General features: G+C 36.6%; 1 pseudogene; it reads right to left on the reverse strand.

Annotated features, from left to right (window-relative positions):
• Positions 1–6,447: 6,447 nt before the first annotated feature.
• LOC102970123 lies at positions 6,448–104,266 on the reverse strand (annotated as a pseudogene).
• Between the last annotated feature and the right edge of the window lie 39,913 nt (positions 104,267–144,179).

Consider the following 144,179-nt stretch of genomic DNA (forward strand, 5'->3'; position numbering starts at 1 on the left):
CAGACATTTGCAATTAGCCCTATTATATCCCATTCTATTAGTTTTGTCTGTTTTTAACTATTAGATCTTCCTTAACAACCCACTTAATTTTTATGACATTAAAAACAAAACACCTTTTAGTACAGAAAAAGTGAAAAAGATAGGACAAAATGGACAATATTAGACAAAAGTAGGGCCATTATGTGTGTGTGTGTGTATATATATATATACACACACACATACATACATACATATATATATACACACACACTATATATATATGTGTATATACATAGAGCCTAAGGCATCACCATTATCATTATGTGTATAAGAATTCTATATGCTGCATTTTTTCTACTTAAAATTACTTTATGGATATTTGATTGCATTATTTAATATTCTTTTGAAATCTGATTTCTGGGAAGGACTGAATAATATTTGACAAAATGGGTATATTATATTTAGTTAAACAGTAGATGGTTATTATCTGTCAATTTTTTCTATTGCAAATAATACTGCTAAACACATTCTTATACTTAAAATTTTGCTTGCATTTCTCAATAACTTTAGAATAAATTACTGGATATAGACTGTTTGGATTAAAATTGTGAATATTTAGAGGAAATATTAATGCATATTGCCAAATTGAAATTCATTCACAAGGTGAATTTTATTTTCCAGTATGTAAATCTGTATAATAAATATGTATGTGTATATATAATACTTATGCACATATCTATAATATATAAAACACATACATTTATATGTATATACACATGTGTGTAGATAAGTTTATATTTTTATATACATATATGTGTGTATAGAATATGTAGATCTATATTGAGATAGATAGATACAGATATAGATATAGATAGATATAGTTGATATAGATACAGATACCTGGAGTGGATAGAAAGAAGTAAAGGTAAAAAGGTAGAAAAAGGTAAAGGTAGAAAAAAAAAATTTCTACCAGGTATTATTACATACCTTATAGCTGACTCTTTAACTGTGGGGTTGAACGTGTTATGTCAGGGTAAGTGTTACATTGTAGTATCAGACTAGTTCAGAAATGTATCCCCTGGGTGTGTGGGATACAAAGGTACTATGATAGACTTGACCTGTATTTTACCTTTCCTGTTTCTTTGACAAACATTTCTATAACAAATGGCACAATGAAAGTCTAAAATTTTAGCAGGCTATGACCATTGCATGGAAAGATTCATATAAGAGATTCATCCAGAGGTAACAATGAAACTATAGCCTTTAATGGGGTATGGTAAAAATTGTTGCTATTATTTTTGAGAAGACAAATACTCCACTGAGGCTTCCTTGGTGCTTGCAAAAGATAATTTAGTAAAAATCTTATAAGCATTGTTGGACTGCTCTGGGTTAGGTACTAGTTCATTTAGACTAATAAAGGAATGTTCCTTTTATTTTGGAGATCTCACTCTCTAAAAGAGGATACTGAAAAGTAAGCAGTGATCTATGGAGTGACATAGATAGGCTCAGAGGTCTGTGTGAGATTCGCTGGGGCACTGACTTCAGGTCTTAATCTTCCAATTGAACTAGCATTTCTCTTTCTTCTCTGATCACCTGTTGCTGTTCTGTGGTGACTAAAATAGTACAATGGGAAGAAAAAAAGGATAATGGGTAGGCAAACAATGGACAAAGAAATCTAATTAAACAGAAGTACACCCTAATCTAGACCCTGTCTTCAAAGGAAATTAAATTACCTTTAGGCAAGACCAGTCCAAGAACTTGGCAGCAAATTTTGCTAATAGTATATATCCTGGCACTTGTTTGCAACTGTATCTACCTGTTCTCTGTATGCCACTAAGTAGAGAGGGATATGCTGGGTGCTAGACCAGGGCTGGTCCCTAAATACGCTGATGTATCTCACTGCTGATTTACCAGTGAAAGTACCCTTGTTGCACAGTCACTGATGTTTTCAGATATAGACTGTGTATGAGCCAAGAACACCAATGACAGATCAGAGTTTCCAGCTCTGTAAGTGAGAGGAGCCACAGGCTTTAGACTTCCATCAGAAAACTCCTATGATTGTTAATTTATAAGTCCCACCTTATTGTTTCCATAAAATTGGGAACTATCATTTTCTTCTCTACAACCCACAAATTGGTAACTCAAATTGAGAACCCAAGCTATTGCCCGGACGTTTGTAAAGGCAGAAAAAGGCTGCCGATGACAATTATGCTAACCTTAGCACCAATAAGAGGGAGATGATGAAATAAATCAAATGGCAGTAAGTATCTGTTTGTCAGGCTGCATCAGAAGTGGGTGCAAGAAAGCCCAGCTACATAATGAAGAACCAAAGGACCAAGGCAATCAAAATATTTCTTTAGCTACATTGCCAATCACTAGAACTGCTCTAAAGTTTGCACTGCATGTCTGAGTTGTGAAAAGAAAAAAAAAAACTTTAAAACTATAGGTGTGTGAGAGCTAGAGTTGATGGTGGTGAATAAGAGTTCAAACCGAACTTCCTTGCAACTTTCGGGGAGGCATCAGCAAACAGGTCCTCATCCAAGTAATCATCATAGAAGAGGTAACACAGACCTGAAGCCTCTTGACACTCAATAAGAGAGAACCATTTAAGGACATAGAAGTACATGAAGGAAAGCAAAAAAAGAAAAAAAAGAAAAAAAGAGCAGCCTCAGAGGTCAAAAGAAAGCCATCTCATGTGGTGTCATAGAACTCAGGGAAAGAACATTTTTAAAAAACACTGAGTGATTAGAAATGTCAAATATCAAGACTCAGAAAGGAGAAGTGGTCTTTGCAACAAAAAGCTCACAGACTGGGGTGCCTGGGTGGCTCAGTCGGTTAAATGTCTGGCTTTTGATTTCGGCTCAGGTCATGATCTCATGATTCATGGAATTGAGCCCCGCGTTGGGCTCTCCTCTGACAGCGTAGAGCCTGCTTGTGATTCTCTTCCTTTCCTTCTCTGCCTCTCCCCTGCTTTCTGTCTCTGTCTCTCTAAATAAACAAACTTTTTTTTTTTAATCTCACAGATAATCACAGGGAAATGAGGTGTCAGGGGAACAAAGTAGGGCAAAGCCAGATTGTTGTGAGTTGATGAACAAACAGGAGGTGTACAAATTGGAGACCATATGAATAGACAATCATTCCAGGATTATTTCATGGAACTTGATTTAAGGTGAGAGAGACCTGAAGATATTTAAATGATTACGTGATACAGTCAATATACAGTAGCAAATAATTTCTCTATCTGTGGGGTCTCACATTTCTATCTTATTCTAGGCTTTCCATTCTCAAGCAGCATGGTTTTGGACATTTGTCTAGGTGTTCCTCTCTTCATCTGTCAGTGTGGGTCCATATCCTCTCAACCAATGTTAGCCAATTACGTGTGTGTGTGTGTGTTTTTCTTTTTTTGAGGCCACTGCAGAAAGAGGGAAAAATCAATGTAGCAGAGTCTCTCGGGAGGTAGCAGACTATAGATTCAATAACTCCGGTGAATGAATCTTTCAAAGGAGGAAGGTCTCTCTTACATTGTGGTATATGTAAAAGATAAAAAATAAGGGTTCGGGTCCATTTAGCTTTATGAGTTTGACATTAACAGATTTCCAATTTTAATGGCCTTTGCTTGTTCTGAAATAAGCAAGAGAATTATCAGCTCCCAGTAGGTTACAGGGCAAGTGAGTAGAAGGCCTCAGGAAGATGAAGATTTTAAATAGCTAGTGGAGTGATGGCAAGAGACAGTTTACTGAGACAACAGTGTGTCGGACTATCCCTGTGCCCATCGGATGCCAGAGATAACACGCCTAAAGGAACAGTTTTTTGTGAAGTTCTTGTTTTCTCTGAACAGTGTCCCTAGTCTGGTGCTTGGTTAGGGAAGTGCCGTTGAAATCTGAAAGCAGAAGTGGGTGAGGGTGGAAGATGACATCCGTTGGTAGGTAATGGAAAAATAGAAAGGATAGAAGTATGGAGACCTTCGTCAGAGGAAAGGTAAGTTGGAATGAAACTAACTGGAGGCCTAGGAGGGTGGAAAGTTTTAGTGTGAAAAAGACAAAAATAACAGAAAAAAAAACTAGGGTTTTATAAGCAGAACTTTTCTAGATTTTAAGGAGCAGGCTTGTATCCGTGTGAATGAGTATATATTTCGGAAGGTTAGAGGTAAAGGTAAGGTCACTCATTTTCTCCTTGTCATCCTTACATAACCACTAAAGGTCCCTCTTTCATTTTGTTTTTCTTAAGCAAACATTTAATGAATTATTTATTTGTAAATCAATAAATAAGCACACTAAACCTAAAAAATGTGAAAAATGAAGACTAAATTCATTAGTAATCCATAGGCAGGCCAAATGAGACTCCAGTTGTGCAGAGATTTGGATGTTTTATAAATAGCATAATCACTGCAGATCTATACCCTGAACATACAGTGTTGATAATCTCATTTATCCCACCAACTCTCCTCAAAAAGGATGAATTCTACTTAGTTCTGGTTGATGTGTCTTAAATTCCAAACTAATGAAGTTTTACTGAATTTGAGGACCACTCTGTGGCTAAAGTACTAATCCCTCCAGTCATTTGTTTCTTGCTTACATAGGCATACATGGGTAAGCACGTGTGTATGTAAGTTTTCATTCTGAAGTTTATAACAACAATATACTATTAGTGACTGGCACACAAAGTTATGCAAAATGACTCCTTCATTCTCTTCTAAACTTACAGTTCAGTTGCTGTTATTGTCCTCAGCGGTCATAGGAGATGTACAGCTGTCATAGGATAAAAACACTGGGATCCTAAATCAAAGTAGTTATTCACAATATTTTGCTTCAAATAAGATTTGCACTTAAACATAAATCGCGATGGAGCACCTGGGTGGCCCAGTCAGTTAAGCATCTGACTCTTGGTTTTGGCTTAGGTCATAATCTCACAGTTTCATGAGTTTGAGTCCCACGTTGGATTCTGTGCTGGCAGCACGGACTCTACTTGGGATCCTCTGTCTCCCTCTCTGTCTGCCCCTCCCCCACTCACTCTGTCTCTGCCTCTGTCAAAAAATAAATTTTTCAAAGTTAAAAAAATAAACATAAATCAAGAAATTAGTCTATATAATTTGAGAGCTATTTTAGAATCCTACGCTTTGACTCTGTCTTTCTTGAGGGAAGGTTGACGCATAATTTCTGGATAATTTAGAAAAAAGGTATGACCTTTCTAGCTAGTTTTAAAATGACTAGTTTTATCTATAAGATTTCCAAACATATCTTTCTGAATTCACTAGTTTCTAGAATGTACCATAAACAAAGTTCTGAAACCTGGGAAAAATGAGGATCTATGTAAGCCAGCCCAAGAAGATACTTCAAATTGTCTTAGATTTGTGTATCAATTTAGAGGAAACAACTGATTCCACCAAATCCTGAAATCACCCATGGAGAAGAGACTGCTAGACCAAGCTATATCTCTCCCCACCAGGACAATTTCATATTCTACTAGGGAGCCTTAAAAGGTTTTGTCTTGTGGGGTATATGATATATGATGGCTATTCCCACAGACTTCTCAAGTGACAACATCTTTACCACTAATCCCTTATACACCAAAGTGGCTGAAGAAGAAGTACACTTTAATTACATAGCACCAAAAATAACTACCAATTTATTTTTTATCTGGAAAAAGTATTTTAAGAGGCTCTGAAAGAGCAGAGAAACTAAGAATCGCAAGATTAAAGGGTATTGAAAAATTTTATATTAAATCTTTCACACAAACTTTTTCTCCTTACATGAAAAGTACTAAATAAGTTACATTTAAACGCCCTACTTATATAAAAGTAAAATCAGGTACTTCTCATTTAAGAGAAAGTGGATAAGATTTAAAATATAAGGCATAGATGTTAAGGATGAGCTGTCTAATCCAAATTACATTAAAAACCAAATATACAATATAAACACAAATTTACATTTTCCTGAAAGGAGGCAAATATTCATTATCTACTCCCAGTAGGTAAATGACACTGAAGACAAGAAATATGCATGGACTAAATACTTTCTTGCTTTGACATATATAAAAAATAATACATTTCATGTTCATCTAAATGTTTTGGGTTATACTGTTAGAAATATGTAATTCTATTTTATGGACAGGTCAACTAGTGGAAATATCACAGTCATTTGAATTGGTTTTCTTTATACTGGGTAGGGCTTATGTCTCTTTCTTTTTAAGGTTACTGAGGTATAATTGATATAAATTACAAAAAATTACACGTGTTGATGTATACATTTTGGTAAGTTTGGACATTAGCATACACCCATGATATTATTACCACAATCAAGGTACTAAACATATCCATCACCTCCAGCAATTTCCTTTTGTTCTTTTGTGTGCATTTGTGTGTGTCTGTGTAAGAACACTTGACATGAGAACTATCCTCAACATATTTTAAGTACCTCATACTGTGTTAACTGTATGCACTATGTTGTACAGCATATCTCTAGGACTTTTTCATCTTGCATAGTTTTTTAAGATTCTTTGCACATGCAAAATATGCCATAAGATATTGCAGTGGACAATGCACCTATTTTTAGGTCAACCTTGGCAAATCACACGAGAATCAATTGCATTAAGGAGAAAACTAGATTCCATATTTTATTCTTTGTCTTGTGTTTCTTCGCATTCAAATTCCTTGACATCTTCTTGGCTGCTGTAAGTAATGCAATTAGAAGTTGATGGCTGAGTGTAGTGCTTACTTTGTTAGATTTTGGGAGGCTTGTGTGATCATCATTTTCTTCAACATATGACACTTTGGAATCATCCACTGTAGTTTTTTGTTTGTTCATTTGTTTACAGTCAGGAACATCAAAGCCCTCTTCTACTTGTATTGACTTTTCTAGATAGGCTTGTACAGATACTTTCTCTTTGTGAAGACAGTTCTCACCAATTGTCCAGCATCTGTTGCAATGGAGTGGAAGGGAAGGATTCCTTTCATAAAGTATACTTCCAGTAGTCTACCAAGGAAATTTCAGCATCTTCTTCAAGTGAATATACTTCACTCTCTCCTGCCTGATTTACCTTGACATACCTTATCATCTTCCTCTGAGAGTTATTCTTCTTCACTAAGGTTACAGTCTTCTGAATTGAGATTCAGCTTCAAATTCTACAGCAATTTAATCTAAAACTGAATCCTGATCCAACCACCCAAATGTTCACGTACCCCAGAATCAAGATCCGGATTTGCTGGAATCTCTGGATTCCCTGCTCTTGATTCTTCACACTGTATCTCCCTTATAACACATAAAGTGAGGCTTTCATCAAAGAAAGAGAAATACTGTAAGATTTCGGGTGCTTTCTTTGTCATTCACCAGGTAATTCATCCAAATTTTTGCCGAGTCAGAAGTTCTCTTTTCTTCTTCTGAATTCTCAAAATGCTCTTAAATCCCAGGCCTGGGGATACATGAGCACCCTAGGTCCAAAGAAGGAGGCCCCTGACAGCAAAACAACCCAGCAAGACCTCAGTCAGAGGGCCCAGGGCTGCCCACCAGCTGGGCTTCTTGCTCTGTTTTCATCCCAGTCACTAAGGCTGCACAGGACCCAAGAGGAGCCCAGCTTGCTCAGGTCCCCTAGTGCATCTCCTGGGTATTTGTGCATGTGCACCCAGGCCATGCAGACTCTCAAATTTCCCCTTTAATTTTCAAAATCGTCCAGGTTTGGACACAAATTATTTTTTCATACCATGTAAGAATCATTGGTAAGTAGAAGCCAAGGAAAGGCAAGGGCCGGGTGCATAAAGGATAACCCAAAGGGGTGCAGAATTCATGGCCCAGCAATGAGGGAAAAATAGAGGGCTTGAGTAAGAATACTTATAAATAAGTGCATATTAATAAAACAGAATTGGATAAAAGCTAAAAAATCAAATTTAAGTCTTCACACACTATAGACAGCAGTCCAGTGGAACATCTGGGAACCTAATATGCAGCAAGCATCTAACATTCACAATGGTGAATAATTCCATGTGATGCTCCTCTGATTTAATTACCTTAAAGAGTCCAAGTTTGATTCCTTCCAAAAGTTAGCATCTATTGCAAGCCTAACGAGTTAAAAGTTTGAGCTGGAGAATAGAGCCATTACAAAATAAAAGTAATCAACCAACTCTTACAGATCTCCTAAAGCAATGATTCACACAGGATTTCACACAAAACTCCCATTAATGTTAATGAAATTGGGTAAGTTACAGGCTGAAACTCTCCCATACATTGATAGGTGAATAGTTCCCTGAGGTACTTACTTAGATGAGGGAACTTAATTTTCTCTCCACTAATCCTCTCTGGATGAAAAATACGAAATAATGCTTCACAAGTTAGGTTTCTTTTTAAAGTAGATGGCACAAATTCAGAATCATTGGTGTGAATTAATCAAAACCCTCATTAGGACATCGACTAGCTCATTTTCAGCCAATCAAACCATCTTCCATTCAGATACCAGTTGGCCAAAGTCTTAGAAGTCAGTCTTGTTTGTGACTCTGAAAGTAACCGATTAAGTCCATTCTATCTTGTTTTTTCAAGATTCTAGAAAAAAGGAACTGTGCAATTATGTGAGAGAACTAGTTGAAAAGAAATAGACATTCTTGATTGCCTTGGTATGAATTGAAGAGTTCAGCTGCTGATTTAATTAGCTGCCTAGGGAAGGAGAGATCATGAAATGTTGAGTTAGAAACAATATAAGATCATTCAAAGACTTATACAAGTGATAGTACAGTTATAATTAAGCTTCTGGGGCAGAAGTGGTTAGTGTGTGTGTGTGTGTGTGTGTGTGTGTGTGTGTGTGTGTGTGTGTTTCAGAATTAGCAACTTCCACTAGCATGTGAGTGTTTTTGCTCTATAATAATCATTATAATGTTTATTTGGTTGTGTACAGCTCTTGACTAGTGCAAAATAAATTGCCTATTCAACTTCTCATTTATTACAACTTCCCAGGATATAGGCAGGGCTGTGGTTACTGTATTACTTTACAACTGACAAAGTGAGGCTCAATTCAGTAAGTTATCTCATAGAAGAATAGTGGTAGGCCCACAAAACACATATTAAATCCGACAAATGTAAATAAAGCAAGTATGCTGATTTTGATGATGATAATGATGTCATAGAAAGTAAAGCTTCTTAAAATCCCATTTGGTCTACCCTTCTCTCTTTTACAACTGATATAATTGAGCCTCAAAATGCGAATTTTCTAAAAACCATCCCTAGGATCATAATGTCAGAAGAAATCTAGTATGTGGCTTTTTGGTTAATGATATCTAGAAAATTTCTTGAGTAAGGATAGATCCCTAAATACTAAAATATGTCTTTGATTTAATTATACATGAATGCATAAATAGTTGTTATATGCTGCTCGATGAAAAGTATCTGGTGGTTCTTGTTTTGACTAAGCCCTAAATTACATTGAATTTAAGCATCAGCAGACACTTTTTGGATAATTATATGGTTTTAAATAAATAAAAGAAAATTTGCTAATTTATTAGACATTAAGAATCAGTGCCACTACACACAGCATTTTAAAAATGACTAGTCTAAAATCCACAATTATAGTGAGAGATGTTTTAGTAATTGATAAAATAAGTAAAGTGAAACTCAGTGAGCAAGTGTAAGACATGAACAACAATACTATCAATTAACTTGACCTAACTGACCTTCATGGGACACAGGGAAAAACCCAACAGAATACATTTTTTTTTTCAAGTGCACACACACTCTTTACCAAGGTAGACCACTTGTGTGTAACAAAACTTCTAGACTGAAATTGCATAGCATATGTCCTCAGCCCACAAGGGAATGAAACTGGAAATCAATAGAAAATAATTGAAAATTTCTGAAATATTTGGATCTTTAAAAACATACTTCTGAATCAATCCTATGTCAAAGTAGAAAACAAACATGAAATTAGGAAATGTTTTGAATTAAATTAAAATGAAGCAACTTTTGGGCGCCTGGGTGGCTCTGTTGGTTTAACATCCAACTCTTGATGTTGGCTCAGGTCTTGAGCTAACATAAACAATCTTATGGTTTATGAGTTCCAGCCCTGCATTGGGCTCTGTGCTGATAGTGTGGAGCCTGCTTGGGATTCTGTCTCCCTCTCTCTCTCTCAGCTTCTGCCCTGCTTGTGCGTGTGCGCGCTCTCTCTCTCTCTCTCTCTCTCTCTCTCTCTCTCTCAAAATGGATGAATATAAACTTTAAAAAATAAAAATAAAATGAATCAATTTTTATGTGATGCAGCTTAAGCATTGCTTAAAAATGATAGCATTAGGGAAAAAATGCCTCAAACTAATCTTTGAAGATTCAACCTAAGAAATAAAACAAATTTTAAAAAAAGTGAATTAAATTTAAAAGAAAAAGAAGAAAGGAAAGAAGAACAAAAATCAGTGAAACTGAAAATATTAAAGATAGAAAATTATTAGAACCCCAAAATTACTAGAACCCAAACTGGTCATTTAAAATATTAATAATAAAATTGATAAAACTCTGGTCAAACTGATTAAGGAAAAAAGAGTACAGACATAAATTACCAATATCAAGAACAGAAGAGGGGGCATCACTTCAGGTCCTACAGACACTAAAAGTATAAAGTAACCTGAAGAACAATATTATGACTATTAATTTGATAAGTCAGCTTAAGTGGACAGATTCTTTAAGAGAAATAGCTAAAACAGATGAATTTTATTTTAAGTTATATTTCAATAACCATAACCAAAAATAAATAAATAGATTGGGTTACATAGGAAAGGAGACAGAGTGTGCTACTGGTATAACAATCATCAATGTGTTTTATTTAATTGTTTTGTTTTTATACCTCAGCCTAACATTTTTGGCAACAGTAAGATCTACAGTGGTACTTGAAGTTTAATCTCTTACTATCTGAGAACACATTTATTTTCACACTCTCTCCTTCCCCCAGTTTTCTTTAACAGAACTTGTACTTAAAACAATGCTCTTCCACATTTGAATGGTTTCTACTACAATAAAAACTCTTGGATTTAAGAAATAGAGGTAATAGTAGTTTGCCCTGGCTATAATGTGGTATTATATTGGGCTACTTTAAGTGTTTGTCTTAGTTTAAACCTTAGGGATTTGCCTAAATTGTATTTAACCTAGAGTCTACATGGACTCATGGATTTTGAGAGGTTTGAAATTACCACATTACTTTTTGCACCTCATCATAGTTGTGAGCTTTGTGTGCTGGTAGTCAATCACTGGTATAAAATAAAAATGCTTTCTAACATGAGCATTAAGTATTCATTAAGTTATTAATTCTCCGATAGATCCAGGAAGAGAAAAATAGATCAAGATAGTTTTTATTAGAGAGATAATAATAACATGATAGCTATAATTTATCGAACACTTGTATGTGCCAGCGTGCTATGCAATTTTCATTCATTACTTCCATTAATCCTTATAACATCATTAAGGCATGAGAATAATTCTCCTTGCATCACAAGGATCTGAGACTAACGACTAAGAAATAATCTGCCAAATAAATTAGCAAAACTTGAGGAAAAAAAATCCCCAGTGTTGGGAGTGGCTGTTGGGAAATGTATATACATTCCAACTTGCATGTAGGTGGAAGCTTAAATTAGTAAAAACTATTTTATTAAGTGATTTCTAATATCTACCAAGAATTGTACAAATGTTTATATTTTGCTAGCCTATCTGCCAACCTGGGAACATACTCTAAAGGAATGATTCAGTCTGTTGGAAAAAAAAACAAACACAAAAAACTTGGGGTTAATGACACTAATTTGAGCAATAGCCATAATGTTATTTTATTTACTTAACAATACTTATTTAGAAATTTAAAATATTTAATAATAGGTAATATTTAATAATAAGTAATACGGTATAGCCACCTGACTTTATATTAAATGCAATGTGCTATAAACATACATACATGTATGTATGCACGCATATATGTATATGTATAAAAATAAACACAGCTCTATATCTACATGTTCCTTGATTAAAACTATGTTCAAAGTATCATGCACAGACTAGCCTGAAATTGGCTAAGAAGTCTATTTGTAACATTTCCCACCACATAGGTTATATTTCTGCAACAGTGAGTTGCTTATAGTATACCAAATGAAACTGTGGCACGTGCCTTGATTCATAGCATTTCTTTTTCCCATAATGACCTTCCTATCCTTCCTGTCTTATGTTAGCCCAATTTATCCCTTAAAATAAAACCTGGGAGTCCCTTTTCCTCAGAATTTTTCTCTGCCTCCTTTTCATGAACACTTAAGTTTCCCCTAATTCATTTTATCCCAGAGTCTGAGACATTACTCTAAAACACTTTCCTTGTAGGCTTTGTAAGAGACTGCCATCTCCCTGGGGTCCCTTGTGAGCTCAAAGACTATTCCATTTCTTCTTTATATTCCTAGAGTCTAACAAGTCCTGGATGTGCAGGAGCATCATAAGTTTCTCTGAAACAGAAACTGTAGGATCTGAAGTGTAAGCAGTGCTTCTAGCATGATTATATTAAGAGAGTATTGTTCTCTATTTTTCAATTGCTCATAATTTGATACTGTAGTTATATTGGTTTTATAATGATCAAAAGTGCATTTAAGCAGGAAGCAAATACATATTCATGTCTACCTATAATAGTATCCATACCATCCTTCAACCAGCAAATTTTAGAAATACCTAGAGAAATTATGATATATTTCATGACAAACTTTAAATGTTGATATGAAATCTGGGGGCAAAATTGAAGAAAACCTATATAAAAAAGGAATGTGGCATGTCCATTGAGGTCCATTCTATTATGTGGTTGAGAAGTGTAGGAATGCATGAAAACTGCAAATAATTTAGTGAAAGTGTTGTCACAAAAACACGGTATATGTAACTGAGGACAGATCCAGCTAATAAAGCAAGCCAGGTGTCATAAAAAAAAATAAAACAAAAGAAGGAACTAATAAAGGATGACAGTCTGCAATATATAGATATTCCAAATATTTAGCATAATCATGCGATTTGAGTGCATCCTGGCCCACCATAGACATACGATACTACTTGGAATCTCTACAGTTGTGATTTCTGGGAGGTAAGGGAGCAATGACAGTTAGGAAATTATTTTAAATTTCCTGCAGATACTTAGTAAAACAAGCCTCTTAGGTTTACTGCCATCAGCAGAGACAGATGAGTAGCTATTTTTTGGCTTGAGGGGAGATCGGATTTAGGGAATGTATACTTACTAATTGATTGTTGGGCATTAGAAGAAGAACAAAGCATCAAACCCTGCGCAGGGCTACTGAGCTTCTCTGAGGTGGCACTTCTCTTTCAAAATACCAATAATAGGGTACCATCTGACACATAAAAAATTCTGGAGGCCAAAAAGTTTATTTAAGAAACACTATTGTGACACCCTAAATAAAGGAATCTCTAAGAAAAGAGAGCTGAAAAAGTAAGCCAGAAAAAAAAAATCACAGAACAAAGGGAGAGATAACTAAGTTAAAGCACAGACAGATAACTAAGCATACAACAGAACATCTTTGATCCTAAACACATATCCAGAAACCATCAAAGGCAAATGTTACAGGTAAAAGCAATAAAAAGGATTACCTCAAGAGGGAAGAAAAAGGCACATATTTAGATGCACTGTTAGAAGAGAAAACGAAACCAGGCAAGCAGTGAAAGATCTGAAAATTGAAAGGGAAAATCAAATCAGTGGCTTTTCTGCCTCATCCATCTGCCGGCATCCAGACAGCACACTTTGGAGTCCAATAGAGTGAAAACAAGATTGGGCAACTTCAGCAGAAACACATCCTCTCCATTTTTAAAATAATGAAAACGGTAACAGAGGCATGACCAGGAACCAAATGGAAGAAACGCCGGGAAATTGCACAGGGGACAGTCAGAGAGGCAGTGAAAGGGAGTTTATTCATTGGAAGGAAAATTCAGCATGGCTGGACCAGGCCACATGGATCAATGGCCTGGAAGAAATGGGTTGAGAAAAATGTGAATTGGCTAATGATCACATTTGGTCAAGCAAGAAAAAAGGTTCTGGGGCTGCTTAGGAAGAGGTGCATTGAGTTTTTGAAGTGATGTAATGAGACTGTTTAAATTCCCAATCATGGCACTCAGCATCCTCACCATCTACCCGCGGCATTACCCCCACGGCACTTCTCTGATTCCTTGGCATGGCCCTTCTGCCATTGTCACAGCTGCCTCTGGGAATAAATCCAGAGGCTCTTCTGTGGTTTAACAGGACCTATGTTGTCTGCAGCATACCTTCATGCCAGCCTCTGTCCTGTCATTCTTCCTGGTGTTTACTATGCTCCAGCCAGTCTACTTCCATGTAAACGTGAAGCTCATCCATCAAATCCATGTCTTTTTTTTTAAATATTTTTTTAACGTTTATTTATTTTTGAGACAGAGACAGAGCATGAATGGGGGAGGGGCAGAGAGAGAGGGAGACACAGAATCTGAAACAGGCTCCAGGCTCTGAGCCATCAGCCCAGAGCCTGACGCGGGGCTCGAACTCACAGACCATGAGATCGTGACCTGAGTTGAAGTCGGACGCTTAACCAACTGAGCCACCCAGGCGCCCCCAAATCCATGTCTTTACATACGTTATTCCCACTGAAAAAAGTTGTCTCCAGGTCTGCTCATCTGGATATCCTCTTACCAGAGAGGTTCCCCCAACTATACTACCTCCCCTTCACTCTCACATCACACTTTGAATCACTTTGTAAAATGTATCACCATTTGAGATAGGCATGTATAATTATTTGGTTACTTGTTTTTGTTTTATTTTTTTCTTTTTTTGAATGAACTCCCTCAAGAATATAAGCTCCAAGAAAGCAGAAACCTGGTTTGTTCACTGCTCAATCCTAAGCAACTGAAACAGTGACTACTGTTCTAGAGTGAGAATTCAGTAAATATCTCCTTAATTAAGGAGTTGATTGGCAGAAGACCATGGATCACTCCAGCCTTGAAGCAAGGATGAGGAAGAACAGATACAGATCGAGGCTCACACTGTTTCAAGAAAGGTGCTGAGTATGACATATACATTATTTCATTGACTCTTCCGTAAAATATAAGATAGTTATCATTATCCCCATTTTACAGATAACAAGGCTAACAACAATGAAATAACCAGTTGTGTAACTATTAAGAGGAAGAAATTTGTTTCAAATTGGATTCTGAATCCCATGTTCTACCCACTTCAACCATAGTGACCCTTCTTACCATTTCCCTCCATAATTTGCAACATCTTCCATGAAGCAGACTATAATAAACGTTTTTATTGAGTGACATCCTATCTAATCATCAATTAGACTTTTAAAAAGAAAAATACATTGACTCAAGATGCTTGGCTACCACTTTTATGCATCTATTCTATTTTTCTGACTAAGCAATAAGGACTTTTAGGGCAATATTCTTGGCTATTTCTTCTTTGCCTGCCCTGTGTCACCCCTGGCCATACTCTACTGCTGGTTCATCCATGAACCCTTGACCCCCACACCCTGCCTCCAAGCTCTTGGCCTCCTGTGCCCCCTGCCCTCTCTCCTACCCTGCCCTCCTAGGCATCCCTGCCCTGACTTGTAGTACAATTCTCTACACATCAAGAGATATCAGCCCAATAATAAGTCCTCATAAAAATAGTAGAAATTGCAGTAAATAAACTTTCTTATTCCAGATACATTCTTATTTAAATGATAATGGCTGGAAGAATGCATAGGACTGCAGAAGAATTGAGAGTGAGTGGCATTCTCAATTGCTTCATTTGTCCACTCTTGGTGACACAGCCTTACTCACAGCTCTGAGGTCATCTCCTTTTGAGAAACAATTCACCTTGTAGTTACAAGCATGTATCTCAGAGCAACACAAACCAGGGTTCACGTTCTATCACTTTCTAATTTACCTCTCTATTTTACCTGGGACTCTTTATCTCTAAAATGGCGTTCTTAAAATGCCTATTTCAAAAGATTCTTGTAAGGAATAATTAATCTGATTTATGTAGATTCCTTACCAAAAGGTCAGGTGTGTAGAAAATATTCGATAGCTACACTGTTCAAAATGGGTAGAAGTTCCAATCCCTATCCCTCTGGAGGGTTTACTCTACCAGGCTGTGGAGAAATTTCCTTTCTCCTTAGAAGACTGTCTCAGATTGGGGCCTGTGGGTGGCTAAGTTGGTTAAGCATCTGACTTCAGCTCAGGTCATGATCTCACATTCTGTGGGTTTGAGCCCTGCGTTGGGCTCTGTGCTGACAGCTCGGAGCTTGGAGCCTGCTTCTCATTCTGTGTCTCCTTGTTTCTCTGCCCCTCCCCTGCTTGCACTCTGTCTGTCTCTCTCAAAAATAAATAAACATTAAAAAAAATTAAAAGAAGAAAAGACCATCTAAGATTTCTCCAAACGATCTCAAGAGAATAAACATGTTTACTTGTTTTTATTATGAGACATTGCCTTCTGACTTCTGGCAAAGGCAGGCTTTTGTTTCTTCTTTTTTTTTTTCCAGAAGATTTGATACTGACATGAGTGAACAAATGAAAATGTTCTAATTTCAAGGGAAGCTTTTTGTGACCACTAGTTCCCTTGGTTGGCTTTTTTTTTTTTTTTTTTTTTACTTCCCAGCAATTTTTAAAATATGATTTTTTTTGGTTACAGCTATGTATAACTTCTCTGTCATTCATAGATTTCACATCCACAATATTGACAATTTGTAAATACGATGGATGCCTCTAGTTCTCACTGATAACTGGATCTGTGTTCCTTTGTTGAATAAGACAGAACTGAAGCTGTAAAGCAAACCAAAAATGCATTTCGAGTATTTAGGAATTTGAATCCAGGAGGCAAAAATTCAGGAGGAAACTGAAATGTGCTACAAGGAAGGAAGAGAAAGAGTTGATAAAGGCAAAAACCACAGGCTTATGGAAGTTGTTTTAATAGAATTATGATTGGCATAGGGAAAAACAGTTAATGTTGGTTTAGATAGAAGAGGTTACTATGCCAGCTGCTAGGTTGGAGTTGAGAGAAATAAGCCCCATTCTGAGAATTGCACCAGGATGTGGCAGTTGGGGTGGTTGGTACAGTCTAAAAGTTCATATTTCATCCAGGTGTGGACGTATATAAGACTAACGCCCCATTGGCTACCTAGCTCCATTTTAGAGCCTCTTGATGTTCCTGAATTCCTGATTTCATTTCAGATGTTTCTGTACAACTTCTAGTGCTCCTTCAGGGAGTCTGAAATCCCTGCCCCTGGCAGTTGGGTGGGGCCCTGTGAGAACCAATGAAATGTGAACAAAAACAAAAACAAAAAAACACGTGCTACTGGCTGACACCTTGAAGAATCCACCTGATTCTCTAATCTCTTCTTCCTCTGCCACAACAATGGCAGATAAAGCCTTGTCCTCACATGGTAGAACCAAAGGATAGAAGCAGCATGGGTTTTTGAGCTTTTGTGTGGTGATCAAGTGCCTTGCAGTAGTCTTCAGTCAACTTCACATAAATTGGGTTGGGGGATGGTGGTGGTGAAATACTTTTGTTGTTTTAAGTAAATGAAAGTAGAGTTTTTTGTTGTTGTTACCACAGTACATTCTAACAGGCATGTACAAGAAACTTAATTCAGGTTTGAATTACTTAAAACATGCACATTCCCAGAAGGGTCTGTAGTGTTGAGTTGTTCTTGGTGGGGGACTATCTGGGAATTAAATTCTTGGAATGTCCTACTGATAAGAGTGTGTTGCATGCCTGGAGTTTTGAAGGAAAGGATAGGCAGTTTGTTTACACAGTTTATGCAAACAGTGTGCATTATGGTGGGCATGTGCTTTCGTTTTGGAATTCTGCAGTTTTGGTAAGTTCAAGTCAGTCATAAAGGTATCGTGTGCTTTATGTGTGACCATCATCAAAGCTCTTAGGTTCAAACAAACTTCCCTGGGAGACAGCAGTTCACACATGTAGCTACCATTTTTAAAGCAGAAAAAATTAAGTGTCTCTTGATTGACTCTGTTGGGAGAAAATTCTGGGAAGCTTGCTCCTAGTTTCCTCTGGACTTTGCCTGATGCATCTGTTTTTGTTGATTTTGCTTTGCATCTTTTCATGGTAATAAGCTATAGCCAAGAGTATAATGACTTCTGAATTTGATGAGTCCTTTTAGTAAAACACAAAACCTGGAGATGATCTTGGGAACCACCAAGATACTTGCCTAATACAGAAAATTACTGCTGAAAGTGGGGTGCTCTCATAAGAAAAACTTCAAATGTGACATTGTTGTTACAGATGCCTAGAAATGTGGTGATTTATCATAAGTGGTGAACATTTGTTATATATGATAAAGTGGTAAAAATCTTAATTTTGGTAGGTAGATCACGTAAACAATGAACTTGTCCTCTTAACCTAAAAGCCTACAGAAAAGACTGGACGAAAGAATTTTACTAGCGTATTTTGAGTGAAGTTGGCCACATTTTATAGGACATTTCAAGAAAGTGATGAGTTCACGAAAGAATCGGCTTTAAAATGGTAGAACCATGAAGGTGACTGCTTTTGATCCCAAACTATTAGTGATTAACATTACAAAGACTTTGAATGTCAAAGCCTATAAAAACAGCTACACAACAATGATTAAATTAAAAACCTCCTTTCCTTTTGGTTAAAATTTCTCTTCAGAAAGAGAAACCCCCAATAAATTAATATCAATATTTAAAATATTTTTGGGTAAATATCAGGTTTATGGTGTAGCCTTTTCATCTACCATTAAAAACAGACTCAATAAGTCAATAAAAGTAAGGGGGCAAAAAAAAAAAAACCGTAATAAAATCAGAGAAAATACTGGACCTGAACACCTGTAAATATCTTTAAAGCAACTGGGGATTTGGTTCCTGGCAGATGGATCTGAATTGGTATACACAAAAATATGTATCTATATAGAATCTATTTATATCTATATCTATCTATATCTATACTATAGCTATAGCTATATCTTTATATATTCAAGTATATAAAAGCCCTGCTGTGTGTCTGTATGTTTACATAGTATGTGCTGCTAAAGAAACTTGTGGCCTAGATGGAAAAAGCCTGTCATTATTTGAGACCTAAAATTACCCTTCGCATTTGTCAAAAATATAGATTATGTTGAGCTACTCCAGGAATCACTTCTAACAATTCCTGGAACAATCCCTTCAACTCAGAAGTATAAAGACAATAGAAGTAAATGAAACATTACAGATTGGTATCAGACAGAGCAGGGTTTGAATTCAGGTTCCATTATGGACTCTCCATAAAACACTGGGCAATTTAAACAGGAATAATTATGATACCATTTCAGAAGGCTATTGTGAGGAGTGAATGCATGCAATTGCTTAGTATAATTTCTGTCACATAGAAAGCATCCAATAAATGTTAACATTCATTGCCAGAATGATCGCTTCCACAGGCAGGTAGTGGGTTGAGAAATTGTTAGAGTCTCTAAGAAGAGCGTATTCCCCCAAGTCCACTTCAGATACGGATGTGGAGGATAATGAGGGAGGTAGGTAAGGGAGAAAGATGCTTTTAGAAGTTGGAACTAGGAGGCCACTAAGAACACTGGACAGGGAACTTCTTCGGGGACAGCAGGATAAGAGCCTCATCAAGGAGTAGGTCTCTACTCTCAAGATAGGTCATTCACACCATGTTTGCCCACTGGAATTTAAGAATTTCTAAGGAACAATGACTGTTATGTATCTTTCATTTTTCCTTTCAGAATGAGAGTATTTATTAACATTATCCTGTCTATATTCTACCAGTATACTAAGTGTGAATGGGAAGGATTGGAGTTAGAGTTCATAAGTTTCCAGTCCAAGAAGAGCCACATCCATATCTGACAGACAGACTGTTATTGCACAACACCTAAACTTTAGAGCTGTTTTTTGACAAGGTTAGGGTGGCTTTCCTTGGCAAGGAGGTATATGTTTTGCAGGAAGGTTAAACTTAATATATTAGAACTGAAAGAGCTAACTGTAGCTCTTCTGTAAACTCAGAATTTACCAGTGCTCATCAGTATCCAGTTCTCCTTCCCTGCCTTTACTTAACAGGCACTGTTTTTCCCAATCTCCTTTCAGTGAAGTGAGACCATGTGACTTGTTCTGGCTAATAAAATGCATGTCTTTCAAGCACAGGCAGTGAAAATACCCCAAGGATTTTCCAATCTCATTATCCTGCAACTGCAGTTGTTATGAAGTAATGCTTGTGTTGTGATGGATGGCCAAGTCTCAAGAGGGCAGGGACCAGATGGATGAGCTTTACCACTGAGTTTCCTAGACCCAAGGCGAACTTTTTATAAACGAAAAAATTAGCCTTGTTTTGTAAAGCCAAAAATGATTTGTGTCTGTTAAAGCAGCATAACTTAGCTTATGCTGACTGAAACAGTGAACAGTGCTAAATATCTGTGACTTGAAATTGTTTGCAGTATTTCTAAGTGTGTAGTTAAATTTTTTTCTTCGGTGAAACTATATGTTGTTTATTGTCAATTTATCCTCCCAAGGGCCAGCTGCAGCATATTAAACATGGAAAGGGTGGTACAAGAGAAGTTCTAATTTAGGAAGTTTAGATTATAAAGTATTTCTTTCAGTTATGGCAATGAGTGCGGGTTTTTTAAAAAAGCAGTGGAAAGACACTGAAAAATATTAAGCAGAGGAGTGACATATGATATACATTTTATAAATATTCTGGGCCATGTGAAGTTTATAAATGGAAAAAAGGGTAGCAGTTGTAGTGTCTATTGTAGTTCTTTAAGAAAAACAAAAGATATGGTTTAAACTAGAGTGGTCACAGCACAGTTTGTGAGGTTAGTTTCGACTCCATATGTATTTTGTAGTTAGAAGCAATAAGATTTGCTGATTATGAAAGGAAATGCACTAAAAACTTATTTACCTTCAAGGAAATATAATTTTTAAAGAAGTGAAGAGACTATACAAACTTTTCTGTATTTGCAAAGCTAGAAATTTGCTAAGATCTTGGGATTTATCCCTTGTAAATGTCAAGGGTCTTATGCTATCTGCTTATTGTAGAAACTTGAAAAATACAGATGTACCCAAATGTCATTGAGAAGTGGGTATGAATTACATTTGTGTCACAATTCCATTTTTTTTTCTAGGCACTTACAGTTTAATCTCCTACTACATTTTCTTCCCCAGCACATAAAGAAACCTCCAAGTAGCCCCCAATCCAGTGCCCATTATCTCTGGAAGGACTCAAATGTATTCTTACCACATCTCTCCAAAGATTTCTGTAGTTCTTCCTCCTCTATTATTTTGCCTCCAGATCCTCAAATTACACCCCCCCCCCACACACACACACCACATACACATGTACAAACAAAAGCTCTTCAGAGAGTCTCAGGTCTGAGGCTTCTATAAATGTTGTCAAGGGATCACTAATATACATGACAACATTTTTTTAAATATTTATTTATTTTGAGAGAGAGTGCATAAGAAATGGAGGAGCAGAGAGAGAGGGAGAGAAAGAATCCCAAGTAGGCTCCATGTTGTCAGCACAGGCTCCGGTGTGGGGCTCGATCCCACAATCTGTGAGATCATGACCTGAGCCGAAACCAAGCATCAGATACTTAACCAACTGAACCACCGAGGCACCCCCATGACAAGATATTTTTATATGATAATTTAAATTTGTTCATAGGAAAAATCTTTTTTTTTCACCTTCTGTCACTTACATCTCACCTAAACTCTCTCAAGAAAGCAATCCATTTATAAGTAGGTCCTTACCACCATATTCATATTTATGGATTATAATTTTTCCTTTATTTTTGTTTTTATTACAATAATTAAGCCCACCATCATCTCTTTCTGGGTCTACTGAAATAGCCTCCTAACAGATATCCCTCCATCCAGCCTTGTTTATAACCAATTAATACTCCAGAATAAATCCACTGAAATGCTGACCCCTACCTGACAAAATCCAAATCCATTAAAATGCTTCTGCTCTATGGATAGATCCCAAGTTTCTCCAATATGCTTCTGGGAACATTTAAATTTTTTTAAGGTTTTCATTTATTTTTGAGAGAGAGAGAGAGAGACAGAGAGACAGAGAGACAGAGTGTGAGCTGGGGAAGGGCCAAGAGAGAGGGAGACACAGAATCTGAAGCAGGCTCCAGACTCTGAGCTGTCAGCACAGAGCCCAACACGGGGCTTGAACTCGTGAACTGTGAGATCATGACCTGGGCCAAAGTTGCATGCTCAACTGACTGAGCCACCCAGGTGCCCCTGCTTCTAGAAACATTTAGGACTTGCCACTTCCCTACTTCTAAAGACTCATCATTTTATTTGTTCCCCTAAATCACGCACTGGACAGTCCAATCTGAATACAATTCAGTTCCTCGAATGTGGCAGGCAGGGATCTGTCATCTCAGGGCCTTCGTGTGTTCCTGATCTTTGTGGGCATATATTGCTCATATCTCTTTAAGATCTGAGTCTTAATAGCTCTTGCTCTATAAGTCTTTTGACTTTGTCCTAAGCACGATTCCATATTCTTAATATGTAGTTTCCAAGTACCTTTCATTGCCCCATTATACCATTTAACACATTTGCATTGTTACTGCACTTTTTATCATCTGTTAGACCACACCTGACTCCACAAATACAGAGCATCTCCATTGCCTAGCACATAGTAGACACTTATGACAAATACTCACTGAAATTTTTGTGTTGCTAGCTCCTTGTACCCTGACTCCTCACTTGCCATTTGAATACAAGACAGTAAGTAACTAAATGTGTGCATTTTATGGAGAAGGCAAAATTATCCCCCTTAGACACTAATGGTGTATGTGTTCCCTCACCAGATGTCTCTGCTACACTGGGAGGCATATGGAAAAAAAGTTTAAAAAGCGGGGGGGGGGGGAATCCCTGAATATCTAATTAGTTTCCTTGCAACCTCCTATATATGCCTGGCAAATAGACAGATTGAAAGCATAATTAGGTGGAGAGATCAATAAATGATACAGATCTAGATGAGTGGGTAAATGATAGTTGTATTTGAAAGCATGACTGTGTGTACAGTTAGTTTTTTGATTTTTGTTTTTGAGCTTATTTTGCATGTTTTGTTTTTCTTTGTTATCCAGTGAACCTTTGCCATTGAATTAAAAATTGTTCTTAATGCCCACATGATATTCATATATATGTGATGCATGTCATTTTTTTAGACTTCATTTCAGTAACATATTATTTTCTTTTTTTTCTCATTATAAAAAATCCCCTAGCAAACATTCTGTCAGTATCTTCCCCTAAATCTGGATATAATATTAATCTTTCACACTTCTACGCTTCTTTTCTCTGGTCCTTTGTCTTTCCATGGGAGCTTCGAGATCTTTTGGTGCACCTAAACTGTGACTCACTTTCAGAAGCCAAGTTTCTTTTTAGGAAACTTCTCCAGCTGGTGTAGTACTATCTGAGCTATTGAGTTTGAAAACATCAATCCAGTGGAATTATGTGAACCTGAAAATTTATTTAAATGCCTCAAATGTTGGTTTCCTCATTCTTAGGACAATAATCACCCTACTATCTGTCCTACTGCTGCATAGCTATTGTTTTTTAATTATTTGCTTCTATGTTAAGGGAAAATATAAATAAATTCACTTTTTTTAAAAATTTTTTTAACATTATATTTATTTTTGAGACAGGGAGAGACAGAGCATGAACAGGGGAGGGTCAGAGAGAGGGAGACACAGAATCTGAAACAGGCTCCAGGCTTTGAGCTGTCAGCACAGAGCCCGATGTGGGGCTCGAACTCACGGACCGTGAGATCATGACCTGAGCCGAAGTTGGCCGCTTAACCGACTGAGCCACCCAGGCGCCCCTAAATAAATTCACTTTAATCATATTGTGTATATAAAAGTTGTTAAAAGTTTTTATTTTATTTGAAATGCTTTTCATGCCCTTTGTATCACTTGGATTGAGTTCAGATGCTTGATTCCTACACCGTGTGTTTGGATTATGTCCAGGGTCTGAGGCTTGGCATGCAAGGCTCTTCTCAGCTTTACTCCAAGTTACAGCTACAACCTCATTTTGTGTTTATTTTTCTGTGCCAGATGTACTTTCCTTCCCATGTTTTACAAATTTCAAGGTCCTTATAGCATGCAATGTCTTTCTACAAGCTCGTTCCTCTACTTGGAATGTCATCTACAATTCATTCTCCCCCACTGGCAAACTGACACAAGTCAAAGACTGAAAGGTATTGGCAAGTTATTTTCAAACAAGTTTATAAAGACACTGTGTATTGAGTGTGTCGTGTGTGTGTATGTGATTTTTCAGAATGTATGTGTGTGAATGTGCATGCAAATGTATATCAAATGTCTGTGTGTGTGCATGTATGTGTTTATGAGTGTGTGGCCAAATTTATATTTAGAATTAAAATAAAACGTGCCTTTTCCCCAGAGTTCCTATGCATCGAAGCTTTCAGCCGGTGAATTTCTAAGTTAATGTAACAGTAAGGATAGACTTATGGTTCTCCTTAGGGTTTTACTCAGAAGACAAATGGGTGATGGGTTACCTGAAGGCTACTTCACCTGAGCTGCCCATTGCTATGTAAAGCTGTCAGCTTCTATCAGGAGATGACCTCACACAGCAAGGTGCAGATGCTTTGCTGTATTAGGTATAACAGTACATTGGAGAGGGAGAACAGACATGTATTATAAGGAAAATTAACAACCAGCGTCTGGAAGAGAAAGAATTGAAAATGACACGCCAGTTTTAAGAGGCCTTTTGTTTGGGCTTACATTTTTCACCTAGAAATGGACACAATTACTGAAAATTAGAAATGAACCTGGGCTTTATACAATGAAATGAGATAATTTCACAGCCAAAACAAGTGGGCTTACGTTGAAAGGAAAGCCATTAAAATATACCTAAGCAGTAAGTTAATGGGGGAGAAATTCAATTTGAAAATGAGAGAACATTTTCAGATAGAAAGGGCAGGCAGTGGAACAGTATGCCTAATGAGGTACAGTAGATATATTCAAGTTTAATCTAGATAATTTTAGATAATTACAGAAAAAGCTTAGGCTAGGATTTTTTTCTTACTTTTTTGCCCACTGTTTGATTCCAAGTATTGGACTGGACCAGAAAAAAACAAAAAACAAAAAACATGATCATCCTATTATCTGTTGTCTTGTGTAAGTTCTATTTTCAAAAACTAAATGTTCAGAGTTTTCCCCCAGGTGACCAGATGTCAGACAGGACCTTCAGTATTTTCACTGCTTCTGATCATATACTTCTGTCCAGAAAGCAAGCCCCCCTTTGGTGGTACTCCTCCTCTCTTCACATCACAGATTATAAGTCTATACTAGGTAATAATGCACTAGAGAGTGGCCATTCTCTGATACTCAAACGCTGCTTCTAAGGTGGTGATGGGATTGCCCAAGGATAAAAACTTCTCAGAGTTATGCTACGTTGTTTGTAGTGGTGTTTGCACTAATGGTAACATCCTCCTCATTATTTTCTTCAAATCTTTATTCAGGTTTTGTGTTTTCTGCAGGTATTTGGTGAATGTTCATTAGCTTTTTAACAGCTTATAAGACTATTCTTCTCGGTGCCAGGACTGTACAGATTCATCATGGTGTGGAGATATACCATGACATGCTAGGGGGTGTACAAAAACAGTGTGTGCAGGAGGGAGGCAGTCTCAGCTTTCCCATCTACTGAGGCTTCAAACCTGTTAGTACACACTCTCTGCCATCAGGCAGCCTCTGGCGGGCATCTTAGGTTCCATGACTCAAACTTACTTTTTCTGCTCAGTACTGCTAATATTTCTGTTGAAGGGCTGTATGAACCAGGCTATCTGGGTCCTACTCAGAAGCACCTTCTCAGCTTGTATGCTGGAGTATTCTACTCCACAGAGAACATTTAGTGAAATTGTTAAGGATGCAGATTTGGGAGACATGGCTTCAAGTTCCTACTTAGCCATTTATTTACTGAGTGTTCTGGGACTAGTTGCCTTATTTTTCCATTGCACTTTGTTTTCTTCTCTTTTAAAAAAGATGCAATGATATTAGCCAATTCTCAGGTTGTCAGGATGAATAAATGAAAGAATATATGAATTATTTTTAAGTATAGACCATAACTCAGTTTAATTTAAAAAAAAAAATTTTAACATTTATTTATTTTTGAGACCGAGACAGACAGAGCATGAACGGGGGAGGGTCAGAGAGAGAGGGAGACACAGAATCTGAAACAGGCTCCAGGCTCTGAGCAGTCAGCACAGAGCCCGACGTGGGGCTCGAACTCACGGAGCGTGAGATCGTGACCTGAGCTGAAGTCGGACGCTTAACCGACTGAGCCACCCAGGCGCCCCAACTCAGTTTAATTTTAAATGATAACTAGTAGACACATTTTAACTGTGCCTATGCTAATAGAGTGATACACTTACTACTCCTATTATAATTATTATTATTTCAGGTCAGAAATATTTAGGGAAGCTACTCTAATACATTCTAGTTTAGTCCAGCTCCAAAAATATCTCTATGGTATATATTAACTTATTTAGGGAGATAACAGCTCAAGGGTATTATCACAAAAGAACATAAATACTATCTATTTTGAGGTATAGAATCAATTCCTGGATATGGCTACTGAAATGATAAGCCCCATATCTGGCACTTATGTTAAGGCACACATTCTCGAAAAACCCCAGAAGCCAAAACCAACTGGAAGTGACTCTCAAGGCACTAAAACTAAGCCATAAACCTAGTGAAGACCACCATGTAGACCATATTAATGTATCGATCCCCTTAATAATTTCTTACATGATAACAGCCACGCCAGCTTTCTTTTTTAAAACATAAAGGGTAACTGGAAATACCAAAACAATTCTAATCCATGTTAATAATTAAGACGATGTTGTTTTTTTCAGTGGGATAAGTTATTCTAGTTCTTCACCTTTGAGAGATATATATCTATAATTTTTTCTTTCAATTCCTAACTCTTATTTCTGGAAAGTCAGTATAAATGCTGCTGGGATCTTAGGAATTACTCATCTGCTGGCAAAAATAAGGAAAATTGCTACAAGTTCAGCTTCTATAAATCCCATACCACACCTTTTACCCAGGAAAAAACCCCACATTCTCCGTGTAGTTGTTCTCTTGATTGCTTGTTTGCAAATAGAGATATTATCCAATAACGGGCAGGATAAAGTAGGTTAAAGTTGTTTTTGCCTACCATCACCCCATAGATGACTTCAGGAGCAGCAGAGATCTGCAATTGGCTCCAACAGGTAACAAGTATGACTTTATCTCTCAATGGACCAAGAAAATTCAGAATAGAATCTGCACAAGTAAGATGACCATGCTTTGGGTCAAACTAACAGGAAAGAATAAGATAGCTGTATACCCTCTTGTTACATTTGCATTTTCTGGCCTTATATTTGTGTGAGTGAAGACCCAAGTTAATTTTTTTATGACACAGAAATCTTGAGGACAGGATGGAGCTTATGTGAAAATGTTTTCTGTTGGTCAAATGCCTTTCCTTGAAGAACATGGCTAAGTGTGCTTACAAGTTCTAAAAGTGGAGTAAGTTCTACTTCACTGCACTGCCATCGTGGTATTTCCATCAGTATAACAGAACCCCTGTCATCATAATACCCAGGACCATTCTCTGGCCTTCCATAACTCATTCCTCATGAGGAGAGAGGGACTTCCACTGCTAGTGAATTTGAGAGAGGGAATAGAGCATGTATGGTGCACCTCCTTTTCTCTCTCCTACTTGTGGGAGGTTGGCAATTGCTCCTCTCTGTCATAAGGTTTATAGTCATGGATCCTGCTCCCTTCAGTGGTAAGACATGTGACTTTATTGTATTCTCACATTCCCCACATTGTATTGGAAAGTTACATGTAGAGAAATTCTGAAGAAACCAAGGTACATGGTATCTTATCTTCATGGCTTCCTTTAAGACTTGTTAATAACCAGTTTAAAATAACTTCTGTATGCTTAGTAGCCTCTGTTTTGCTTCTCAGCCAGATGTGTAGGTCACTAACAGATTTTTTTTTATAAAGCTTTGAGACTGTAACTACTATGTTTCACCAGAATTAAGGCAAGACCAATTAAATATTGTCTTCTTAGGGGTGCTTAGATGGCTCAGTCAGTTTAAGTGTCCAACTTTGATTCAGGTCACAATCTCATGGGTTCAAGCCCCACGTCAGGCTCTGTGCTGACAGCTCAGAGCCTGGAGACTGCTTCAGATTCTGTGTGTGTGTGTGTGTCTCTCTCTCTGTCCCTCTCCCTCTCTCTCTCTCAAAAATAAATAAACATTAAAAAATTTAAAAAATGATCTTTTAAAAATATTAACATACCCTTAAAATTATACTCCTTATCAGTTGATAACTATGCTTGTGAATATTGGAAATTCAAATGTTAGTCCTATTTACTGGAATATGATGAAATTGATTCATGAACAAATAGAAACAGGAGTCCCAGCAGGTTTGAACATATAACGTTCCTTGGATAGAGATAGAGATGAGCTAATCAGAAATACTTAAATTACTATTATTCAATTATTCCTCAATTATTATTATTCAAGAAAGCTTATACCTCAGGTGACCTAATCTTGAGATAATGTTGTATAGAAAAAGTGTTGGGGCATAAGAAACAGGTAGAGAAACCGAAAAATGCTTTCTATGAATAGGAGATGGTATTTTAAGAAAAGTCTCTTTGAAAATGGGGATGATTTAGTAGAACAAGCTAAAAGAGAAAAGGCATATACTTCAAAGAAATTCAAGGTTTCAGAGACTCTGATTCAAATGATAGAAATATACTTAGTGTATAATATAACAAGATTTAACTACTTTTAAGGTTTTGGCTAGACAAAGGGGGAGTATTTTGACTGATAACCAGGCCAGAAAAAGTGGTAGGGGCTTGAGAAACCTAACAGAAGAATATAGTGAACATCAGAGATCAGACAGACATTATTCCCCTGGGATGGAGTTAGGACTCAGAAACCATGGAGAAATGCCGTCTCAAAGCCATGGACAGAGGGCATAGTAAAAGCTAATGGAAAAGTGCCCTCACTGAAAATTGTAGTGGTCATAACAATAGCTTATAAACTATTGCAACAAATGTAACAAGGTATAACTAGCTGTACTTGTAAAAAATGCTCAAATTAATGGTGAGTGAGTTTCAAGGTAAGTTGACTATTATAAGTAGAGACATTGGTATTAACTATTCTTTCAAGAAATATGTTGTGGAAATTGTGTAAAATAAGAAATATAAGGCAAGATAAATGATGGGTGATATAAACTAGGGGAAGATAAGTAGATCTCAAAGGTAGTATCCAGACCTGGGCTACATTTGGGGTTGAGAAAATAACTCTTAGATATGAATACCCTACTCAGGAGAATGAAAACAAACATATGTTGACAGAACTGGAAATGAAAGGCAACACATTTCTTACTGTAGAGGATCCCAGCAGGATCTGAGGCATATATTACAGAAAATATATATAAAGACCATTCTGCAGAGAAAATTAAACACAACTGCTTTCCCCCAATCTAAACAATTAACACATTTATACATCAAGAGGAACTCCAAGGAATATTGTAAGGGCAACATCCAAGTTGGAAGAACAGACAGAATTAGGTTGATAGATGTTTAGGGATATCAAGAAATTGAAGACACCCATATATGACTGAATGAGGTCAAGCACTATTTGGAGAGCAAATAACTGAAGTTTCCCAAATTATAAATCAATGTATTTGCCAGTAGGATTGCCTGTCATCAGTATAAACACCCCACTGTCAGGAGAAAGTGGCATTGGTAGAAATATTTTAAATTCGGAGTATAGAAAGGAAACTTGAAATTAGGAAAAAAAAAACAGGTACTTAGATGCTCTAAATAATAGCAGGACCAATGATAAAGAGGCTCATTGTTCTCCATTCTGGTAGCTGGTTAGGGCCAGAGTATGCAGAACTGAAAGAATCCTCTGAAATTATCTTGTGATGTTGTGTTCTCGTTTAATAGGATTACATCTCCCCTTCTGGAGAAGAACCTGGGAACATGCTCTTCTTTTTCTTCTTTTCATTCTCCTCTACCTGGTCCTCCCCGCTCCTTTGTCTTCTCTCTTTTTAAAGGGACACAGAAATGTATGACTTCTTGTTTTCAGAAAGAAATACATAAGAGAAGGTGACAGGGCATTGTGTTTAATTTTAACATTTTCAGATCGACTAGGAAATTGCATACTTTTGTATATTTTCTTTGGCTTAGTATATAATTTTATTCTGAGAAGTCGATAATGGAAAGTGATTTGTATTCAAATTAAGCCATAGCTTTATTGGAATCTACATTAATCATGATATTGTCATTTGATCCCATTATGGAATCTCTGATAGACTGTTTTGGACAAAGTGCCTTGAAATAATTTGGGATCGAAAATTGTAAGACTCTGGCCTTAGATGCAGTATGGATCTGGAACAGATTTGGTAAATGTTCTTTTGCTATATACATTTGACTTCTGGGTGGCAAAATCTATATCATTTAGTAGTATTCTCAGGAAGATAATCAAAGAGAGTAATTGGTATTATTGGGGAAGTGGCCTTGATAAGTAGAACAGTAATGTTGATCCCACCCATGGTGGAAAAATAACCATACTTTTGGTTGACCATAAGCTTAGTGGCTAGGCCCAGTGAACTAAGAGACAGAAAGGCATGTGGAATACTTGGAGGATACTTCCTCCCAAGCTGAGGTGTTTTTACATGGGGTTAGAGTCCTGTTATTGTAGCAATTCTTGCCCTTGGCTATCCTTAAACATAGATGGAATAAGTCATTATATTGGTGAATTTGAAAGAGGAATTAGATTCAGGTAGCCATACCCCTTTATCCTGTTACTGAAGGACATGCTGACTAGAGATGATACTTGGATTTCATTGCTTTTGGTTGTGTGTAGTCAGCACAGAGAAAGCTGACTCTTTTTCATGAAAATAGGAGTAGGGATGCAGTTCTTGGGAATAAATTCAATTTAAGGAATTGTCAATAGCAAGAAGTTATAGAAAGGTCAAGTTCTTCTTGAAGAGCATCTCTGCTCATGTGGGAGCATCATGATGAACTCTGCCTAATCAACAAAATGATGATGTAATGGGAAAGCTGTGGGGACTGAATGATATAGGTGCAAAACTGTGCTACTAACTCCATAGCCTTAAAGGCAGTACTAAAGTCAGGAACTAATTCAAACAGAAATACAGATGACATCCCAATGCCAGGGTAGGCATTCAAAAAAATTTAAATGATCGAATAAATGAGGACTGATGCTATACCTATTTATAAGTGCTGAGGGTAATGGTGGGCATGTTAAATAAATCACCAAGTATTTCCAAGCATTCTATCTTAGAAACACAGTCCACCCTTGAAAAGTCCCACTTACAGAAAATAGACTAAGCAAGAAGACCAAGGTCCCTTCACTTGCATGTTCTTTGAAAGTCAGGCAATGTGAGGCTGCCATCACAACTCATTCTTGAAACTTATCAGCCGCCATTCATAGTCACTGAGTAGCAATAACTTACTGAAACCATCACTATTGTCAGAGGAGTATGATTTTAATGTACTTAACGGTTGTCTTTCATAATATCAAGAAGAGGTACCATCTACAGAGAACTATGTACTTATTTCAAGTATTATCTGGATGAGAGCCAAGACAAAGCAAATTATATTTGCAAGATTTTAGGTTCTAAGTAGTCAATAAAATAACATTAGTCATGAATACAAATTTTTAAAAACCATTAAACCCAAGTTATATAGAAGTTTGACTTTTGATAGTATAAAAATTATCTACTTTAATTGTTTAATTCAGTAAACCTATACACATTTTACGGATGTTTTCATAATTAAGAATACATTAGCTTATGTTTAATAGATAAATTACAACAAGAGCTTGTATATTTATAATAAATAAGTAATAAACTTCATATTGAAGACGTGAGAAACTTAAAATATTTGATTCTATAGCTAACCAGTTTACCAAATCTCTTTAGTAACTTATTCAAAAATTAACAAGAAAAAGATTAATTTGCAAGTTTGTTTTCAATATCTGAATGATGCCTAAGATTATAATTAATGAGCCTAAAGAAATAGTCTAAGAAATAAACCTTTTTTTTTCAGTATCAGTAGATGTGTGAAGCATTAAAACATCAATCATTTAATTTATCATGTTTTTCACATTGTTTGGTAGATCACTGATGAGATCCTTTAACTTAATTTAAAAAATATGTATTGAATGATGCACAGAATACATCTCAGAATTTATAGAAGAATATGTGTCAATGTCAGAACTTCCTCATCCATGTCTGATTGTTCTCCATCCTTAACATTATTCAATTTATTTTTCCTAAAGAATTCATTCCCAGGAGAAGTCATAACTTTGGCAAACTTGATGGTTGGGTGTGTTATCTTTCACATCTGTCTTTTGTTATTAACAATTAATTCACTTCTATACATATATTTCACAGATTAATAAGTTAAAAAGGCTTTCATTAATAATTAGTGACATTTTCTTGATTTGCTGAAGACTAAAATCCAGTGAGATGAGAACTTTCCTTAATCTTTTTAACAATATCTAGCAAAATTACCTGAGTTCCATTATATTGTACTCCTATGATATTCTGGGGCTATATATGTCTTATAGTCAAAATATTTTGAATAGGTTAACCAAATTTATCCAATTTTTATTAAGCTTCCACTTTGACAAAACAGTGTAGGGTATAGAAATGGAAACTTTTTTCCTCAGGTATTTCTTCAAGTAGTATATCCTGATTTACTATATTCCTTCCATTAACTTATATGTTCAAGAAATAGTTACTGAGCTCTTACCATGTGCCAGTGTCACTCCAGAACCTGAAGATTGAGTGATGTTGAAAATAATGTTTTTGCCTCTTTGCCCTTAAAATTCAGAAGGCAGACAGGGAATAAGCAATAGATAGATAATTTGGTTTGAAAATATATCTGAAGTTACATTTATTTGCATAGTTTTGTGTTCATAAGCTCCAAACGTGTATCTAAAGGGTGAATCAAGTACTATTTTTCTCAGTAGTAAAGCAATGGAAATAATTATTTGGTTTTCCAAGAGGACTACCCCAGAGGAGGAAGAATTTTATAAGCTTCCTAGAGACAATGACCACATTTGTGTGATTGATTCATCAGGTATTCTCAGAACACAATAAAAGATTTTTAGTACATAGAGTAAAAATTAAATACTCTTTTGTGATTTAAAAAGTCATGTTGTTGCATATTTACATAAAAATATGTGCAAATTACTACTTTAATTCTTCCTGACCTTCTTACTGCAATCTCTTTGTACTTCCCAGGTCTTCTGGAAAGTAACATCCTATCATTGTCTGTCTCATAAAACCCTTCAAAACATCTTCCCTTTCTCCATTTACAGATGATCTCTTTCTTTCCTAGTTTACTGAGAAAATACAAGTGACTAGAAAATACATGTCATGAGCTGCTATTTTTATATCTGACCACCTATCTACATCCATGTTCCAGTGATCTTTCTTCTCTGGTGTTATCACAAATGAATTCCTTGTGCTCCTAACAGAAGTTGATCAACTTCCACGTGAGATTTTATGACTTTGGCCCATTCTAGGATATTGTTTCAGAGTCTGTTCTCTTTTGTACCATTAAATTTTATCTCTTTCCTGCTCATCTCCCATCAACATACACACATTCTATTTTCTTTATCCTATTTAACCTCTCTTGCTATCGCCTTTTTTTTCTTTTGAGCAAAACTCTTGTTTTGTCTGTTACTACTATTTGTTTGTTTCTCCCCTCTCTTCATTCAGGATTTCACCCCCATGGGACTTCTGAAAAATTTTTTCCAAGGTCATCAATGGCCTCCACATTTCTAAATCCATAAGCAATTCTTGGGTCTTGTCTTAGCTGGTCCATCAACAACATTTAACAATTGAATACTGTCTCCTCCTAGAAACATGTTTTTGTCTGATTAATTCCCAGGTTACTGCAGTCTTCTGCTCTCCCTCTCACCTCACTACCACTCTGGTTTCCATAGCTGGTTCTTCCTCACTTCCACAAACATTTAAACTTCAGTGGTCAGTCATCTTACCAACGTTTTTTCATTCTGTGTATTTACTGCCTTGGTCAAAAAGAACACCTTTTCTTCACTGAAGATCCCCAAGTATATTTTCCCAGTCTGGACCTTATCCCCAAACCCCAGATTTGTACATGCAAGTGCCTACTTGATATTACCACTTGGGTTTACAACTGGCATTTCAAATTAATATGGCAAGAAATTGAATTACTGAGCCATCCATTCCCTCATCCATAAAAATAAAAGCTCATATGCAGCCTTTCTTATGCTCATTTGGTGACAAACTCATCTATTTGTTTGTTTAGACCAAACTTTGGAATTATTTTTCATTCTGCCCTTCACTGCATACCTTCACTCTATTCTCTTCTTTCTAACCACATACTTTCCAATAGCAAATCTGTTATCTCTCTACTCAAAACATATCCAGAATTTGACTGTTTTTTGTCACCCCAACTGCCCACCTTAATAAGCTACCATCACCTATCCCTTGATAATGCCAAACTGCCAATGTGCACTACATTTCTACAAGCAATGTGTTCTACATTCCCAGTACATTTGGTATTGTCAGTCTTTTGTAGTAGATATGCAGTGACATTTTATTCTGATTTAATTTGCATTCCCCTGATTACTAATGAGTCTTCATACATTTTCCTATTAGCCATTTGGATATCTTCTTTTGTGGAATATCTTTTTAAACTTCTTGCTAATACTGATTTAAAGACGTTTTAAAATATATTCTGGGTATAAAACCTTGTTGATTAAGTTGTAAATATGTCCTACTCAGTGGCTTGATCTTTTTGTTCTCTTAATTGTAGTTTTTGGTGAAGGTAAGTTTTGGCTTTTGGTAGTCTCATTTATTGATTTTTCCTTTATAGTTAGTGGTTTTAAGTTTCTTTCATTTTATTTCTTACCCCAATCTTATGAAGATATTCTCTTCTATGATCCTCTGAAAGTTGTGACTTTCGCATATAGATATATAATCTTTGAGAATTTGATTTTGTGTGTACTGTGACAAAGGGACCAAACAATAGTTGTTGTTGTTGTTGTTGTTTTGAGAGAGAGAGAGAGAGAGAGCACAGGGGGAGAGAGAGAGAGAGAGAATCTTTAGGCAGACACCACATGCAGTGCTGAGCTCAATATGGGGCTCTGTCTCATGTCCCTGAGATCATGAATTGAGCCAACATGAAGAGTTAGTCACTTAACCAACTGAACAACCCAGGCACCCTTGTTTTGTTCTTTGTTTTTTTTTCTTTTTTAAAATATGGATATCCAGTCTCCTTTTGGGATAATTTTCCCCATGGGCTCTCTATTCATTCTACTAAAAGTGGATGAAAGGTGTTCTGAGGCAGGTGAAAAACCCAGAAGTCATAAATAATAATATTGATAAATTTGAATAGATATTATTAAAATAGGTACTGTTTTAAAAGTTTTGGCCTGATGTAAATATTGAAATTGAAGTCAATAGATAAGCAAAAAACTGAGGGAAATATGCTTGCTGTATATATATTACTGACCACAGGTTAAGTTTCTTAAGATAAGGGACACTTCTGTGAGTCAATATGAAGACGATGGGCAACACAATGGTAAAATAGGAAAAAGAAAATAGTAGTAGTGTTCACTGGGATATCAGTGAAAAACAGCACATGAACACATAAAAACTTATTTTCTCCATAATTAAAAAATAAAATTTAGAGCAACAATGAAATGCAATTTTATTCCTATCAGAATGGCAACAGTTATTTACATGTTAGAGTATTCTGTTACTGAGGATGAATGTAAACTGATACTTTCATATTCTATTGGTGGAGATGGAAATATTTGACAATTTTTAAGATGCACATCTGTACTGACCTATATATTCCCCTTGTACATGCACTCAGAAACTCATTTTATCCTCACAAAACCCTATGGAGCCAGTATAATTATAACTCCATTTACTCATGAGGAAACTAAAACAAATAAAGGTAAAGTAACTTTCCCAATATCAAAGCTAGGTTAAAAAAAAAAAAAAAAAAAAAAAAGCAAGGAGCTCCCACTGATTCTAGGTAGTCTGATTCTGGACTCCAGGCTTTTAACCAAATTTTATCGACTTCCATGGAGGTGTGAGAGTTTCCACTGTAGTAGCATTATGAACACAGTATTAGATATAGCAAACATACCACACAATATAGAAATTTTATTTAAAATGTCTTCATGCAAAGGGCACCTGGGTGGATCAGTCAGTTGCGTGTCAGACTTCAACTCAGGTCATGATCTCATGGTTTGTGGGTTCAAGCCCCGCATCGGGCTCTATGCTGACAGCTCATAGCCTGGAGCCTGCCTCAGATTCTGTGTCTCCCTCTCTTTCTGCCCCTCCCCCACTCACACTCTGTCTTTCCGTCTCTCTTTCTCTGTCTCTCAAAAATAGATAAACATTAAAAATTTAAAAATAAAATAAAATACCTTCATACAGTGTAATACAAAGCAGTCATTAAGAAAAAATGTTATAAACCTGTAAATGCTAATTAAAAGGTACATTAGAAACTGGTATTAAGGTCAACTTTGTGGTGTATATAGAAAATCAGGAGTTAAAGGCAGATTTATTTTTCATTATACTATACTATTGTCTGGTTTTAACATTTTTACTATGGGCATTTGATGCAATTATGTATATATGTTTCAAGAAATAAGCAGGATAGCAATTCAAAACCTTTCTCAGTAATAAGCAAATGTGATAAAAAACAAATGATCAACTCTGTCCAGACTATGTCGACCCCAAGGCCTGCACTAGACGTGCATGCTCTGTAAGGAAAGCTTTTCACTCATCTTTGCCCATAGTCCATATGGAATCCTAGGAACTGTGCCTAGAGCAGACTTGGTATCCAGAATAAGCAGTGGTTTAGCCCTTCGGTGAATTATTAAGAGAAAAATATAAGTGTAATTGTATCCATGACGTTTGGGAAGCAATTTGCGGAAGTTGTCCAAAGCTGTGGGGCTTCCTGCCGGGCTCTGTCGTGCCTTCCAAGAACCCTAATAGTTCATTCCTCAGAAGAAATGTCAAGCTGCTCATGCTGTCAACAGAGCAGATGCTCTGCTGACGTCTTTGGGGAACAGTGTCAAGTGACTGAAAAATGGATGCCAAAGATGAAATGGAAATTCTTACCCTCATCACTAAATTTCATGTGCCCCATGACCTGGTGCCTAGTTACCTACCCCAGGCAACTGTGTTCCATAGTAGCCCAAGCTGGGGAGACTCAACCATGCTACCACTGGAACATCAGAGGACTTAGCTTTCCACCTCTTTCACAAAATGTTTTCTTGAAGAACAGAATGTATCTATTTAATTTGCTTTGTGAAAATTTCTCCTCTTATCTGACAACTTCTAAGTAGATATCCTCTTTTGTTTTTCACTTTTTCTAATATGTATATATTTTTTTTCATAGAAAGCTTTTATTGATCTAAGGTATGCAATAAAAATACAGAACTTTTAACCTTTCCCCCTGTGCTTTCTCATGCATTACTTTATATGAAATTAAAAAAAAAATAGGGGCGCCTGGGTGGCTCAGTCAGTTAAGTGTCTGATGTCGGGTCAGGTCATGATCTTATGGTTTGTGGCTTCAAGCCTTGTGTCAGATTCTGTGCTGACAGCTCAGAACCTGGAGCCTGCTTCAGATTCTGTGTCTCTCTCTCTCTCAGCCCTTCCCCTACTCGTGCTCTCTCTCTCAAAAATAAATAAACATTGAAAAAAATTAAAAATAAATAAAACACAAGACTTTCCACCAAATAGGAAAAGAACGTGAGATCATTGAATTTAAATAACTAGTCCAAAATCGGAGGAGCCAAGATGGTGGAACAGCATGGAAGTTTTTTGTGTGTCTCGCATCCATGAAATATAGCCAGACCAACACTAAACCATCCTGCACACCTAGAAAACTGATCTGAGGATTAACACAACAATCTGAACAACCTGAACTGCAGAATTCAGCAGGAATTCACCCCAAAAGAAAGAGCAGGAAGAAGCAACAGCCAGGGACTTAACCAACACGGATACAAACAAGATGTCTGAACCAGAATTTAAAATCACGATAATAAGAATACTAGCTGTAGTCGAAAATAGATTAGAATCCCTTTCTGTGGAGATAAAAGAAGTAAAAGCTAGTCAGAATGAAATAAAAAAAATGCTATAACTGAGCTGCAATCTCAAATGGATGCCATGGTGGCAAGGATGGATGAGGCAGAACAGAGAATCAGCGATATAGAGGACAAATTTATGGAAAATAATGAAGCAGAAAAGAAGAGGGAGATTAAGGCAAAAGAGCATGATTTAAGAATTAGAGAAATCAGTGACTCATTAAAAAGGAACAGCATCAGAATCATAGGGGTCCCAGAAGAAGAAGAGAGAGAAATAGGGGTAGAGGGTTATGTAAATAACTAGTCCAAAGTGGCACAACTAATTGGAGATGAAGATGGGCTGAGAGCTCTAGTTGGCTGTACTTTCCTATATACTAAAAGCTCTGCTAAGTTCTCTGTGATTGTTGTCTTCATCCTCATTAAAAAAAAAAAGTTAGGTTTAAAAAAAATAGTTTTTAAAAAAATGAGGTTATCAATGTAATGCAGTCATACTGCAGAAAGTTTGGAGAATTCTGGACAACAGAGGGATAATGGAGGGATAAAGGATAAAAGAGAAGCAAGGAGAATCATGAAGCCGAAGGGAGGAAGAGGACCAGGAAGGAAAGAGGAAGCAAGAAAAAACAAATCAACCAAAGACAAACACTATTAATATTTTTATTCTCTGTTAGACATGAATTCTGTTTTATTTTGTAAATTATTATGATCATATTATCTACAACTTGATACTATTACTTGGTAAAATCAGTTTTATAAGTTTATAGACACTCTTAAATTTTCATTTTCTACCTATATTCTTTTAAGTGGATCTCCCCATTTCCCTGTACATGGAATTTATGGTTAGCTTTCCTTTGCTATTTGTTTTGTTTTTTTGTTTGTTTTTTGACAGAAAGAGACAGAGAGAGAGAGAGAGAGAACATGTAAGTGGGAGAGAGGGAGAAAGAGAGAGAGAGCGAGAGAATATAAAGCAGGTTCTATACTTAGCATGGAGCTCAACACTGGACTCCATCCCATGACCATGAGATCATGACCTGAGCAGAAATCAAGAGTCAGATGCTCAACGAACTGAGCCACCCAGGCTCCCCTCCCATTGCTATTATAATTCATGTAGTGATTAAGTAATACATGGTATTTTTGACTAGTGGTAGAGAAGGAAAACCAAGAGTTTGATTCTTCAAAGTCTATTAAAGAAAATGTATCAAGAAGGAAAAAAATAGTAGTGCAAATACTGCTGACATGTGTTGACAGTCACTAGAAGAACGTTATTATGAACACAAATCACAACAAAGTCGCCCTGATATTTGTAGGAGGAAAAGACACAGGCCTATGGTAAAATTTCATAGTCACCGTCACACAGATTATATGTTTTTTAATACCAGAAAATATGCCTGGTGTCTACTTTTCATATTGGAAGTTTATAATTCCCAGAACATTTACTTCACATAAATTTTTATTGGGGCACACAGAGGAAAAGACAGAATTGAGAATTATTTGCATTTCTATTTGAACAGCATGATTGATACGTGTCCTTGTACAAAACTCATTCATTGACAGGTAATTTGATATAATTCTCTGATAATTTTTTTGAATTGACATATAATTCACAGGCCATAAAATTCACCATTTCAAAAGCACACTCTAGAGATTTTTAGTGTGTTCACAAGGCTGTACACTCATCATAACCAATTCAGAACATTTCATCATTACCCAAAGTAAAGCTGTACCCATTACGAGTCATTCTCTAACCTTATTTTCCCTACTCTCCCCCCACCCCACCAGCCCCTGGCAACGTATAATTCCCTTTCTATCTCTATGGATTTGCCTATTCTAAACATTTCATAGAAATGAAGTCACACAATATGTGGCCTTTTAAATCTGGCTTTGTTGACTTAGCATATTTTCAAGGTTTGTCCATGTGGTAGCATATATCAATACTCCTTTCCTTTTTAATGGCCAAATAGTATTCCATTTTGTTTATTCACTCATCAGTCAACAGACTTTTGAGTTTCCACTTTTTTGCTGTTAGAGTGTTATAATAAATATACATGTAGTTTTGTGTGTATGTGAACATATGTTTTTATTCATTTTGCATGTAGAATTAGGATTGAAAATGCTAGATCCTGTGGCGACTCTATGTTTGATTTCTAGAAGAGCAATCAATTTGTTTCCAAAGTAACTGTAGCATTTTATATTTCTACCAGCCTTGTAAAGAGATTTCAACCTCTTTTTAGGTCCAATACTTGTTACTATCTGTGCTTTTTATTTTGGTCATCCTGATGGCAAGAACTGGATTTGACTTGCATTTTCTTAATGATAAATGATGTTGAGTTGCTTGCTTATTGGCCATGTACCTTCACCAGACAAGTGTGATTTCAAACTCTTCTTACTTTAAAAATTGAGTTGTCTTTTTATTATTGAATAACAAAAGTATATATACCTATTTTCCCTTTTTACTAGGCTTTATCAGATAGATTATTTGCAAATACTCTCTCTCATTCTATAGGTTAACCCTCTATTTTCTTGATAGCTTTCTTTGAAATACAAATACTTGTAATTTTGAAAAAGTCTAATTTATTTGTTTTTTCTTTGGTTGCTTTTACTTTAGATGTCATAACTAAGAAACAATTGTCAAATCCAAGGTCACAAAAATTCTCACCTATTTTATTCTAAATAATTTATAGTTTTAGCCCTTATACCTGTTTCTTCAAGCCACTTTGAGTAAACTTTTATATATTGTGTGAAGTAGGATTCCAACTTCATCCTTTTGCATGTGAATATCCAGTTATCCCACCACCAGTTTTTAAAAAGATGCTTTTCCCCTATTAAATTGTCTTGGTATTCTTGTCAAAATCAGTTTACCACATATGTATGGGTTCACTTCTGGACTCCCAATTCTATCTGTATGTTTGATCTATATGTTCATCCTTAAGCAAATACCATACTATCTTGATTACTATAGATTTATAACAAGTTTTGAAATCAGGAAGTATGAGTCTTTCAACTGTGTTCTTTTTCAAGATTGTTTTAACCATTCTGAGTTCCTTGAGTTTCCATATGAATTTTTGGATTAGCCTGTCGATTTCTGGTAAAACTCTACCTGGGATTGTAATAAGAATTGCAGATTCAATGTAGATCATTATGGGGGATATTGTATTCTAATCCATGAACGTGAGGTGTCTTTCCATTTATTTAGGATTTTGATTTCTTTCATCATATTTTGTAGTTTTCAATATATCAGTCTTACACTTTTTAATTAAAAATATCCCTACATATCCTAGACTTTTGATGCTATTATGAATGAACTTATTTTCTTAATTTCATCTTGAATTGTTCTTTGCTAATATACAGAAATACAATTGGCTCTTACTTGAGTGGCTTTTAGATCACTGGTTAATTACCAGAAACTAAGCAAAAAGTTCCTCTTTCCCTCAATTTTTAAATACAAGTTGCATTTATTTCAACATATATATGTCTTTGTTTAATTTCCTTCTAAAATGAAGGAGAAATTCCTACCTAATATTATAGAATATTGGGCTCAATTTCTCACTAGAAAGATGTTTCTTTCACCACTTCCTCCTGAATTATGGTGGAGAGATTAATCCTGTGTTATGGAAGAAACCTTCGATTTCAAATAAGGATTTTCTATCTTCTCTTGGCCTGCTTGTTTCTCATTTGAGGCTGAGTCAAACCCTAATTCCTGCAGCTGCTGGTAATACTGAGGGAGATGGAGATGGGAGATGGTTTGGAGTGTGTGTGTGTCTGTGTGTGTGCGTGCACACACACACATGCATAGGCAAATCTTTATGATCTTCTATTTGAATATTAATAACAGTTATCAACCTGAAATCCTATCATAATTTTTCCAGTAACTACTAGGAATATGTCTGACTTTGAGAAGAGACATTTCCTGTATCAATTGCTTTGAGAAAGAAAGTTTAGTTAAGCAGTGCCACGGTGGACAAATGAGGAATGCTGCATTTTAACTCTAATACACAGCAACAAACTCATTGATTTTTATAGATTACAAATGGAAGTTAAAACAAAATAAAACTTGATTTCCTACTCTACGAAAAGCTACTGGAATTTTCTCTCAACCTGTTTTTGTTATTTGTGTTTGTGGAGTGTGATGGACTATTGAATCCTGACAACCTGTTGGATGAGCTCCAACAATAACCAGTCAGATCAATGCAACCCAGACTGCCCTCATGGGACATGACAAGAAATTCGGCTGTTGTTTAGGATGCAATTACCCTGCTGGTTGCTGAAGAGAGTGACCTCCTTTACTCTGGTATTTATTGAATCCAGACCTCATGTCTGGTCTCATTTCAAAGTCCCTGTCTGCAATGCCTATCCCAAGGCCAAGTACAGTAGACAGTGAACCACCATAGCTGCCAAGATTTAGTACTTTGAAAAGTGTCTTTGCCAGGAGATTATCACGACTGTTCCTGTTAGAATCAACATTGCTTTTTCTGGCTCATTTAATGTAAAATGCAATTCAGCTTCAAAGATAAGTACTTTAATTCACAAATGGTTGACAGCAGTAGGATTATAGTGAAGGCTCTGAACTTAAAAATAGTTTGGGTCTGATTACAAGTATTTCTGTCCTGAGGAATATTTAACAGCATAGGAACTGAATAGAGGATATTAGTATTTGACTTTATCAGCTCAAGAATAAAGACACATTGAAGGTATGACAATTGAATAATGGGATTTGGAACTAAAGCCATGATCTTCTATTTCAGATTAAGAAACATTTTGAAGAAGTAATGTATAGGTTTCATTAAAATTTATGCTATGATTTATGTTATTAAACTTCTACAGTGATTTATTAAATGTAATTGCAAAGAAGAGGTAGTTCAGTTTTTCCCTATTTGGCTAGAAGTTAAGTACTCTTGAGTCTAAACTTGGGGGACATGTCCTTATTAAAATGGAACTCATAATTAACATTTCTGTGCATTTTCTATAAGCCAAACATGCAAGAGGGAACATTTAAATGCCTAGCAATTAAAATGAAAACATTTTACTTTTACTGGCAGCCTTTTAACTTTTCAGTTCATCATATTTATAGTTATCATTATTAGACATCTGGAAAAATATAGTTATGCTTGCTATTTATATTACCAACTAAAGACTTTGAATCACTTTGTAGACATGATCTCATTAACGCTCTCTACATCTCTGTGAGGTAAGTGCAATTATCTTCATTTTATTGAGTTTAAATTACTTTCCAAGGTGTCAAAGAAAATTGTGGCAGGATATGGGGTGAAAAAAACCAAGGTCTCTTAGTGTCCACTCTAATGGTAAATCCTATTCAATAAAATCAGAAAGAAATGAATCCAGTTTTAAGTGCCTGAGGCTTAATTTTCTACAAATAGTCATTTGATATAGCTATATGAGACATAACATTTTGTAGTTTTGCCATTTCCAGGATAATTTATCAGCCTGACCCACATTCTGTTGCATTTGACAAACCAATATTTTATGCAATGACACGTTTTCTAAGTGTTCTGCAAGAAAGTTTCACAAAGAGGTGGTACTTAAACTTAACTTTTTCTGTGAATGTTGATGTCACTTAAAGAAATTGTCATTTCCTTTCTAATTGTTTCTACTTTTTTATTGTTATTATTTTATTATTTTTTTAACGTTTATTTTTTTTTTGAGGCAGAGAGAGACAGAGCATGAACGGGGGAGGGGCAGAGAGAGAGGGAGACACAGAATGGGAAGCAGGCTCCAGGGTCTGAGCCATTAGCCCAGAGCCCAACGCGGGGCTCGAACTCACAGACCGAGAGATCGTGACCTGAGTTGAAGTCCGACGCTTAACCGACTGAGCCACCCAGGCGCCCCTTTCTACTTTTTAAACAAAATCTCTACCATCCACAGCCACATTTGTAATCTAGGCCTGTCTTTTAGGTGGTTATTTAAAATGCATTTCTCTTTAAATTTTTAGGAAAGGGCAAGAGCTTGCCCATGTTCTTCTTGTGGGTTTATTGAATTATTATGGAATTGATTTCCCTTACTCTAAATACTTCCTACTCCTAGACTTTTGTCAATGCTAAATATTTAGGCTAGCATTTTCCCCTCAAGCATTGCTTCCAGATATAATAACAGACATTATAAATGATTGTTATTATTATTTTTACTATAAACATTAGCCCTCACATGTATGGTCGTGTTGTTGAAAGTTGATTTTCAACAAGGGAACTGAGACCATTCAGTGTGATAAAAGTAATCTCTTCAACAAATGATGCTGGTCAAACTGGATATTCATATGCAGAAGAATGAAGTTGGATCCTTACCTGGCACCACATAGAGTAACTCAAAATGAGTCGAACACTTAATCTTAAGAGCTTCATGAGAAAAAAAAAAACATAGAGGAAAATTTCATGACCTTAGATTTGGAGATGTTTTCTTAAATAAGACACCAAAAACTTAGGCAACAAAATAAAAATGATAAATTGATCTTCATCAAGATTAAATAAGTTAGTCCATTAAAAAGCATTATCAACATAGTGAAAAGAAAAACTGAAAAATGAAAGAAAATATATCATATTTGGTAAGAACTTAATATCCTTATTATATAAAGAACTCTTACAACTCAAAAAAAAAAAAAAAGATGAACAACCCAATTAAAAATGGGCAAGAAACTTAAGCTGATATTTTTCCAAAAAAGGTATTCAAATGGAAATAGTATATTAAAAAGATGCTCAGCATCATTAATCATTAGGGCAATGCAAATCCAAACTATAATGGGTAACACTTCACATCTACTGGGATGACAACAGCACAACAACAACAACAACAACAACAACAAAAATGAGAATAACAAGTGCTAGGATTGGGAGAAATTGGAATTCTGCTGGGAATATTTGTGGGAAAGTAAACCAGGATAGCCATTGTGGAAAATTCAGTTCCTCAAAAAACTAAATGTAGAGTCACCATATGACCCAGTAATTCCAATTCTAGGTATATTCTCCAAATAATTGGAAATGAGGATTCGAACAAAAGCTTGTGCACCAATGTTCATAGAAACAGTATTCACAATAACCAAAAGGTGGAAATAATCCAGATATCTGTCAAGAGATAAATCAATAGATGAATTATTATACCCATATTACATAACAGGATGGAATAACATATTATTCAGTAATAAAAATGAAGTTTTGATACATGTTACAACATGGATGAACTTTGAAAACATACTAAGTGAGATATGCCAGACATAAAAGGACAAATATTTTATGACTCCACTTATATAAAATATCTAAAATTAGCAAATTCATGGAGACAGAAAGTAAATTACAAGTTATCAGGGGCCAAGGGGAGGATAGAATGGGGAGTCATTGATTGATTAGTACAGAGTGGTTTTGGAAATGGTGTTTGGAGTGGTTTTGGAAATAGTGATATGATGGTCGCACATTGTGAATGTAGTTAATGCCACCAAATTATACACTTAAACATGGTTAAAATGGGAAATTTATGTTGTATGTATTTTTACCTCTCCCCCAAAATAAAACTTGTCCTTAGTATTTCAACCTAAGCTGCATGAGGTCTATTCAAGTGAAACACACATACTTAATTTGCTTTTATAGTTAAAATAATCCAGAAAGGGTTGAACATTTCTCTCCCATTTCAACCCCCTTTAATAAACATTTAATAGTTGTAAAAAAAACACACAACAATTTTATTAGTATATTTGGAACCTCTTTAGCCAAATACACGTTGTATATAATAGAAATATGTACATTTTCTTATATATGAGAACCTAAATTTCTTCTAGGAATAATGTACATATATTTTAATGTATGTATTTATGATAACTATTTTGGTTGCTCAGAGATCCTATTAAATTCTTTGTTCAGTCTATTCAGAATAGGTAAAGCTGTATTATGGCTATGTTACAGTACTTATTATATGACATGTATCCCCAAAGTCACGCTTTCCATCTTGGAAGGCAAAAAGCTACTGCACAAATAGAAATTTTAGAGAACCTTCTACTACTAAAATATGAGGTCCATAGTAAAACATCTTCATAGTGAAAAACAGAGCAATTAAATTCTCAGTTTGATTATAAAAACAAGCATTTAGCTATCGGTAGGGGAAAATCCTACAATTTTTTTTTTCAAATAAATACTTAGCAAAAACCTAGTGTAGTTTATTTTGAACATTTTTATTGCTAATTGGCATAAAAATATTGTAATCCCAAACTCCCATATGTTAATGTTATATAGAGAGAGGAGACACACACACACACACACACACACACACACACACACACACACACATGCACACACACACACCACCAAGCCAAAGTTTTCAGAAAACAGTTGTTAACATTTCCTTATGTGAAGTACTTACAGAGATATCATCTTTTATGATCTATTTCTCTCTGTTTCATTTTTAAAAAATGATGTCACAGCCTTGAGCCATTAATGGGTCATGACTAACAGCTAGAATACACTGAAAAAGTGAATGTTGGAAAAGGATTCATGGCACGAAGGTCAACAGGAGGTGTATTTAATGGATAGCTGTACTTTTTCATTCCTGTTGTCAAGTGACAACCCAAACACTGTAATGATCAACTGAGCTATTCTTTGCATCTATACAGTTTTGTGCCAAGGAGAGATGAGCCGAGATTCCTAGAAACATTTCCATTATCTGTAGAAAGTAAAAGTATTGTTCTAACTAGCATTTTAATTAAATAAAGGAAAATGCTTTTGGAAATGGACCTTGAAAAGTGCTATGATGAGACCTGGATCTTGTTAGCTGGCACTCAAGCTTCCGAGAAAAGATAACTCCTTCTTCCTCCCTCCCTCTTTCTCTTTGTCTGTTTCTCTTTACTTCTTCCATGGAGATAAACTATTTAGAGCAATTATTCATTCTCTTGCCTTGCTACAGTGTCTAGGACTTCCAGTTACATTAGAAGATGATGGGAGTCGACATCTTTGCAGAGTTACCAATCTCAACTTTCCAACATAACTTTTCATCCATAGGTATCCACACGTAGGTTCTTTATCAGAGTGCAAAAGTTTCTTTCTACTCCTAGTTACTGAGAGCTCTCATATGAATGGATGTTAAGCTCCAGTAAGTACTTTTTCTCTATAAATTCATATCATTATATGATTTTTTGTTTCCATTAATGTGGTAATGTATACTGATTTATTTGAATGTCAAACCAACCTTGCATGCATAGTATGAATCTATCTTGTTTGTGATATCTATGTATCTATCTATATTTTGATGTATTACTTACTAAAATTTCACTAAGAGTTTCTTCATCTATGTTCATGAGAGATAATGGTCTGTAGTTTGCTGTTCTTTTAGTGCCTTTGTCTGATTTTGATATCATGGTAATGCCGGCTTCCTAAAATGAATTGAGAAGTGTTTCTTCCTTTTCTATTTGTGGAAGATTTTTTTAAGAGTAGATTTTAGGGGTGCCGAGTGGTTCAGTCGGTTAGGCGTCCCATTTTGGCTTAGGTCATGATATCACAGCTTGTGAGTTCAAGCCTTGTGTCGTGTTCTGTGCTGACAGCTCAGAGTGAACCTGGAGCCTGCTTCAGATTCTGTGTCTCCCTCTCTCTCTGTCCCTCCCCCGCTCACACCCTGTCTCTCTCTCTAAAAAATAAATAAAACATTAAAAAAATATTTTAAAAGAGTAGATTTTAGTTTTCTTTAATCTTTGGTAGAACTCACCAGTGAAGCCAACTGGACCTGAAATATTCTTCGTTTAAAAGCTTTAAAGTGTGAATTCAATTTATTTAACATGTCATTCTATTTAGTTTATTTCATATGAGTGAGCTTTGGTAGTTTGTGTCTTTCAAAAATTTGTTCATTTTAACTAAATTGGAAAGCTTTATTGGAAATTATTTATAACATTCTCTTATTCTTTTAAAATTTAAACTTTCCAATGGCTTTATATTTAGAGAAAAGTTGCAAAGATAGAACAGATAGTTTCTATATATCACATACCATTTCTCCTATTAATATTTTATGTCACTAAGTATTTATTGCTTTGTTTTTGCTAACGACTTTATTTCAAACAAAAATTTAAAACTTGAGAGATTACTATTGTCTGTCACAACCAATGAACCAATTATGATACATTATTATTAATATTTATTTATTTTTTGAGAGACAGAGAGAGAGAGAGAGAGAGAGAGAGAGAGAGAGACAGAGAGACAGAGTGTGAACCAGGGAGGGGCAGAGAGAGAGAGGGAGACACAGAATCTGGAGCAGGCTCCAGGCTCCGAGCTGTCAGCACAGAGCCCGATGTGGCGCTTGAACTCACAAACTGCGTGATACATTATTATTAACTAAAATCCATACTTTGAGTTCCACTAGTTTTGATGCTGGCAGGCTGGGTCCAAGGACCCAGAAGGGGTCCCACAGGACCAGCCAAAAGGGTCGCTGGTTGTATGCAGGATAGAAATCAAAGGGGAACCAGCAGGAGGTGAAAAAAAGAGTTCATTGAAGGTATATAGTGAGCAGATACAGACAAGAGTGGGAGACTCAGAAAGGAAAGGAGAGAGCCCTGTCTTTGCCTGGGGTCTGGAGGTTTTTACTGAGGACAGTGGTCTGGTATTTGTGTCCTCTCAGACATCCAGGAACCACTTAGAACAAAGACAGGGCACAGGTGTTACTCTTTGGAGCCGGGGGCCTTGGCATTGAAAGCTCTAGCTCTGGTGGTCTCAGATGTGCCTGCAATGGCTTCCTTCCTTTAGTCATTTTCACCTGGTCCTTCTTAGATGTTATCTATTTTAAAGAAATCATTAACTCCTTGTCCCTTAAAAGGAGAAGTATACTATTTGCATTATGAGGCATCTGTAAAGTGGGGGTGCAGGTCCTAGCAAGGACAGAAGCAGGTAAAGGAGCAAAAAGCAGGTTTTTATGGAGTCCTTTGTGTTCTCTGTGCCACCTTTACCCTAATCCTCTTTTTCTTTTCCAGGATCCCATCTAGGATACTACATTACTTTTAGTTATTATATACCTTTATGTTCCGCTAGGCTGTGACAGTTATCAGACTTTGGTTTGGGTGATCTTGACATTTTTGAGGAGTACCGTTCAGGTGTTCCATAGAATGTTCCTCAGTTTGTGTTTGTCTAATGTTTTTCTCATGGTAAAACTGTGATTATGGGAGGACAACAGAGATTAAGCATCATTCTCAACATTTTATCAAAGGTACATGTTACCAACAATCTGTCCGAGAAAATATAAAGCATGTTTACATTTATTTATGTATCTGGTATGTTTAGCTCAATTATATCATAGTATTCTGTTATATTCCTGTGCATGTTAAATTCACTGTGGTTCTTTTTGCGGTCTTTGTGTCTCTCTGTCTTTCTCTCTTACTCTTTTCATTTTGTTCTCAATCTCAGGCTTGTAGACTCATTCTCTTGCTTTCTTGCGCTCTCTCTGTAAAAAACAAAAAAGGAATACTTTTCATATTTAGGACATTTTCTGTATATGGAGTGGTTACCTTTATTTTAAAATACTGCTTGGAATGGCTTTAGCCCTCTCTTTCCTTATTTATACTTTTTCAGCTTGTCTGCTTTGACTTTTATCATTGGGTTTCTACCAGTTACCTGTGAGCAAACAAGAAGCTTATTCTAGTTTCCCCTACCTTGTTCGATTCCACTACCATTTAAAAAAAAATCTTGATTTCTGTAACTACACTAATGTGAGTTTGCTCCTTGGTGAGTTACAGGTAGAGATTACACCAGGTGGGGTTGTCACACAAAGGAAACTTTATACACAGCAAATAAGGAGATCATGGGGAATAACTTTCAAAGCTGTGACTCTCCCAGTGGAGGTGAGTGGGTTCCTTTTATTAAGGGTTAGGATGAATATTGAGAAAGGTTAGTTTTGTCATTGCTTCTAAAGGTGGGCATAAGGTTTCTTAGAAAACAAGCCCTATACTTTGGTAACACAATGTGTTATGGTAATGAGGCTTGTGCTCCTCGCAGGGGGGAGACTTTAACATTATAATGAAGAGAGAGAACTGTTGGAAAGGGCTGTAGGTGTGCTCCCAGAGCAGATATAAACTGAAGGGGGTCCTGGGCTCCCTTATCTCAGGTAAGAAAGGAATGCAGGGCCTTGCTTACTTTTGGAATAGCACTGGGAGTTTTACCACTGATTTATTGTCTCTGCCATGGTTAGGCTATTTCCAGGCCTGGTAGAGAGGGTTAGCTTTTGCATTCCCTTTGCTCCCTTGGAATCCTTAACTACTGAGTTTTTTTGCTTTTCTAATTCTGATGTGTTCTAGGAAGTTGTGTAAGAAGTGTACTAGGGCAAGTAGAGATGGTGAGACATAGATCAAGGAAAATAGCTAGAGACCTAACAACCTCACTTTCTTTTTCTGGATGATGGGGTTCTTGAGCAAACGGCTAAGAAAAAATTCTTGTGACATCTTTGGTGCAAAAAGGTGATTTTTTAAAGCACAGGGACAGGACCCATGGACAGAAAGAGCTACACTGGGGTTGTGAGGAGTGATTGATTATATATTTTTAAGTTAGTGGGGGTTAGGGATAGGAAAAGTCTCTAAAGAATTTGAAAGCAAGGCTTTCAGGACTTTGAAGGGCTAGCTACTGTTCAGATAAGGTTACTTTTAGTCTTTAATAAAACAAAACCATTAAGGAAGTAAGGCAGGCATGAGTTCCTTGAGGAAGGTCACATTCTGCATGTTTCAGGTGTCTGTCAGTGGGCTGCAGGCTGTAAGGAGGTCTAATTTAAGCTACATTTCTCTTGACTGTGTTTCCCTCCCTGGCTCTTTCTGCTTACATTTCGACAGTGTGAGAATTTATAATAGCCTTTATTCTTCATCAGTTCTTGTCCCCATTTTTATTTTAATCTTATATCCATAATCAAATACATTTCCTTGCCTACCACCCATTCTTCTTTAGGGTCCAAAGTCCTCTCTTGATTAGGGGCACCTGAGTGGCTCAGTGGGTTAACATCCGACTTTGGCTCAGGTCATGATCTCATGGTTAGTGAGTTGTAGACTTCACTGGGCTCTGTGCTGACATATCAGAGCCTTGAGCCTGCTTTGGATTCTGTGTCTCCCTCTCTCTCTGCCCCTCCCCTCTTTCTCTCTGTCCCCTCCCTCTTTCTCTCTGTCCCTTCCCCTTTCTCTCTTTCTGCCTCTCCTCCATTGATGCTCTGTGTCTCTCTCTCTCTCTCTCTCTCTCTCAAAACTAAATAAACATTAAAAAAAAAGTCCTCTCGATTGAATAAAGTGTATTCTCCATTGCATTCCTAGGGAAGGCTTGTGAGTTCAGTCAGCTGAGTTCTGCATTTCTGTTGTTTTGATATCTGGTTGACAGTTCAACTGGTTTTTATTTTTTATTTTTATTTTTTTTAATTTTTGAATGTTTTTTTAAATTTATTTTTGAAGGAGAGAGAGAGAGAGAGAGAGCATGAATGGGGGAAGAACAGAGAGAGAGGGAGACACAGAATCCGAAGCCAGGCTCCAGTCTCTGAGCTGTCAGCACAGAGCCCGATGCGGGGCTTGAACCCACAAACTGTGAGATCATGACCTGAGTGGAAGTTGGACACTTAACAGACTGAACCACCCAGGCGCCCCTCAACTGGTTTTTAAATCTTAGCTTAGCACTCTGTGCTCGTAGAGTTTTGTTTTTGTTTTGTTTTTAATTTTGACCATTCTCTTCTTTATATGCTATTGTCTAGAAGTTTGATATCAACTGATTTTCTTTCCTTTGTAAGGGACTTGGTCTTTTTGCCTGCAGGCTCAAATAACTTTTTTTTTTTTAATCCTATCTTATAGTCTAGTAATTTTACTAGGATGTATTTTGGGGTTGAATGTTCTGTCAATTTTTTTTTTCACTAATGGGCCCTTAGAGTGTATAGATTCAGACCTTTTATTTTTACAGAGTTTTCTTGGAGTATAATTTTAAATATTATGTTTCATTGTTTTCTTTTTTTTCTCCAAGAAATCCAGTTACATATATATGGCTTTTCTTTGCCTTTATTCTGTATCTGTCACTTTTTATCTGATGCATTTTACCTCTTCTATGATTTTATTTTTATTCTCGTGGCTTTTTTCATGCTACTTCTCAATGTCTCTTAGTATATTTTCCATTGAATCTACTTTCCCTTAGTCACCTTGAAATTTACATTTTTCTACTGAGTTATTTTTTTTTCCTTTTTCCTGTTTCTGAGCATGCAAAAATTTCATTTCACATCTTCCTGGGTTTTTTTTCCCTCCCATTTCCCTCCCCATTAATTAATATTTACTTACTTATAAAATCTCTAGCATACCCTCTCATATCTGCAAATGCTTTTTTAAGTTATTTCATTTTTCTTGGGTATTGCTACAAGTTTTTGCTGTTGTTATTTTGTGACTTCCCGCCCCCCCCACCTTATTGTTGTTTTGAAGGATATTTTCTTCAGCTGAACTAATTCTCAACTTTTGTTTTCATCTTAGAATAGCTTTGTAAGGGTGTTACTTTCCAGTTTTATTCATTTTAAATGTCTTATTTTTTTAGTGTTTATTTATTTTTGAGACAGAGGGAGAGACAGAGTGTAAATGGTGGAGGGGCAGAGAGTGAGGGAGACACAGAATCCAAAGCAGGCTCCAAGCTCTGAGCTGTCAGCACAGAGCCCCATGCACGGGCTTGAACTCACTAACCACGAGATCATGACCTAAACTGAAGTCAGATGCTTACTGACTGAGCCACCCAGGTGCCCCTAAATGTCTTATATATTTTTAAACCATCAATAGAGAGCATCTGAATGCTCTGGGTGAAGGACTTGGTAGTGTTACTGTGTTTCTTACATTGAGAGTATCTTCATCCGTAAAGTGAAACAGTTTCTTCATTGCTTGGCACATTTCTTTGGGATGGGGGATTTTGATGTGCATTCTGATTTTTATCATTTTTTTCCCTTAATTTTCCTTCCTTTTTTTTTTTTCTTTTGTACTCTGCCTCCAACTGGTATCTTCTGTTTGCAAGTTGTTTTACTTTTTCCCCCCAGCAGCAATGCTTCTCAAGGCTGACAACTTTTGATTCTTTAGTAGTTAACATTCTGATCAATGGGGTACTAAACAACAGCATGATAATATTTAACCAATTTCTGCAAAGTCTGTGCTTCATCCAAAGAAGTACATACACTAAACATATACGGAAAGTAATGTACTTTCTGTGATACTAGTCAGATTTCAAGAATATTGATTTATTTACTCAAACAATATACCATGACAATCTACCAGCACTAATAAGAGATAACAAGTAAAATGAATCCCCAGACTTACATTCTAAAAGATCCAAATAATAACCCACTGGTTGTAGTGTCACAATATTTGTTTTGGAGGCCAGATTTATAGTTATTTGCCTTAGTTCACACATCAATTGTGGAGAAACAAAGATAAGTATTTTGCTATTAAGCTGAGAGGAGCTACAATACCACAGCCAAGAAAAAACAATTGGTTCTAGCACTCAAAAAGATTCAGAATGAATGCTAGTTTTCTATGTTATTTGTATTAGATTCTGTAATTGCACTACAAGTGAAATATTTTCAAGAACAAATTATTTTTCCCTAGCTGGTATTACACAGAGGGGACCATTTTCAAATGGATCTAGATAATAATATGAATAGTTTTCTCAGTAAAATCCAGTGATGAGTCAATTATTCCATGTACTGTTCACAAACATTTTTAAATGCTTATACTTTGAACATCCTTGACTTCCTTTAATATATATATATATATACATATATATATATATATATATACACATATATATATACCTTCTTAGAGTGCCCTACAGATGGAGGCGTGCTGGGTATATTACTTTTATATTTTCTTCTATGTTTTGTAAGAAATATGTGTCAGTTTGGCTGTGTCCTAACTTTAGAAACTTCAGTCTAAGGTAAACATGGCAATCATAAAAACACCAACTCAGTTATTAAATTAATATCCATAATCTAAGCTCCAGTGCATCCAGAGATATACCTTAATATTTTGAGCCTGAATGAGTCACTTATCATATATTAAAAACATTTCAAAAGTGTATTAAGGCTAATAGCAAACCAAGCAAATTAAAAACCAAAAATTCTGAGGACACCTCACTTGCAGCCATCTGTGAAATTCCTCACAACTGTCTGAAGAAATGTTAGTATGGGATTATTTTTTGTCTCTACTGAGACAGTATTAATCTTAAAGTACGTCAATAAGTATGGGCCTATTCATACTCTTTGCACTGTTAGTAATGATGTTTCTGTTTCCTTTACCTTACCATTGTTTTTTTCAGAGTGACCTCTTCTTCAGATTCAGTTTCAATACCTTCTATCTGCAAATGGTAGACCTATTCTCAGTGATTTAGCATCTAATATGTTGTGTGGCAATTAATCATTTAATAAATATTGAAGTAAACCTATAACACTTTATTTTATTCTCCTTCAGAATACAACCAAAAGGAGATAAAAAGTACAGAATGGGGAATATAGTCAAAGATATTGTCATAATGTTGTGCGGTGACAGATGGTTACCACATGTATGGTGGAGAGCTCTGAGTAATGTGGAGAATTGTCAAATCACTGTGCTGTCTACCTGCAACTAATACAGCATTGCTTGTCAACTGCACTAAAATAGTTTTATAAAAAATACAAAAATAAGTTTATAAAATGGTACATCACTCATGTATCCTCATGCAGAACACATATTAATATTGTGATATTTACTTCAGTTTTTCTTTCTTCACAAAGCATGAGCACAGCACAGTTCAATTGAAGCCTCATGTGTTTCCACTCACAGGAATAACCTTTTTTTTTCTTTTAATGTTTATTTATTTCTGAGAGAGAGACAGAGTGTGAGCCAGGGAGGGTCAGAGAGAGAGAGAGGAAGACACAGAATCGGAAGCAGGCTCCAGGCTCTGAGCTGTCAGCACAGAGCCTGACGTGGAGCTTGAACCCGTGAATAGTGAGATAGGATGCCCACTGAGGAGCCACCCAGGTGCCCCCCGTAGGGATCACCTTTGATCTTTGATGTAACCATTATTGTGAATTTGATGAGTATTCTGCCTTCTATATTCTTATGTTCTGCATGTTTTTTATAAACACTATATACCATTATTTACTATTCTTTAGCTTAGCTAAATAATAAGGCACATTTAATGATAAATTAATTGTTTTATGACTTATTTTCATAAATTATTTTAAGATTATATTAAGATTGATTAATCCTGATGTCTCTATATAAAGTGTACCTACTTTGTTGCTATAATGTCTAACATACACATTTTTATGTACTTGCAGGCTGATTGAATTTTGGTAGATTTCTGAATGTTTCTTTTTTTTTTTTTTTTAATTTTTTTTAACGTTTATTTATTTTTGAGGCAGAGAGAGACAGAGCATGAACGGGGGAGGGTCAGAGAGAGAGGGAGACACAGAATCTGAAACAGGCTCCAGGCTCTGAGCAGTCAGCACAGAGCCCGACGCGGGGCTGGAACTCACATACCGCGAGATTGTGACCGGAGCCAAAGTCGGACGCTTAACCGACTGAGCTACCCAGGCGCCCCTGAATGTTTCTTGATTACTAAAAATTAAGCAATGGGTCTCATTAAATACATTTCCACGTACAAATGTACAAAATTTTCCATAGGAAATTTACCTATAAATTAGTTAAGTCTCTTTTAAATGGATGGCATGACAGAGTATGTGCATTTTCAACTACAAGGTATTTTTGCTAGTGCTAGTGTCATTTTGTATTCTAAGCATTTTATAACATTGAATGGCACTAGAACCTGTGTATAAGACATTTTCTTTACCTTTGTAGGTGCTTACAAAAAATTATTTTGGAATTTTTTTGCCAAATTCTATACTTGATATGGAATCTACTTCCTTAAAATTTGATTTCTCTAGTTATTGTATATTTACTTTATTAATTTCCTCTTTTAAAAATCACTTATTTGGTTACTGATTTGTAGGAATTTATTCTTTCAACAAAACTTATTCAAATAACACATCGAGTGCCTTCTATGTTCAAGGCACCATTGTAGGTTATAAGATTACAGCAGCAAATAATATGAAGCCCTTGTCATCGCAGATTTAATGTTCTAGTAGAGAAACAAAATAATAGGATGAATAGGTGAAACTTAGAGTGGAAGTATATAAATTTCTTGAGAAAGAACATTCCAGAGAGAGGATACATCGAGTATAGGGATTTGAGGCAGGAACATGCTTGGCCTCTCTAGGAACAGTAGGGCTGTGATAAAGGAGCAGTCATTGAAGGCAAGGTTGGAAAGACAACTGGGGTTGGACGTGCTAATGACATTAGACTTTAAAAGTGTTGACAAATTATTGATGAATCTCAAGGAGTGAGACATGATCTGTTTGCATTTTAAACAAAGATCTAGATGATTGGTTATCCAGTCAGTGATTTTTGCCCTACAGGAAACATTTGGCGATGTGTGCATAATTTTTTTTTTCCTTAAACAACCAGATGGGTGCTAGTTTCATCTCGATGATAGAGGTAAAGGATGCTAATAAATATCCTAAAATGCACAGAGAAGCCAGCCCCCTCCCAACAAATAGTTATCTGGCCCAAAATGTTAATACTGCTGGATTGAATACTCTGTTCTTATCATCTATCAATACAAAATCAGTGTATTGAGAGTATTATCTATTAGGATAAAGCAGTTACCCATTTGCTGGTGCTTTCATTTTGAACTTTGCACTAGCTGATCTCTATTTTTTTTTCATTTTAGGTTAAAATGCAACATATTTGGGAAAAAATTACATGGCGATTTTAGAGTAATTGACAATTTTGTGACATTATACCTTTCCATAAAAAATGTGGAGTACAAGTACCACATTTCTCTGTTTTATTTGTTCTCATACATATGTGTATACACATAAATATGTACGTGCACATACATCTGTGTGATTTTTATACAAATTCACTAGAATAACACATACTGTTTTGTATACCTCTACTCTAGAACTTGACATGTTTTATAATACTTCTTTAATTATATATTTTCCCCTTCCAGACTGTAAATATAATGAAGTCAGGTGTAGTAGTATACTAATTTCAGTGATGGAAATCCAAGATATGCTTATTAAATATTTGTTAAGTATTTTGAGGTCCTCAAAAAACAGGTATATGGGGTGTTTTCCAGTTACTTTTCCACCATAGCCATTAAGATTGTGTTTTGGAGAAGAAAATATCAAATAAGTGTAAGAGAACCAGGATAACAGGGTGAATGTCTCAAGGCTGACTTGATTAAGATGAAGTAGTACAATGATGATCAAATATAAGAAGATGAGATGACCCATTGCCATATTCCTGACTCAAGGCATCTAGAATTTACTCCCCTCCTTGACAGAGTATATTTTAATTTCAGTATGTAGTATTAACTTTGGCAACTTGCCTCAGTGTCTACCCTAATGCCCACAGTGCCTAAAATATGCAGTCTAACCCATTGCTCATGGCCTCCTGAGTAAGGAGTGTTTGGAGTAGACAGTGACACAGCTCTTTTATAATTACTGCATTAGTGATTCATGACCCTTCTTCACAGGTTCTCTTTAGTTATTTGTGTAAAAAACAACTTTGTGGTCTAATTAATCTGTCCACTGTACTTCCCTCTTCACTTTTTTTGCTCATTTTTCATCTTATTTTTATCATTTTTTTAGTATAGTTAACACACAATGTTACATTAGTTTCAGGTATACCACCTCTCAGAATCCCATAAAGATAACTTAGTTCAGAAGGACGAGGATGCACTCACAACCACACGAACTCTTAGAGATGGAAAAGTACCAGCCATTCCACAGCTGTGAAGGTTCATCCATGAAAGTTATACCAAGCTTTTCTCTCATCAAACCTTTGGCTATGCCTTTATCTCCAACAAAGAAAAAACAATTAAAAAAAAAGACCAGAGGCTCATAAACTGTATAGACAAGTATATTTTGGCAACACATATACAAAAAGAATGGAGGAATCTCGAAGTTACTATCAATAAACACTCCTGTTAGGAAGGGGAATGATGGGAGACTTATAGAACTCACTAGTCCATAGAAATTCCAAAATCCCAGTGGGCAGGTTTCCCAGGTATCATTACTTTAAGGATAGGAAGTTCTTTGATTAAGCCCTGATTTTCCTTCTTTAGAGGAACTTCCCAGTGTATTTTTTTCTATACCTCTTGACTCTGCTGCTCCGCAAAATTCTTCCTTTGCCTTTATCCTACTAGGCCACTGCTGAAAGATCAATGAACACTTTCTTACTGATGGTTGAGCAGTTTCCTTAGCCTGCTTCTGGTCTGCTGACAGTTGAAGGACCAGCGGTATTTTCATGACTTGAATGGTCTAGAACTCTTTAAAGCAGGTTGGCAGTGCATTTGCAAGTATACCTTTCTCAAAAAAGTTGGAGTTTTCTATGATTTGATACTAATTAACTCTTTATACTAAAGCTGTACTTACCATTCTTTTTGAGATGTTTCTCTTTTACATTTAATTACTCTTTTTGAGATATGTTTCTCTTTTACATCTAATTATAGCCTATTTGAGTTCATTCACTGGGCTACCCATGTCATATTCTTGTCTTGGCAACAGCAAAGCCCAAGGAAAGAGGCATATTTGTGCAAAATTATTTTAAGCCTCTGTTTAGATTATGTCCAATAACATATTCACCAAAGCTAGTTACATGTCTATCCATAATATCAGACAAGCACAGAAATACATTCTTCCCATGTAGGTCAAAGGGAGGTAGTGAATATTTGTTGAATTTAATATACGAATAATTTAACATACTACACCTATGATAGAAGTGGTAAGCAGGATATATTCAAGGTTCCAGGGCTAAAAGGAAAGAACCAATATCTAGTCAATGTAGTGATTAATTGAATTAAAGGCTGAACAAATCCTACATTTGGTGATGTCACAGTTAGTGACAGAGACTAATTGCCCTATAGGGTTCAGGAATTAGTCATTCTTATTGGCAGAACAATAGATACAATGGAAAGAATGGAGTAAGACCAAATTTGGATGAAATAATCTATGTGGCTTTGTACAAGTTATGAACCAATCTGTATCTAGTTCTTTTTTTTAATTTTTAAAAATATTTATTTATTTTTGAGAGAGACAGAGGGGCAGAGAGAGAGAGAGGGAGACAGAATCTGAAGCAGGCTGCAGGCTCTGAGCTGTCAGCACAGACCTGACAAGGGACTTGAACTTATGAACCACGAGATCATGACCTGAGCTGAAGTCGGATGCTTAACCGACTGAGCCACCCAGGTGCCCTTCCTGTTTAGTTAAATATGAACATTTACTGCCTACCTTATGTGATGCTATAGTGAATATATGTATTTCAGAATATACTATACAGAAAAAATATACATATATATACAGAGATATCGCTACACATTTTATTCTTATTTAAATGTTACATCCTCCAATTTCCACTTTTAGCACACGGAATGCCTGAATTTGATTTCTTTTTAGCTGACAAAGAAGATTGAATTTCAAAGAGAATTTTTGTTAACCCCAATAGATACAGTGAAGTATACAGTAGTAGTAGTAGTAAGAGAAAGGGAAAATGTTATAAATGAAAGTCTTATATAATTAGAAATAATTATTTAATGTGATGGTAGATAAAATTGAGTACATCCTGGGCTGTGATCGGAGAAATACCTTAAGCTCCACTGTGCATATTCAATCTACATCTACAGTGAATATTTATACCAACTTTAATTATCACACTGGAGATTTATAAATCAGGTTTCGGATTATATTCTTTCTCTAAGGGGGGAGAAAAGAGATAAATCGTTAAACTCTGTGATGAAGAAAGAACTATAGACCAATTTTCATGCAAAAGGCATAAAATCTTAGTACATCAATCTGCACAATGCATTGAAAAAAAATACAATTCACAAAGTTCTGTGTTAAATGGGCATTTTGGGCATAGGCCTAAATAAATATCCTCTTCTTGTAGCCAGTGTGTATGATGTTGTATAAAATGTACAAATGCACACATATACATTAAAAACTGTGTGTTTGCATTTAATAAAGAGAAAAATGGAAAGGAAGCACTTGGTGGTGAGTGGGAGGTGAGGCTGCATTGCCCTAGGGATCTGATATCACTGTTAGGGGCTAGAGATTCAATGCCAAAAGAGCATCAGCATTAGCTCCATGTACATAGGAAGCAGGAACTCTGGGATCCATGTTCATTTCTTGTAATGAAGCTGGAGGTGAGGTTTAGGGCCGCAAGAAATAGGTAGTATCAGTTATGTTCCCAGGAAAACATTTCTTGGTGCTGGAAGTATGAATAATTTTTCTGAGACATGACAGAATCTCTAGTAACTAAAGACTTTTTAAAATCTATTTCCAAGTAAGTGTTTCTCAGAAAGCTCTTCATAGCAGTGATCTGAAAACCATTCATATGTAAGATATATCTGCAACAAATTCCAATGATTTAAGGTTATACAGAACATATCTTTGACCAGAATGAAAAACAAAACAATTATCAACATCAAAATGAGAGCAAAATGACCAATCAAGCAAATAAACAACAACAACAACAAATATATATATGTATATATATATATGCATATATATGTGTGTTTCCACATATATATGTGCTTATATATGTATATATATATGTATATATAAACAAAAATATATACATGCATACACACAACAAAGTAAGCTTCTATGTAGTCCCTGGGATAAAACAAAAGCCATAGTTAAGACTGAAATGTTTGTATTATTTTTGTTTTTAAAAAAATTTTTAGCTTACTCAGATTCAGTAGATTTGTAATTAGAAGCAAACTCAGTCTTAAATGCACTTTTAAGACTATATGTATATTTGAAAATGAATAAGCTAACCATTATACCTAAAAAAAATCTGAGAAAAAAATCAACAGACTCAATTTTAGGAAAGAAAAATAAAGGAAATAAAACAAATTAAAGTTTACTGAAATAGAATAGGAAAAAACCTAGAAATCAATGAAATAGAATTGAAGGATCCAAAAATAAATCCTTACATATATTGTCAATTGATTTTTTAAGAGTGTGCCAAGACAGTTAAATTAGGGAAAGAACAGTTTTTTTCAGTACATTGTACTGAGCCAACTGGATATCCACATGTAATAAATTGAGTTTAAACTCATATCTTATGCCACATACAAAGATTAACTTAAAACGGATCAAGGACCTAAGTGTAAATATAAAACAATAAGACATTTAGAATAAAATAGGTATTATCTCTGCAGTGGTGAGTTATGGAAATTTTCTCCAGATATGGCACTATAATCACAAATATAATTAGAAAAAAATAGGTAAATTGAACTGTGTCAAAATTGGAAAATTTTGTGCTTCAAAGGACACAAGAAAGTAAAAAAAACCGACAAAATGTGAAAAAATATATTTACAAACCACATATCTATTAAGAGACTTGTATCTAGAATGTACAAATAACTCTTAGCTCAACAATTTAGAAGAAATGACTCAAAAACAGGCAAAGAATTTGATAAGTCATTTCTCAAAGAATATATTCAAATGATTATAAAGCACATGAACAGATTCTCAATGTCATTAGTCAATATGGAAATGCAAATCAAAAACCACAACACTTCCTATTCACAAGGATGACTACAGTTAAGGAGACAGACCAATAACAAGTGGCAAAGGTACTGAGAAACTGGAATTTTCAAACATTGCTAATATGAATGCCACATAGTGAGGTCACTTTGGTAAAGAGTTTGTTGGTTCCTCGAAAAGTTAAAGTTGCCATATGACCCCAACAATTTCATTTCTAGGTATATACCCCAAAGAACTGAAAACAAGTTCCCACAAAAACTTGTACATGAATTTTCATAGCAGCATTATTTGTAATGGCCGAGGAGTGAAAACAGCATAAACACGTATCAACTGATGATAAATACAATGTGATCTATCCATACAATGGAATATTATTACCTGTAAAAGGGAATGATGTACTGATACGTGCTAGGACTTGGATAAAGCCTGAAAATGAAATTGCTCAATGAAAGAAGCCAGGCACCACAGACCTTATATTGTATGATTCTGTTTACACAAAATGTCAAGAATAGCCAAATCTATAAAAGCCTAAAGTAGATTAGTGGTTGCTTAGGCCTGGGAGGGCCTCACTCATTGTGAGTGAGAGGTTTTTTGGGATGATGGAAATGTACTCAACTTAGATCAGTGTGATGGTTGCACAATTCTGTCAGTATACTAAAAACAACTGAATTGTGGACTACCAGAGGGTGAATTTAATATCTGAATATCTCAATAGAGGTATTTTTAAGTTAATAAAATGTAAATAAACACAATAGAGCTAATATGAACTCACCCATTATATTGTTTGTGTGTGTGTGTGTGTGTGTGCACATATGTGTATGAGAGAGCAAGAAAAGAGAGGAAGACATCTATTTTACTTAGCATTATGTTTCTCAAGTGGTTCCATATTGTATTGGTATCTCATTCCTTTTTGTAACTCGTATCAGTGTTTCATTCTTTTTATTGACGAATATTATTCCATGGTATGGACATGCCACATTTTTTTTAATCCACTCACAAGTTGATGGATATTTTTCAATTTTGGCTATAATAACAATGCTGCTACAAGCATTCATATCCAAGTCTTCATGTGGACATATGTTTTCATTCCTCTGTTAGATTCTTTGTAATGAAATTGCTGTTTATTTTTTAATGAGTGCTTATGTGTAACTTTGTAAGAAAATGAAAGATTGGGGTCAAAATGATAGTGGTTGTAGTTTATCCATATCCTCACCAATTCTTGGTATCATATGTATTCTTACTATAGCCAGTGGACGTATCGCATTGTGGTTTTACATTACATGTCTAATGACTAACAATATAAGCACCCTTTCATATACTTATTAGCCAGTTATATGTCTTACTTTTTGTTAATATTTTTAAATGTTTATTTTAAGAGAGACAGAGAGAGGGAGAGAGAGAGAGAACGAACAAGCAAGGGAGGGGCAAAGAGAGGGAGACAGAAAATCCCAAGCAGGTTCTGCACTGTCAGCACAGAGCCCATCTTGGGGCTTCATCTCAGGAACTGTGAGATCATGACCTGAGCCAAATCAAGAGTCAGATGCTTAACCAATGAAGCCACCCAGGTACCCCAGTTATATCTTATTTTGTGAAATACCTAGTCAAATGTTTTACTAAATTTTAATTGGATAGTTAACTTCTTATTTTTGGGTTGTAAGTATTCTTTTTTTTTTTTTAGTTTGTTTTATTATTTAAGATTGAGAGAAGACAGACAGAGAGAGAGAACCCCAAGCAGACTCCTTGCTGTCAGCACTGAGCTCGACGTGGGGCTCGATCTCATGAACCATTAGACTGTGATCTGTGCCAAAATCAGGAGTCAGATACTCAGTCAGACACTGACTGAGCTCCCCAGGTACCCAAAATTATAAGTATTCTTTGTATATTCTGGATACCAGTCTTTATCAGACATAATATTTGTAAATATTTTCTCCCAGTCTATTAGATTTTTATTTTTAGTGGCTTAATTTTAAGCACAATTCGTTGATCTTTTAATGAAGTCCAACTTACCATTTTTATTTTATGATTCATGCTTTTGGTATCTAAAAAGTTCTTTGCCTATTTCAAGGTCAAGAAATTTTCTCCTGTGTTTTCTTTTATAGTGTTCTTACATTTAGTCTGTGATTTACTTTGAGTTAACATTTGTATATGGTGTGAGACAAGGGGTTACATTGTGTGTGTGTGTGTGTGTGTGTGTGTGTGTGTGTGTGTGTGTGTATTTGCCTGTGAATATACAATTGTCAATTTGTTGAATGATGCTCAGTCTTTCTCATTGAGGTGTCTTGGCACATTCGTTAAAAATTTGTCAAAGATAAATATAAGAGTTTACTTGTGGACTATCAACTCAGCTCCATTAATTTATATGCCCATCCTTTTGCCAATATTATACTATCTTGAATACTATGGTTTTACACTATGCTTTGTAATTAAGTAACCTAAGTCTTCCAACATTTTTCTTCTCTTTCAAGATCTGTTTTAACTACTCTGGGTCCTTTGCATTCTGTATAAAGATTAAGATCAGATTGTCAATTACTGCAGAAAATCCTGTGAAGCTTTACATGAGAATTTCATGAAATATATACATCAATGGAGAAAATTGCTATTTTTATGGTGATATTTAAATTTTAAGAGTCATGAATATGGGAAGTCCGTTTATTTAAATCATTGCTAACTTATCTCAGCAATGTTTCATAGTTTTCAGCATACGAATCTTATGCTTCCATTATTTAGTTTATTTCTAAATATTTAATTTAATGGCATTATTAATATAATTATCTTTTTAGTTTCATTTTCAGATTACTTGTGACTAGTGTATCATTTAGTTTGAAAGATAAGTAAGACTGTCAATTTTCTAGAACAAATTTAATTCAATTTATTCAAAGAGAAATATAAAATTTTAATTTATGAATTTATTTTGTTGTAAGGCTTTATACATATAAATGTTTATGAAATGTAATAAGAGCTATTGATTTGGAGGTGCACTACGTGGGTTAATACTCTTGCAGTGGATGTGTTTATTCTTTCTTTCTTTCATGTAACTTTCTTTTTTTCTTAATATTTATTTATTTATGAGAGAGAGAGAGAGAGAGAGTGTGTGAGTGGTGAAGGAGCAGACAGAGAGGGAGGCACAGAATCCGAAACAGGCTCCAGGCTCCAAGCTGTCAGCACAGAGCCCAACACAGGGCTCAAACTCACAAACAGCGAGATCATGACCTGAGCCGAAGTTGGACACTTAACTGACTGAGCCACCCAGACACCCCTCTTTCATATAACTTTAGTTTTGCCCCTAAGTGTGTTTTTTTATTATTCTATTCAAAATTATAAAAGAGTTTTCTGTAGAGAAAAAGTGAGTAGATTTGATGAGGTTCCAGCTATATAGCTTTCATATTTTACATGTATGTCACAGTATCTACCATTAAATCCACTAACATAGAATGTTATATCCCTTCAATTACTAATTTACTCAAGTAGGATGAATTTTAAGTACTAACTACTTTTCCATGTTTCGATGTGAAACTTACTTTAGGGCTGTTACAGGAGAACAGTTTTGCTTCTGTTTGATTAAAAAAAAAACTGCACATTTAATAGGTAGAGAACTATTTGCAAATGAAACTACCAGATAAAATGTAGTGCAGAACTATTTTCAGAAGTCACAGAAAATTCTCCAGCATACAATCAAATTATAGCTGATCTGGAAGTCAGTAGACTTATACTATGTATAATTCAAGAAATAACCAAAGAATTAACTATGGTCTCAGAATCCCTATAAGCAAAAAACTCTAAGACTTAGGCAGAATTATTGGAGCAGAGCCCATAGGAGTCCGCTTTAATACCTGTGAACTGTGAGCTAAACTTTCCCACAATCTTCTTAAAACTAAAGCCAAGAGGGGCGCCTGTGTGGCTCAGTTGGTTAGGAGACTGACTTCGGCTCAGGTCATGATCTTGCAGTTCATGAGTTTGAGCCCCGCATCGGGCTCTGTGCTGACAGCTCAGAGCCTGGAGCCTGCTTTGGATTCTGTGTTTCCCCCTCTCTCTGCCCCTCCCCTGCTCACGCTCTGTGTCTCTCAGTCTCTCAATAATAAATAAATGTTAAAAAGAATTAAAAAGAAAAAAACAAAAAATTAAAGCCAAGAAAAGTCTTGGGCCAATAGTAATGAGGAAAACATGAGAAAAGTATTAGAAAAAAAATCTATGTACCTTCATACCAGTCCTTGTAATATGCTAAGTTAAAGGAAAAAAACACTAATAGTCAAGATATATATTTGTCATAGATATGGAGACCAATTAACAAATATTTATGTTTAGGGTAAGCATTACTGTGAAGCAAGCTATAACAATTTTGATTAACTCATAGCCAAATATTTGCTATAATAGATTTATGCTTAGCTTTCTTTATGGTCCCCATTGATAAGCATATCCAGTATTTACTGTTTTCACCTGGAAAAAAGTTTACCTGGAAATTTGTGCTTTGAAAGTTAATTTTTAGGTATAACACCAAAAGCATGATTCTTTAAAATAATTGATAAATTTTACTTTATTCAAATTAAAAACAACTTTTGGTCTCAGAAGATATTGTTAAGAGAATGGAAGACAGTCCACAAACTGTGAGAAAATATTTTGAAAGCACCTGTCTGACAAAGGTCTCATATTCAATATAATTGCCCATTATGGAATTCAAATTGAAATATGAGATCCAACTCCATAACTATTATAATAACTAAAGGAAGAAAATACAGTATCAATTGTTGGCAAGGATGCAGAACAAGAGGAACATTCATGAATGCTGGTGGTAATACAAATAAGAAAGTCTTTTTTGAAAATACTTTGGCAGTTTTTTAAAAAGGCAAACATAGGTTCCTCATATGATTCATCAGTCCTCATATTAGGCATTTACCTACATGAGTTGAACACTTAGGTCCACACAAAAACCTGTTCGAAAGTGTTTATTGTAGTTTATTCATGATTGCCCAAAGCTGGAAGCAATCACGGTATCTTCACTAAGTAAATAGATAAACCAACAAAGGTATATCCACTCAATGAAATATTACCCTATGATTAAAAAAAAAAGAACTATTAGGCCATGAAAAGACATGGATAAATCTAAAACACATACTGTTCAGTGAAGTAGCCAGTATTAAAAGGCTCTATTTTGTATGGTTCCATTTATATAACATTCTGGAAATGGCAAATCTATAATGCAGGTAAAAGTCAGTGATTTTAGGGCTTTAAGGGTTGGGGGAGAATGTTAAACTGATGAAACACAGGGGATTATTTTAGGGCAGTGATATTAGTTTGAATGATGCTATAATGTTGGATACATGTCACTATGTATTTCACAGCCCATAGAAATATGCAGCAGAGAGAGTGAAACAATGCATGCAAATTGAAAAGAAAATATATTTATGTAGTCAGAGGATCCTAAGGCAGAATGCTGAATGTGACAAAACTATCTACCTGCATTACAAATTTATGAAAGAACCTTATTGGAGAGCATAGAGGAAGTAAGTACTGACCTAAGTAATTCAGAAATTAGTTGATAAGACTAAAGGCAAAGGAACTTCAAATAAGCACTGCATTGTAGTTTATATTCATTTCTCATAGGGGCACGTGTTAACCATTCCAATACTGCTGTACTTGTATACAGAATCTGAGCCATTAAATAAATAAATGGGGAAGGTTGGAGACAGGTCTGTCACTGTTGGAATTGGAGGCTATAAATAATCAAAGGATAAAAGCTAGAATAGTCCATGTGCTAATGGATTAGAGCTGAAGACACCAGTATGAACTCATGTTTAAAATAGATGGTTACACATAAGATTGTTTGTTTTTGTGTATATATAAAGCTTACTTTATACATATATAAGTTTTGTTGTCTCTGCTCAGCGTACCTAGAGGCAGCGGCACCACAGCAGCCATTAGCACACCAAGGATCTAGATATTGGTTTCTAATACTATTCTCTAATAAAAGGAACTAGGGTTTCTTGAAGAAATGGCTGATTCTAGAACTTAGACTAGATAGATGATAGATGATAGATAGATAGATGATAGATAGATAGATAGATAGATAGATAGATAGATAGATGATAGATAGAGGCATAGGCATATATAGAGAGATACATGGAGATATAGATTTGTCATCTATCTATATGCTTACCTATCTTTCTATTTACCTGTATCCCTAGTATCTTCTAGTGCTAGAAAACAACACAATGATAGGAGTACATAAAAGGGACATAGGAGTCAACCAAAAGAGCTTCAGTGGCCAATACTGGACAATTATTTTCCTATTTTTATTGTTGTTGTTGCCTGACAGTTAATTTCTGAAGTTCCTCTGGGAGAATAAATAGTTGAGGAATTATGGATCAACATGTTATATTTTACACACATGTTCAGTGTGTCAGCCATACAGACCAAAAAATGAGAGAAAATACAGCATAACGAGATGGACCATGTGCATACTTCAGGCTGAGTATAGTTTTATATGTACACAGAACTGGTGATTTGGTTTGTCTGGAATGGATGGGTGTGAAGAATAGAAATAGTATCTGGGAACCCAAAAGGAAGTATCGGCATTTCCTCTCTGCTTAGAGACAAAATGCCTATGTTAGCTTTAGTTAGGAATGTGTGTGTGTGTGTGTGTGTGTGTGTGTGTGTGTGTGTGTGTGTGTGAGAGAGAGAGAGAGAGAGAGAGAGAGAGAGAGAGAGAGTGAGAGACTGCAAGCAAGAGGGAGGGGCAGAAGGAGAGAGAGGAGAGAGAGAGGGAGGGAGGGAAGGAGATAATCTTAAGTAGGCTCCATGCTCAGCATGGAGCCTGATGTGGGGCTTGATCCCAGTGCCATGAGATCATGACCTGGGCCAAAATCAAGAGTTGGATGCTTAACTGACTGAACCACCCAGGTGCCCCAGGAATATATATTTATTTCAAAATAGCATAAAATCAGTTCCTCTTCTTTCTTAATATGAAAAGGAGACCATTTTGGGGGCACCTGGGTGGCTCAGTCAGTTAAGTAGCCAACTCATGATTTCCGCTCAGGTCATGATCTCATGGTTAGGGAGATGGAGATCCACATTGGGCTCTATTCTGACAAAGTGGACCCTGCTTGGGATTCTCTCTCTCTCCTTTTCTCTCTGTCCCTGCCCCACTCTCATGCTCACTCACTCTCCCTCTCTCTCTCTCAATATAAATAAACATTATTTAAAAAAAAGACAAAAGAAACAGAAGCCATTTTATCAGTTTGTATGGGATCCAAACTGAGATGGACCTATAATACAAACAAGTGTTTTCAATGGGATTGGGTTTTTTTTTTCCCTTAGGATAAATCATAGGCACAAAAATCCTATCGTTCTAAAGCTGGTTTTTCAATAGTTACACTCTGTTTTTTTCAGGTGAGGGTTTCTTCCTTTGATATCTTGTAGTCTTATATTTTAAAAGTTAAAATAGGTTTTCAAGATTGATTGGAGGGGAACGAAAAGTAAAATATAGCCTGAAACCAAACATTTAGACTTTTAAGTTACTCTTGTTTTCTTGATTTTTTTTTCTTTAAAGGTGAATGGAATTGTCACTACAGAACTATGTTTTTTATTTGTCTCTGGAATGAACCTTGGTAATTCCACAAAGGCTACTGAGAGCTTTTAAAGAACAAGAGAACTGCATGCCTCCAGGGACTTGTCAGCACTTAGTATTGCTTGTTTTCTGTTCCCTTTGTTTTCAGGAAGAAACAAACTTTAGAATTTAAACAAGAAATACAGTCCTCATTAAGTATGAGCCTATGAGGGAACAAAAGAAGCTAGAGACCTTCCACAGGACTTTTAACCAGTGGAGAACCATGTTGGGGGTTTTAAAGGCCAGGAGTGTGTACTCTGACTCTTGAGAAACATTTATAGAGGTGTTAAAAATGGAGGTGAATCCGGGGCGCCTGGGTGGAGCAGTCGGTTAAGCGTCCGACTTCAGCCAGGTCACGATCTCGCGGTCCGTGAGTTCGAGCCCCGCGTCAGGCTCCGGGCTGATGGCTCGGAGCCTGGGGCCTGTTTCCGATTCTGTGTCTCCCTCTCTCTCTGCCCCTCCCCGTTCATGCTCTGTCTCTCTCTGTCCCAAAAATAAATAAAAAACATTGGAAAAAAAAAATGGATGTGAATCTGGAAAATTAAAGCCCTGCTTATTTTTCTATACCTGTTCATTGCCCTAAAAGACCTACATGAAGTTAATTAAAAGGCTTGTTTTCTGGGGTCTCTGCCAGTGACTTTGTGCAGAGGGTGGGTGGGCTCCAGTAAGGTTGCCCAAATCCTGAGTGTTCTCTTCACAGTTCATTATATTTATGTTGTATGTTTAGAATTTACAGTATACTTTCACTATAAGAATTTCTCTCTTCTAAAGCAACAAAAAACCTTTTTCTTTTATTACCCAAATCCTGAATTTAAACCTCTTCATTAAAAAAAATGTTTTTAATGTTTATTTTTTATTTTATTTTTGAGAGACAGAGACAGAGTGTGAGCAGGGAGGAGCAGAGACAGGGAGACACAGAGTTCAAGGCAGGTTCCAGTCTCCGAGCTGTCAGCCCAGAGCCCAATGCAGGGCTCAAACTCGCAAACTGCAAGATCAGGAGCCAAGCCAAAGTCGGACGCTTAACTGACTGAACCACCCAGGTGCCCCTAAACCCCTTCATTTTTTAAGTTTCAATTTATATGCACTCTCTACTACCAATCAACCCAGTAAAACTAATATCTTAAATATTAAGTCCATTGGCTTCTTTTCACCTTCCTACTTGACATCTCTAGAATGTGATGACTATGTTCTGAATCTCTGTCTTGGCATGGAATTTTCACTGTGTTCCGGAACCTTATTTCCACAACCCATAAGCATCTGCCCTGCGATGTCCCTTAGACCTTTCACATGCAAAACTGAAATCCTCATCTTTCCTGACAAAACTGCTGCTTTTATCTCTAAAGACATAATCCAATAATTCCATTAGGTATCATGGGGTTATCCTAGTCTCTTCCTTCTATTCTGTTTTTTTCCATTTAATTGGCCACGGCGTCCTCTTGAATTTTACCACTGGCACATTTATCCAGTCAGTTACCCTTTATCTATTCCCATGGACCCTACTCTGGCTTAGGTTCTTTCCTTCTCTCAGAGCTTTCTGGTTGTTTCCTCTCATGTAGCTTTTCTAAAATTTACATTTCTAAAATTTATCATGTGATTCTGATTCTTGATTGTATCTGTGTCCGCAGTGATCTCAGGACAAAGTATACCCTCTCAGTCCCATGAACTCTGCACATTTACAGCTAGGGCCCTAGGTACATTTAGCCTGAACTCCATGGACTCCAGACCTCATCCTCAGTCCCTTATATGGTCTAATGGGTTTTGATGCTACTGAGTTATTTTAAAATATAATTCTACTCAGTTTGAAGAAATGGTTCTCATTTCAAAGACCAATAAAGTATCAGTCAGTAAAGTCTTGTTCTAATACGCTGCTCTATCCTCATTACCCCCCTGCAATAAATTTAATCATTAAGTTCGTGTGTTTTGAAAGCATTTTGTACAGATCTTGCCCCCATAACCAGTCCTTTCCCATGGTACTGGGAATTATATTCTGGAATTATATTTTCACACATCCCAGCTCTGTAACTAGCTCCGAGAGATTTCCCCCAGTAATTGGGAAGAAAAAATGAGGTGAAAAACACCCACATGTTGTTCATTTTTGTATTTCCAGCATCAGGCAGCTTTCTGGTAATTTATAGGCACTCGAATACATTCAAAAAAGATGTGATGTGCACCTCATTAGAAGCTCTACCAAAGAGACAATGTGAGTCACATCCAGCCTTATCACTACCTTCTAGATGGCCAAATTCTTGAAAACATGATATTTTACAAAGACCCAAAGGGTATGACTCAGGCTACACTGAAGATCTCCCTATCACATTTCAACTGAACACTTTTCCTCAGAGCTTAGAAAAGTGGCTTTTCCCATTTCTTTTTGTTTTTTGCGTACCTTTCAAGTCATCAGTAAAAAAGATAATTTGTCTCTATCCATATAGAATTTCAGAGTTTGGAATAGAAAATACCAAGTTGCAAAGCTATTTTTTACCTGATATTGAAGAAAATTATATTAAGTACTACTATAGTATTGTTACATAATATAAATTATATATAATGTTATAGTTTCTAACCCTTTTTATTTTTGTATTTTATGTTTTACCTTTCTCTTCACTAACTAATACCTTCTTGTTTTTCCCCTAACTCTTCAAACGTGGGGGATGGGGTTCCTGTCTACCATGTCTCCTGTGGTTCTCTATGTGGTACCTCTATCCTCTCTTGTCCAGAATGTTCAACCAGCCCTCAGTTCTACATGAATTTTTCTACATGGAGATGTGTCTGTAGGAGGAGGTGAGGTATACCTCACCATTTTGGAACTCCTCAGATCTATTTCTCGTTATCAAGGAAATAAAAACTACAAGACAACAAGCAAGTGATGTTGTTCAATATAAAAGAGAGGATTAAAATGATCAAAATTGTAAGAATTAAATTAAGTGTCTTATACTAGACTCTATTCTAAGAACTTTACAAAATATTTTCCTTGTATAACACTTCATAAATATATTTACTTATTTAATATTTAAACTAACTCTAATGGATAAGCACTATTATGATTTCCAGGTTACAAATGAGCAACTGAGTCACGGAAAGATTAACAACATGCTTACCGTCAAAGAACTAGTTACAGAGCTGGGATTCCAACCCAAGCAGTTTACTCCATGGGGTGTGTCATTAACCACTATACTATTCTCCTTCCTTGTTGGAAAAACGTAATTCAGGGTATTGAATTAAACATTGAAGTTAGAATGCTTGGGTATCCATACACAGATATTTGATCACACAGGACATATCAAAGGTGAGGCTATAAATAACATGGAACTATTTAAAGTTATTTCCCATTTATACAAATCACTTAGAGGAAACTATAATTATTCTAGAGATAACCACTTATTAATATAGACAACTTAATCATAGTTGTTGACCCATGTGTTGTTTTTGAAAAGGACAGCAGGTTTAATTTATTAAAATTCACTCTGTAATGACCCAGAACCACATTGTAACAACAGGTGATTTAACCTGTATAAAAATAAACCCAATGGTATTAATGAATCAAGGAATCTCAAGGCTTTGGTGTGGGGTGGAGCTCAGAACAAAAGGTCCTTTAGCAGTCATGCTTTACACACTGTGATTTTTCTGTCTAATTTTATGTGATATAAAGGATTTGTTCAAGGACCAAATTCATCCTTTGCATGTTTTGTAAATCGTATTAATTACATGTTACTTCCTTTGTCGTTATGGACAATTTTGTTTTGTTTCTTCCTTCCCCAGACAAATTCATCCTAATAAGATGCTTCTGTATTTGTGTAGCCTAAATACCACACTAAACATCAGTATCTTTGATTTTGCTTCTCATGTGTTGTCATCCTTGTCAACTGCAGGCAGATAACACTCTTCATGGATTAGCTGTAGCTCTACAAAAGTGAACTCATTTCAGCATGTTAAAATCCCTTTCCACTATACCCCCTCTTCATTTTCCTCTGTGGCTTTCTTGTTGCCCTGAAATCTTCTGTGTGCCTGAAAATTTCTCCTCCTGGTTTTTCATGGTGTTGGTCACATACAAAGAATCCTGGTTGTGTTGCCCAGGGTCTTGTCCAGAGTCCTCTCTCCATTCTGTGCTGCACTGGGTGATTGATTCCACACCCATGGGCCAACACATATAAATATGTTGATAGCTTATAACTATAGAGTTTTAGATCCATCTTTTCTAAATTTTATGACTTTAACTGCAGTTACCCACTGGATACTCCTACCCTAGGAAAACTCACACTTTAGTGGGAAAGAGACAAAGGGAAAACTCTGAGAGATATATGAAAGCACAAAAGAGGGGCATTCAACACAGTCTGGAGTGTCAGAAAGATTCCTGGAGGCTGATATATTGAGGATGAGTAACAGGAGCCAGCCTAGGAAATAGACAAATGGTGCAAAATCACTAAAGGCAACAGAGTGGAACTGTGTGAAACTTCGTCTGCCAGCAGTACAGTGAGCGAGAGGATAATACAGAGAAACGTGGTTTCAGAGGTAAGCAGGGCCAGATCCTAAAAGGCTCACCCTTTGAAGTCTGTTGGATACATGCTTTACAAATGGAACTCTTAGTGTGGCATTGAGATTATGTTTTTAAGTAGCAAGACAGGAGTGAAGACCAGCTATGAATTTACTGCAATAGTTTGCACAAAAGAGATGGATTGAATTAGGGTAGTTCGCTGTTACACTGGAGAAAAGTAAGCGGAGTCAAATAATTAATTAATTAATTAATTAATTTACAATATGAAATTTATTGTCAAATTGGTTTCCATACAACACCCAGTGCTCCTCACGACAGGTGCCCTTCTCAATGCCCATCACCCACTTTCCGCTCCCTGCCACCCCCCATCAACCCTCAGGTTATTCTCAGTTTTTAAGAGTCTCTTATGGTTTGGCTCCCTCCCTCTCTAACTTTTTTTTTTCCCTTCCCCTTCCCCATGGTCTTCTGTTAAGTTTCTCAGGATCCACATAAGAGTGAAACCATATGGTATCTGTCTTTCTCTGTGTGACTTATTTCACTTAGCATAACACTCTCCAGTTCCATCCATGTTGCTACAAAGGGCCATATTTCATTCTTTCTCATTGCCGAGTAGTATTCCATTGTGTATATAAACCACAATTTCTTTATCCATTCATCAGTTGATGGACATTTAGGCTCTTTCCATAATTTGGCTATTGTTGAAAGTGCTGCTATAAACATTGAGGTACAAGTGCCCCTATGCATCAGCACTCCTGTATCCCTTGGGTAAATTCCTAGCAGTGCTATTGCTGGGTCATAAGGTAGATCTATTTTTAATTTTCTGAGAAACCTCCACACTGATTTTCAGAGTGGCTGCACCAGTTTGCATTCCCACCAACAGTGCAAGAGGGTTCCCATTTCTCCACATCCTTTCCAGTATCTATAGTCTCCTGATTTCATTTTAGCCACTCTGACTGGCATGAGGTGATATTTCAGTGTGGTTTTGATGTATATTTTCCTGATGAGGAGTGACATTGAGCATCTTTTCATGTGCCTGTTGACCATCTGGATGTCTTCTTTAGAGAAGTGTCTATTCCTGTCTTCTGCCCATTTCTTCACTGGATTATTTGTTTTTTGGGTGTGGAGTTTGGTGAGTTCTTTACAGATTTTGGATACTAACCCTTTGTCTGATATGTCATCTGCAAATATCTTTTCCCATTCCGTCGGTTTCCTTTTAGTTTTGTTCATTGTTTCCTTTGCAGTGAAGTTTTTATCTTCATGAGGTCCCAATAATACATTTTTGCTTTTAATTTCCTTGCCTTGGAGATGTGTCAGGTAAGAAATTGCTGTGGCTGAGGTCAGAGAGGTTTTTTTTTTTTTTTTCCTGCTTTCTCCTCTAGGGTTTTGATGGTTTCCTGTCTCACATTCAGGTCCTTTATCCATTTTGAGTTTATTTTTGTGAATAGTGTAAGAAAGTGTTCTAGTTTCATTCTTCTGCATGTTGCTGTCCAGTTCTCCCAGCACCATTTGTTAAAGAGACTGTCTTTTTTCCATTGGATATTCTTTCCTGTTTTGTCAAAGATTAGTTGGCTGTACTTTTGTTCTGGGGTTTCTATTTCTATTCCATTGGTCTATGTGTCTGTTTTTGTGCCAATACCATGCTGTCTTGATGGTTACAGCTTTGTAGTAGAGGCTAAAGTCTGGGATTGTGGTGCCTCCTGCTTTGGTCTTCTCCTTCAATATTACTTTGGCTACTTGGGGTCTTTTGTGGTTCCATATGAATTTTAGGATTGCTTGTTCTAGCTTCGAGAAGAGTGCTGGTGCAATTTTGATTGGGATTGCATTGAATGTGTAGATAGCTTTGGGTAGTCTTGACATTTTAACAATATTTATTCTTCCAACCCATGAGCGCAGAATGTTTTTCCATTTCTTTGTATCTTCTTCAATTTTCTTCATAAGCTTTCTATAGTTTTCAGCATACAGATCTTTTACATCTTTGGTTAGGTTTGTTCCTAGATGTTTTATGATTCTTGGTGCAATTGTGAATGGGATTAGTTTCTTTATTTGTCTTTCTGTTACTTCATTATTAGTGTATAAGAATGCAACTGATTTCTGTACATTGATTTTGTATCCTGCAACTTTGCTGAATTCATGTATCAGTTCTTGCAGACTTTTGGTGGAGTCTGTTGGGTTTTCCATGTATAATATCATGTCATCTGTGAAAAGTCAAAGCGTGACTTCATCTTTGCCAATTCTGATGCCTTTAATTTCCTTTTGTTACCTGATTACTGATGCTAGCACTTCCAACACTATGTTAAACAACAGCGATAAGAGTGAACATCCCTGTCATGTTCCTGATCTCAGGGAGAAAGCTCTCAGTTTTTCCCCATTGATGATGATATTAGCTGTGGGCTTTTCATAAATGGTTTTTATTATGCTTAAGTATGTTCCTACTATCCTGACTTTCTTGAGAGTTTTTATTAAGAAAGGATGCTGAATTTTGTCAAATGCTTTTTCTGCATTGATTGACAGGATCCTATGGTTCTTATCTTTTCTTTTATTAATGTGATGTATCACATTGATTGATTTGCGAATGTTGAACCAGCCCTGCATCCCAGGAATGAATCCCACTTGATCATGGTGAATAATTCTTTTTATATGCTGTTGAATTCGATTTGCTAGTATCTTGTTGAGAATTTTTGCATCCATATTCATCAGGGATATTGGCCTGTAGTTCTCATTTTGCTGGGTCTCTGTCTGGTTTGGAAATCAAAGTAATGCTGCCTTCATAGAATGAGTCTGGAAGTTTTCCTTCCCTTTCTTTTTTTTGGAACAGCTTGAGAAGGATAGGTATTATCTCTGCTTTAAATGTCTGGTAGAATTCCCCAGGGAAGCCATCTGGTCTTGGACTCTTATTTGTTGGGAGATTTTTGATAACTGATTCAATTTCTTCGCTGGTTATGGGTCTGTTCAAATTTTCTATTTCTTCCTGTTTGAGTTTTGGAAGTGTGTGGGTGCTTAGGAATTTGTCCATTTCTTCCAGGGTGTCCAGTTTGTTGGAATATAATTTTTCATAGTATTCCCTGATAATTGCTTGTATTTCTGAGGGATTCATTGTAATAATTCCATTTTCATTCATGATTTTATCTATTTGGATCATCTCCCTTTTGTTTTTGAGAAGCACGGCTAGAGGTTTATCAGTTTTGTTTATTTTTTCAGAAAAACCAACTCTTGGTTTCATTGATCTGCTCTACAGTTTTTTTAGATTCTATATTGTTTATTTCTGCTCTGATCTTTATTATTTCTCTTCTTCTGCTGGATTTAGGCTGTCTTTGCTGTTCTGCTTCTATTTCCTTTAGGTTTGCTGTTAGATTTTGTATTTGAGATTTTTCTTGTTTCTTGGGATAGGCCTGGATTGCAATATATTTTCCTCTCAGGACTGCCTTTGCTGCATCCCAAAGCATTTGGATTGTTGTAATTTTCATTTGTTTCCATATTTTTAAAAATTTATTCTCTAATTGCCTGGTTGACCCATTCATTCTTTAGTAGGGTGTTCTTTAACCTCCATGCTTTTGGAGGTTTTCCAGACTTTTCCCTATGGTTGATTTCAGGTTTCATAGCACTGTGGTCTGAAAGTGTGCATGATATGATCTCAATTTTTTTATACTTATGAAGGGCTATTTTGTGATCCAGTATGTAATCTATCTTGGAGAATGTTCCATGTGCACTTGAGAAGAAAGTACATTCTGTTACTTTGGGATGCAAAGTTCTAAATATATCTGTCAAGTCCATCTGATCCAATGTATCATTCAGGGCCCTTGTTTCTTTATTGATCCTGTGTCTAGGTGATCTATCCATTGTTGTAAGTGGGGTATTAAAGTCCCCTGCAATTACCACATTCTTATCAATAAGGTTGCTTATGTTTGTGATTGTTTTATATATTTGGGGACTCCCGTATTCAACGCATAGACATTTATAATTGTTAGCTCTTCCTGGTGGATAGACCCTGTAATTATTATATAATGCATCTCTTGTTACAGCCTTTAATTTAAAGTCTAGTTTGTCTGATATAAGTATGGCTACTCCAGCTTTCTTTTGACTTCTAGTAGCGTGATAGTTCTCCATCCACTCACTTTCAATCTGAAGGTGTCCTCAGGTCTAAAATGAGTCTCTTGTAGATAGCAAATAGATGGGTCTTGTTTTTTTATCCATTCTGATACCCTATGTCTTTTGGTTGGAGCATTTAGTCCATTTACATTCAGTGTTATTATTGAAAGATATGGGTTTAAAGTCATTGTGATGTCTGTAGGTTTCATGCTTGTAGTGATGTCTCTGGTACTTTGTGGTCCTTGCAACATTTCACTCACAGAATCCCCCTTAGGATCTCTTGTAGGGCTGGTTTAGTGGTGATGAATTCCTTCAGTTTTTGTTTGTTTGGGAAAGTCTTTATCTCTCCTTCTATTCTGAATGACAGACTTCCTGGATAAAAGATTCTCAACTGCATATCTTTTGTGTTCATCACATTGAAGATTTCCTGCCATTCCTTTCTGGCCTGCTAAGTTTCAGTAGATAGGTCTGCTACTATTCTTATGTGTCTATATTTGTAAGTTAGAGCCTGTTTATCCCTAGCTGCTTTCAGAATTTTCTCTTTATCCTTGTATTTTGCCAGTTTCACTATGATATATCGTGCAAAAGATTGATTCAAGTTATGTCTGAAGGGAGTTCTCTGTGCCTCTTGGATTTCAATGCCTTTTTCCTTCCCCAGATCAGGGAAGTTCTCAGCTATGATTTGTTCAAGTACACCTTTAGCCCCTTTCTCTCTCTTCTTCTTCTGCAATTCCTATGATACGGATATTATTCCATTCAGTTGCATCACTTAGTTCTCTAATTCTCCCTCATACTCCTGGATGTTTTAATCTTTTTCTTAGCTTCCTCTTTTTCCATAATTTTATCTTTTAATTCACCTGTTCTCTCCTCTGCCTCTTCAATCCGTGCTATGGCCCCCTCCATTTATTTTGCACCTCATTTATAGCATTTTTTTTAGCTCCTTGTGACTATTTCTTAGTCCCTTGATCTCTACTAGTGATAGATTCTCTACTGTCCTCTATGCTTTTTCAAGCCCAGCGATTAATTTTATGACTATTATTCTAAATTCTTGTTCCATTATATTGCTTAAATCATTTTTGATCAGTTCACTAGCTGTTGCTACTTCCTGGAGTTTCTTTAGAGGATAATTCTTCCGTTTCATCATAAGTGGAGTCAAATAATTTAAAAGGAAAAACTGATACAACTTTGCTATTGGACACCAGGTATATGGAAAAGGATATCTCAAGAATGACATAAAATTATATGGCTTGAGTAGCAAGATAGATTCAACCTGCGAACGTAGGACTTTGTGTTGGAGATGGAAATTAGGATTACATCTGAAATATGCTAAATAGGGGTTATTTATGCAACATGCAGGTGGAGGTGCCCAATAGATACTTAGTTATTTGGGTCTAGGTCCCAAGATGGATATATGAGCTCAAGATTTGGTTTTGGATTTGGGGAGGGGCTGATACAAAGAGCACATCAATGGTTGATTCTGAATAGGTGTCCTCCTAGACTGGGAGGAAAAGGCAAGGATATAAATGTATTTGTTGTTAATGGGCACACAAGAAGTTGAGATGGGACATGTCTTAGTTCTTCATGATATAGGAACTAATAGTGTTTACTAGATATAAAGTAGATGGGGCTGGATGGTGGATTGAGGACTGTGCTAGATTTTGGAATGGTAATAGAGGCAATGGAGAATGGAATTGATTAAAAGCAAGTAAGAGAGTTACTAGGTGTTACAGAGTGCTGTACTGAGTGTGCAGAGTAGGAATCCATTGTGGTACTTTGGGATAACAGATAGTGATGTGGTCCAGTTTGTGGCCATGGCCCCAAGGTAGAGATGGATGTTACCAGAATCAGTGTGCTTATTATAAGCACAACTATAACATAACCCAGTTTGCCAATAACTTCTGTAGTATGTGCTACCTTTGAAGTCCCTAAAGCAATTACATATAGTAATACTACTTTCATTTCTATTTTAAAGATGAAAAAATTATTTGGAGAGAATAAGTGATTTGCTCAGGGAAACCCAGAAAGTCAGTGGTGAAACCACATTATATATGGACAAATAATCTGTTTCTTAATTTGGTAAGCTTGCTTTCCTCATAAAGTGACTTCAGTTCTGTGAGAGACACTGGCCATCAATCTCTAGTCAGAGTTAGTCTCTGATCAGATCAGTGACACCCACCTAGAGACACTGGAGGGGTTTCTCCCCAGGGCAGAGTTGGATGTGAGGACCTTTGAAGCTTCTCAGTTTTAAATTCTGAGTATCCCTCCTTTAAATGCCATTGACAGTGGGTTTTTTTTTTAAAGTTAATTTCACGATGTAAAATTCCAGAGGTGTCTGAAATTTTAACTAACTTGATTGCCTTCTTCACTTGCTGCTAAGATGAGATACGAGTTTGTTTAGTGTGGTTGTGTGTGTGTGCACAGAGCCAGAGATTTGACTTTTGCTCTTTATTGCATTTCTTAAACTAGCTACACTTGGCAATTCATTTACATCAATAATTGAAAAGCCATCAGTCTCCTCTTGTCTTAAACTCCTTGCTATGCACACTAATGATATGCATGATTGGCTATTGCCATAAAAATGCACCATAAATTTTTTAAAGATAATTCAACTACAGAGAATGAATCAATATGAACTATAGTGATAACATATGAGACAATCTCTATTGCCACTTCAAAGCAGTTAGTTCTCCTTTTGATGAGAACCTATCATTGCTTCCCCAACCAGAAGCAATGACTTAGGCAATGGTTTAGGACTTTCCTCTTTCAAAACCTTCCAAAGGTACCATGTTCTCTTCAACCCAGTTTTGTATATCACACACCCCTGGTGCTTGCTTCTGTTCTATGCTTTCTTGTTTTTACTATTCTTAGGTGCCCTGTAAGTGGGAAAGACCTGTTGTGTCTTACATGTGTCATAAAATTGGGCATAATAGACTCTATTCATTCATTCATTCATTCATCCATCCATCCATCCATCCATCCATCCATTCATTATTTCACAGACTGTCATTGTCCTTAAATTGATAGTAGCTTAATATGTGAGATTGTCATCCATTAGAAGGTAAAAATTGCAATAGAAATCCAAAATGAAACCAACTCTGAGCTGGTCAATGCTCAGAGGTGTGATGTCTACACTGAATGAGGATATTCTGGCCACTAAGTGTGTGATGATTTCACTTATTTTGTTGTAGAATTCTGGGCAATGCTATTTTCAGGTAATTCATCAGCCTGAAGAGCCATCCCAGGAAAGGAATCAGAAGACAGAAAACTCCTTCTCCTAGCATTGTCTGTCCTGAGTCAGTGACAACAAATCTGTTTATAGAGACTGAGCTTCACACTTGAACATTTTTTTAAGGTTTATTTACTTATTTTGAGAGAAGACAGAAAGAGCAAGTCAGGGAGGGGCAGAGAGAGAGGGAGACAGAATCCAAGCAGGCTCTGCACGGTCAATGCAGAGCCTGATGTGAGGCTCAAATTCATGAACCATGAGATCATGACTTCAGCCAAAACAGTCAGACCTTAACCTACTGAGCCATTCAGGCACCCCAACACTTCAACATTTTAAGTAAGGAAGAGAATACGACCCATGCTTAACCCCCTTCTCTATATTGGTGTTTTTATAGAACATCCCATCATTAGATGGGAATGCAGTTCTGGTTGGGTAACAAAGATTTCCAGGTTCCTTTCCATTTTGCCTTATAGGATAGCCTTCTATAGAAATGTACCTCTGTAGCACATACACACAAATACATGCAAACACACACACTTTGGAACTCAGTTTTGAGGTATGTGATTCACTCTAGGGCTGTCCTACATGTATTTGCATAGAATTAGATCCAATTTTTTTTTGTTGTAGTGGGATAAATAAATTTTCTTAAACCGCAAAGTGATTTCTATTTGAATCTCAGGTGCTAAAATCCAGTTTATTATATTTTTGTTACCTAAAACTATAATTATTGATTAAAGGGATGTCTTGATCTCTGCTTATATCCCTCTTCCTCATTAGATCTCCATTCTAAGGTATGTATATCCATAAATATGTATACTAGGTAGTGTTGTTTGGCATGGATGACTTTAAACTGCATATATATTATTGTGCTTTAATCTCATTATATTTCTTACATTATTCTTTAAAAGTATATTTTGGAATCTATTTATATTGCAATGTATTCTATTTAATTCTTTGTTTCCATAATAGATTTCACTGGATCCATAATATATTACTTACCCATTCTCCTGCTAAGTATCCCTCAACTTTGTATTTACAATAAGATATGCATATACATATACCCCACTGCAATTAAATACTTTGTACAGATCCCCTCATAGAGCTTCTCTGAGATGAGTACCTCGGAATGAAAGTGATTCATCATAAGGCATAGGCTTAATTACATCAAGTCCCTTCTGATTACTCTCCATGGTGGCTGAGGACTGACATGATCAATGTGCCTGAGTCCTTGTCTGGCCTCATCGTCACCAGAACCTGGCATCGTGCACCTTTCCAATTCTTGCTATTCGTATGAATGTTGTCCGGGAGCTCACTGTTGTTGAATTTGCATTTGTCTCCTTCCAACTTAGTTTGAATGGTTCTTTAGAAACATTTCAGATACTATAGCTTATGTTCCTTTGGCTGGTTTTGGCTCATTTTTTTTCTGTTGGGTTTCAAACCTGTTTTTTCAGTGTTAGGAAAAAAAGATGTTGAGGGGAGGCATATCAAAGTAATGGTAAAAGCGAGGACTCTGAAGTCAGACATGAGTTCTGGATTCCTGGATTTACTATCTACAAGCTACATGCCATTAAGCAAATTGTTTAAGATTTTATTCTTTCTTCTTTGTGAAGTGGGTAAGGTCTTAGTGGATGCTCAGTGTAGGAATCCGTTTACTGTTAATACTGTATGGCCCACATGGACCATTTAAAATGCACTCTCAACAATAGCCAAATTATGGAAAGAGCCTAAATGTCCATCAACTGTTGAATGGATAAAGAAATTGTGGTTTATATACACAATGGAGTACTACGTGGCAATGAGAAAGAATGAAATATGGCCCTTTGTAGCAACATGGATGGAACTGGAGAGTGTTATGCTAAGTGAAATAAGCCATACAGAGAAGACAGATACCATATGGTTTCACTCTTATGTGGATCCTGAGAAACTTAACAGAAACCCATGGGGGAGGGGAAGGAAAAAAAAAAAAGAGGTTAGAGTGGGAGAGAGCCAAAGCATAAGAGACTCTTAAAAACTGAGAACAAACTGAGGGTTGATGGGGGTGGGAGGGAGGGAAGGGTGGGTGATGGGTATTGAGGAGGGCACCTTTTGGGATGAGCACTGGGTGTTGTATGGAAACCAATTTGACAATAAACTTCATATATTGAAAAAAATAATAATAAAATAAAATAAAATACTAACTGGCGTTATTTCTGTTAAAAAAAAAAAAAAGCCCTCATATTCTCTATCTTCTTCCCTCCCTACCTTATGGGAAATTTTTTCCAAAATGGTGAGGTAAATGGTGTTCGACTATCACCTTCATGTTTATTGTTATATTGTTACTTTCTTTTCCTTTTTGAAAAAGTAATATTGTAATGAGGTATAATTAATATATAAAATGCACAGATCTTAAATGTTCATTTCCATAAATTTTGACAGTTTCATACATGCGTGTAACAACTACTCAAAACATTGCAAACATTTCCATCATCTCAGATAGTTTCTTGGTACTTCCTTCTGGTCAACCATCTTCACATTTACACCCCTGGCAAAACTGTTATTTTGATTACCACATGGCTGTCCTGCCTGTTCTTGGGTTTAATATAAATCTGTGTGTGCCCTGCTGTGTCTGGCTTCCCTGGCTTGGCATGAGGTTTCCTAATCCACTCATGTCATTACAATTATCAGCAGTTTGTTCCTTTTCATCACTGACTAGTACTCTATGGTATGCATGTGCTGCAAATGGTTTATACTTTCTCCTCTTGATAGACACTGGGGTATGTCCAGTCTGGGGTCATTATGAAAAAGGCTGCTGATGAAGATTCTTTATTAGAAGCGCGCGCGCGTGTGTGTGTGTGTGTGTGTGTGTGTGTGTGTGTCCGTCCATCTACCTATGCTTTAATCTATTTGGGGAAAATACCAGGGGATGCACTAACTGGGGTTAGGGTAGATGTATGTCTAAGTTTATTTTGAGAAACTGCTGAAGAGTATTTAAATATAATTATACCATTTTACATTCTTAGCAAAGTAGTAGAGCTCTGGCTGCTCCACATGTTTGTCAACATTTGATATTGCCTATCTGTTTTACTTCAGTCATCCTACTGGGTGTGAAAAGTATGGTGGTTGTAATTCCATTCATTGATGACTAATCCCCTATTCGTGTTTATTGGCCATTCCCTCTGCAGCGTTGGTCTGGCAGATCTTTTCTGCCCCCGCTCTCCTGGTTCATTCGAACCCTCCACCAGCCCTCCATCTCCAGCCCTCTGTCATCCCTGGAGGGGGGCTCTGGTGGTTGTGGGGGTGATGGGTGGGGCTGGTGGGGGACCACATGTCTTCATTTGTGGAGTGTCCAAATCTTTTTCTTCATTTTTGTTTACATTAGTTTATCTTCTCTGTTGTTGATTTACTTGTTCTTTACATAATCTTCATACAAGGTCCATCTATGTCTATATCCATATATCTATCCATCTATCTATCTATATATGAGGAAGTGAAAACATCCTCAAACCTGTGGCTTTTTTTTTTTACTTTTTAATATTATATTTTAATGAGAAGAAATTTTAATTTCAATAAAATTCTATTTTTTTGTCTTGTGCTTTGAGGTTTATTTTCTTTTTAAGATATCTTATTCCAATGTCATGAAGATATTCTTTGGAATTTTTCCTTCATAAACTTCATTGTTCTAGCATTTAGGTTTAAAATGTTTCAATCTATGATTCATCCTTTTTGTTTGGAGTGGAGTAGGGGTCACACTTTTTTCTTTACAAAAGTAATTCCAGTTGTTTTGACATTCATTTTTATTACAAGGCTTTTCTTTTTTCCTATTTAATTGACTTGGCTTTGGTAAAAAATCAATTGACTGAATATTTATGAGTGATTGTGAACTCTCTATTATTGATTTTAGACCAATGCCACACTGTATTATCAGGGATTTATATTAATCTGAAATCAGGTAGTATTAATCCTTTAATTTTTTCCAAGATATTTTTTGGCTATTTTGGACAATATGCATTTCCATGTAAATTTTCTGATCATCCTGTCAGTTTCTTCAACAGCCAAAGCTTGGTGGGGCTTTCATTGAAGTTGAGTTGTATCTATAGAAATTTAATGAGAATTGACATCTTAACAATATTTAATCTTCTAATCTTAAACATGACCCAATGCCCCAGTTACATAAGTCTTTAAATTTCCCTCACCAGTGTTTGGTAGTTTTCAATTAAGAGGTCTTGCACATCTGGGGTGCCTGGGTGGCTCAGTCGGTTAAGTGTCCAACTTCCACTCATGTCATGATCTCATGGTTTGTGGATCCAAGCCCCATGTTAGGCTCTGTGCTGACAGCTCAGAACCTGGAGCCTGTTTCACATTGTGTGTGTCTCTCTCTCTGCCCCTCCCCTGCTCATGCTCTGTCTCTCAGCAATAAATAAATGTTAACAAAAATAAAAGAGGTCTTGCACATATTTCATTAGGTCTATTCCTAGGGTTTTGTTGTTTTTTGATAATTTTGTAAATAGCAGTAGTCTAATATAATTTTTCAGTTTGTTGATATTATGTCAGATATCTGAGTTATATGAGGTATTGATCAGTAATTCTTTTATTGATTCTTTAAGTTTATTTGTATGTTTTTAGCGAGACAGCATGAGCAGGGGAGGGGCAGAGAGAGAGGGAGCAATAGAGAATCTCAAACAGGCTCCATGTTGTCAGCACACAACCCCACTCAGGACTGGAACCCCCAAACCGTGTGATTATGACTTCGGTTGAAACCAATAGTCAGACACTTAACTGATTGAGCCACCCAGGTGCCCCTAAATTTCTTTGTTTTAGTTCCAGTGTAATTAACATGTGGTGCAATGTTAGTTTCAGGTGTACAATATAGTGATTCAACAATTTCATACAACATCAGGTTCTCATCACAAGTGCCCTCCTTAATCCCTGTCACCGATTTCACCCATTCTCCTCTCTCCCTCCCCTCTGGTAATCAGTAGTTTGTTCTCTGTAGTTAGGAGTCTGTTTCTTGGTTTGTCTCTTTCTCTCTTTTTTCCTTTTGCTTGTTTGTTTTGTTTCTTAAATTTCACATATGAGTTATCATGTGATATTTGTCTTTCTCTGACTGACTTAGTTTTTAGAATTTCTTTTCAACATTGGAATTATGCTGGCCTCCTAAGACTGGGAATTATTCCCATCTATTTCCAAGAGAACTTGTGTAAGATTGGCATTATTCTTCCTTAAATGCTTAATAAAATCCGTGGGTAAAGCCATGCAGGCCTGGAGATTTCTATTATGGGAATGTTTATGATTATGATTTAATTATTTTAATAGCGATAGAGCTATTAAAGTTAAGTTCTACTTGTATCACTTGTTTTTGAAGAAATTTATTAACTTTATATAAAGTATTGAAAATATTGCCATAGAGTTGTTTATAATATCTCCTTTATCATGTTAGTCTTTGTAGGATCTATAATAACGTTTTCTTTGTGCATTCCTAATATTAATAATTTGAATTTTGTCTTGTGTTCCTTGATTAGTCATCTTGGGTTTTATCAATGTTATTAATTTTTCAAAGAAACAGCTTTAAATTCACTGGTGTCCATACCATTTCTCCATTTTTTATACAGTTTAATTTTTTTTTTTAATTTTTAAAAATGTTGGGGCGCCTGGGTGGCTCAGTCGGTTAAGCGGCCGACTTGGACTCAGGTCATGATCTCACGGTCCGTGAGTTCGAGCCTCTGAGCTGTCGGCACAGAGCCTGGAGCCTGTTTCAGATTCTGTGTCTCCCTCTCTCTGACCCTCTCCCGTTCATGCTCTGTCTCTCTCTGTCTCAAAAATAAATAAACATTAAAAAAATTAATTTTTAAAAATGTTTATTCATTTTTGAGAGAGAGAGAGAGCGAGCGCATGAGTAGGGGAGGGGCAAAGAGAAAGGGAGACACAGGATCTGAAGCAGGCTTCAGGCTCTGAGCTGTCAGCACAGAGCCTGAAGTGGGGCTCAAACCCACGAATGGGGAGATCATGACCTGAGCTGAAGTCAGATGCCCAATGACTAAGCCACCCAGGTGCCCCATCCATTTTTTATTGATTTTTGCTTTTATTATTACTGGTTTTCTTCTTACTTTGGACTTACTTTATTCTTCTTTTGCTACTTGAACACACTGGAATATTATTAATTTTTCACTTCCTTTTTCTAACATAAGCATTTAAATCTATAAAATTCACTATAATTAATACTTCACTGCATTTAATATATTTTGATAGTCTATGTTTTCATTATCATTTACTTTGAAATATTCTCTACTTTCCCTTATGATGTTATGTTTTACTCATGGATTATTTGAAATTCTGTAGGTTTAATTTCACAATACTTGAAAATTTTCTTCATGGTCTTATTGTTATTGATTTTTAACTAAATACCATGTGGTCAGAGCATGTTCTGATTACAATTACATAATATTTATTAAGCTTATTCTATGGCTCAGCTTATTGTTTATCTTAATGCTACATGTTCCTTTTAAATTAATGTGTGTTTTTTGGTATGGGAGTGTAATGCTCTTTAAACTCCAATTTAGTCAAGTTAGTTGAACAACATTTATTGTTTTTGTTTATTCCTACATCCTCTGTCCTTAAAGATATTTGGTATAAATGTTCAGTTATGGATTGTTGAAATTGTAGATGTATTTATATTCCCAGTATAAAATTTCTTTATATTTCCCTTGAGTTCTATTTTTTGCTTTGTGTAATTTTTAATAAATATTGAGGTGAAATTCATGTAACAAAATTGATCACTTTAAAGTGAAAAATTCAGAGGTATTTATTACATTCATGATGTTGCCCAACTGCCATTTTTATCTGCTTTTAGAATATCTCCATCACTTACCCATTTAACAGTCTCTCCTCATCCTTCCCTCACCCAGGCCCTGGCAACCACAAATCTGTGTTCTGTCTCTGTGGGTTTATTTATTCTGGATAGTTCATATAAATGGAACCATACAATATTTGTCCTTTTTTTTGTTTGGCTTCTTTCATTTGGCATAAAGATTTTGAGGTACCTCCAGGTGGTAACATATGTCAGTACTTCATCCCTCTTTTTGGTTAAATAACATCCCATTGTGTGTGTATGGGGGGGGCACACAATTATTTATCCACTAATCCATTGGTCAACATATGAGCTGTTTACACTTCCTGGCTGTTTTGAATAGAATGCTGCAAACATGCATGCACATGAACTTGTTTAAAGACCTGTTTGTTTTTAATTTTAAGTGGTATATGCCTAGGAGTAGAATTATGGGATTATACAATAATTCTGTACTTAACTTTTTAAGGAACCACCAAATGTTTTTCCCCCACTGCAGCTGATCCTTTTTGCATTCCTTCCAGTAATGTAAAAGTGTTCCAATTTCTCCACATCCTTGCCAACACTTGTTATTATTTTCCATCTTTTTATTATTGCTATCATTGTGGGTATGAAGTGGTACCTCTGTACCACTTATTTGTATTAGCCTAATTACTAATGGTGTTGAGCATCTTTTCATATGTTTCCTGGGCTTTTGAATATCTTCTTTGGAGAAATGTCAGTTCAAGTCCTTTGCCAATTGTTAAATTAGGTTGTCTTTTTGTTGTTGAGTGTAAGACATATTCTGGGTAATAGACCCTTATAGGATATATGATTTGCCAATATTCTTATAGGTTATGTAGGTTTTTCATTCTGTATTCATTTATTTTTGAGAGAGAGAGGGGGAGGAAGGGAGAGAGAGAGAGAGAGAGGGCAAGCAAGCACAAAAGCAGGGAGGGGCAGAGAGAGAGAAGACAGAGAAATTTGAAGCGGGCTCCAGGCTCTGAGCTGTCAGCACAGAGCCCGATGTGGGGCTTGAGCCCATGAACAGTGAGATCATGACCTAAGCTGAAGTTGGACACCCTACCCAATGACCCACCCAGGCATCCCCAACATTTTTAATTTTGATGAAGTCTTATTTATCAGTTTTTTCTCTTATGCATGTGTGTGTGTGTGTGTGTGTGTACACACACACACACACACACACACACACACACACACAACTGATTGCCAAATCTAAGGTCATGAAGATTTATCTCTATTATCTTCCAGTGGCTTCATGATTTTAGTCCATCGAATTAGGTTATGATCCATTTAGAACTACTTGTATATATGGTATGAGCTAGGATCCGACTTCTCTCTTTTATATATGGTTATTCAGTTGTCCCAGTACCATCTGTTGAAGAGACCCTCATTGAAAATCATTTGATAGTAGGTATATTGGCATACTTACAGACTCTAAATTCTATTGCATTTTTTCTCTCTTTCAATCCTTATGTCAGAACCACACTGTTTTTTGTTTCACAACTGTTGCTTTCTAGTAGGTTTTAGAATGAGGAAGTATGAGTTAGCCAGCTTTGTTCTTTTCATTATTAATTTAGCTATTTAAGACCCCTTTAACTCTGTATGAATTTGAAGATCATCTTTTCTATTTCTTCAAAAAAAAAAGGCCATTGGAATTTTGATATTATTTGCATTGAATCTGTTAATCACCTTGGATAGTATTGAAATCTTAACATTACTGAGTCTTCCATTTCATGAATATGAGATGTCTTCCAATTATTTTAGGTAGTCTTTCATTTATTTTTTAAAACATTTTATAATTTTCCACATGCAAGTTTTTTCCTGTTTAGTTAAATTTACTCCTATGTATTTTATACTTTTAGATCTATTGTACATAGAATTAATTTCTTAATTTCCTTTTGGGACTGTTTATTTTTGGTGTATAGAAACATGACTGCACAATGTGTTCTAGTTTCAGATGTGAGTGCCAGGAAAGGTTGATTACCTTAAACAAATAGGCTTGTCTTTGATTTGTTGATGTAGATCTGTGGAATGCTCATAGTATTTCCCAAGCCTCTCAAATTTGATGAGATAACCTTCAAATTCCATTTCCCCTGGGGGTCTTTTTTCCCCCCTGGGGGGCTTGTTAACTTTTGGTTTTAGTGTTCTTTTGTTTATTGGTTTGGGGGTTTGTTTTTCTTTCTTTGTGTTTTCCTGGTTTTAATATTCTTCACATAGGGTATAGGGCAAGTCTTACTCTAATTGGTGACTTTACTCATAAGGAGTAGCCTTTCTGTTATTTTAGCTGACTGCTATGGCTGTTAAGAATTTGTTGATGAGATAAGTATATAAGAATTGAGATCATACCATGCACACTTTCAGACCACAATGCTATGAAGCTTGAAATCAACCACAGGAAAAAGTCTGGAAAACCTCCAAAAGCATGGAGGTTAAAGAACACCCTACTAAAGAATGAATGGGTCAGCCAGGCAATTAGAGAAGAAATTAAAAAATATATGGAAACAAACGAAAATGAAAATACAACAACTCAAACGCTTTGGGATGCAGCAAAGGCAGTCCTGAGAGGAAAATATATTGCAATCCAGGCCTATCCCAAGAAACAAGAAAAATCTCAAATACAAAATCTAACAGCAAACCTAAAGGAAATAGAAGCAGAACAGCAAAGACAGCCTAAATCCAGCAGAAGAAGAGAAATAATAAAGATCAGAGCAGAAATAAACAATATAGAATCTAAAAAAACTGTAGAGCAGATCAATGAAACGAAGAGTTGGTTTTTCTGAAAAAATAAACAAAATTGATAAACCTCTAGCCAGGCTTCTCAAAAAGAAAAGGGAGATGATCCAAATAGATAAAATCATGAATGAAAATGGAATTATGACAACCAATCCCTCAGAAATACAAGCAATTATCAGGGAATACTATGAAAAATTATATTCCAACAAACTGGACAACCTGGAAGAAATGGACAAATTCCTAAGCACCCACACACTTCCAAAACTCAAACAGGAGGAAATGGAAAGCTTGAACAGACCCATAACCAGCGAAGAAATTGAATCAGTCATCAAAAATCTCCCAACAAATAAGAGTCCAAGACCAGATGGCTTCCCTGGGGAATTCTACAGGACATTCAGGCAGAGATAATACCTATCCTTCTCAAGCTATTCCAAAAAACAGAAAGGGAAGGAAAACTTCCAGACTCATTCTATGAAGGCAGCATTACTTTGATTCCTAAACCAGACAGAGACCCCAGCAAAATGAGAACTACAGGCCAATATCCCTGATGAATATGGATGCGAAAATTCTCAATAAGATACTAGCAAATCGAATTCAACAGCATATAAAAAGAATTATTCACCATGATCAAGTGGGATTCATTCCTGGGATGCAGGGCTGGTTCAACATTCGCAAATCAATCAATGTGATACATCACATTAATAAAAGAAAAGATAAGAACCATAGGATCCTGTCAATCAATGCAGAAAAAGCATTTGACAAACTTCAGCATCCTTTCTTAATAAAAACCCTCGAGAAAGTCGGGGTAGAAGGAACATACTTAAACATCATAAAAGCCATTCATGAAAAGCCCACAGCTAATATCATCATCAATGGGGAAAAACTGAGAGCTTTCCCCCTGAGATCAGGAACACGATGGATGTCCACTCTCACCGCTGTTGTTTAACATAGTGTTGGAAGTGCTAGCATCAGCAATCAGACAACAAAAGGAAATCAAAGGCATCAAAATTGGCAAAGATGAAGTCAAGCTTTCACTTTTTGCAGAGGACATGATATTATACATGGAAAATCCAATAGACTCCACCAAAAGTCTGCTAGAACTGATACATGAATTCAGCAAAGTTGCAGGATACAAAATCAATGTACAGAAATCAGTTGCATTCTTATACACTAATAATGAAGCAACAGAAAGACAAATAAAGAAACTGATCCCATTCACAATTGCACCAAGAAGCATAAAATACCTAGGAATAAATCTAACCAAAGATGTACAAGATCTGTATGCTGAAAACTATAGAAAGCTTATGAAGAAAATTGAAGAAGATATAAAGAAATGGGAAAACATTCCGTGCTCATGGGTTGGAAGAATAAATATTGTTAAAATGTCAATACTCCCCAAAGCTATCTACACATTCAATGCAATCCCAATAAAAATTGCACCAGCATTCTTCTCGAAGCTAGAACAAGCAATCCTAAAATTCATATGGAACCACAAAAGGCCCTGAATAGCCAAAGTAATTTTGAAGAAGACCAAAGCAGGAGGCACCACAATCCCAGACTTTAGCCTCTACTACAAAGCTGTAATCATCAAGACAGCATGGTATTGGCATAAAAAGACACATAGACCAATGGAATAGAATAGAAACCCCAGAACTAGACCCACAAAAGTATGGCCAACTAATCTTTGACAAAGCGGGAAAGAATATCCAATGGAAAAAAGACAGTCTCTTTAACAAATGGTGCTGGGAGAACTGGACAGCAACATGAAGAAGAATGAAACTAGACCACTTTCTTACACCATTCACAAACGTTAACTCAAAATGGATAAAGGACTTGAATGTGAGACGGGAAACCATCAAAACACTAGAGGAGAAAGCAGGAAAAGACCTCTCTGACCTCAGCCACAGCAATTTCTTACTTGACACATCCCAAAAGGCAAGGGAATTAAAAGCAAAAATGAACTATTGGGACCTCATGAAGATAAAAAGCTTCTGCACAGCAAAGGAAACAATCAACAAAACTGAAAGGCAACCAACGGAATGGGAAAAGATATTTGAAAATGACATATCAGACAAAGGGCTAGTATCCTAAATCTATAAAGAGCTCACCAAAGTCCACACCCAAAAAACAAATAATCCAGTGAAGAAATGATCGGAAAACATAAATAGACACTTCTCTAAAGAAGACATCCGGATGGCCAACAGGCACATGAAAAGATGTTCAACGTCGCTCCTCATCAGGGAAATACAAATCAAAACCACACTCACATATCACCTTATATCAGTCAGAGTGGCCAAAATGAACAAATCAGGAGACTATAGATGCTGGCGAGGATGTGGAGAAATGGGAACCCTCTTGCACTGTTGGTGGGAATGCAAACTGGTGCAGCCACTTGGAAAACAGTGTGGAGGTTCCTCAAAAAATTAAAAATAGACCTACCCTATGACCCAGCAGTAGCACTGCTAGGAATTTACCCAAGGGATACAGGAATACTGATGCATAGGGGCACTTGTACCCCAATGTTTATAGCAGCACTCTCAACAATAGCCAAATTGTGGAAAAAGCCCAAATGTCCATCAACTGATGAATGGATAAAGAAATTGTGGTTTATAGACACAATGGAGTACTACGTGGCAATGAGAAAGAATGAAATATGGCCCTTTGTAGCAACATGGATGGAACTGGAGAGTGTGATGCTAAGTGAAATAAGCCATACAGAGAAGACAGATACCATATGTTTTCACTCTTATGTGGATCCTGAGAAACTTAACAGAAACCCATGGGGGAGGGGAAGGAAAAAAAAAAAAAGGAGGCTAGAGTGGGAGAGAGCCAAAGCATAAGAGACTCTTAAAAACTGAGAACAAACTGAGGATTGATGGGGGTGGGAGAGAGGGGAGGGTAGGTGATGGGCATTGAAGAGGGCATCTTTTGGGATGAGCACTGGGTGTTGTATGGAAACTAATTTGACAATAAATTTCATATAATAAAAAAAAAAGAATTTGTTGATGAGAACTCTCCCTACTGGCTCAGCAAGTACTTCAACATCCCTCAGCAGTCTTTTCCCTCAATAGTGATCAACCCCTAGTATCTCTGTTCAGGTCTCAACCTCATAGTGGCTGCTCTCAGGAAGTCTTGGTTGGTCTCTTCCTGATCACATATAACCAGTCATCAACCACAGACTTGTGGACAATTCTGAACCCCTTCTCTTCACAGCCTCCATTCCCCAATATTCCAATCCACAGATTTGATACATTTCAGCAGCTTCAAATTCTGATTTCTTCTTAATTTCAATAGGACAGTCTTACTCTACTAGATCTGCATCAATTTTTGCCCAAGTAGGGATATTTTCCCCAAGCAGGTGATCAAGGAGCTCAGCTCATGAGTTCCTCTTCTCATAGGTTTAGTCTTGTACTACCTATTTTCCACTCCCTGAATAACATGTAGCGACTAGACCCAGTTTTATAGCTGTTACGGCAGGAGAGATAGTCTGGTAAAAATCATTTCACCATAACCAGAAGTGGAAAACCCAGCGTAATTATTTTAGTTTCCCTGTCTGTTAATTCCATCTAGGCCATTTCTTGAATGTTTTCTCTCTGAGTATGAGGTGCATTCACTTTCTTCATCATATGCCTTGAAATTTTTTATTGAATGCTAGTAGTCATTTTGTGTAGAAGAATAGTAGAAATCGAGATAAATGATGTCTGACTCTAAAAGAGGGCATTCCACTTCTTCTGATAAGCTAATATTGGAGAAGAAAGCTTGAGTGAATTTAACTTTTTGATGACTTGGGTCTGGGCATGACTGTAGGTTTAATTGATTTAGATTATCTCTAATTTCAAAATTGTGTGGGCCATATCAGGAGTTTTCCTTTGGAAGGACTTGGGGTATGAACACTAGAGATATTCCAGAGATCTTTTTTATGCTTTATAGACAAGTGTCCAGCTTTCTGAATGCTAGGAGATCTCCCTGTACTTTACAGACTAGCTCTAAGCTTTTGGGTTGCTGAAAAATTCTCTTTGTTATCTACTTCCTATCCACCTCCTGTTTCCTGTGCCTATAGAGATCTCTTTACTGCCTCATTCTAACTTTCAGAAGACAGCTACAGTATTCTTGTGGAAAAGTGATTTCTCTCAGCTTTGCTAATAGGTCTTTGGCACATTACCCCTTTTCATTTGGTACTGGAATGAGTTTTTGTGTGGATGCAGGCTTAGTCTATGGCTAGGGCTCCTTAGAATTCTAATCTGTCTTGCCAGCCCCCACATATATTTCACAAATTTGTAGAAATTTGTATTTTTCTTTAGTATCCCAGCCTATGGCGAGTTTGTTCTCTTTGTGCTTCTCTATTAGGGATTATAGCAGTCATGGGTCTTTTGTTCTACTATCAAGTGCTTGTGACTTTTGGAAATGTATTTTGCTTAATTTGTGTAGGCTGTCTAGTGGGTTCCCAAAGAGCTAGCTTGTTCTCATTGTTAGGTAGAAGTGATATTCTCTTGAAAATATTTCCTCTGTGTTTTTGGTTTTGTATACATGTATATTTATTTCTGAAATCAGGTTTCCCCCCAAAAAATGTTCAGATAGGGATCCACCATGCTTTGAGTCTTCAGGTAATCACAAATTAGAGTTCATAAATGTGGTATTCAAAAGACAAAATTTTGAGCATGATCTAGCTAGTATTTAGGGGTTTGGGAAGTTTAATGTACCTTAGAAGCCTAGAAAGCATGTATAACTGTTCTTCTGGGCTATGAGCCCTCAGAATTCTCCCTTCTGAGTACTTAATTTACTGACTGCATAATCTATACGTAACTGTTCCTACATGACAACTTCCTAGGATAGTCCCTTGACTCCCTTGAATGAAGCAGAATGAATGAAGGAATGAGGAAGACCCAAAATGGGAGAACTCTAGAGGGAAAGGGGTAGAGACAGAGGTAAGTATGGGGATAGGCAGAGAAGGAGGCTGGAACACTGGAAATAGAATAGGCAGGGAGGCTCTAGGAGAGAAATCAGGCAGTCTTCCTAGCAGAACAGGAGGCTGATGGCTCTAACCCAGTAACTCAGTTCCTATGTGTCCTCAGTATCATCTGTGGAGAGAGTCAGTGAGCAAAGGAGGGGAGGGTGGCTGGCCTGTTCCTGTGAGTTATTTCTGGATGCATTATTCATATTTGATAAATCATTTAGAGGCAGCTACTTTATTAGCTTATAAAGCACATTATATGGTTTTAAATTGTTAATACAGGCTGTTGTGATGCATATTGTACCTCAGAAAAACCATGCATCACTTTAATTCATAGCCTCATTATAAAGCTTGTTACAGAGTGCTGCATTATTGCATGAAGAATAGTGGAGTAACATTTCTGCAAGAAACCTGAATGTTTTATTTACATCATTGGTGGCTTGGTATAACATATAAGAAATGCTTTTGAAGATGGAACCGGATCAGATTCTGAATTTTGAGGACAGATACCTAACATCTGCCTCCTCTAGACTTATCTTAATACAGACTTAGCACCTGGTTTGAGGCTGCATACATAAGTATCCAGAAAAGTCTTGCTTGACTTGCTTGGTGCCCTTGGATGAGTTGGCTTGTCCACTTCTTTAGGATCCCCAGAAACATTAGTGCAAACCTGATCCTAGGACTTGCTTTTCTTTATTCACTTAAGAGTCCTTGATCTCTGCCTATGTGCCAGATACTGTGCTGGACCTAAGATATAAATGATTAGTAGCATAGTCTTATTCCCCGACTTCATGAAATTTGCCGGTGTTTCCAACTAAGAAGGAGAGAAGGATGGGTTTGTGCTGGAGTGTTGAAATTAACTGAGTTACAATCTACATCTATAATTTATAGGTGACAAGGGTAGCATGCTAGTAAATAACCAAATTTTCAGAAGTCTGAGTGATCAGTAGGCTTTCATTCAAACTGAAATTCAGACCACCTCCTCCAGGAATCCCACCTCGACAAAGGCAAATCTAAATTGGAATCTTGATTCATTTACTGGTTGTTTGTCCTTGGGTAGGTCACTTAGCCTCATTGGTACTGAGCTTTCTCATCTGTAAAATGAGAATAATTGTTGCCTTATCTCACTGACTCACAATGAATATTCAATACAAGGCTTAGCTAAGAGTTTGAGACATTGCAAGTGCTCAGTAATTTGTTGGTGTTTCAGTCATTCAGCAGCTGAAAGTAGAACATGGCAATGCTCTTCAAACTCCCCCTGAAACATGCTTAGGTGCACACCATGGAATTCACAATTGTAAAGTATCAAGTATGAAATTATATTTTAGATTAGTGGCTAAAGCCACTAAAAATTAAAGGTTCTCTTTAGACAATGTATAATCTAATTTAATACCTGTGCTTTGGCATCTTTCTCCCCTTGTGAATTGCTACTCTGTGCATGACTTTCTGGAATTTAAAGTAGGGAACTGTCTCCCATTTGAAATCAGTGGAAACTCTAAGTAGTTCATGGTGAGGGTTCATATTGAAGAATAATTGGGAAGGATGTAGGTTGGAAGAGGAAAAGTGATGAAAGGCATTAAACATTAGTTCAAATAATACAGGCTTGAGGAAATGATAGTAGGTAGCCAATGCTGGTCCCCAAAGATTTAGAAAAAGGACTACAACATCAGAGCTTGACTTTCGGAGGTCATATGAATTGGTGTGTGACTTGGTATGGGGATGGGGGAGGGCTAAATTAAGGAAGACCAAGTGTTGACCAGTTTAGATGATAGAGCAGTCTTAGCATCTTCCAGATTCTGCAATTACTTCCTTCCCCAATTTTCCTGACCTCTGAACCACCAACTCATATGGGGCATCCAAGTCCCACATTGGCATAGTCTTCCTTCATGATACAGAAAAATTATGCCACCTGCAACTCTCATTAAGAAATAAGTACTCCTGTAAATTTCTTGAGGATCTCTAGGAAAAGCAGAGTTAAGAAAACTTTGAAAAGAAAGAAATTAATACCTGAGTGATATTATTATACTGTACTAAACTTTGGAATTAGAAAATGCTTCCTTCATATATAATGAAAAAGTGCAATAACATTTGCCTTTATGTTTATTGTTAATGTATGGAATGATGGAATGTGGATGTCTGTGCCTCCAAATCAGCTTCATGCTGCAAGGTTAGTCTTACTAGAAATAATTTTTTTATGATTTATGAAACACTTTTTTGAATGTTGAAAACAGAAAAAAAATACAAGGTTCACATATTTTAGAGTTAATGAGGCTCAATGTTAGCTAGTCATTTACATCAAAAATAAGCATAGGAAGAAGAGGAAGAATCTGTGCAAATACTTTTTTTAGATGGAATCTGTGCTAACAGGTGAATATCCAGACCAAATAAACTTTTTTTTTAATCTGGCACCCTTTGATTTCTGAATCCATAAAATAGAGTAAGGGAAAGAAGTGCCAACATCCCAAAGATCCTCTAGAAAATGAAGTTGCTAACATTGGCTGACTTTCTTCTTTTTACTTGCAAAACCAGTACTTCCACATGCTTTCACTCTGATTTCAAGACTTTGGCATTTTTATTAAAGTAAGAGGCAGATGAGTGATGAATCCTAGTCACATTCACTTGGTGTTACACAGAAAAGTAGTCTTTTTAAAAATTTTTTTTTAACATTTATTTATTTTTGAGACAGAGAGAGAGAGAGAGAGAGCATGAACAGAGGAGGGTCAGAGGAAGAGGGAGACATGGAACCTGAAACAGGCTCCAGGCTCTGAGCTGTCAGTACAGAGCCTGATGCGGGGCTGGAACCCACAGACTTCGAGATCATGACCTGAGCTGAAGCCAGACGCTTAACTGACTGAGCCACCCAGGCGCCCCGAAAAACTACAGTCTTAATTAAAAGGCAGGAACTCATGGATCCATACAGAAATCATGACATAATCGACACAGTATCTATCTGTCCAAACAATGTGCTTAGGAATGGTTTCTCTCTCTCTCTCTCTCTCTCTCTCTCTCTCTCTCTCTCTCTCCCTCTCCCTCTCCCTCTCCCTCTCCCTCTCCCTCTCCCTCTCCCTCTCCCTCTCCCTCTCCCTCTCCCTCTCCCTCTCCCTCTCCCTCTCTCCTCTCTTTCTCCCTCTCCCCCCCTCCCCCTCCTCCTCCTCCTCCTCCTCCTCCTCCTCCTCCTCCTCCTCCTCCTCCTCCTCCCTCCTTCTCCTCCTCCTCCCTCCTTCTCCTCCTCCTCCTCCTCCTCCTCCTCCTTCTCCTTTCCCTTCCTCTTGGTTAAAACTGAAATACTTAGCTAGGGAATGTCCTCAGTCAGCTCCAAGGCTATATTTACCAAGTTCAATGAAGCTTCTCAGGAGTCACCAGGAAATGGCTCCCATGGTACAGCTGGATACTGTTAAAGGAATAGAATCTCCTTCAGATTTTGAACTGTGGACAGTTTTTTCATTCCCCCTTTGTCATTACTTTCTCCCAGCTCCCAAGAACTCCGGGACTTGTCTGCTGCTTTCTGCTCTCTTGTTGGGGTTCTTCTTCCTCCTGGAAAAGGGAAGAAAGTAGAATAGTTTCCTAAGTACAATTTTTGTTTGAAAATAAAGCATGCAAGCTCCTTTTACATTTTTCTGAGGTGTTTACTGCTAATAAAAGCAAACAGGGGATGTTAAGAAGAAACATGAGACCTGCATGCACCTGCAAACACCACTATCCTTTACATATATGTTGATCTTTACACTGTGCAGACTCATTCTGTAGGTAGGATCTTACTGGGAAGGGACAGCATTACTATGTTTATACTCATTTCTACTTGACAGATGAAGAAATGGAGGTCCAGAGAACTTGAGAGATTTACTCTGTAGCTAGTAATGGTGGAACTGGTTATCAATGCAGTGGGAGTTTTATCTACATGACTTCTAACAGAGCAGGAGGGATATTTAAAACTGCCAGTAGGAGTTTCTCTAGAATTTGCTAAAATGTTACTGGAATAAAGCTGTTTTTAATATAATTATTATTATTTTTAAGCATTTATCATCTAAGTGATATATGTGTATGCATGGACAAATGCATGAACATTGAACCTAACAACAAACTTACAAGGGAGGAATTTTCTCCCTAATTTTATAGACTGGAATTTTGCTTTATTCTAATTGCACATTTCTGAATGATGAACTGAGAGTCCCCTCATTTCCCTCATGCCCCGTCACGGGGCATCCGTCATGGTCTCTCACCACAGGCCACTCCATAGGATGGTCACACATGATCATATTCCTGCTCTTCTAGGAATGGATTTCTCCTATATCACTAAGGGGAGCAGGGAAGTACAGGTTGGGAGGGGGAGGTAGCTTCTCCTTCCTCACTGCCTGCCCACATCTGTCTCTTCTAGACCCATCCTCTAAGTGCCGTCTGATCTTCTTAGTAATCACTCTGTCATCCTGTAACATGGCTCAAGGCTGGCACGTAAAGTTACAATGGTTGTACATTGCAACTCTGGGGGCGCCATTTACTTGTGTAGTTACAACCAAAGGGTGTTTTCTGGAAGATGGCAATAAAGAGTCTGGAGGAACAGGTGGCTTTTTCTCCTTCATACAAATGCACCATTTGAGTTGTGTGGCTCCTTGTGACCCTAGTTTGGCTGCGCAGTCTGAGGTAGGGGCCACAATTCAATCATCTGGCCACGCTTCCTGCCTATCCAACTTGTCTTTTTCAGTGATCTGAATGGCACATAGTCCTTGTTCCAGACAGAAGGTTCACAGTCTAATTATTAGAGGTTATAGGTATATATTATTGTCTACACATAACTAGATGCAAAATTTTAGTCAAGTATAAACGGGTATCCTGTTCTCACAGAAAAGATTGCTTTACATCTGTCAAGTCTTTATAGTTCTGTATTTCCTTTGCATTACAAAAAAAAAAAGTTTGTGGCATGATAACTAAATTGTCCAAAGTATGTTTATTAACTACTTTTTTAAAAAACAAGTTTCCTTCTTTCTTTGACTACAAGTCACTGGTAATGTGTTTTTATAATCTTTTTTCCTATTTTTTTTGATAATTGACTATATAAAATCTTTAGACTATTCTTTGGGAACAGATCTGCTATATTTCTTTACATGAATATTCTGAAATAGAGTGACCACACCTCTTTATTGGACATGCAGAGTGTTTCCATTTTCATTTTGCTATTATAAATGGTGTGACCATCTTTTTGTACATTGAAATGATTTTTTTCCTTTAAGATAGATTCTGAGAAATGGAATCATTTGGTAAAACAGCAGAAGTATGTTTAACGATCGTGAAATGCGGAACCAAACTGATTTACAAGGAACACTGTTATTTTATTCTCCTAATAGAAGCATTTGAAAAAGCCTGCCTCATTGCACCATTACCAACCTTGAAACAATTTGATAGCAAATAGAATACCCATTTTTTATATGCTTTTCTTTCTTATTTTTTAGAGATGTTAAACATCCTCTCACATGTTTATTAGCCATGTTATATTTCTTATTTTTAAAACACTTGTTCCTGTTCCTAGTGCATTTATCTCTTATTATGTTAGTGCTTTCCTTACTTATTTTCAGGGGCACATTACTTATTAATGGCATTATTTATTTGTTTATCATATATTTAAAATATATTTCTGAGTTGAGATTTTTAATCTTCTTTTGTTTTTCAGCTAAGAGAGTCCGCTACTCTAAAGTCACCACAGAGGTCAGTGACATGTTTAATTACATATGATTTTAGGACAGTATATATTTATTCTTTAAAATAATACCTTAAGTTGTATGGCATTTATGTGTCTATGCGACATGCATCTTGGTGATGTGGTATAATTTGGTTATCCAAATGGTCAATGTTGCTATCTCCTTCTCCTAGATACCCAACTTTTCCCCATTTGTTTGTAGTTTTCCTCATTTCCTGGGGAATCAGTTCACCTGATGCCCATCTGCTCACTCTGCTCATAGCACTCCAGCTTATCCCCCAAAGAATCCACCTTTCTGCCCTTTGATTTGACTTAATAATCCTAATAATCATCTGAAATTTTTTAAAAGAATATACTGTGTACATGAGGTCAAAATACTAATACCCTCTCAGATGTTTAATATTTTAAAAATTTCATTAGGTAACTGTATGTCTTGTCTCCATTTTCTTTTAAAAATAACAGAAAAATATCTGGTAAGACTGATGAATCAGTAGTAATATACAGGTAGATTAGGAAAACATAGTAGGGAAATGGCCATCCACATCACTGTTGGAAAGAAATATAAAGGAAAACTTTTTGGTAATTAGAGACATTTGGAATTATGTTTTTATGTTACCTGAAAGCATTGAGTTCTCTAAGTTGTCTGATATTCCCTGAGGTAAACTCCATAACCATAAATATGAAAAAGACTAGGTTTTGAGGCTTTGTGGACAATGGATGAGCATTAGGAGAATGCAGATCTTTAGGAGAATTGAGCAAGGAGAAAGAAGACTGTGGTCAGGGTGACTGTAAATCAGGTAAGAGCAGATGTGAGCATATATCAACTATTGTTTTATCTCATCTATTGGCCCAAAAGCTAATCTTAGCCTTTGTTTTGGCATTTAGTTGTCTACATTTAGCTGTTTTAATACATTTATAGATTTATTCACATATCTCTTTTTTATATATTTTTTTAAGATTCTGGAATTCTGTTCTTTCAAGGAATCAGAACTGCTTTCTCTGACCAAGTAGTGGTCCTGCTACAGATTTAAGGACTCTCATATAAAAAAAAATAACAAAAAAACAAACAAACAAAAACCCTCTTTAGTCAATACACAGGTGCTTAAATTATTATGGAAGGTGGTATTGTTTGGATATTTGAAATTCAGACTCTAGAATCAGAAAATAAGGGTTCTTTGTATTCTTCTACCATTTATTTACCAGACAGTTAAACTATCTATGCTTTAGGTACATTTTTCATAAAGTAGGACAGGTAATCATGGTACCTACTGTATTTGGATTTTTTTTTTGGAAGGGTGGGCAGGGAAGAATTATATAGTTCTTACTCTGGTACTGAGTATGTAGCAAGCACTCACCATACATTAGCTATGCAGTAGTAATGCCCCGCCCTCTGGGGAATGTTAGATGTTGTCTTATTGACATGTGGAAGAGAAGAAAGTCTATATGACTAAAGGCTATATGTCTCCTTGAGACAGCATTTTATCATAGCAAGAAGAAAAGTTTGCAAATAAGTTCTTTGAGAGCTAAGGTTGTTCAGAATACAGTCCCTTGTCTTTAGTAGATTAATAATAAATATTTGTTCAATTGGGAATCAAATCCACAATGTTTTGACCTTGGTAAACAATCATATCTAGGGTCTTCATTGACTCTACTCTGCAGCAATGAGGGCTGTCATGACTCTTTTTAAGCCAGCTCTTGTGGATCTCATTTTCTTTATGGGTAATATGAAGGGAAAGAGAAGATACCCTTTCTTTAAGCTCCATACCAGCTCTATGATGCTGAAATTCTCTGACTATCCCTAGTATACTATGATAAAATTGTACTCTCTGGGAATACAACAGGGAGCACCAAAACTGGGGTGGGTACAAGGTGGAATAAATCTGGAGGTGCAGAGATGTTCTGTCTTGCCCTAGGACTTGAAGCCTAATGCACATCCTGTTTCACCTCCTTTCCCTTCCAATTAAATAGAGTTCTGCTGCATTCCAAGTGCAAGATAAACAAGGCATTTATCCCAGTCAATTTTAACAACCTTCCCTTTGTACATTTGCATATAGCTTAACTTTCATACAACCACGGGAAGCTCATAAAATCTCAGCCTGCACTGACCATAAAAAAAAAGGTATTTTTGTATATTGTTGGGTTTGTATACTTCCTTGAGGCACTAGAGGAACTGCAGGAGCCTTTAAAACTAATTAACAGCCCCCTGTTGGGGACATGGCACTTTGCAGTGATTTATCCTGGGTGGGAGTGCAGACCTGTGCTGCAAGAACTTCCAAAGCTGTGTGCAGATCTGAGGGGATTTGTGAAGCGGTGTTATTTACCACACACCTCCCACTACCCACTTTTTGGTGGAGAGTGGAATCAAAATATCTAATGCATCCCCATCTTAACAGGAGAGATGACAACAGGTAATTCTTTACAACGGTGCTGCTGCTACAGTTATAGCCTCCCAGAACTTAAGATGAGTTCCCCCTCCCACTACATACGTTACTGTGTGTTTTAGCAAGTCAGGTTAGAGTGCTGCCTGGTACTTCTGACGTGTTTTAAAACATGTATGACTCTAGAACCTGGTGTAGTTATTGCTGTCCTAACGCTTTGGGCTGCAAACAGTTTCCCTTTCTCCCAGTAATAGAATGCTCTGATGCTATTAGATACTAGATTTTTAAAGCACTTTTTCCCTCAGTAATTTTCTAGCTGCAGAAGCAGATTTATTTTCAGTGGCTAATTTCCCCCCACAAGTCCCTGAAATAGTTATGAAGGGCATGGGGGCAACATGGTTGTTTCCATTCCCACTGACTCCCCCCCCAGTGCTCCCTTCTCACATAAGGGAGTTTATTTTTGACCAGCAAGTAGACTTGAGATCAAGCAAGAAAAAAAAAGAAAGAAAGAAAAGAAAACTAATTTAGTATAAGAGAAAAAAAAAAAAAAACATACAAGCATTCCAGGGACGAAGATCCAGAATGACTGGAGTATTCTTGGATCCACCTACATCATGTGCTAGCTGAGTAGCCATCGAGAGTTACTACAGCTTTCCAATCCTGAATTTCTTCATCAATAAAATGAGAATTAAATGAAACAATCTTTTCCTGAATCTTAGCACAATCAGTATCCCATGGAAAGGTTGAAATGGATTTATAAAGGAAAGAAGCTTTGATTGGAGAATTTCTGGCATCAGAGAATTTACATTTGAACTAGACGTGAGCATTATTCTTACATTTATAGGTCTACCTGGTGTGTCTGAATGAGAAAACAAGTAGGCTTTGGCTTTGTCCCTCATCTCCACTGCCTTGTCACCTATTCTACTTCCTACTTGTGCTCCCAGGGAGTCCTCACCCTTTGCCCCTAGTCTACATTTGCCTTCTGAGAGGCCACAGGAACTCACCAACTTTTTTGACTCATTCTTATATGGTTCCATGATTATCTTAGTCTTCAGTATTGAATTGTAAACCCTCACAGCCAAGACAGGATCCCATGTGAACTGTGCTATGGCCATTCTAACATAGATATACCTCAGGTAAGGCTACCATCTTGAACTATAAGAGGATAGAGTCAGATTTATTCTTATCTATAAAAAAGCATTAATTTAAAATATATTTTTAACTTTCTTTTTTAGTATTTCTATTCTTTGTTATGTCTGAAGGATATGAAATAGAAGGAAAAGAGAGAATATGCACAGAACGCAAGCTCAGATAGACATAATATGGATTCATTCTACTAAACAAACAAAACCAACTTTTAATTCAGTCATGTTTGGATATGGCACTTTTTTACTGAAACAAGATCATTGAAAAAATATGACATGAAAATATTTAGTGAAACTCTTGAACACATGAAAGGCATTGAAAAATGAAAAAGTCGGGGTACCTGCATGGCTCAGTTGGTTAAGTGTCCAGTGCAGCTCTTGGTTTCGGCTCAGGTCATGATCGCATGGTTTGTGAGTTTGGTTCTGAGCGGACAGCACAGAGCCGGCTTGTGATTCTCTCTCTCCACCCTCTCTCTGCTCTTCCCCCATTCATTCTCTCTGTCTCTTTCTCTTGAAATAAATAAATAAACTTTAAAACAAAAAGGAGAAAAAAAAGATTAACAATGGAAAATACCACCTTTTATTTATACAGCATTCTGCATATTTTAAAAATTTTTTTCTTTTATGACTAATAAAAGACTGAATCCCACATTATTTGTGAAAGACCAGGGAAGGTATTTTTTATCCAAATTTATGGATAAAGAAACAGTTTCAGGGTCCAAGGTCATATGATAAATAAGAAGTTCCTCTCTGTGGCAATTAGGCTTATGAAAAAAAATCCTCAACAGAGTCTAGAAGTTTTTGTTTTTGTTTTTTTGTTTTTGTTTTTGTTTTGTTTTGTTTGTTTGTGTTTTTAAATTGGCATATTCTAAATCCAGTCAGAAAAATGAGAGGGTAAAGCAAGTCAGTTAGAAGAGAAAAAGGACATTTCTCTTTTTTTCTTCTTGAAATGTATTAAATGCAACTGTAGTTTTGAGAATCTGAATATACAAAATCTGAAATTAGCCAGTTTTGGAAACACACAGTACCAATTTGGATTTATAAGATTAAACAGGGAAACATTTTTTTCATACTTTTAGATTGATATACCAACTTTGTTTTTATTAGTTTAAAATAATTGTATAGATATATGTGTATTGACAAGAAATGATATGGGATGTTCATCAAATACATTTAAGGAAAAATATGAAATAAATTTTAATTCTGTTTCTGTTTAAAATACCTATATTTACTTATATGTAGAATTCAACAATAGAAAAAGTCTGAAATAGCAGCATGAACATTTTTTTCAGCTTTACTGAAGTATAGTTGACAAATGAAATTGTCCAAGACATTTAAAGTGTACAACATGATGATTTGATCTATGTAAACATTGTGAAAAGAGCACAAAATTTTAATAGCAGTTATCTTGGAGTGGAAAGATGATGGCTGGGTTTTTTTTCTCACATATTTACTGCGTGTGTGTGTGTGTGTGTGTAAGAACAATTCTACTTTCTCAGCAAATTTCAATTATACAATATAGTGTTACCAATGATAGTCACCATATTATACATTAGATCCTCAGACCTTATACCTCTGTCTACTTCCCCTCTCCAAAGCTTCTGGCAACTACTTTTCTACTCTCTGTTTCTGTAATTTTGACTTTGTTTTTAGATTCCACATATATGTAATTCCATGTAGTGTTTGTCTTTCTCTGGCTTATTTCACTTAGCATAATCCCCTCTGATGTCATCCTTGTGGCTGCAAATAACACAATGTTCTTTTTCAAGGCTGAATAATATTTCATTTTATATACACACACACACACACACACACACACATATATATTTGTTTGTTTGTTTGTTTGTTTTGTTCTGTTCGCTAAAAATAATGTTAACCTTATAGAGCCAGAAACATTATTTGGGGGCTATAGTCACAACATTCAGATCATGTAGAATCACACCAGAAGAAAAGTATGCACTTAATTGGTTATTGGGATTCCTTTTGTAGGTATTTTATCTATGCAGATTTCTTTTTCCTTTGTGACAAGTTGCTGAGCCCTGATCCTGAAAAACTGAAGTTTTGTTGGAATTTAGGAGGGAAAGAAGAAATAACTTTGGAATTCCAAATGCTTCCTCAGATTCAAAACTTAGCCATCCCACTTAACTAGTTTTGTGCTTCAGGCAAGTTTGTCAACACTTCTGTGCTTTAAGTAACAGAATTGTAGTACCTGTCTCCTAGGGTCAGTGAAGAGTACATGAGCTAATGCAGAGTACCTTAGTGAGCATGAATAAATGCTCAATTTCATCATCACTTGGCAGGTATGATGACTTGATTGTAAGCCCAAGACAATGACAGTGCTGAGAACAGAGAAAAATGTTGCATTAATAATTAATAAGATGAACTTGATGGCAAGTAAGGGTAGCTTTAAACAATGTTGGTATTTAATATCCTATGTATTAAACAGTCCAGTGGTAGCCTTTCTAGGGTTTGTTTCAGCAGCTCAATGATGACACTAAAGACTCAGGAGCTCAATTATCCTCAAATATGATTTTGTCCCATGCATGATATGTTGCAGCTTTAGGCAGAAAGAATATGGTGGAAACCAAATTATGTGTAAGGAAAATTTTTCCTAGGAACAGTACCTCATCCTTCTTCACCCCAAAGATTTTACTTTATGCCTTATTGTGGAGAAATGGGTGGTGCAGCCACCCATAACTGTGAGAGAATCCAGATAAAGCAAAAGTATGGTAAAAGAGTATTGGATTGCATTATTCATTCTCTGGAATTGGACACATTGTTCTCTGGACAGAGTAGCGGTGTCTTGAGCATGGACAGAGGAGGGTGGTAGGACACTTTAGGTATGTAGTGTTTGTCATGGAAAGACTTAATTGGACCTGAGATCTCAGTACCACGATGGAGGCATTTTGGCTACCATTGGCACTAGGAGCTTGGTATTCAGTGGTGGACATAGCCAGTAAATACCACATCGTTAACACCATGGCATATTTTGCCTTGCCTTTTTGGAAAAGGTATTACAAATGTCACTCTTTACAATAGAGCTCAACTTGTGTAACTGGTTGTTAAATTCTGGCCAATATTCTTCTAGGTGGCATGGAGAAGTACCTACAATTAAACAAGTGCTTTTAATAATAGTGCTGCAAAGGCAATGAGCTTGCGTCAGAGGATTTTACAAAGAAATTTGGGGTTTTTGTGGGGTACTCTTTTTTTATTTTTATTTTTTTGCTTACCTAGGTTTTACAGCAAAGACAAAACTTTCTTAATTGATTTTATTACTTGTTTCACCAAAATCTCATTTTGCAATGCTTTGCACATTACCACATTGCTTCAGAGCCCGAAATCATCCCTGATTTAGATTTATGGGAAGAGTTTGCATATTTTACAAACATGGATTTTCTTCTAGTTCTAACAAAGTGCATTTATTTTGTGTACAAACCAATAATATATCTATTTTGGAATGTTTTTATTTAAATTCCAATGATTTATGGGCATCGTGGTTTGGCTGCCCATGTAGCATATTATCTGGCCCTTTCTAGAACCCTAAGTCTTTAATTGAGCAAGGCTATACTGCAGAAGCTCATTGATCACTATCTTTTGGCTTCCAAATTATCTCTTTTGGGGGAAGGAGGGGACAGGTTCCATTTAGTTTTTGTTTGCTTTTATTATTTCCTTCAAATCTCTGGCTGGTTATTGCATTCCTGTATCATTTTGAAATTTATAGTCTATTTAATAGCATTTTTATTTTTTATGATTATGTCAGTCTTACCCATAAGAGGGTCTTAGGGAATATGTTTTGAGTTTCTTTCAATAGCAACCACATCTAGAAACTACCTAACTGAATTATGAGTTTTATTTTTTTACCGGAGGGAGCTATGAAACGGAAATGATTTTAGATGTAGATTATAATAATAATTTGGAGGCATCTTTATGATGTGTGAGTTTCATATGACTCTCAAGCCTCGTGCTCCTTTGATTATTACTGTTCTAATAGAGCACTACAAAACTTCTAAACATATCCAGTAGCAATCTCCACTTCAGGGGTAGGTGCAAGGAAGCACGGGTGTGTTTAATACTGAATCATTCACCAAAATGTCAAGAACAGTTTGTTCAAACAACCCTAAAGGGCAGCACAAATTGGTGTTTCTTCCTCGGAGATTAAGTGTTTACCAGTGTTACTAAACATTAGTAGTGTTAAGTGTTACTAACACATTAAAGTATCATTGGCGGGGGGAATAATTTACTGGAAGGACACAGGGATGTTTCAGGGCAGCACATAGTCCTCTTATGCAAGATCAGATCAAGACACTAGTAGGTTAACCAGAAACAAGATGTCCTCCTGTCTGTCCCTCTCACATGTGGTAGTGGGTCATCCTCATAGATGGATACAGACATATTACAGTGGATTAAGAGGATAGTCATAATTAGAAGTAACATTATAGAATGTGTACCATGTTCCAGTCCCCCTTCTAAGTGCTCTACCTATATTAGCTCATTGGATCATCACAATGACCTTATGGAAGAGGAAATTGGGCAGGAAGATATTAAGTAACTAGTTTAAGGTGGCATAAACTGGTAAATAGTGAAAAGTGGAGACCTGATTTGACCCCAGCTACTCAGTTTCAGATGTTCGGAGTTCTGTCTGTGTTTCTGCTCTCTCTGCTGACCTTTCTTTTCTATTTTTCTGCTTCATTCTGTACCAGATGGCCCCAGACCCAATATTGCACATTTTCCTGGTTCAGATGTCTGACAGAGATTGACTAGATTCTCTGGATTCTAATTCTGAATTTCTTAGAAGCACAGTATGTTTGGTCAGTCTGTGGGAACAGATCAATTGACTGTGGAGAGGGAGATGGGGTCATATTGTTCAGACCTAGTTGCCTGATTTCACCGTGAGAGATTAGAACAGATCTTATAGATAGGACATGGCTGAGTAGTTCCTTGCAAAAGCTGTCTCTTATAATTTATAACTAGTAATAGAAATATCCACATCTGGGGAGCTCCTTCACATGATCTCCAGTATTTCTCTATATATCCTTAATTATTAATTTTAAATCAATTTAATTTATATATCCTCAAGAACAATTTCTGAAAGGCAAATTAATGGTGACGTATATACTTTCTGGAGTCATTTTATATCTCTTCTTTGCATTCATTGCTCTCCAGATGAGAGTAAGTTTAGAAACCAAATAAGCACAATGAAGATCTGGCAGTCTAAAGTTGCCCTTAAAGATAATAGCTAAAATTAATTAACTTTATTTGATCCTCACAACAAATCTATGAGGCAGAATCAATGAAGAAACCGAAGCAAAAAGGTTTAAATAAATGATCCAGGTCACACTTTTAGTAAGTGACAGAATCCAGGTCCAAACCCAGGCTGAACGCAAGACCTGAACTTGAAACATTTATACCATATTAACACATGTGCTTGTTTTTACTCATTTCAACTAGTATTTGAGGGTGGGGGGACGCATCTGAAAATACCTAACAATCTCAGACATAAAAGTGGTTCATAGAGCAAGGTCTCCTCACACGTATCTGCATCTGCTAGCTCTTAGAAGACGTACTTTCTAGGAAGGAAACTAGGAAGGAAACTTCACAACTGTCTACTCATCTGGCAGCACTGGCGCCGTCTCTGGGAAGCTTTGGGAACTGCAAGCAGTTTATATTAGTGGCTGAGAGGTGAGACAGGGGTCTGAATTCAGGCCATCAAGATTGGAATGTAAGTACCTTCTTTTTTTTTTTTTTAACGTTTATTTATTTTTGAGAGAAAGAGGCAGACAGGGGAAGGGACAGAGAGAGAGGGACACACAGAATCTGAAGCAGGCTCCAGGCTCTGAGCTGTCAGCACATGTGGGGCTCAAACCCACGGAAAGCGAGATCACGACCTGAGTTGAGGGTGGATGCTTAACTGACTGAGCAACCCAGGCACCCCGCTTAAGTACCTTTCTTAAACGCGGTGTAAATTTGAGCAAAGAACCAAAAGACTCCACTTCATTTTTAAGATCTGGGTGATGACGCCTACCTCCTGATTTCTGTGAGGATTAAATGAGAGGTGATACATGTTTAGTTAATTTGGCTGCTAATTTTAGGGCATGCTCAGTGCTTAGTCTCAACTGCCTCCTGTCTCTTCCTTTTCTCCACCTACCAGTATTTAACACCGTGGTCCTCACCGGCCCTGGCACATTTTAGCATTAGAATTTCTACTTTAATTGTGTGGCTTTTCAGTTTGCTCTCCTGTATATCTTCTACTGTCAAATTGTAGCTTCTGTAATAAGTGAGTGACACTCAAGAACTCGTAAATCTTCCTGAATTCTTTGCATAGGAAGGCTCAAGAGGCAATACTGTGATATCTTAACTGGCCTTTGGATTTGCAAAAAGCCAAAGAAATCATCATCCACTAGAAATAGCTTCCAAGGAGAAACCAGCAGGAGAGAGAGAGATGTTAGGCCATCTCTGGCTTTTTTTTTTTTTTTTTTTTTTTGAGAGGACTAATATATTCAGCCATCACAGATTTTTCCTGGGTGGAATATTTAGGAAATATGACACTTTATGTTCTAAAATCATATTTTATGATCAGCAGAATCTGTGCAGTCTTAAATCTGCATTAATAATAATATAGATCTAATTTCTATCACTCTTAGTTTTTGTAGGATACTTTTATATAAATTTTTCTGTCAGTCCTTAAAAAATGAATGAAGTATTTGTTATGATCCCTATTTTATAGATGGGAGAATTGGTTTCCAGAAAGATTAATGGCTTCTCACTTCATTGTTCAAACCAATGGCTCTCATGCCTTGCAGCATATGGCTCGACAGCATAGAGTTTGGAAACAAAGGGACTGGTTTTCATCTGAGTTTGCAAGGTAGCAAAAATAAAGATAGGAGCGCCTCCTTCATAAATGGGGAATGTGTTTGGCCACAAGTACCAGAAAGCCAATTGACAGAGATGTAACCAAATTGGGGATTATAGATCTCACACAAAAAGAGACATTGGCCCAGTCAACTTCTAGTACTGGTTTCCTCCTTTAACAGTGTTGTTGACAACCGATCTGCAGTTTCCTTGGCTTTTCCCTATCCTGGTCACCACTTCCAGAGCTTCAGACATGCTGTCTGTGTCTGGGGTAGAAATAAGAAGGGGGAAATGTCCAGTCTCGCTGTTTCCTTTTGTACACAATGCAAGGGCTTTGCTTCCTCTAAGTCCTCACCCCCATGGACTTTGCTGCTCTGTCACAGTGTGAACTGTTACTTGGCCACCTCTTCCTCCCAAGGACTCTAGGAAAAAGAATGTTGACCTTGGGACTGCCAGTGTTACTGCCCAAGTAGAACTGGACCATTGTTAGTAAAAAGTGGGGGAAAGGGGGTCTTAGCAGGGCCAGCAAGTGTGTCTGTCTCACACGGCTTTTAGAGAGTTTATTCGGTGTAACTTTTTTTGTTGCAGAATAGGTATGTAATAAATAGCATTATGTGTAGTAACATCTGTAAGATTAATAACTAATAATATGATGGCAGCACCGTTTTTCTTTTCCATAGACAAAGCACCTTTGAAAGAAAAATGGTAGTTAATAATAATTATCAGACTTGAATGTTACCTTTATTTTTATTGTGTTGAATTCTCAATATCTTTTAACTTGTTTTTAGCCCCATAATATTCCTCTAAATAATAATGGAGAGTATAATTATTATACTTTACAGACAGGAAAATAGATCTCCACAGAGGTGGAGGGAATTGCTTAAATTAATGGCAGAGCATGTGCTTTTACTTCAAATCTTGCAGTCTGATCTGTATTAGTACCGAAAAGCCACTCCTTCCTCCAGACTAACAGAGGGAGTGACATACATGGTAAGCAGCAGTCATATTGTTGATGATTCATTGCTGGAAAATTAGCAATAGATAATATTCTCTTGTAATAGGAACCCTTGCAATTTAAAAAGTATTTCACTATTTGACATTTAAAAAACATGAAGTAGATATTTGATTTGCTTGTGTGCTCTCTTAGGTAAGTTTGTGACCCCTAATTAACTTACAGAGAAGTCATTTCCTGGTGCTAGTCACTGGAGCAGATGACATAGCATTTTTCCTTTTCATTTCTGCAATTTCTTTGGGATCTTTGTAGATTCACAACACGAAAGGAAAATTTGATCGTTTTCAAGTTAGATGGAAAAAATGTACTTGTCTTTAGTCTGTTTGGCAGTAATGGGTGTATACTAACTGCATTCAGTAACTACTGGATATAGATTTGATGTTGTCAGCCTAGTCTGGGACAGAACAGTGAAGTTGAATGAGGCAGCTAAAAATAAAGCGAGGGATGTAGATTGTTGTATGAAGCAGGCTCATGCGGTACAGGATCATCTGCCACCAAAGCTCAGATTCAGGCCATCTGAGGACCACTGCTTGACAGAGAACTATATACTCACCCACCATTAATAAGAAAGGAGGCCTTCTTAAAGGAGTTGACTTATCACTTGTTTTCCCCCCACATAAATATAATTAACTATGAAAGGTAGTGATGGCAGCAGAACATCTGTCTTTAGCTTTCAGATTTTTCACAGTCTGTTGATTAGGTTATGTTTTGTATTATTCCAATGTCCACAGCTGTCAAGTGAGATGGGAGCAGGCCTGCCCGAATCGGGGAGCGGAGGTCTGCAACGGCTCTTCACGTTCCACGTGGTAATAGCCGGTGACAGCTTCTACTCCGAACAAATTGTTTTCCGTTGGTTGATGGGTCTCAGCTGTTCTAACCTGGGAAGTGATGAGTTTTGCTTTCATTTGGAAAGTAAGATCTGTTCAAATAGAGTTGCTGGCTTCTTTGGGTATTACTCTTTGTTTGAATGTTTTTTTGTTTTTGGTTTTTTTGTTTGTTTGTTTTTGTTTTTTTTGAGCTATGTGTGTATGCACATGCAGTGGTGCTTTGGTCCATTTTGACAGCAAGTTCTAAACTTACCAAAGCGTGATATGTGGAGGCTTCCAAGGTCTGTGCTGTTCCTGATACATGGGAGGGGGTGATCAACAAAGGGCACAGGAGCATTTTAATCTCACTCCCACCAAGCTCTCTGAGATTGATTTTCCATCTTGATTCAAGAGCATTTGTTCTCAGGCTGCTACCTTTTCCTGGAAAGTGAGATTAGCTCACACCAATATCCTTGGTAATGCCAAACAGTGGAGTGCTTATTAAAATAATAGGATGGGGAAACACACAGGGTCTTCTTTCAGCATTGTTAGATCTATAGACTTAATTTTATATGCTGTAAGTGGGAGCACATAGCACGGGAGTTGAGTATGCTTAAAATGGGTAAGTCGAGAAGATTTTCCTCAGTGTCTTCCTGTTCCTTTCCCCCTTTCTCCATATCAGAACATAGCCTTAGAAAAGGATTTAAACATTCTTTGTCCCAAAGGTATAAATCATGAATGATTGCTTGGTTACGTGCACTTTAATAAGAAACAAGGAAAGGTATCTATTGCTATTCCCTACAACTTTCTGTGATGGAAGAAATGTTCCATAGGAAATGTGTATAGTATGCCAGAGGGACTCAACTTTTATTTTCATTTCATTTCAATTAACTTAACTTTAAATAGCCACATGTGGCTAGTGCCTACCATATTGGAAGTATGGAAATAGACCATTAATGATGAGCTTTATTTAAAGCCTTCAGCTATTTCGAATGCAGTGTGTATTTTTGAGGAGGGCTTAATTATCCTGACATTAATGAAATGGTACCATTGCCACCTGAAAGACTAACTCTGACCAATTCTAGTGTCTAGCACAGCAGTCTTAAATCATAATAGGCAACAACAAGAATGAATATATGAGTATAATGCATTAGATCTCCAGTGTCCCTTTCCTTTCTTAGCTTTGATGATTACATTTAAAATAAAATGTCTACATGCAACTAGCAAAGAGTAAATACTCCATTAAAGGCAGCTGCATTCCTTTTTACTATCATAATTATATGACATTTCTATACACTCTAATTGCCCATGTGGCATCAATCAGAAGGGTCATTGAGTCATAGAATCCCATAAGTGATTCTGCACTTAATGTCACCAATGACAAAAGTATCACAAAATTATAGTTCTAAAGATTTAAGCATCCCAAAGAGAGTACTAAAAACATTACGTCCCAGACAGAAGAGCTTTTGCTGTATGTGATTCTATTCTCCACTCAAAATCAGCATTACTACTTATGAATATAGTTACCAATATCACAGAATTTTGGACTTTTAAAAAATCCTGTACCTCCTTGTCTGAGTAACTATTGTATGGTGAATTTGGTGGGGGCAGGGAGGGGAAAGGTATCTATAAACTATATTTAATTGTTAATTAAGGGTGGATTGAATCTACCCTCATTTCCACTGAGTGTAGCTATAAATTTCTGCCATTCATTCTTCCTGAAATGAATTCATTCCTGTATTTCCTAGTGTTCCCACCCATAGGACTTGTCAGCCACTGCTCCAGGCATTGAGATTGGTGGAAACTTATCCATTGGTTATATTAACATGGGAAAAAAAATTCTACCACAAGGCACTAGCTGTCAGCCATATGATCTGAAGTAAATTCAATGGAATTGATTTGTTTTAATTCTTCAGTATTTCTAATTGGTCCCAAGCTGATTGCCAGTTAGTGTTTATAGCATTAAATTCAGGTTAACTATTTGGTTGTCAATCTTTGCATTAGCAATGGACTCAGTAATGTCAGGGCTCCTCAACTTGACTGTAACTTCTTAGTGACCATATTAATATTTATTTTCTATTCCTCTTGTGACATATAGAATGATTCTGATGACACGAAATATATTCAGTGGGCCTGTAATAGATTATTAGCAAAACAACTGAATTCCTTGGAGAAGGGGTCAAGACGACGATTTTGTTGTTGTTGTTCTGTAGCAAAGAAGACTTGCAGGTATGGTCTGCTGTGCAGAGATGGAAATACAAAACTACAGTAGAGATCATCAGGTTTGTGAAGCCTGGAAAACCATGAGTAAGAGGGCAGACTGGTCATTGGACAGGGGAATTGGTGGGTGGAGAGCCAGTGTTGGAGGCTGAGACTTGAGAAATGTCAAACATCTGAGTAGAGTGAGGAAAACATTGCTGGCCCAAGAATCAGTCTGGGATGGAAAAATAGAGACGAGGCAGAGTGGAAAGATGAGTCTGAGTCCTCCTTTGCTAGAGAGCTAAGCTTTATCTCTGTAAACCCAGGCACAGCATCTGAGACTGGATAAGTAGGACACCGGATTCAGTTTATTTTGTACATTTTTTTCCTTTGATAAAAATATAAATCTCTACTCACTCATTTCCTTCATTTACATTCACATTGATCAGTTAAGACAAGCAGTTGAGATGGGGATAACTTTCCAGTTGAGCATGTGTCAGCATGATGCTAAGAAATGTAGTTGGTGCACTGTACTCTCCCTCCAAAAATTTGGATGTATCTCCTTTATGTAAACAGGCCATACGAGAGGTGATCTGAATAAGTAATAAGGAAGGAAGAGATAACAAATTTTGAAAAAAAATTAACTCACAGGCCAAATCAACAGCATTTCATTGAGCAGGATGATGGTCCTTCTTCCCTACCCTGCTGTAACTATACGGGAAGGAAAATCACACTGACTTGGTTCTGAAATTCTCTCCAGGGGAGCCTGTTCATCTAAGGCTATACTTTTGCCTGTAGTGAGTTTTTACCAACAAGTGAATAATAATCTGAAATTAAAGGAGGGCAAATCAGAGATGATTATTCAATAAATTGCAATCAGAAGTTAAAGGAAGGCAGGCCAGCGATCCAGATTTGAATAAGGTGGCCATGAGAAGTCAGAAGCTGCCAAATATTACAATCACAATTTCATGCTTTGAGGGGTCAGCTGAGTTGATGGAGGAATCAGGCAGCAAGGGTATAAAAATTTTGCACAAAACGTTCTGTGATGAACATTCTCTGCTACACATCTTCATTGTGTTCAGGAAGCGGAATCTTATGCATGCTCTCAGAGCATGAAAGTTTCAAAAAAGACCATTATAGTCACAAGACCACATTCTTTTTTTTTAATGTTTATTTATTTATTTTGAGAGAGAGAGAGAGAGAGAGAGAGAGAGAGAGAGAGAGAATCTCAAGCAGGCTACACGCACTCAGTGCGGAGCCTGAAGCGAGTTGATCCCATGACCCTGGGATCATGACCTGAGTCACAATCAAGAGTCAGTCACTCAACCAACGGAGCCACTCAGGCACCCCATGAGAGCACTTTCTTTAATCTACATATATATACATATATGTGTGTGTTTCCTCCAAAATAGTATCTTGCTTTTGTACTGTTTTATAATATGCTTTTCTCACTTACCATTATATTTCCCATATAAATATTGAAATATAAATTCAAATTTATATTTCCCATATAAATATTGAAATCATGGTTCTATATGGTTCCTAACAAGAAAAAATATGCTGTTTTATTTGTAACTATTAGTTACTTTTATTGATCTCATGTTATCTGATAGATCATCATTGGAGCTAAAGATATAGTGACCCAAGATTAGCAAACTTTCACAAAGGTTTAAAGGGCATCAATATATTCTACTTTTTCTCTATTCTACTTCCAATTCTGCTTTTACCCCTTATTATGATACTCAAAGTCTATAATGAAAAATATAAACATTATAATGCAGATTGGAGGAAGGGAGAGTCTAGGGTTTGTTGGGTCTGGAGCCTCACCTTTTTGTATGCTATTACATATTTGTAGGGTTTATTTCAGATTTCATAGGTTTTTATTTGAAAATTATATTGAGATAAGTATAGATTTATATTCAGAAGTAAAAGAAAAATACAGAGTGATTCTTTGTTTATTTTTCCCAGTTTCCCCTAAAGGTACCATTTTGCAAAACCATGGTATAATATCACAACCAGGATATTGACATGAATACAATTCACCAAGCTTTCATAAATTTCCTATTTTATTTTTACTGGAGTGTGTTGTAAAAATACATGATTATATTCTTTACTAATGCATATTTAGTAAAGTTTTTTTTACTCTTTGGTCACCTTCTCCAAGTTTGATATTTAATGTGTTTTACCTTTTGTGTTTGGTGTCAGATATAGTTAGGGTTTCTTTTTTCTTTCTTTCTTTCTTTTTTAATTTGAGTATAGCTGAAATGCAATGTTACATTAGTTTCAGGTTCATATCTTTTTATTTTTATCCTTTTATTTTTTATTTTCTTTTATTCCTTGAGTGGATAGAATTTTTTTTTAAAAAAATGCCTCTTTCTCTTGGATTTGAAAGACTTACATGATCATATACTATGATTGTAATACATTTGTTCCCCTGACTTTTCCAACATGTGGCACTGATACATCTGCCTTTTCTTGGCCTCATCCAACATCCTCCAGTTAGTATAGCTTTAAAATATATTTTATTCTGTGGGAGAGAAAAATCTCTACTGTCATTAGTCTATTTAAAATGAAAGCTTATTTGCAATCTTTAGACATTTATTCTTCCATATAAATAATTCATATAACTTGGTATTTGTTTTCATTTCTTAAGGAAATCATGTCAGTATAAGATTGGTTTGTATTATGTTCATGAATTAATACTTGGAAACTTTTTCTTTCTTTTTTGTCTTCTTAAACATTTTTCAATATAAATTCTTGCCATTTAACTTAATGCCATATCTTTCTTTTTTGTTCAAGTCTTTTCCACAGACCTCAGCAGAGTTAACTCAGTTTGCTTCACACAGGTTCGGCACATTTCCCAAGAGCCTTGAAGAAGGTCCTGTAGCAATTAGATTGAATTCTTAAAAACGGGTCTTCCTCACATGCTTCAGTACATTTCTCTTTAGACTTGCTAGTGGCAGGGTGGCCACAACTGTTGGAATGTTTCCAGTAAGTGAAGGGAAGACTGAGTGACATCATTGTTTCTCTCTAATGGAAACTCGGGGTCTAATTTCGACCAAGACTCAAAGTTGTTACTCAGTGGGACAGGACTGATTTCTGAGCAGGCTAAATGATCTCAGAAGAGTCTACTGCTTTCAATATAAGCTATACATCTCCCTAGTTGTGTTCTCTCCGCAATTCCATTTCCCCCCACTCCATCTATGCCCTCACAATACAGAAAAGACAAGAATGCTCTGTCACTCAGAAAAGTAGGCAAATGACTCTCACATCAGGTGGGAAAGATTCAAAGATAATTCAAGTAGACCATATCAAAGTAAACAGAGGATGTGGGAAGTGGTTTCTTGGAATAAAGCAGCCTTTCCCCACTATTTTTGCCATTCAAATATGATCATATGACTTAAGTTTTGACCAAAGGGATTTGACCTCCAGATTTTTCTTAGTATGAGAGGAAAGTAAACTATTACCTTGTTAACTCACTGTTATTTTGGGGTTTTCTGATCATTGCAGCTGAACTTGATTTTAATAAATATAGGATGAGACTTTTGCAGAAAAATTCATACATAACAGCTGCTGCCACAACATATCCTCAACAAATTATTGAACTTCATGAATGGAGAAAGAAATTTTCAATCATCCAATCAGGAAAACAAGTATGTGAAAAAAAATCAAGTTTACTTTCTAATTCATAAGAACAATGTTGAATTTTTACAAAAAGGCCTAGGTCTACAAGTTAAGCTTGAAATAGTACAAGACCAAATGATTATAACAAGCTGAGTTATGTCTCCTATCCAAATCTTAGAAGAAGACATTCCAAAAAAATGGGGATAAACTTGGAGATAACTGTTCTGTGGGAGAATCTTGGGGAGAATTTCTAAAGAAAGAAAGAAAAAGAGAGAGAGGGAGGGAGGGTGGAAGGAAGGAAGGAAAGAAGGAAGAAAAAAACAGGAAGACCTGACAGTGAAATCTATCCAGAATCATGAATGGGAAAACCATGGTAAAAAGGACTGGTGAGGAACACTGGTGGTGTTTAAATATTACACTATAAAGAAATGGCATTGGAAGACATGATATTTTTAATCTTATGCATAATGAATGAGTAACAAAACTCCCAAAGTGAGAAAGGGGAAAGTGGGAGAAATCATAAAGTCTACTTGTTCCAGACTTCTATATCAAGTCTTGGTATATTGTTTGGACATCTTAAAGTCAATGTATGTAAGGCCAGATTTGTGGTCTTTTTCCCCATATGTGGGCCCTTTTCATTTTCCTTATCAGTGAATAATATCATTCGTTCCCAAACTTGTCTGAAAGATTCCAGTGATCACTTTCCATAAGAGGCTTAGTGTTCTTGGTGCTCAATCTGAGGCACATGCATGCTTTTTCCTCTGTGTCTTTCTGTCTCTCACCTTACCCTGTTTCTCACTCAGATATGGACATGCAGGAAAGCAGCCTTTCACTTCTACTTCCTGGGACAGGATCATAGGGCCAGGACTCCTACAGATGCCTTCCTTGAGTGGATAGATTTAATTCAGGGATTAAATCTATGTCCCCAGTATAATTTTACCAAAATAGGCACTGTATCATACCTCATCTGTATTCTTGAGTAAATTCTCAACACGGTTCAGAAACAAGAGAGAGAGGCTTATAATTAATCTCTGCCCCCTCAAATCACATCATTATCTATTGTTTCTGCCTGTGTGGGTGAAGGACATTTTACCAACCCACTGTAACTGAAGACTTTGATAACCTTTCTGAATCATTTAAGTGTTTCTCTTGTGTGGAGTACATGTGGGGTTTTGATTTGTGGTCCAACTGATATCGTTTCTTTCAATTAGTATTGTAGCCAATTTACACATGCACATAATATAACAAATATGTTTAGCTTTAGATTTTTTGTGTGTGATATGTTTCTATGCTCTTTAATCTTCATGTGGTGATTTTATTTACTATGTTTTGTGTATGCGTTCTGATAATTTTGAAGCTCTGTACATTTTCTCCTAGTAGGTTTGTAAAGGTAACTGTAACTATTACTTTATATAATATAATTAGCATTTTTTAAAAGTAATATCTATTAAGCAATAATAGCCTTACAAATTTTACTTTCTCTCCATTTTTCTGTTCTTAACCTCCTGCTTTTCATTGAACTTTGGTTTCAAAACATGAAGAAATGAGTATCTATATTCTATTTCCAACCATTTATTTGGTTATAGCATACCTACACTCTCAGTGTTTATGACTAAATCTAAAACTAAAGTTTATGACTAAATTTAACCATAATCCCCACATTTCTTGTACCTCAGTTGCATAATTAAATGAATTCAATGCCACTTGACTATAGACTTAGTTTGAATCTTCAGTAGGTTAATAATAATAATAATAATAATAATAATAATAATAAAGTACACAAAGGACCATGGGAGAATCTTCTTTAAGTTAGCATTGAGATACTTGAGTAGCTCCCTAAAAGTATTAAGGTAGCATTTTAATAACTGCCATAACACAACTAATATATTTTTTAATTCCCTCTACTCCTGTGTTTGGTTTGTGAATTGGTCAGTGTCTGTAGAAGAGAGGAGAGATGTTCATTACTAACATGCAGAATTCCAATAGAGAACATAAAATGTGCAAAATGGTGGTTAAAATAATGGCTACAAGTTGTGGGATCAATGGCCTGATTTGAAGCCTAACTTTACCACCTACAGTTTGAGAAAAGTACTAATATTTCCTATAAAATGGAGATTAGAAATGAGACCACAAGTTAAATGAGCAGTATAAAAAAAAATAAAGCATGTAGAAAAATGTCATCACATAGTATGTACTCAACAAAGGCTGGCCATTATGGTATTATCCATCTTTTTAATGTTTGCTGGTCTGCTAGATGAAAAATGGTAGCAAGCTGTTGTTTGTATTTGCAGCTTCCAGATCAATAATAAATTAAACATCTTTTTAAAAACATGTTTATTATCCATTTGTATGCCTTCTATGAGTTGCTTGTTAATGCTCTTTGCCCATTTTTCTCCTGGGTTATTTGTCCTCTTCAGATAAGTTTGTTGGAGCTTTTTTTTACATTAGACACAGTAACCTTTTCTGTGTGTTATATCTTTTTTTGTAAACTTTACTCTTAGCCTTGTTTATGCTTTTAATTTTTTTAGTAAAGTGATCTACATTTAGGAAAATTTACATCTTGATGAACTTTCATATCTGAACAAGGCTGTGTAGCTAGCACCTACATCACAGAAAAAAGAAAATAATCCAGCAGCCCAGAAACTTTCTTCTTGGTCCATCCTAGGCATTACCACATCCAAGTGTAATTATTATCTTCACTTCTGACAGTGTAGATTAATGTGTTTAAGTGAATTGAATCATATGGAATTGAACTCTTTTGTGTCTTGCTTCTGTCATTTTAATTTAATTATGGCATCTCTCATTTTAGTTTAGTGTTTTTGATGTTTTAAATAATTTAATCTCTTAAACACTCAGTGAATAAAGAAAATACTTTTACACATGTTTGTAGAAAAGGAAAATCTAGTAAATTTTAGTATAATGTGATTTTTTTAAGTAATTTTATCTCCTAAACCAGTGTTTTTCATAAAAAAGAATGAATAGTCTTTTAATCATTGGGATTCTAATTTTCAACAATATCTCATCTAATCTTCATTATGTAGTTTTTAAAGATTTCTATGGTCTGGTGCACCTGACCTTTGCATCCATATTATGTGCTACTCTCTGAAGCAGTCTATAAAGGCAGAACTGTCATTATCTTCCACACCTAAGGTCTCTTCGCATCTTTCATTCTGTTGGAATTGCCCTCTTAGTGCCCCTTTGCTATTCAAATCCACATTATCCCTGATAACTAACTCTACAGTCACCATGTCTTCAGGCCAATGCATATTTATTGTGAAACTCTGGTGTTTCACAAAGGTCCTGAGGTTAAAATACATAAATAAATAAATAAATAAATAAGCAAGCAAGCAAGTTAGAAAGTCATTGTTATTAATGTGCTCACAATCTACAAAGAGAAACATTATTTAAATGCATAATTATAATCAAATAAGTTTGGAAATATGTGCAAGTTACAAAATTTGTATAAAGGAAAGAGTGGTTTACTTTGGATACATCAAAACACATTGCAGTTTTGAAATGAAAGCTTGACCATCAGAGTGATATATGAGTGTTAGGAACAATGCCTACGAATTCCCAGACAGCGGGAAGGGTGTATTAAGAAGAGGGAACAGATTGTGTAAACCTACAGAGGACTGAAACATTCTAGCAGTTACAAGTGCAAGTCACTGCATCCTAATGGAGAAGGCAGAAATCGGTCTCCATTTGGAAAGGAATCCACAAAGCACTGAGCAAGATTAGGCAAAGGGGCATTTATTAGGAGGTAAGGTTGAAGAGGTAGATTCTGCACATATCACGAAGGGACATGTCTCATGGAAAAAAAAAAGGTATGAATTTTCTCCTATTGCTGGTGAGGGATATATAAGGGATGACTCTGCTTTAAGTAGATCACTTTGCACTTAGGGTAGGTGCAAAGTGACAGGGCTGAGGGGAATAGTTGTGCCACTAACAGAGTAGGGTGATACATCTGAAATCTTCTCTCACTAGAACCATCAGTGAACCATCATTGCTATCTTCCCCTGGTCTCCTGGTGGCCCAGGCCTGGGGGGTGCCATGATCTGCACTCTCTATTTGCATGCCTAGGTGATGGGTAACTTTTGAAGAAAACACCACCATGCCTGTAGTTGACAAACCAACCCGTGTCCACTCCTGAAAGAGTCTCAGCGTCACTCAGCAACCATTGTAGTTCTTTCTTCCTAGGAAGGATTGCTCTCATTTTTTGTAGTTACTATTTCAAAACTTAGATCTTCTCTTAAACCTGCTCTCCAACTACATAATTTTATTCTCAGCAAAGAAATTTGCCTTTATTTCTTGAAGAATATTGGAGACTTCATGAGCAACTTCTCTAAATTCTTCCTCTCTCCTATATTTATCTCCTTCCTCTGGAGGTCAGAGATATGATGTCCCTTTTCTTGAATGAAAAAGTCCTATCCAATTGTGTTTGTAACCCCATATCTCCGTATTTCCTTTAGGGGTTTTCCCCGCACTTACTCAGATTCTCTCTTAGAGCATAAATTCCACATCCCCATTTTACTCACATTAGCTTATATTATTGAAGACCACATTCTAAATTTAAACCTAGAAACACTGGGCTTGTGTGTCTTTGCTAGAGTAGCGTTCCTGGAATGCTGGAAGGAAGGAAGAAACAATAAACCACTTCTCTCAGTGGAAGTGACTTTATTCCATGTGTCCTTGGTTCCCAGTACTGTTGGATACTGCCATAGAAATAGACTCTTCAGTTCACATGCCATGCATGGTAAAAGTTCCATGTGAGGGAGGACCATGACTCATTTCTATGTTATCAGTTAAGCATTTCCCCATCACTGTGTCACAGCTAGATCTTGACTTTCAGCCCTACCACTTGGAGCCTAAGAATACGGATGGGATAACATTAAGTTATCCTACTCATTTACCCTTGTGGACAACTCTTTCTTTGCTGTGGGAATTCTTGGGTCAATTAACCCTTTTTTTTTCTCAAGCTGAACCTATTTACACTTGGTTTTTCCCTGATATCAAGTGCTAATGAATATTTCCTAGTTTTGTGTGTTTTTGGTAAACTGATCCAAATACGATTCCTGGAAACCTTTGCCTCATGTAGTGGTCGAGATTCTGAAAATACAAATATGAATAAGGCAACTTTCATGAATTTGTGGGTCTTACATTTAGAAGAGTGGGTGGGAGTGAGTAGCATGCAAAGAGACAATACACAATGTTTTAAGATAAATAAATGCATAAATGGGTTTTTTAAAAGGAGCTAGGGCTATGAAGGAGTATTTAAAATCACTTTGTTTTCTTCATTTCATACCGCCTGAATGGAGTTTTCACACTTCTGTGCCTCCAGTCTTTGCATCTTTGTAGGTATGTTCTGCAGACCTCCGCACAGCTCATTTTGGCAGCCAAGGTTTTTCAGGATAATGTGATCATCTTTGACTTTGAGAAAATGTCTCTAAGATCATCCAGGTTCTGTGCTACAAAGCGTCTTGTTTCTTTTCATATCAATTTGTCAATCTATGCTTCAAAATATTGAAACTCTCTTTCATTCCATTAAGCTAATTTGGGATGAAAGCCCTTTCACATGAGAGAAACTCCTTACCCAGTTCTTGGCATGAACTTTTGGTTTCCCACCTGTGCTCGGTATTAGTAGGAAGGACAGGACTGTGCCTTCCTGGCATCACAGTTTAGTGTTGAACAAGGTGTGTGATAGATGGGGCAAAGGCATTTTTTTAAGAGAAAGAACTTTACACTGTAAGAAAGCAGCATGAGAAACACTCACCTGGCTAATTTGGCAAATTCAGAAATCGGTCAAATCAATTAGGCGCAACACGAGGACCAAATCTCTAGCTTGTTCAACTATAGTTTGTCTTCCTACCATCTGTGTTAGCCTTCTGTGTTATGGGAAAGATTTAAGTGGCTTCAGGAAGCTGTTTTTTCATCTTTTACTTTGCTAATAGCCAATCAAAGAGCTTTGGCAAAGAAGTAAGGATGATAACAATATGCTCAGAGTAGATTTCAGCCTTCTATCCAACATGAGCCAAGCCTACATAGTGGAAGAAGAAAACCTGTACACAGATAATATGTGGAGCTTTATATATTTTAGCCCCAAAACTGAAACATTGAACTAACACTTTATGGCCATTTATCTCTGGCCTTTAATGAGCCACTGCTGAGGCAGGTTTTGTCATTTCCACCAAAGGCTCACAATAGGCACTGAGTGATCAGCAAAGATTAATGACACAGAATGAGAAAATTTAGTGTTTAGCTACAGTGCCATATCCAGGCTTATATTCAGGAATAGGTGGAAGTAAAACGTGGATCATAGGGAAGGCATATTTCACAAATACCAAGTATTCACTGGGCTTTTTTCCCCATGCACATGGTGAGCTCAGGCAAACTGCTTTCCAGGTAATGGCACAAAGCATGCTCTGAAGAAGTAAAATTTCTTCTTCCACTGTCAGAGCACTTATGTCACCTACTACTGAATGTTGACATTCATGCCTTTCTATACATGTGATGCTTAATTTTTATGTCAACTGAACCACAGGGTGCCTAGACATTTGGTGAAGCATTACGCTGGGTATGTCTGTGAAGGTGTTTCTGGATGAGGTTAATATTTGAATGTACATACTGAGTAAAGCAGATTGTTCTCCCAGTGTGGATGGGCCTCATCCAGTTAGTTGAAGGCCTGAATAGAACAGACATACAGCTGAACCTCTCACAAATAAGAGGAAATTCCTTCTGACTTATTGCCTTGAGCTGGGGCATCAATTCTTTCCTGTCTTTGAACATGAACTGAAACACTGATTCTTTCTGGGTCTCCAGGATGCTCAATCAATCAATCTCTCTCTCTCTCTCTCACTCTCTCACTCTCAACTATTGGATCTTTTTCTCTGGAGAGCCCTTACTAGTATAATAGTCATGTGGCTCTGTTCTAGGGCTGGTGTATGTATTTTGAAGGGAAGGATAATGGACATGAGGAGACTGAGAAACATTTCTGAGTTTTTAAAAGGCTCATCCTTTCCTCTGCTTCTTCTTTGGTTTTCCTCTTCCCTGACAAAGGGTTTTTGTTAATTTGCATTATGATCTCAGGGACATCTCTGTTTTCATCCATTTCCTCATTCCCACTTATTATAAAGCTAGAATTCTTTATTTAGTCATCAAGACTCTATAACTGGATTCCTGATATTGCCCCCAAATACCTAACATTACACACAGAGTAGTGGCTAGTGTACCCAGAAATAATCACAGCAGATTTCTGTATACCCAGAAGCCTCATTCTTTTTATCCAGAAAAACAGTAAAATCCATCCAGAGATTTCAAAAAACAAACAATGATATGGAGGAGTATGACTCAGTACACACTGAAAAGGAAAGGAAGGAAGGTGGGAAGGCAGAAAGGGTGGCGGGCGGTGGGGTGGGGTGGGGAGAAGAGTATGTTTGTTTACACAAGCCATTATATCTATGAGGTAATGTCACTGAGTTAAGTAAGAAATAGCATCTTATTTTCAGGAGTAAATAAGCCAGTGAAAGGTGGGAATTGTACACAATTAACTCCAAGCATAAAGTAATACTCTTAAGAAACTTTCTTAGCCAGTGTGCTTGCCAGTGAATCTAGATCATTCCTAGGTTTCATTAAGTGAAACATTCCAAATGTCAGCAAAGCTCTTCTTTTCTAATGCAAGTAGATGTCTGACTCAGACTGAAATAACTTTTATGCTGCATATTATTTCCAGTGATAAAGTCGACAATTCCAGAAAGCAGCAGGGCATTTGTTTACTAAAAAGAAGTGTAGGAAGAAGGGAGAATACTCGAGAAATAGTGCTTAGATTGTGTTCCCCTTTGTTCCATGTGTTTAGACATGATGACAAGACCCTAACAAGCAGTGGTGTCTCAGGAGCTTAGAATTCAGAACTAGTGTTCCTACATCACCCAGTGAGGACCACCAGAATCTATTATTAGCTATTCCCATAAACAAGGATCTGTGATTCAAAATAATTTATATTTATGAATAAAATTCACTGGGTAGACATTTTTACCCTAGTAGAGTTATCTTTCCTAGTATACCTAAGTTTAATACCAAAGTATAATGTCTCAAGCACTAGACCAAGTACTTTATCAACTGTTTCTTATTCAGGCTTCACAATAAAAAGGAAAGATGAATGATATTTTCTCTGTTTTACAGATGAGAAAAATGAGGCTTAGAGAGTTAAAATGAATTACCCAAGGTTATCCAGCTGTCAAGCGGGAACATTAGAATTTAATTTCAAATTTACCAGGATTTGGGACATGGTTCTGGACACCAAACCATGGATCCTGAACTCATACTCACATTGCAGTGGACACTAAGGAAGGGGTGAGGTTGTAGACAAATCAAGATGAAAAAACCCAGCTCTCTTTTCATTCAATCATTTATTCATCAATTTGTCCATTCATCATGTATATTTAGCCTCATTTTATACCAGTCATTGAGCAGGATGTCACAGCACATATATTAATCATAGTCCATGGCTTCAAATAACTCACAAATGTATCCTTTGAATTAGAAGCATTTTACTTTCATAGTTCTCTCCTCTTCCCCTCCTCAACTTCTTACTCCCAACCCTGTCCTTTGCTTACTCACCTCCCTTGTCCCCTGATGCTTAATATCCAGGTAGAGTTCAAGCCCCAACATTTCTAGTAAACCTACCCTGAGTGCTACCTGAGTCTACCTGAGGAGAGTATCTACTCTCCTCAGATACTTAACACAAGTGCAGCCCAGTAATTAATTGCCCCCTAAATATTCTGTTTGGTTTTTCCAAATGGTCCGTAAGGTTATGGACAACAAGATCTATGTTAAGACATTTCCCCTTATTTAAAAGCGCAATACTGGACCCATAACAGCTGCTAAATAAATTCAGTATAATTTTCAGCTAGGTGTACTTCTTAAAATTCAGCCATACATTACTGGGGCCTCACTTAAGGTGCCTAGTCCTTTGTTTAAAATATTGAAGTTACCGGCATCCTTCCAGTTACCTAGGTCCTTCCTTAACTCCTGGTAGATATTCAGTCTTCAGTCTTGTCTGACTTCTCCCAGTTCCAAGGAGCATGATTCCATTAATTTGCAACCACATTTGTTCTCCATAATAACAAGAATGAACTCTGAAATTCTACTGGAAAACAGGTAGCTGATTATCTAAATGGTTCTCGTGCACAGCAATATAATTTTTCAACTGGGCTTTAAAAATTGCAAAACATGATACTCCACATACAAAACTGCTGATGTACATTTTTTGTTTAATTTTGCCAAATGCACTGGGCCCAAATCTGGAAGAGAATTCCTCTTTTTCTATCAGCCAAGATTTTCTTTTCTTGCTAGCACTCTGGAAACTTGTATCTTGTTGAGATTTGATGGTGACCTCACAGGTACCTTATTAATAATAAACCAGAGGGGCTCAGCAGAGCTTGGGTTTGGTGTAATAAATCATACTGTAAGTAAGTGCCATGTTTGCAGTTTTGGAATTTAGAGGAATATAATAACCGAGATTGAGGGTCTGGCAGGTGGGAAGAGTGAGTAGGGGTGGGGACTGGTCTTTTATGGGTCTGACACATGCTTATGGTTATTAATTACTTTTGCATTTTACATTGCTAATTGTCAGTATTCTTTCCAGTTACAATGTAATTGAATTTTAAAAAATGAAGCCTCAAATATCAGGCCCAGATATTACATTGTGCCTCTTCCGAAGGAAGTATATACAGTTTAAGTTACCTGAAATGATGGATAATAAAGGTGACTAATGATATCCAAAATAGCAAATACACAGCATGAGAGATGCCAGGGGGTTATAAAGGAGAAATAAGATCTCAAAAAGTTAACATGCGGAATTTTGCTAGCCAGTGAACCAACATGCAATTGAGTTGTTCTGTTTATCAAAAAAATTCTTTAAGTCACTAAGGAACATAACTGCTAGTGTAGATCCAAGTCCGTATGTTTTAAAAATACAGTCTATTTTCCATGCATTTTGTTCCCACACTGTGCCAGGTGATGAAAGTGACAGCATCTGTTAAAAGCATGTCATCAGCCATATGAACATTGCTATGAGGGCTACTTAGCATAGTTCAGTGTTTCCTAACAACTTGGATATGAACCTCTTGGACAGTCTAAGGAAAATGTGGAATTCTTATGCACATGCTTATAAGCACAGATACAGTAGAACTTGTCAACAAATTGGGGAGCACAGGTAGAGGATCCTTGTATGTCTGCTTTCATCCATCCCAGAATAGGAATGCCTGGTGCAGGGGTGAGCTATATGGTGACCCAGCAGCTATGTTATCACCCCAACGCAGTAATCTATTGTCATAATAATGACCCTTGGTTGCTATAAAAGATTAAACCATGTCTTTTGTCCTTCCTCAAGAAGGCAGGTAGATAGGTAATTCCTTTGTTGGTTAAAATTTTCAAATAAAGTGACTTTTCTTTAATTAAGCTCTATAGAGTAAACTTTGATGGTAAAAATGCTATTTATTACAATGACAGTTTACTCCTTGACAGTAATTGCTAAATAAGGACCTACTGTAACTCAAAAGACCACCTGTCCAGGGTTACCTTCTGCACATGGGAGGCTTGGAGCAAGGAGCTGTCCTGCCAATTCTACTACCTCCTCTCATGAAGTCAGAATCCCCTGCATGGTTTAGGCCTGTGCCCATTTCTGAGAAAGATTAAATTGCCCCCACACTCTACCATTCACATCTTGAAATATACATTTCCCCTATCCCCTTCCTCATCACACCCACTACCTGAGACTTCATCATCAAAGAGGAGTTTGATTGGAGCCTGAATTTCACATAATCATAAATCTCTTTTTGTAAAGATGAGAAAACAGAGGCTCTAAGGAGGAAGGGTAGTGATTTTCCTAAATCTCCAGGAAGCATGATATTGGAAATGAAAGCCAATCCAGTGCTCTCAGACTCAAACCACTGGGAGTTCGGTTCCTTGGGATTTAGCAAACCTGTGGTAACTGCTTTCAGGCAGAAAGCAGCTTGAAAACAACATTATTGACCTCTGTTAGAGAAAAGCCTGCTCACAGATCTAACAAAAGTTCATGTCTAATGGATGTGTTCTTCAGTGCCTCTCTGTAAGGCAAGATGCCTTTAACAGCATCTTTGAAATTATAGTACTTTGTTCTAGTTTCACAGTAAATGCTCCGATGGCTGTGTGGGCTCTCTTGGGTTTCTTCTTTCTTTGCTGTGCTGTGAAAACACACACTGCATATACATTGTTATTATCATTGTTGCTAAGAAGTAAGAGAGCATGAGTTTCTACCCCATCATCTGTGCAGAGCAGAGGCAGTGAATCCTACTGGAGCGTAATAACAATCTATAAGTAAACCAGTCATGGTAAAATCTATCAAAAATGTGGCAATTTACGAAAATATGTCCCTCAAGCACACCAAAGTTGTCATCAAAGTGAGTTAGCTGCCAATTAACTTCTACATCTTGCACAAAGGGCACAGAATTCTAGTGTAAAAATAAAACCAGTTAATGCATATCTACTGTCTATGAACAATAAATCAGAAACAAAAATGAACATACCACTTGGTGCTTTTTCAATGTATGTTACCATCTTATGGACTGCTGCTGTTCAGGCTTCTGATTTAGGAAGATTACTTTCAAAGAAGACAATAATAAAGATATTTTTGCCTAAAACTTTGAACTCCAAAGTTCAGCCACTGAGCACTTAATTGAGTGCCAAATATGTTCTAGGCATTGGCTCACAAAAAGCAGAATAGTTTGTTAAAAACGCTTAGCACTGCTATTCATTCCTATCACAGATTATAGTCAGTATATTTATATTTTCAGCAAATAATTTCATTTTCACATTGGGCATTCAGTTAATTCACTTTTGGCAAATTCACCTATACCCCAAATAGTAGTGTGTAGAGGGTAGAGGATGTTACATTTGTGGGAGAGAGAGAGAGAGAGAGAGAGAGAGAGAGAGAGAAGAGGAGAGGAGAGGAGAGGAGAGGAGAGGAGAGGAGAGGAGAGGAGAGGAGAGGAGAGGAGAGGAGAGAGAAGAGAGAAGAGAATGAAATGGTCAGGAAAGGAGATATTTATACTGGCCCTTGAGGGATACTTAGGTTTCTATCATTTCCAGCCAACCTATTAGTGTGTTCTTGTTCTGCTTCACTGATTCAGCTGAATTCTCTCAAAAACAAAGAAATAAACAAAAAATAACAACAACTATCTCTGTAACCTGCCTCCCAACCCTGAGCTTACTCACTCTGATGAGTTTCTGGAACACTTATCATCTGTAGCACAAAAGGTTGCACATCTTTCTAGCATTCCATTATCCCAGTATCATGGGGAGTCTCTTGAAGTTTTATGACAGACTCTAATACAAGACTTTCTCATCACACTTTGCTTGTAAGAAAAGTATGTAATTAGTCACTGAGGATACAGATTAATTTTCCTCTGCCCACATTCATCCACCCAGCTCTTAGGCAACCACTTATTCACTCATCTTGATGGTGACACCATGTTTGATAGGCTCTTCCAGGAAATCCCTATGCACCCTGCACATCTACTACCCAGTTCACCATCAAACCTTCCGTGACTCTCTGTGTCTGTTAAAGTAATCCTCTCACCTAAAATCTCATCACTCATCAGTTTTACTTCTTTTATGCTTTGATCATTTTCTTCAATCATGTAATTCAATAAATATGTATCGAGATGACTGCATTGCAGGTATAATTGTGGAAGCTTTGAAAAAACACTGAATTAAAAAACAGATCTTTGCCCTCCTTGAGTGTATAGTATATCGTGGGGAATGAGATGATAGACAAATAAGTAGCATATATTTTAATAAGTGCTCTGGAGAAGACTAAATTACAACACAGAGAAGGAGTGCTTGAGTCCTATGCAGTAGTAAAGAGGATGTAAAGAGCAGTAAAGGGGATGCTTCATGGAGTAGGGAATATTCAAGCAAAAATCTGAAGGAACTATAATTAGACAAGCATTTATCAAGCAGCTGTTGTTTTACTACTCCCTAAGATTGTAAAATAAATATATGATAGGTAGATAGATAGATCAGTCTCTTGTCTCTATATTATTTCAATCCTACATTAGGCATTAAACAGCTTGAGACCTATTCATTATTTTTATTATTAGCATCCAATACAGAATCAGGTACTTAGTGCTTACGAAAAGAATGGATGAATAGTTGAAAGCATGAGCAAATGTATGCTGATCTACATTTTCTAAACTTTTTAGGTCTCAGTCCCCCTCCCAAAAAAATGTTATGGAGGATTCAGTAAAATAAATCCAATATTTCATGAGCTCTTCCATATTTACCAACCTCCTTTGGACTTAGCAGTGACAGATGACTGTTTTTATCCAATAAAACACAAGCAGAAGTGAAATGTATCACTCCTAAGCCAACGCATTTAGGAGACAATGCATGACCCTCCAACATTCTCTTCCCTCTACTTTGGATATCTTGAAGGCTACATGTTGAAATGAGATTGTCAAAAACAGAATATCACAGGTAGGTGGATGGAGAAGAGTCCGATTAGCTTGCAGCAGATTTTATGAGAGAGAAATAAACTATTTTGCTAAGTCATTAAGATGCTATAAATTATTTGCTATCATAACATTGTCTAGTTTATTCTTATCAAATGAGTATAAGGATATCATTGTTTGGAATATGTAATCAATCTTTTAGACATCACTGAAAATATAGCAGAAATAGGACTAAGTGCACTAAAAGTTCTCAATAATTATGTTGAGATACTTTGGTTATTTGGAAAGTCATAATATTGGTGTCAGTTCTAGGAAGGTGAGGGGCTTTTCTGAAGATGCCCATGTGGTATCTGGAGACCCTTTAATAATAAGCACCCCCCCACCCCAACTAAGTTGCTTTAGTTGAGGCTTTAGTTGCTATTCCATCCACCTAAGTTGCACGGTAGAAAGTCAAGAAATAGGCTTATTTAGGTTTATTTAAAATTCTGAAGTGTTCCCAGGGAAAAGAGTAGACATGAAGTGTAGAAACACTTATTGCCTTGGGAAGGCTCATGTTGAGTATACATGCTGCAGCTGACAATTTATTCTCATAGTTTTCAACAGACTACCTTGCTGTCCTGTGAATTCCTTGATAACGAGAACTTTAATCTGTTATTCCCCCACACTGAACATCACTGAACAAGAGAAGGGTCAATAAATTATTGATAACTGTATTTGGTTGCCTAGTTCATCAGTTGGTTGCTTACTTGGGTAGTTGAAAAGCAATGAAATAAATAAGAGACAAGACTAGTGAGAACACAAATGTACTTTTAGATTACTTAAGATCTCCAAGTCTGAACCTGGAGTTCTCAAATACTAAATTAATTACTCATTTATCTTTCATTGGTCTAGATGTTGAAGACCAAAATATCAGTAAGTATGCTCATTTGAAAACAAACTAACTCTGGATGACTTAAGCAGAAAAGACAGGTGAATGCAAAGCTAGGATAAAGCCAAGAACATGTTCACATCACCTTCAGACACGATATGGTGAGGATACCAACACCAGACATCACACTGGGCGCTAAGCACGAACAGTTTACACCACCAATATTCCCAGCCCTGGACACTGGAAGGTACAGCCAGCATCACGTCACTGCTTCCCAGAAGGCTATTCTCTCTGTAAGCTCCTCCTCTCCAAGCCTATTTAACATCTCTTATGTATTCTTTATAGTCAATCTTCTAAATACACCATTTGCTGCACTCGTTTGTTCACCTCACCTTCATTTTGCAACCCCAAACAATTGGCTTCTTGCTTCATCACTTCACTGATGCTGCCCTTTGGCTGAGATGTCAGTGACTTTCTAATTAGTAAATGCAATGACCACTTTATCCAACTATATTCTGATAGATTTAATACTCTGGAACACTCCCTTTGTCATCAGCACCTATTTTCCTGCCGGTGCCTTAAAATGCCAGTATCTCAAGGGCTTAGTCTGCAACACACAGGCCCACTCACTATAAACTTCCCAGGGATCTCACCCACTCTTGAGATTTTAACTACTACTTACATGGTGATGGCACCAATCTCAATATTTCTAGCCTCGTCTTCTGGACTTCAGATTTACATATGAAATGCTGGTAAACATCTCTAATTGGATACATCATAGGAACTTTAAGATAATGTATCTTAAATTTAACTTACCATGAACTTCCAAATGTAATTTCATTTTTGTGCTCTTTGACTCCATGAATGATACCATTATTTACCCAGGTTCCCAACGAGAAACCTAGCAGCCATCCTTTTTCATCTTGCTTACCCCCAAAACTAAATCAGACAATCTCATGTACTTTAATGTTGTATTCTCTCAAGTTTGTTTGGTGAAAATGAATAACCTCTTAGTTCACCATAATTTTCAATAACTTGTGCAGTGGTTCTGCTAGGTGGGACATGTATTGCCAAATGGAGTGCCACCTGCTCTTCTTCTAAAGTGAAATCTTATTTAAAGAGGTAATATGGTTGAGCTCTTTGCCTCTGTGAAACTGATTTCTCTGTCCATAACTGCAGATTTGGTCTTGAAATTAGGCACTCCATGCTTATTAATTTACCGAAATAAGTTATACCTCTGGGATCATTTATTTATTTTATAAAACATATTTAAACATTTTGTTTGAGCATATACAATGGACAAGGCTGTATGCTTGACCATTGGGGAAATATATGACAGTCCCTGCTCTCAAACAATTTACTGTCAGTAGAGCCAGGGACAGATATGTGTAAATATTTACACATGATGAAGGCCATAAAAGGGGTACAAACAAAATACTATGGGAATTCTGAGACAGGAAACTCACTGTCACATTAGGATCAGGGGAAGCATTTCTGTGAAAGTGTCACTTTAAGTGGGGTGTAGGAAGACAGTGCTGAGTGGCTTAGTGGGAAGTAGACAAGCTTGTATGGAATGGGCTTGACAAAGTTTGACTTGAACTTCAGCCCTTTCTAGGTCCATCAGCTAAGGGTTTTACAGTCCATCCCCACACAAGTTGTGTATTCCCAATAATATTGGTCATTCCTCCCCCACTCTCAGCTCCATCTACTCTCCCAGGAACCCACAAACCCTATTTACTATCTAACAAGTTAACGATCTCAACTGCCATGTGCTGTCATATACATATACCAAAATTTGGCATTTGTATCAATGCTAGAGAATTATAAAAATGATTTAGGTTTTAGTCCACTAGGAGATTATTGTGGAATTGTATAGAAAAGTGAAAAAGAAAGATGCATGGATTCCAGAAATGATCTGGATTTTTACACTGTTTTTCCAGGCACTCCTGCTTTTCTAGGACAAAGATGGGAGTGAGGATGGGAGGAGGCAATCTGAAACTGGCTTTGGCTAAGCTGTAGCTGGCTAACATGTCTTGTTAATATATCTATACATCTATTTATATATATCCACACATATGTACATACAGATATATCCAATTTTAAATTTGCAAAATTATTTTTCTAGGTCAAAAATGTATTTACAGAAGCTATTATTTACAGGTTTATATATATAGAGAGAGAGATCAGCACAAAACAAGAAAAAATGTCCTTAATTGGACTTTCATTGTAATTAGAAAATAGGCATTAAATATAAATATAATATGATATAATTTAGAATAACTTCAAATGGTAATACATTCTATAAGGAAAATTAATGAAGAAAGGTTATTTTAGATTGAGGAGGTTAGGAGAGACCCAGAGGTAACATATGGGAAGAGAAATGAATTGAGAGGTAGAAGGAACTATATGGAATGTGGAGACAAAGCATAGTAGACAAAAGAAAGAGCTAGTGAAAATGCCCCCAAACTGGAATAACCCTGATGTTTTGAGAAACAGCAAGAAAGCCAGTGGGGTTTAAAGAGAATAAATGAAGCGTAAAGAATATGAAGTCTAAGACATAGAAAAGGTCCAAATCAGGTGGGTCTTTGGAGGTCCACGGTCAGGAGTTTATCATTTATTCGGAGTATTACTGGAAGCCACGAGGGTCTTTTAGAAGACAGTAGTTAGGTTTCCATGAAGAAATGACTATACTGGCCATGGGAAGGAACAAAAATGGAGCAGAAAGAGAACTTTGGTGGCATTTGCCAGGATGTAATCTTAAACTCATTGTACAGGAAGGAAGATTTAGATAAATTTAGGCTACATTTTGAATGTAGTGTTGGAAATGAGGAGTGTGAGAAAAAAAAGTAATTTAAGGGTGGCTCGCTATATATGACCTGAGCAACCAGGGCAATGATGTTATCCCTTAGTGATTTGGGGAACATGGAAGGATGCAGCAGGGATGCATAGAGTAGATTTCTGGGGGGGGGGGGAGGGATGGAATTTGAAACATCCTCATGTGGATGTCAGGTTCACAGCTGGAACTTGGGAAAAGGTAGGGGGAAATTTGAGAGTCATCAGAATATACATGGTATTTGAAGACAAGGATTGGATGAAATCATCTAGGGAGTGAGCATACAAAAAAAGTTCAAGGATTGGAATTTGAGACACTTGATCACAGAAGTTTAATCAAGCCTTCCAAACACTTTGCAATATGTGTACTGTATATTGTCATTTAACCTTGCCTCCCTCTTTTCTGTCTTCTGAACTCCAGGAGGCTGATGCCTACAGAATGCTTCAAACAGGCCCCATGGCTTTCTTGCTTTAGTTTAGTTTAGTTTTAGTTTAGTTTCACCATTAGGTGGAATCAACAGGAAATTGGAAAGGAAAAAGAGGTTGGAGTATTTATTTCCCTTGCTTCCTCAATACGAGAGTTCTTGGCTGTGATAAGTGGCTATTCAGAATTGGAGGTAACTAATTCCCATATATTTGCTATGATATTAACTAATCCCATTTAACTCCAAACTCACACATGAAAACATGTTAAAAAATGATAGCATTTGTCTCTGCTTAGAAGTTTGAGGGTAGCTGGGTGGTTCAGTCAGTTTATCATCTAACTCTTGATGTCTGCTCAGACCATGATCTCCTGGTTTGTGTGTTCCAGCTCTGCATTCAGCCTGCTTGGGATTCTCTGTCTCCGTCTCTCTCTCTGCCCCTCCCCCCAACACAGGCACATGTGCTCTCTGTTTCTCAAAAATAAATAAACATAAAAATAAAGAAGTCGAAGGGAAGAAACAAGTATCAGCTTATTACTATCTTCCTCACTAGCTTAAACATTCTGTACCAGCTGCTTCTAAGTGTATTTGATGAATGAATGGATGTGTGTCTTTAGTATTTTCCAGAGACCCAGAATTAAGATTGCCAGGGTGAAAAAGCAAGTGGGAACAGAAACTAGAGTTAGGTTGGTTAGTTCCTGGGAAACTTGGAAAGAAAAGATGGAGACATAATATCTCCATGAAAACATCTCATTAGCCTTCAGGAAGAAATAACTCAGGGCTGCAACATGGTCTATAGATCTTGACTTGGACTTTCACATACCTCTAGACTCTTCAGTGTCTTATGGGAAAAGAGCAGTGGAAATTTGTATTTGTTTTATTTTGAATCCAGTTATCTGAAGAAAAAAAATCTAAAGCCATAGACTTGGATATTTTTCTGCTGCCTGTGCTCACATAATCCCCCTGCACCGTTTGTGCCATGCTCCATGGCAGGCCAAAGTGTTGGCTAAACTGACAAAATCAGTTAAAGAAAGAGAATGTCCAATATGAAGGGGTGGGCAGAGAGTCTCCCTCCTGTCCAGTCTCATGCATTTCTCCTTGTAATAGGCTGATGCAAACTTGACCAAGTGGGAAAGGTTGATAGACATTTATGTGTGTGGTTTACACTGGATCACATGCCAGAGTAGCCTTGCAGCTCCCTGATGTCCAGTGATAGTGATCAAGACCTTCTCCAGGAGTGCTGAAGTGACTGGGGTTCAAACCACTCGGCTGCAGGTTAGCACTAACAGACTCATGCTGATGGGCCCTGGCCTCCAGGTCAGAGGCTCTCCAAAGCAACACTGACTCCATTCCATTTCCTGACAGCTCCAAGGAGTCCCAGCTGTGCCTGTGATTGATTTCAACACGGCTTTCCAGCCACATTCATTTTGGCCAGAAGCTGATGTTCTTGTTCACCATCGTGTGTTAAATCCTCCGCACGAGAGAAGATGCTCTGTCTGAACGCAGGAAATAAGTTGAATTTTTGAATTGAAGTCATTTCACAAAATGGATTCTTAGGAGGACCATCTCTAAAATAATAAAAACAAGATATCTTGTTAGTTATAAGTTTGCCCCAGGCCAGTTTTCTGAGATGTTATTATTTAGCAAACAAACTAGTCCTTGGTAAAGTGAGTGAGATGGCGTTGATCTAAGTGTAAAATCTCTTTTTCCGTTTTATAGAAGCTATCACATAGCATCTGCAACAATCTGGCAGACTTTTGTTTGCGTGTAAAATATATCTGCATTGAATATTTAATTTTGCCGGTAAGCATTATTTATTTGCTTATTTTTATGGTAAAGATGCAAGAGTAGGTTTTTTTTAGCTTTATTGACATATAATCGACATATAAAATCATAAGATATTTAAAATATGTACATCATAATGATTTGATATACATAAACATTATGAAAAAGTTTTCTCCCATCTAGTCAATTACATTTATCACCTCACATATTTACCTTTTTTTTTAAAGAACATTTAAGTCCTAGCCTCTTAAAATGTCAATTATGCAATACAATGTTATCAACTATAGTCACCATGTTATATATTAGATCCTCTGACCTTATTCATTTTATAGCTGAAAGTTTGGAGCCTTTTACAAGCCTCTCCCTAATTCCCCTACCCCCCAGTCCCTAGCAACCAAGTGTCTGCTCCCTGTCTGGTCTGTTTCACCTAGCATGATGCCCTCAAGGTCCATCCATGTTGTTACAGACGGCAGGATTTCCTTCTTTCTTGTGACTGAATGTTATTCCATTGTATGTATAACTTCTTTATCCATTCATCCAGTGATGGGCACTTAAGCAGTTTTCTTATTTTGGCTACTGTGATTAATGCTGGAATGAACATGGGGGTGCAGATATCTCTTTGATACTCTTGTTTTCATATCTTTTGGATGTATAACCAGAAGTGGGATTGATGGAGCACTTGGTAGTTGTTATATCTTTAATTTTTTGAGGATTCTCTATACTGTTCTTCATAATGGCTGCACATAGAATGTTATTTATTTTTAACTAAGTTTATATTTCAGTATTTCAAGGGAATCATCAAAACAGCTGCTTCCATTATGGCCTGGCAATGTGAGCATGGTCAAAGTACTCACTGTACTCATGTATCAAAATTATTATACTAACAACATGTGTTACTTCCTGTAATTCACACTATTATGTGTATGCAATGAGATATTCATGGAAAGCACTTTAAAAAAACTTTTTGCAAATATTAAATCTTTACATTAAAAAACTATTATTACATTAGCATTTTTAGATACAACATTTGGCTACAAAATACCTAAGGGCTTCCTTTGTTCAATATACACAACAGAGAAATATGTAAGTAGAGGCAGGTTAAAGGAATTTGACATTGATGGACCAGAGAAAATAATAACTTAAGCATTTTTGGGGTGATTGGACAAAAGGAATCCAAATTCTTTTAAGAATCTAAGGTTCACTAAGAGTTGGACCACGGCAGGGCGGGGGATGGGGGAAGGTTGGCAGGTCTCTTATCCCAGCCTCAGCATATCCATGAAGAGCTTTTGAGGCCAGCAAAGAAGGAAGCAGAGTTTTTTGCTTTATTTTGTTTTAAACTGGGGCTTTAATCTCTGACAAGGCTGATGACTTCTATATCGCCATTGTTATCCAACCAGATGGCAGTGGTCTTGAGGACAGGGGTCATTTTATCTCTTCTGAAGCAGAACAGTAGAGGGAACAAGCTAGGTGTTTGATAATGACCCCTTGATGGCTTCTCTTTCTTCATTTCAGTTCCATTTCTAAATAGAATGTAAAATGCCATCTGATGCCTAAACATAGCAACACTAAATATTTTTACAGATTCAGTACCATGGGTCTTGTGATATGAGGACCCATAAATTGCTCTAAAGATACATTCCCATGCAGGGCCGTGGCTCTGACCAGCTTTGATGTGCTCACATCAGCACAGATCCCGTTCTCCAGCATCCGTGTTTATTAAAGATGGAAGAAATACCTCTTAGTGCTTGTACCCAAACCTAAAACTGCTGCTGCACTGCACAATAACTGTCTACTGTTCCTTATCCCTCTTCTTCTATTAATAATACATTAAACCTCAGTTACAAAAAAAACTCAGAGAAAAAGGAAAAAGAAAAGATAATGATTTCTTGACAGATCTTGAATGAAAGGCTTTAGCACAGCTTTAACTGAGCTTGACACACCATTTTTTAATGTGCACGTCCCTTCTATTTCCCAATCTCTTCATACTTAATTGAGAAGTCCCACTTAGGGATGAAGCAAAGAGTTTAATGAACCTCCTCCCTAAAATCATTAATTCAAAATATCTGATGTTGATTATGCATTTTCTGGTGAGAAGTACTCTCCCTGGTGATGTCTGCATAGAAATGGGCTGAATAACCATGTTTTGTGAATAGAACCCACACTGTTCAAATTGGAATGTTTTATTAATCACAGTTCTTAAAAGATATTGAACATTGGAGGGGGTAGATCAGGAAATAAATAATACATACTCTTGAAATGGCCCTGAGATGAGTAGCTGTTCTCTTTATAAATATTACAAACCTCACATAATCCCTTAGGTAAAGACACAATATTCAACACACATAATGATAAACAACAAAAAAACCTAGCATTTTAATTTGAACCAGAGTAGCCCTGGTTGTGGTTTGCTCATTCTATTAATACAATATTCCCGTAGGTCTTATTAACTAGGCTATTAGTAGCCCCAAATAATAGATGATTACCCTGAGATACAACAATCGACCGACATAGGAATACATTTGGTCACTGTCAGTGATTAAATGATATGAAAAAGAAGAGATAATCCATATGCAGGGAAGGTGAGGGTATCATTTTCTTATCATGTCTACTACCAAATTTATGTTGGACATATATGTTTTTATAGCTTCTTTAATCATTTACCTATAAAAACAGAACCTGGGTGTTGCTGAAATTTGGAAAATATTTTTGATTGCATTTATTCTTTAGTAAGAATTATTATGGCATGCATTAGCACTGTGAAACTAATTGCTCTAATTTGCAACTGCTATCAGGACAAACTAACACAGAATATTCTGTTTTCTACAACTGTCATTGATAATTTTTTTAAAGAAGAAATAAAAAGAAAAGGAGTTTTCAAGTAGCCATCATTTTCTCTTGGACCAGAATGACTCATGTTCCTTTTTCCCTGACTTTGGCTCCAGAGACTGAGATCAAGGATTGTACTGGGGTACCTCAAGTCCCTGGAACCCCTTCTTCCCAGCAGTTCTTACATTTCTGGCTTCTATTTTCAACTGATCTCCCACGATCTTTATAGCTAATTATCTGTTGACATATTTCAAGCTTGTCCTTTCAAGTAGAATGAGGGTGTCAGCTATGTCTAATTTATCTCTGTATGACCAATATTTGAGCTTGGGATAATGTCTTTGTACAATGTCTCTACATGTACAATAGTATAATAGTACATTCACAAAAAAGACAAGCTGGTTGGCTGTTATTTGAATGACAAATCAATTTAAGGATAAGCAAGGGTTTTTGGGGTTTTTTTTCCTCTGAAAAATTAGAAAAAAAAGCATTTCTGCTTATATTATGTTTAGGTAGAAATGATGTATCATATTTGCAATTCCTGATCTTATTCAGATTGCAATAATAGCAGATAGCCCTGCAAGTTTCTCTTATAGAGAATTATACTTATGAGAAGATTCTGTGCTATTTTACTAAAAATTTTTGAGGACCTACTATGGTCAAGTCATTGAGGATGCAAAAACAAGTAATATAAGGCACTGTCCTCAAGGTACACTTTGGAGAATACAGAGAAAGATATATGATGGAAATAAAATAGATATCATACAATGAAAATAATTTTAAATAAACACACAATAGACATGCTATTGTCTGAAATTTGTGGTTGTTACACACCTGTTGAACTCAGAAGATCCTTTAGTACAAGATATATCTATCTATCTATCTATCTATCTATCTATCTATATCTATAGATATAGATAGATAGATAGATAGATAGATATTTATTTATTTATGTCTCAATTCCCAGCAAGTCCTACAAAGAAAATCATATTATCAGACATTTATCCAAAAAAGGATACTCCCTAGAAATTTCTCTTCTGCTATTCTTTTTTGTAGTTTTACAAGCTAATAACTGGCTCATATAGTCAACTCCTATGGTAAGATTAACAGATTTATATCTGTATTTTTCTTCTCATTGTGTGACTGGTACCTCAGTGGGAATAACACACGGAGGTCAAGAGACAGATGTTCTCTTACAAATTGCTCAGCTTGTTCAAAAGGAACAAGGTGTTTGGCAAGGGAAAAAGTCAATTTAATAATAATTTATTTAATAATACTCTGAATATTTTATCTGCAAATGCTTTATTTTCAAATAAATTGAGAGTTCTACAAAAGTAAAAATATCATCATAAATTGAATGAGTGACTGTATAGATAAATACTCTATGTTGTATGTAAAAGTCAACAACAGCAGACATGAAATAATTATAAAAATGAAATGAACTTTGATTAATTTGTCACCAAATTTGCATATCTGTCTTGCTTTTTTATTGGGGCAGGGGAAAGAGGATTGCATGTTGGAAATGTGGCGTTGTAAATGCAGTTACAATAGTATGGCAAACATCACAAATCAGAGTGCTTTTTTTCTGAAACTGGTCACTGTTTGATCTTTGGTAAGGTTAGCATCTCCAAGCACTTCATACTGATTTCTGTGTTTGAGTTGGTTGAAATCCTTCTCCCATCCCATATGCATGTAAGCATGCATCCCATCCCATTCCATATGGATATTTGCTCATCCCATAGGGTGAGCAAACCCTTCCCAGGAGCTAAGATAGAAGAACTAGATAGAGAAACTCTGCCCAGAGAGTGGCAGAAGCCTCTAGAAGGTACTGTGTTTCACAGTGAATTAAAATGCATCGTGGTAACTGCCAAACTAGCAAATCCCTACATGATTTGCTCTTTTATAGAGTGAATGCTCCCTGGGAATGAGAAAACTTATCCTCAAATCTTTTGTTAAACTCTTCTTGGGTTGTGCTTAAAGACTAGGATCTGGTGTCTGTTCTTGAGTTTTCTGGGTTTATGCATTGTGCTGAAAACATAGGAGATCCAGGCAAGCCACTCTCCTCCCCCTGCATTAGAACACATTACTTTTTGTAGACCCTAGTAACATGCAAACCCTCTCCCACTGCCTCATGAAGCCCTTAACATTTTCAAGAAAAGTTTTCATTGGAGCCCCGACAATGAAGAAGTCAAGGAATGGAATCCTGAATTTGTGCTGATTCGTGAATTCAAATGTCCAAAGCACTTCAAATAAATCTAAATCTTTGCTGACAACTGCATGCAACCATCACCGTGATCTTGCGCAAGTTACCAAACCTCCCTGTGCCTCAGTTTACTCATATGCAAAATGGTGCCAGTGGTGTACCAAGCTCAGAGGAGTGTACGGTAAGGGCCAAGAACATGCCCTGACAAGTATCAAGCATCCCATATGTCTAAGGCATGCTTCTCATACTGCTTCTGGAGGCAGCTGTCTGGAGTCTATTGGAAATCCACTGTATCACTACAGGAATGGGGACTGAGAAAGCTCTGCATCCTTGGAGTCCTGATTCCGGAGCTTGACAAACACTTTCCTACCCTTCCTTCAGTAAAGGGCATCATTCTCATCTCAAGTCATGTAATGAGGAGTAGTGAACCTGTCTTCTCCAGGCCACACTGTTCTTCTCTCCCTTGTTCCTCAGTGCAGGTGCCCCCACAGCT

The sequence above is a fragment of the Panthera tigris genome, chromosome A3 (assembly GCF_018350195.1).
Source record: "Panthera tigris isolate Pti1 chromosome A3, P.tigris_Pti1_mat1.1, whole genome shotgun sequence".
Classification (NCBI taxonomy): domain Eukaryota; kingdom Metazoa; phylum Chordata; class Mammalia; order Carnivora; family Felidae; genus Panthera; species Panthera tigris.